Below are 119,779 nucleotides of genomic sequence, written 5' to 3'. Positions count from 1 at the left end.
TCTTTCTTTCTTTCTTTCTTTCTTTCTTTCTTTCTTTCTTTCTTTCTTTCTTTCTTTCTTTCTTTCTTTCTTTCTTTCTTTCTTTCTTTCTTTCCTTTCTTTTCCTTTCTTTTCCTTTCCTTTCCTTCCTTCTTTTTTTGTTTTTCTTCACCTTCTCTCTTAGATTCAATACTAAGTTTGGGTTCTAAGGCAAAAGAGTATTGGAATTAATTGACTTGTCCAGAGTCACACAGCTAAGAAGTATTCATCTGAGGCTTGAATTGAATCTTGGACTTCCCATCGTTAGGCCCAGCTCTCTGTCTGCTGAGCCACCCAGCTGCCACTATAGAACTCTTTCACTCACGTATTTTTTCTGATATATTTAACTCTATAGAGTGTTTCCAGTTTCTGTGTACTATCTGCTTAGATAACTGAGTTTACTCAGTATTCACTATTCGTACTGGTTTTTTGAGTGTTTGGTGGGTTTAATTTTGGGAATATGCTCCCATTTAAGAGATAGCAGCCAAGGGGACAGGTAGGTGGCTCAATGCATTGAAAGTCAGGCCTAAAGATGGGAAGTCCTAGGTGCAAATTTGGCCTCAGAAACTTCCTTACTGTGTGACCCTGGGCAAGTCACTTAATCTCCATTATTTACTACTCTTTGGCCTTGGAACCAATACACAGTATTGACAGACAGAAATTTTTAAAAAAAGGTTTAAAAAAAAAAGACGGTGGCTAGGGGAATAGCTTAAAACTCTAAAAATCATGCCCCTAGACCAGCATTATTTAGGGATTCAAAAAGACATAATTTTAGTCTTGTATTCCTTCTTAGAGGAGAACAGAGCAACTGATATCTTGGCTCCTATTTTCTTTTAAGAAGGAATCAAAGTCTTCTTTGGAGAGAAATGGGCCATATTCCAGAGATATTTCTCCATGTCTCTCAGTAAGCCATATATATTCATCCCATATGGACAGAAACAAAATACTCACCTTACCTATAAGCAATCTTCAAGGAGATTCTCAAGCTTGGCATTCTTAAGAACTCTGAGATGCTATAAAGATAAAACAGCTTATAAATCAAATTAATCCATGGGGTTACTTTTTGTCAAACACTTGCATGAGGAAATGTTACAGACAGAATATAATTAGTTACATTAGTTATATTTGAGGGACCTTCTGGATATTTAGAGAACAAGATATGGCACATCATCTCAAGTTGGATCCCTGGTTGCACAATTTTAATTGCTGTAACTTTAGAACAAACAGTGTTTGATTCTTGGATGAATAAGCTGCTCTCCTCCCACCTTCATCACATGTACAAACTTTAGCTGGTAATGTTTTAAAGCCTGCTCAAATTCACGTCTATGGATTTTTCAAACCACAGAATATACAGACATTATTATCTCTTAAAATCCACATGGTAGGGGCAGCTGGGTAGCTCAGTGGATTGAGAGCCAGGCCTAGAGACAGAAGGTCCTAGGTTCAAATCCGGCCTCAGACACTTCCCAGCTGTGTGACCCTGGGCAAGTCACTTGACCCCCATTGCCTACCCTTACCAATCTTCCACCTATAAGTCAATACACAGAAGTTAAGGGTTTAAAAAAAAAATCAAAAAAAAAATCCACATGGTAGAAATTGATAGAGAAGTGTTCTTTGTTTTAGTATAGCTCTTTCTATTTCAGTCTTTCTGGCCTTGTAAACATCTGTTACTTCTTTAGTAAAGACAAGTTAGATAGCTGTTCAAAAGATTATTAGAGACATTTAGTTATCCTTTTCAAAGACAATCCTAATTTAAATTTATTGTACAAAAAGAATGGGAGAGAAACACCTATAGAGACATAATGTAGACTGTGTTCTGTCAATAGAGCACAATCTGCAAAGTTTAGATCTGGAAACTGCTGCCTGAATTTGCACTGTTTTCCTGGGTCTAGTTTCTTTGAACACTGTGAAGAGTTTTGTTTCAGAACTATCATTCATGAAATATGTATAAGAGTCCAGGTATTTTCCTCTTTATGTGGGCACTAGTGAAAAAGTAAGTGGGTGGGCAGGAATAACTATATCTCTATATAAAACACCAGGTGGTGTTCTGAGCTCAAGCTCAGTTTCTATGTGCCCTTTGGTTCCTCTAACACGTGTCTAGAAAAGGACTACCTGTGTGGACTCCTGAGTCTCTTGGCCTTCCAGCTCAATTATTGTGTCTCAGACTCTGTAGTAGCAGGAACAGCTTGGCCTGGATTTTCCTGTAGATCCCAGCCTCCTACTGTCTTGGCCCAGGTTCTAGCTTATGTCATTGCCGAAAATACAAAGATCATCATAACATTTCATAACTTTATTTAAAAAATGGCTCAGTCCCCACCTTATTAAAAATGCTTATATCCACTTTTAACTTCATATGACCTAAAAGGGCTACACATTTCCCTTTTAACTTAAAGTACTGAATGGAATTGATATGACATTAAACTCCATAGCCACTCCAGTAAAGGTCTGGAATCTCCATTCCTCAGCAGTGGCAATTGCTTTCAGTAAGGTATGAATTGTCAACCTCTTTATGACCAAGGTTATAGATGCAGAGACCATTTGTAGAAGAAGACTATCCGGCACATTCCCAAGATCAAAGTCAGAAAGAGCAGAAAGGGACCAATCTTCTCTTGTCAGGGATGACAATTCCTTCCTTCTTCATTGCCATTTCAGTCCATAGCAACAGCCACTTCCTGGTTGATCAGCAGTTGAAATCTGGAGTTTGAAGGTTCCACCGCTAGTCACAGAAGTTTCCACTGAGATCTCTGATATCAGCCTTCATGTGGCTGCCAAGCTTAGGATCTTGATGAAATCTGCTGCAAGCTCACTTTCCTTGATGCATGCTTTAGTGTTCTCGGTATGACTCCCAGATTGAGGCAGCTGCAGCCTTATGGAAGTTTGAACACTGCCAGCTCTGACCTGAGGATTCCAGGAGTAAAATAGAGAGGTCACTAATTTAATCGGTAGGACAACACCCTCCTCCCCCCCACCTTTGCACCACATAGCAAACATAGCTCATGCTGCAACAGACTGGCATCAAATAAGTAGTTCTTTGCTCTTAAGAAGCGTCTAAATGGTGCAGTAGAGTGGAATTCTGGAAGGCAATTTGGAATTATGCCCAAAGGGCTTTAAAAGAATGCATGTTCTTTGATCCAGCAATACCATTACTAGGTTTGTACCCCAAAGAGATAAAATGTTTGCACAAAAATATTTATAGCTGCGCTTTTTGTGGTGGCCCAAAATTGGGAAATGAGGGGATGTCCCTCAATTGGGGAATGACTGAACAAATTGTGGTATATGATGGTGATGGAATACTATTGTGCTATAAGGAATGATGAACTGCTTAATTTCTATATGACCTGGAAAGACCTCCATGAACTGATTCAGAGTGAAATGAGCAGAACCAGGAGAACACTATATACAGAAACTTAAACAATCAAATGTGATAGACTTTGTTACTAGTAGCAATGCAATGATCCAGGACAATCCTGAGGGACTTGTGAGAAAGAATGCTATCCACAGCTAAAGAAAGAACTATGGGAATAGAAATACTGAAGAAAACACATGATTTATCACTTGGTTATATATTTTTCCATGGTTCCATGATTCACGTTTTCTCCCTCCCCTCTCCCAGAGTTGACAAGCAATTCTACTGGTTTGTACATGTTGTATTACTCAAAACCTATTTCCATATTTTTCATATTATAAATAGAACCATGGAAAAATATTCTAAAAAAATAATAATAATGTGGAAAAATAGATGGTGCAAATAGATAGAATGCTGGACTTATGCAAAATTAGAGTTTAAATCCTGCCTTGGATGTTCACTAGGGGTAAACCTATCATTTAACTTAGCCTTCAAGTCATATACCCTTGGCTTCGGTTTCCTCATTAGTAAGATAGGGATAAAAGTAACACCAATTTCACAGAGTTATAAGGATAAAATAAGATAACATAATGAAAGTGTTTTGCAAACCTTGAAGTACTATAGAAATTCTAGTTATTTTGATTAAATATACCTCTATACTATATTATACAGCCTTTTTGGCAATTCCATCTTAAAGAAAGTATCCATGATATAGAAGCATGAAGATTTTGTATAGCTTACAAGTCTTTAACCTCTCTCATTCTTTCCTCCTAACTCATGCTTTCTGATTTAGTTCTTACCATAGTCATTTATTTTATCCTTTGCAATGAAGTCATTGAGGATGAAGGTATATGCTAATTTAAGTTAGAGAGTCTTATCCAGTTCTTTATAAAATTTCTCTATTTCTTCATTCTCTGATGTCCATGTTGGAGCTTAAGGTGCATTTGGTGGTCTTTTTGCAAATATTTATCATGAACTTTGCAATAAGAGATGATCAAATTTCTCACAAAATTGTTTCTTGTTATTTTGGGGGCATATGTTAAAACCCATTTCACCAATTCTGTCTGTAAAATACAGGAGTTGGATTAGATGGCCTTTGAAGTCCCTTATAGTTCTAAATTCATAATCCTATGTAACGGGGGATTTCCCTATACTCTAAGCCAGTGATGGGCAAACTTTTTAAAGAGGGGGACCAAAGGAAAGGAAATGCTCATCCGTCAGTCTGTTTCTAAGGCAACTCTTTCCAAGTTTCATTGTATTGTATACTAATAATGTCGGGGCTGGATAGAACATTTCAGGGGCTGCATCTGGCCCACTGACCATAATTTGCCAATCACTGCTCTAAGCAGATATTGGCAAGCCCACAGTTACTCCTTTCATCTATCCTATCATCCTTTCTTTGTCTCTCCAAGGAGTATTTATGAGCTACTCTTTCATTTTGCTGGAACTTTTATTTCTCTTGGTTTACTTTATATATTGAGCATGTCAGTGTTTATATGAGCCAGATGTAATATGAATGCATGAATAAAGCATGTATTAAATGTTTATTACTTTCAAAGCACCATACTAAGCCCTGGAAATATAGATGGAACAACAAAGCACTCTCTGATCTCAAGGAACTCACATTCTAATTTTGTTGTATAGTCATTGCAGTCATGTCTAACTCTTAGTGAACCTATTTAGGGTTTTATGGGCAAAGATACTGGAATGATTTACCATTTTCTTCTCTAGCTCATTTTATATATGAGGAAACTGAGACAATAGGGTTAAGTGACTTGTCCAAGGTCACCTAGCTAGTAAGTGTCTGAGGCCAGATTTGAACTCGGGAAGATGAGTTTTTCTCATCCCAAGATTGACACTCTATCCACTGTACCACCTAACTGTCCCATTCATGTTCTAATGGGAGAAACTATATATATATATAAAATGTTTCAATTGCAAGTCAGATGGTAAGGTAAGACCAAGTCGTCTTTAGGGTGCAGTGCAAAGTAGATGGTAATGCATCTTCTTTAATGTCATTTTCATTGATAAAACCATATCTGTTTTTGATGGTAAGTCATCTGACAGTGTCAGGATCTTTGGTAGGTCTTTTCTGGATTTTTAGGAACTGTGGCTAATGAATAGGCAGGGTAAAGTACCTATAAAAAATAGTTGCCAGATCTTACCTCCATAATTATGACTCCCCTATACAAGAATTTAAAGGGCTGGGCTGAAACATGGCTGGTGTCCTGGGAAGAACTGCTATTCCTGTGGTTCTTGGGCTTACCTATCCAGTAATAGCAGTTGGTCAATAGTTGATATTGCTAGTGATATAGATGGAGGTCCCTTCTCAAGTAGGTTTGTTCCCCTTCATGGTGGCTACGAGGGACAAACTAGAAACAGAGCTTATGGGTAGTGTGATATACGGTACTATTCCTAGGGTTCTTCGGACCAGAGTCCTGAGCTATCTTAACATTATATCCATTTGATGTCCAATGGACAGAAATTTCACATATAGAGTACCAAGGGCCAAGCTAAAATTATAGATAGACTGAAAATTGTGATTCATAGCATATGAATCAGCCTCTTCTTTCACAAACACTCTGTCAAAGACACTGCAGAAGTAGTAGAAGATCACAGAGAACCAATTGGGCCATTTTTAATTCATCTGTTTCATGGGTTGTGGCAGCCAAAGAATCCACTGCCAAGTGGTCTGCTTGATACTGATGAACCTCTCTATGTCTAGCTGGTCCTTGGAAAACAAAATTGGTCTTTTTTTTTAAGGACTATATAATAGGAGCATCGTGGAGTCAATTTTTAGGAGCCAGCTACTGAGAGCTGATTGTTAAATTTTCAGTGTGTGTATTTCGCATTAGAAATAAGCAAATACAGCAAATCAGGGCTTGACTTATTGTTCAGTTGATTATCTAGACCAGTGATGGCCAAACTATGGCCCGCGGGCCAGATGAGGCCCTCTGAAATGTTCTATTTGGCCACTCAACATTATTCCTAATCTGACAAATACAATGAGTAGGATACAACACAATGAAACTTCAAAAGAGTTGCCTTAGAAACAGACTGACAGATGAGCATTTCCTTTCCTTTGGCCCCTTCTTTAAAAAGTTTGTCCATCACTGGTCTAGACTCAACAGAGTGATGGAGAAATGCCATGCATAGTTTCCCCAGAGAGTTGGTTTACCAATGCAGTTTTGGAGTATACTCCAGGAGCATTTCTAGCCTGGTAGAACTTGCCTATATTTACATTCTTCAGGAACCCAGAGTCTTCTCCATGTCACAGTGAGTGAGGCATTAGTGTAGAACTTTGTATGGGTTATTATTAGTTGAAGAATAATCCCAGTCCTGATAAGGCTTGGACTCTGTGGTTGGGCAGAGGAGACTTTTTTTTTTTTCTAAACCTTTGTCTTCCATCTTAGAATCAATACTGTGTATTGGCTCCAAGGCAGAAGAGTGTTAAGGGTAGGCAATGGGGGTCAAGTGACTTGCCCAGGGTCACACAACTGGGAAGTGTCTGAGGCCAGATTTGAACCTAGGACCTCCCCTGTCTCTAGGCCTGGTTCTCAATTCACTGAGCTACCAGCTGCCCCTGAGGAGACTTCGTTTTAAATGATGTTCAAGATAAATTAGGTGACTTTAATCTGGGTTTATCACTATTTTATAATGACTCCCTATTGCTGAATATTCTCTGCACACAATCCTATTAGATACCCACTATTATAATGATGAATTATAACCATAGATTTAATAGTAAATTAAAATCCCAGTTGTTGATTGTATAATTATGTATGAGAATCAGTAATCAGTAATCATACTGTGACTAAAACAACAACAAAAAAATCTTCTGAAATTCCCTGGTAAGATATCTTTGCCAAGGGAAGTTGCATGCATGCCTTCAGCAACCTGGAATGTGTCCAGAGATGCTCAAAGACTGGAAATTTACGACATCTCAGTTGGCTTTGAAACTATAGAGTGCCCTTGGCTTTTTACCATATATGTAACAGAGATGACGTAATTGGCTCCAAGATAAGAAAACTGTTCCTTCTTGAAGAAGGAAAGTTTTTAGAAGATGAAAACTTTGGTTTCCCTCCCACCCCCTGGGAAGTCCTGGGAAGAAGCATTCAGCTGACTCCACCCTTTCTGGGGAAGAGTATAATCTGACTCTTTTGGGTAGATTATAAAGGCTTGAGTGATTCAAATCAGCACCTTTGGCTGAGCTGGGGTGGGTCTAGACCCTAATATTTTGTAATTTACAGTTTTTACAATAAAATGTCAGTTCGAGCTCAGAAATTGCTTCCCCAATATTTAGTTCCAACAATTGATGACCCATATGGAACTGAAGTTCAAACTCCTTGTGCCTGTGCCCCTCCAAGTGAATCTCCTAGGGATAATCAGGGACCTGGAACAACTCTGGACTGGTACTCTAACCCAGTCAAATTCTCCTCATTGCTGCTTCCAAGATAACGTTAAAAACTGATTTTAGGAGATTTTTCTGTTGGGCCATCCTATTGCATATATTATGCTTTTTAAGAGGCCACCCGACTCTGGAATTTGTTAGAAGTATCATCTTTTAGTTAGATTTCAAGGGTCTTTTGTGAACATTTCAAGGATTGTATGTGTCCATTTCAAAAAGGCAATTTGTGACTATTTCAAGAGTCAATCTATGACCATTTCAAGGTCAGTCTATGACCAGTCTATGTGAATAGGGATATTTCTTTTTATTCCATGTGCTTGTGACAAAAGTTCCTAGACTGATTTATTTAATATGTGTTTGTGTGTGCTTGTGTGTGTGTGTGTGTATGTGTGTGTCTGTATTATAGAGGGCTAATTATTTGTGCAGGCATAGGTAAATGTATAACTCCCTTCTTGATTATTCTGTAGGTGTATGTTTAGGGTTAGAATTGTTCAAATTGTTCTGCCTTCATGTCTGTGAATGCCTATCTCTTAAGTGATTTGATTTAAAAAGACATTTCTGAAAATATGTATGTTTTTAAGTAAGCTAGCTAATTAGTTAAAGAATTGGATAAAGCCAAACAATAGAATTTGTAGAGACTACACTTAAGAATTATAATAGAGATATACCAGGCTTTATAGATAGCAGTATTCCAGCTTTTTCACTTGTGTGTCCTTCACCTTCTCCAGAATATAATCAGACAGGGGGACTTTTCCGTTTAAGAGAAAAAAATCATCCACAATGAGACCAGGTTTGTAAATATCCCTATCACCTTTTTTAGCCCCTTGGACTTAGCTACATGGAAAGAAAGACATCCTCAAATTAGATGAGAATCTTTATACAATTATTAACCAGTCCCAAACCATTTTTTTACAGATTTTAATCCTAACTGGGAAAATGTCATTGATAAGAATGTTGTTTTCTATTCTGACTGGGTTCTGTACTAGTTCATTTATCAAGAGAACCTTAGGTCATACCTTTACCCTCCATCTAAACAGCCTGGGATGGGGGGTTGAGTGGGGTAAGAGATATAAAAGAAATAAAAAAACTTTAATATTGCTTATATATATAAATGTATGTGTTATGTGTTCTCTCTCTCCCATCATCATATTGGCCACATTGAAATGGGACTGAGACAAAAGACAGATATTAAAATAATTGCAAACTAAGCATATGATTATTTGTTCATTGCACATTTCTAAATTATGCCTGTTTCAATATAATCAGTATAGATGTTAAAGGTGGATTATTCTAAATTGGTAGATTTGGATTGTTTTTGAAACTAATAAATCTTAATTCTGAATTGTGCTCTTTATGTTTAGAATTTGAAGCTTAGAAAATTTCAAGTTCTAGATATGGAAATCATAATTCAGAATTGGGAAGTTGCCTAAAGATGAGAGTTTTCTTTCCATCATACTTCACAGGGGTAAAGATATTACTATGATCCTGAAGACTCTGTTAAAAGTACTCTTATTTTTAAAACTTTTTATCCCTTGTAAAATTAAGATGCTGGGAGACCCTAAGAGGCAAAAATCTGACTTTATTGTGATAGAGAAATCACAGAAGGTCTACAGATTACTCAGCTGAATCTGAGATTCTGAATTGCAAAACACACATAATTTTATAGTTTCATGTCTGTCCCCAACCATCTCACCCTGCCCCCTGCAAAAGGTCTTCAAGAGACCATTTCCAGACCATTTCTGGACCTCCTGGTCTTCATGACCTTTAGATGACCTTCTGGTTTCTATAACTTCTCCCATAAATTGGTTTGGTACAAAATACATCATAAAATGGATTCACACACAGGATGAATATAGTAATTTATGATTAATATAACACCCACTGAAAATTACTACAATACACACACACTTTAAATTACAACTCAGATGTTATCCTGGGACCATATTCTTAATCTGGTTACATACAAAGATTTTTGTCTACATCTTTATTCTTACTACAAGTCACACAGTTATAAAGTATCAAACTAAAGACATTCAAGTTAATACAAATGAGGGGCTGCTTAATTAAATTTCCTTCTTACACTCTATAAATGAACACAATTATAAGGGAAGTAAATGTTGATTCTATCACATGAAATGGTTGAATTGAAGTGTTATAATAATAGTGACATAATTTTTCATGTGGTTTGTATGGAAGAATCTGATGGATAAAAACTCAAGTCTCTATGTCTGAAAGTTTAAACCAGTTTAGATAAGTTGGTGAACAGCAAAAAATTAATTGAAATATAAATTTTACAACTACAACATTTAAAAGGTTTTAAACTGTTAAGCATCATAAATGGTTTCCATAATGGCAAAGTAAAATAAAACTTGACTGATGTTTTACTTTGAAAGTTGCTTTCTAAATTGAATCTCTGCTTAGTAAAATAAACAACCTGCTAATTAACAACACAAATATAGGTTCAAATCCTTTCTACAGATACCAAGCAAGTCCTATTATCAGCACAGAGAGGGAAAAACTTGTTCTTAGGCCAGAAAGCAATTAAAAACTAATTAAAACTTACTGTTTTCTGTAATAAGGCTGGGTAGGAAAACCGAAAAGATATATTTAATCTCTGAGTGATTTGAAAGGGAAGTGAGAAGATGCGACAACTAAAGCCTTCAGAAAATTACAGACTCCGTCAGATAGTGTTTTTTAAATAATGGAATCCTGTCAGCTTATTAATATTCCTGTTGATGAGTTTAATAAAAGAAGATATCGTAACTCTAAACATTATTATGTTACCAATCAGAGGTAATGCAAGGCAATGGTGACTATGAAAAGAATGAGGGAAATTTTACGAATAATAAAGGATGACAATTTGCTTTACTATCAAGGAGTTAGAGAAAGTGTTATAAAATCACCAGTGAAGCATATATCAAGGCTATGTAAGTCTCTTTATATAAATATATAGTAAAAAATGTACTATTATTTAATTTACATTTAATTGAACTAGTGCGATATGCACAATCACAGTTGCATAGGTGAATTCAAAAAGTGGTGCAATGAAGATTTCTATTCATTTAAGTCATCAGAAAATCAGAAAAAAGTAGCTCATTTTTTGATGGAAGATAAATCTAAATTGCTAATGCTTAATTAAATGCAATGATTCAATAAACTGTAATACTGGAAATTATTACCATCTTTCTAAAAGCAAGAGATAATTAAGTATTAAGATTTTTCACAGTAAAAAAAAAGTGTTCACAAGTTTCTTTCAGTTAGTCTGGAATGTTATTAAAATACAAACTTTTGGAATAAGAATGATGTCACTGATTAGATGTAAAAATATCATATTGGGCAATTTGTGCCATGTTCTCAATGTGATTTATACAATTATATGTATCAGGGATTTATTATGTGACTTTTGAGAAATTACCTGAGTTTGCCAATTTGTACAATGGACTAAATTATTGCTGGACATAAATTGGGTAAAGTAATCTGTTAATTCTAGTGTTTAAATAATAAATACTTTTTTAAATCTTGATTTTTTTTTGGTTATTGATTAGCAATAAAAATGATACTTAGTAGAGTATAGATTATTTGGAATGATGGTTGATGAAAGCAAATTAAAAAAAATATGAGGAGTGTTGGATCTTAATATGAAAAAAGAAAGCTGTGCAGTCTTATTAAGGGGGCTTAATCAAGGTCCAAAAGAATGAATGAAACACAGGAACTATTTAGAGGAAGTTTTAAATATGTAGAAATGAAAGGGGTAAAGAAAGTTAAAGAAATACTCTATTTGCATTAACAGTATAAACAGAGTTTAAAAGTAAAAGGTCTGAATGTTTTAACACTAATAAGTTTGAGCTCTTGGGACTGCAAATGATATTCTAATTTTTGAATTAAAGTATACTTGGCTGACATCATTGGTAATTATGTCAAGAAAAAACTGTAAGTTATTTGGAAGGAATATGATTCTGAACTGCCACCAGTGGAGATTTTAATCTGGAAGAGGTCAAAGGGAAGATTCTCAGCACATCTGAAGATAGGATCCCTTTTGGGTTCAGTATCGCTATTTTGTTATTTTCTTTTGAATGAGAATTTTTCCTACCTGATCATTTCTGATTCTGACTTTTAAGTGGAATTGTTACTACATGATTGGTTGCAAATTGTGACTCTTATCTGAAATAAGAGTTAAACATGTGTTGAATCACTCTATGCCTTTCAGGGTTATGCCTAAAAGGACAAGTTTTGATGCTTTTATCATTCTCTCCCTGCTTTTTCTTTTTTATATCAAATTTCTATAATCAGAGCAAGTAGTCAATGGAGGATATGAATACAATGCAAAAATGTAAGATGTTACTATTTTCAGTCTAAAATGTAGTCATTCCAGGGGGCAGCTGGGTAGCTCAGTGGATTGAGAGCCAGGCCTAGAGACGGGAGGTCCTCGGTTCAAATCCGGCCTCAGACACTTCCCAGCTATGTGACCCTGGGCAAGTCACTTTACCCCCATTGCCTACCCTTACCACTCTTCCACCTATAAGTCAATACACAGAAGTTAAAGGGTTTAAAATTAAAAAAAAAATCTAAAATCTAAAATGTAGTCATTCCATATTCCAAATAACCAAGTGAATTGGCACTTGTCATCTGCCTTTTAATGCTTACATAATCATATATCAGATTAAGCTTCTGAAATATCTTACTCTTTCAGAATGTAATTAATATTTGTTCCATTGAATATTGTTAACAACTGAATATGTCTTATTACAGAAACTCATTTGTTATACACTATTCTTTGTGTACAACTGGAAATGGATTATTTAAGCCCATCTGTGCCCTAACCCACATTCCTGTCTCAGTTGGAATTAAGTCAGCCTCTTGTAAATAAATTCATTTGTACAGTCACTGAACTTAGGAGTGGAGGAACTCTATCTGCAAAAGTATTATTACTTTTGTTTTTATATATTGGATTAGATCTCTAATCGCATCTGGTCTTCTTAAAGAAAATGGAATTCATTGGAGTAGAAAGTTTTGAAAAAGCAACAAATTAGACTGTCCTCTATGTCAAATGTAAATTATTCTAATGGAGCATGTAAAAACCTAAGTTTTCTGAATTTCAAGTTCATTGTGAGTTCTTGTTAATGCTACTGTTAATGAGAATAAGTGCACAGGATTTTGGATGATTTCTACTACCTCAACTAGTTATTGGAGAAATAATATTTGAAAAGCTGTACTAATTTATATTGAGATCTGCTTTACAAAAGATTTTAGTAGGAATATTTAAGGAATTTCTACAAGCAACTTGGAACCAAAGAAGCAAATCTACTACAGAGATCTATCCCTGAATATCTAAGAAGAGATGGTTTTTGGAGCACAAACAACTACATGAAACATCTGAGATCTAAAATGAAATTTGTTGATGTTAGGGATAGGCTACTCAAATGCAAAGAGATTTGATATTAATTAATGTTGACAATCATATTACCTTTGCTTTCTATTTCACTATATCTGTATACTAAGTTCTGTTTACAAGTTGAGAGGATAAACAGGGGACTTAAGACCACGAAAGGAACACTTTAGGCTAAAACCCACCTCAAATGGACTATTATTATGCTTTTAACTCTCTTCTACTTGCAGTTGAGACAAAGGGGGAATTATATGTTTCACCTTATGAAATGTTGTTTGGTCACCCTTTTTTCTGTGCTAAGCCTTTTTCTTAGTGTATACCTCTCTACTGAGAAGAAATCTTCCTTTTTCTTTTTTAAATTCTTATTGTGCATTGGTTTCAAGGCAGAAGAGTGGTGAGGACCAGGCAATGGAGGTTAAGTGACTTGCACAGGGTCACACAGCTAAGAAGTGTCTGAAGTCAGACTCAAACCCAGGACCTTCTATCTCTGGGCCTCACTCTCAATCCACTGAGCCACCAGCTGTCCCATCCTATTTCTTTTTACATCAGATCCATGTAGAGACAATTAAAAGAGCTAAACAAAACAGGCATTAATGCACAGCTTGGACCTCTTAATTTTTTTTTTCCTATGTGGATTTTCAACCTGGTGATTAAGTCTAAACAAAAAATTTCCACTGGCCTGGAGGTACTCAACTATACTGGAAAAGATTAGGTCAACTACTGTGAACAATTCCTACCATAGTTAAGGCTGAAGGAAAAGACTCTTGGATCCATTGTTCTCATGCTAAAACTGTAATAACATTTTCTTGCCTTCTTCACTGCTGCACGAAGCAGGGCTTGTGCTCTCATTAATCAGTCCTGCTTTTCCTAAGAAATCTGGAAAAATTCATTAGCCCCTATCATGATAATTTACAAATCTGTAGACAATAACTACATGTTCCATGAGTATGAATATCCATATGATGTCCCTATTGTATTAGACCCAAGTTATGACCTAACTTCTGATTATCCTTCTAGCTATTAAGGACTTTTCAGGCTATTCCTATTTTAAGTCTTATTTTTCTAGTGTTTGATAACAATTTATCAGAATTACCAAGAACCTTCAAAGCCCTTCTCATTTCCAGAATGTGGCCTCATTGATCTTACCAGCAAATCATTGCTAAAATCCTATGGCTCTGATCAATGTCCTTCAACAACCAGTGCTCTAGCAGAGGACTCAGTCAAGCAGCCACTATTATTGACATCACCTTTGTCCTCAGATACTCTTGTTCCATCTTCACCTGCTATGTTTTTTTTAATGTTTTATTTATTTATTTATTTTTTAAACCCTCAACTTCTGTGTATTGTCTTATAGGTGGAAGAGTGGTAAGGGTGGGCAATGGGGGTCAAGTGACTTGCCCAGGGTCACATAGCTGGGAAGTATCTGAGGCCAGATTTGAACCTAGGACCTCCCGTCTCTAGCCCTGACTCAATCCACTGAGCTACCCAGCTGCCCCTTCACCTGTTACATTTTTTTAAAGTGACCATCACTTCTAGATTTGTCACATTTTACCATGTTGCTTTACTACAGTTAACATTTGTGTAAACTATTTCCCATTTCCTTTGAAATCTTTATGTCTCAGTAAGGGAATGCCTGCCTCCTCTGGAACTGCTCCTCCTAGAAAACCACTTTTTCTGCATTTAGATTGTATTGGTTCATTCTTTGTCCTGGGTCTCTGGAGGTGGGTCAAATTAAGCAACTCTAATCAGTTTATATTCACAATTTTATGCCTCTGTATAACTGTGTATTCTCTGCATGTAATCTGATTAGATACCCAGTATTATAATGATAAATTATAACCATCGATTTAGAAGTAAGTAAAAGTCCCATTGTTGATGGAATAATTTGAGTATGAGAATTGGTAATCATATAACAAAGAAAATCCTCTGAAAATGCCTTGGCAATACCAAGGGAAGTTGTGTGTTGTCTTCAGCATCCTGTGCCCAGATACTCCTAAGACTAGAAATTTATGATACCTTAGTTGGTTTGAAGCTATAGAATGACCTTGGCTTTTTACCATATATGGAATAAATATGACATAATTGGTCCCGAGATAAGAAAACTTTATTTTCTTGAAGAAGGAAGGCTTTTAGAAGATGAAAACTTTGATTGTCACACAGATCCCCCTTGCCTCCCAGGCCCACAAAAAAAACCTTCAGCTGACCTCATCTTTTCTGGAGATAGTTTGTGTAATCTGACTCTTTTGGGTAGACTATGAAAGCCTAGACAGATCAGTTCCCAATTTTTGTTTGTTTGTTTTTTTATAACCCTTACTTTCCGTCTTGGAGTCAGTACTGTGTATTGGCTCCAAGGCAGAAGAGTGGTAAGGGCTAGGCAATGGGGGTTAAGTGACTTGCCCAGGGTCACACAGCTGAGAAGTGTCTGAGGTCAGATTTGAACCTGGGACCTCCCATCTCTAGGCCTGGTTCTCAATGCGCTGAGCTACCCAGCTTCCCCCAGTTCCCAGTGTTTTTGTTCAAGCTGGGGTATGTCTGGACCCTGATATTTGTAATTTATAGCTGCTACAATAAAATATCAATTTGAGCTCAAGAAACTGCTTCCCTGATGTTTATTTATTTTATAAAAACCCATGGCTTCCATCTTAGAATCAAAACTATACATTAGTTCTAAGGCAGAAGAACAGTAAGGGATAGGCAATGGAAACTAAGTGACTTGCCCAAGATCACACAGCAAGGAAGTGTCTGAGGCCAGATTTGAACCCAGCACCTCCCATCTCCGGGCCTGGCTTTCATTCCACTGAGCCACCAAGTTGCTTCCTATTTATTTTCAACAAAGATAAGACATAGAAAGCTCAGAAAAAATAATCCTGTTATATATATATATATATATATATTTATAATAAGGAGAGTGATCCTCATGAGATGAGGGTTTTGATTTCCATATGTAAAAGTAATAACAATAACTACCATTTAAATCAGTGGTTCCCAAACTTTTTTGGCCTACTGCCACCCCCTTTCCAGAAAAAATATTATTTAGTGCCCCCTGTCACATACTGTCACCGCCCCCTTACAGTTATTCTCCGCTCCCAAATGCACCTGTGGCCATCACCACCTCCCTGGATCTCTGCAGCACCCACCAGGGGGCGGTGGCACCCACTTTGGGAATCACTGATTTAAATGAAGCTTTAAGGTTTGCAAAGTAATTTACATTTGTTATCACACTGGATTGTTACAGAACCCTGGGAGGCAGTTCTTATTCTTATACTCACTTTTTGGGTGAGAAAACTGAGGCTGAAAGAAATTAAGTGGCTCAGCGTCATAAAGCTAATTAATGTCAGAGGCAAGATTCAAGCTCAGGTCTTTCTGACTTTAACTCCAACATCATTTAGCTGCCTAGAGCAAGTAGCTAAAGAATTTGCCACACATGTATCGTTGAATTAGGTTAGGAAACTTTTCTTTCTGTAGCAAACACTTGTCCCTCTTGCTTTCATCCAGATTCCTTTCAAAATATAGAAGAGGCTGGAGAATGGCCAGACATAAATGTAATGGGATTCTATTAGGTTGTAAGAAACAATGAATATTAAGAATTCAATAAATAATGCATGGGAATATTTATTATGGAGTGATAAAATGTGAAGTAAAGAGAACCAAGAAAACCATGTACACAATGGAAATGGAAAGGACAATAATAAAAAATGAAGCCGAACCCTGTGTAATTAAAATGATTATTAAGCTTAGCCTGGAGAAGAATCTAACAAATACACCTTATCCCTTGATTGCAGAAGTAAGGATTTATTATGGGTGGAATATGACATATGCTGTCAAACTCATTTGATACAATAGTTGTTTTTTGATGGATTGGGGTTTTTCCCTTTCTTTGAAAAATTCTTTGTTATAAGGGGGTGACTTGATATACAGGCAACAATGAATGTATATGACACCAGGCAGCTAATTGGTTCAGTGAAAAGAGAGCCAGGCCTGGAGACTGGGGTTCCTGGATTAAAATCTAGCCTCAGACAATTTCTAGCTATGTGACCCTGGACAAGGCACTTAAACTCAATTGCTAAAGAAACGCTAGAGAAAATTTTACCCATTTGTTTTTACCTATTTCTTTTGCTGTTATTGTGGTTCAGTTGTTTTTAGTTGTACTGGACTCTTCATTACCCCATTTTGGGATTTTCTTGGCAAAGATACTGAAGTAGTTTGCCATTTCATTCCCCAACTCATTTTACCGATGAAGAAACTGAGGTAAATTGGGTTAAATGATTTGCCTAGAGTCACATAGCTAGTAAATGTCCGAGGTCACATTTGAACTTAGGAAGAGAAGAGTCTTCTCTTCTTCAACAGTACCTGAGATTGATCTGTGGAGGAAGTGCTCCCTTTTATTATTCAAAAAGGACTTCAATTCTGGTCACAGAGATGAGACCCAATGAGGCTTCCTGAGAGGAATAGTTAAGGAGAGAATTAAATGATAATTATTGCTCTGCAATGTTAACCCCAAATTGTATTTTGATGAATTATAATCTTTTCCTTGCTAAAGATTCTTCTGTTACTTTAAATTGTCTTGGGGTTAGGAGAACATGTCTGGAAAAATGAGGGAAACTATGTCAATTTGGACATTTCTCTAAACCAGAAATGCTTTGAAAATCCAATAGTGTTAGTCTTATGCCTAAAATTCAGAATGGAGCATCAATATTTTTTCTTCAACATGGTGCAATGGGATGAACACTGATTTAAATTCTGGCTTAATCACTAGTGTGACCTGGGTGAATCAGGTAGCTTCCTTGGCCCCAATTTTCTCTTGTTTAAAATTAAAGCTCTAGACTAAATTAAATATGGTAAGTTTTGTTATGTAGTACTTTATATATTGTGTTATATAATTGATAATAACATGACTTTAATGCATTAATTAGCACATAGTAATGCTTAATAAATGTTTGCTGATTTACTGATTGATGGATCTCTATATTGTCCAAGTATATCATTGTATACTTTGCAAAGAGGGATACTTCTTTTTCTTCTTAACATGTACACCTTCAGTTTCTTTCTCTTGCCTTTGGTAGAGCAAGTGTTTCTAGTACTATGTAAAATAATAGTGGGGAGAGGCAGCACCTACATCTCATCCCTATACTTACTGGGAAAGTTTTCATTGTTTCTTTATTGCAAATAATATTACCTAGGTTTTAGATATGTCCTTTCGATTAAAGATGGACATGTTCTCACCCAAGTTTTCTAGGGCTTTTAACATAAATGTGGGCTGTATTTTTCTAACGGTTTTCCCTGAATTTATTGATATAATCATGATGTTTTCTATTGTTTTTATTATTTAAATGATTATATATAATGCTTCCTCCGATGTTGAACCATTCTTACATCACTGTTATAAATTGAACTTGGTCGTAAGGAATGGTTTTTTGTGCCTTCTGCTTTGGTGAGGAACAAGGCTGCTTCTAAACTTTTTCAGGTGTGTTCCTGGGCTAGCTAAGAAACAAAGCTGACTGCTAGGCCCAGTAAGGCAACTAAAAAATAGGATTCCTTTCCTGGTGAAACTAAGGGTCAGCTAATTGAGTTATTTGTTCCCTAAGGCAAGGGAACAGCTTCCCCAGCTGAAATCTCAAGGCCCTGTTTGATCTCACCAGTCTGGCAACTTTATATCAATCGCAGATCCAAAGCGAGCTGTGAAAAGGCTGACTTAGGGGATAGGCATAAAGTAAAGAGAAATTCAAGAAAATTTAGGAAGATTGAGGGTATCTCAGATCGCCGTGGTTGGCCAAAAAATGTAGGAGGGAGATTTTAGGTATTATATAGATATATATTTAAGGTATGGCTGCCAGGAATCAATAATTCAGATTGATTCCAAATTTAAAATAGACCCAAGTCAGGATCGGGTTTAAGGCAGTTTATTTACAATTAGGAAGGTAGAGGCAAGGGAAATAGAGAGGGAGAGGCTAGTCCAGGCCTGCAGGGGCCCAGAAAGAGAGAGAGGGTTAAAAGGCTAATTAAACTAGATTACACCCCACAAGGCCTTAGCAATCAGAGAGGCAAGAAGCCTACTTAAGGTAGAGAGTCTGGAAAACGCCAAGGGTGGCCAAGGAAGTCAGCCTAACTTACCCACATGACCATTCAGAGTGGAAGCAGCCTGAGGTCTCAGCCTAGATCCTTCAGCACCAAGTTCAAAGCAGGAACTGCCCCAACAGGAAGTAACCAATACACTTGAAGAGATAGTGTCTCTTGTCACTTCCTGTGGGTCCACCTCTAATTCAAGTGGACAAATGGCAGCCTCTACACTGATTTGGACTGCCCAAAGGGCCGTCCCTTGTTCTTGATTTCTTACTTATTGTCACGTGTGGGTAACTCATCTCCCCTCCCCACTAAGGGGGGTGGGGATGATATTATCTCTGGTGAGTAGAGTTTTGACTATGAATGGGCTAGAGCTAATTCCATTTACACAATGTTGTCATAATCTTCATAAAATTATGTTGAAAAGCTTTTTATTACCAGTTTGGTTTCCTGTTTGAGGTAACAGTCTTCTTTATTATTAAGAATAATTTTTTCTAGCATCAGTATTTAATAGAATTCAATTGTAGGTCCAGCTGACCCTCATCTACAATAGCTTGCTGGATTTCTCCTCAAACACTCTTAGTGGGGAATGTGATATTGGAAATTTGGGGTTCCTTATGGTTCACTGAGCTTTAATATTGAGGGCTTGGGTATAAACTTCCTGTGGACGTTTAGGGGACTTGAAAACTACATTTCCCATGATTCCTCTTGTGTAATACAGGTGGGCAGGAAGTGTGATTATGTAGACAAAGGTAATATAGTCTTAGTGCCTAGGTGTGGTAGGAAGGCTTCAGGTCACTCTGATGGGTCACTGGTCAATGTTAGCAGGGTGGTAAATGGTAGGATTAATTACTGCTTTGTTTCAGGTCTGCCTCAGTAGATCCTAGGTATAGTATCAAGACCCCAGAGTTAATGCCCAAAGGGTGTTAAAAGACTGCCTGTCCTTTGATCCAGCCATACCACTGCTAGGTTTATACGCCAAAGAGATCATAAGGAAAAAGATTTGTACAAAAATATTTATAGCCACGCTCTTTGTGATGGCAAAAAAAATTGGAAAATGAGGGGATGCCCTTCGATTGGGAAATGGCTGAACAAATTGTGGTATCAGTTGGTGAAGGAATACTATTGTGCTTCAAAGGGAGAAAATAAGAAACCAGGGTTTTGCAACTTTTCAAATTTAGCAAGAGGCATGGGTTTGCAAAAGGGTCTGAGAGCACGTACAGAACTGAAAGAACAAGTTCCAGAATCTGGGGAAGATATAAAACCGAGGACCAAAGACTGATGAGTGTCCATTGTTCCCGTTCAGCCAGGATAGTGGAGAGTCCACTGCTTGTTGGCTGGTTTGTTTATACCTGTAGGAGGTGACTTGCCTTGCCTGTTACCCTGAGGCCCTGTAGTCCAACTAGTGAGAAGATTTCTACCTGTTTTCAGTTACCATCTCCCAGATATTGTTTGAGCTCCTGACTACTGATTCCTGACTGAGTGTGAGTGAGAGCCAGACTCTGATAAACTCTGTCTTTAGAACAGAGGCCTGCAGCTATCTTAGCCTCTGAAGAAGATACTGAGATCATCTAGATTCCAACTGACTACTCTGAAGAAATTCTACTGTGACTATCTTTAATTTGAGGACCAGTTAGCATAGATTAGCTAGTTAATCTGGGTTTTTAGAGAGATCAGAGTAGTGAAAGTGTAGCTTGAAGAACTTGAAGATGGCTTCATGAGAAGCCTGTAGAAAGAAAGGAGGAATATCTAGATTTTAGAATTAGGGACTCCTTTCTTCCCTGGTCCTCCATAATTTCTTTATTTTATTATAAATAAACCTATTTTACTGTTTTAAAAGAAGAGTCAGATAGCATTGTGGCCTAAGAGTTGACTCTGAGGCCTACCCAGGCCTGGAGAGTGAGTTCCCTGAATATATACCACCGAACAACTCTACAAACACTGTTGAGTCATCTTACCTATTTCATTCTAAAGGAATAATGAAATGAAGAAATTCCATGTGAACTGGAATGACCTCCAGGAATTGATGCAGAGTGAAAGGAGCAGAACCAGGAGAACATTGTACACAGAGACAGATACACTGTGGTAAAAAATCTTCTCTACTAGCAGCAATGCAATGACATAGGACAATTCTGAGGGACTTATGAGAAAGAAAATTATCTACATCCAGAGAAAGAACTGTGGGAATAAAAATATAGAAGAAAAACAACTGCTTGATCACATGGTTTGAAGGGGATATATGACTGGGGATGTAGACTCTAAACGATCACCCTAGTGCAAATACTAATATTATGGAAATAAGTTTTGATCAATGACACATGTAAAACCCAGTGGAATTGCCTGTTGGCTACAGGGAGGGGGGGTGGGAGGAGGGAAGGAAAAGAACATGATTCTTATAACTATGGGAAAATATTCTAAATAGTTAAATAAACTTAAAAAAAAAAAAGATTCCAGAGTTAATGTCAGCAAATGATCAGGTCTACAAGGGAGTTCAGGCAGAATTTAAGGGCCATTCCCTTGTCTTCCTTCTCTCCTTTAGTAACATCAGTGGGAAGTAGGCTGAATGCATCTGGAGAATATTCCTTTGAGGCAGTGTTCAAGAAAGGTGGTGTAAGTCAGTATGGACCTTGGAGGCAACTTCTTTTTTTTTTTTTATTTTTTTGAAAAATTTTTTCCATGGTTACATGATTCATGTTCTTGCTTTCTCCCCTCCACTCCCACCCACCCCCCCATAGCCAACGTGCATTTCAACTGGTTTCTTCATGTGTCATCGATCAAGACCTATTTCCGTATTATTGATAATTGTAGTAGGGTGGTTATTAAGAGTCTACATCCCAAAGCGTGTCCGTATCAACCCATGTGTTCAAGCAGTTGTTTTTCTTCTGTGTTTCTACTCCTATAGTTCTTTCTCTGAATGTGGGTAGCGTTCTTTTCCATAAATCCCTCAGAGTTGTCCTGGGTCATTGCATTGCTGTTAGTACAGAAGTCCATTACATTCAATTGTACCACAGTGTATCAGTCTCTGTGTACAATGTTCTTCTGGCTTTGCTTCTTTCACTGTATATCAATTCCTGGAGGTCATTCCAGTTCATGGAATTTTGGAGGCAACTTCTGAGGCAGTTCTTTAAGGTCTAAGTCCAAAGCCTCAAGATCATCAGGGCATCTAGGGTCCTGTTTTTCATCCACTAGTGAGCACTGGGTTCTGGGATAAGATTAGTAGCAGGTCCAACTGTAATGTAATGGTGATATAATAGCTGGGTAGTTAAGGCTGATAGATATTAGTTATCTCCTCCTCCTCCTTCTTCTCCCTTACCTTCTGTCTTATAATCTGTGTACTGATTCTAAGATAGAAGAGTGGTAAGGGCTAGGCCCTGGGGGTTAAATAACTTGCCTAGGGTCACACAGCTGAGAATCAGTTTCGAGCTTCTTTATGTAGGCCCAAATTAGTTTAAGGAAGGTCGAAAGTGGTTATGGGTGACTGTCACTTGATCTTGGATGCTTTTAAGGGGTGAGTAGATCTCTCAGTTGTAGTATCCTGAACTCAGGTTTGGTATTGTCAAGTGGTCAGCTCTCCAATAGGTTCAGCCTGCATGTCAGGGTCTGTGACAGCCAGTGAGTAGTGCTCAAAGGCTGCATTCCCCCTCCACATACAGCTCTTTTTCCCCTTCCCTGGTTTCAGCAGGGAGTGGTAAGAATGAAGCCAGAGACCCTCACACTGACCCCACTGGGAGCTTCCCTGGGACTCAGCAAAAGTGGTGAAAGCCAGTAAAGACTCTGTTGGTAGATACTATGGCCATCCTCCACAATTTAAACCAAAAGCCTCAAAGTGACCAGTATGTCTAGATTCTTCTCTTTCAGTCATCTGATAGGCACTGGGGGTGCTGAATTCCAGGCTAAAATCAAGAGTACAAAGAATTCAAGGGTTGTTAATGTTCTTGTTTCATGTTGGGTGGCTCTTTGAGTGACTGAAGGTCTAAATTATTGGGACTCTTAGAAGCTGCTACTGTTGTCCTCCAAAGCTTAGGGCCCTCTGAGGCTCTTGGCCTGAGGCAGAGACTTGCTTCCCTGGGAACTGCTGAGAAATATCTATCTATCTATCTATCTATCTATCTATCTATCTATCTATCTATCTATCTATCTATCTATTTATCTATCTGTCTATCTATCTATCTATCTATCTATCTATCTATGTCCACACACATTCATACATATAGTCCTTAATATTCCTATTCAGAAATAGTCATAAGTCCTTCAAAACTAATTTTCCTAATATGAGAGCAATTGTTGAATGTATCCAACTCAGAAAAAGGAATATTCAAGTCTCCTATAATTATTGTGTTATTATCAATGACTTATTTGCAAATTCTTTAAAAATTTTAGATTTGGGGGATAGCTAGGCAGTTCAATGGATTGAGAGGCAAGCCTAAAGATGGGAGATCTTGAGTTCAAATCTTGACTCAGACACTTCCCAGTTGTGTGACCCTGGGCAAGTCACTTAACCCCTATTACCTAGCCCTTAACACTCTTCTGCCTTGGAGCCAATACATAGGATTGATTCTAAGATGGAAGGTAAGAGTTATAAAAATTAAATTATATTAAAACTTCAACGTTCTACCATTTAATGCATATATTTAATAATGACATTGTTTCCTTGTCTATGGTACCTTTAAATATAATGCAGTTTTCCTGTTCATCCCTTTTGATTTCATTTAATTTTTATTGTTGTCTTATACGGAATCATGATTACAAATCCTGCTTTTTTGGAATTGCTTGAAAGATAACAAATTTTGTCACAAGGACCCATTTTCACTCCTAAAGTAGGTCTGACTATGAAACTACCCTATTCAATAAATTCCAGTGACTCCTTATTACTTCCAGGATCAATCTAAATAATTTCATTCATTTCGCATGTAAAACTCTTCACAACTTGGCCCCTTCCTATATATTCAGCCAAGTCAAGTCAAGAAGCATTTATTGGGTTTACTATGTGCTAGGCAGTAGCTAGGTGGTGTGGTGGATAGAGCGCCAGACCTAGAGTCAGGAAGATTCATCAAATTTGGCCTCAGATACTTACTAGCTGTCTGACCCTGGGCAAATCACTCAACCCCATTTGTATCAGTTTCCTCTTCTGTAAAATGAGCTGGATAAAGAAATGGAAAACCAGTCTAGTATCTTTGCCAAGAAAACCTCAAACCGGATCACAAAAAAATTGGACATGACTGAAAATGACTGAACAACAACAATGTGTCAGGCCCTGTGCTAAGTGCTGGGGATAGATATAAAGAAAGGCAAAAGCTGTTTCTGCCCTCAGGAAGGTCACATTCTAATAGTGGAAAGAACATGCAAACAACTAGGTACATACAAAATAGATATAGGTCCAAAAAAAGGCCAATGCAATCTTGAGCCAGATTCAATGGGGCACAACTTTCTGGAAGAGGTGGATAATAGTCACATTGCCCTCTGCCCTCAACAACCTTCCTTTGGAGCATTGTGTTCAGTTCTGGGCACCATGGTTTAATAAGGGCATTGGTCAAAAACAGTGACAAGAAGGCGGTGACCAGAATGGTGGAGGACACTGAGTTCCTGCCATATGAAGGAACAAGGGATGCTTAGCCTAGAGAAAAAGGTATGTCAGATGAAGGAGGGAAGAAGGAATAATAGGTGGAAATTACAAAGTGACCAATTTAGGTTTGAACTGAAACAAAATCAAAAACCAACTTCTTAACATATGACAATATCCACCAGTAGCATGTCTAAGATCCAGAAAGAATTAGTACAAAAGAAGCAACTCAAACTCAGATTCAAGCTTGCCCAGGCAAAGACATGTACTTTTGGACATAGCTCTGGGCTTAGAGTCAGGAAGACATGAATTCAAATCCTTCCTAAGATACTTACTAACTGTGTAATCCTGGACAATTCATTTAATCTCTAATAACTCAGTTTCCTCATCTGTAAAATAGGGATCATTATAGGAACAAATGAGGCACTTATTTGTAAAACACTTTGTAAAAAGTGTTCTGTAAAAGTTATTATCATCATCATTATCAACATCATACTATCACATGTTTATGGCTACATGGAGGCTAGGGTTTGGAATGATGGCAAATTGCCCTCCTCTTAGGAGATAGCTAGAAAAGTCCTGATTGTTCATAGACAGAAAAGAAGAGAGATTGAGAAGAATAGTTCCCTTTCTTTTGTATATCCACTGAGTTATCAGTTCTTTTGGTTATAGTGAATAAGGAACCTCTTCCTGTTGGTTCACTGAAACCAGAAATGGTAACTCTGAGCATGTCCAGCGGGAAGTCCCTATAGGCCAGTGATGGTGAACCTTTTAGAGACAGCATACTGGACCCCCCCAACCCCACCTTCTTGTGCCATACCCCCCCACCCCCCCCCCCCGCCCCGTTGCCTGACACAGGGGAGGGAGAAAGCACTCTCATTGGGCTGCTGGGTAGGTGAAGTGAGGAATCTGCTTCTCTCTAGCTCTGCTATCTGTGAGCTGCCCACATTACCCCTTGTGTGCTCCCACTGGGCTGCTGGGCAGAGGGGCAGAGATGTGAAAAAATGTCTTTAGGTGCAATGGAGAAGGGGAGGGGAGCAGCTCCATCCAAGTCCTTCTGCCTTTCTAGTAACAAACTCTGCAGGGGATGGGGAGGGAAGGCCCAGTGCTCATTGAGAGTGCTCTGTGTGCCAAACTGTGCCATAGGTTTGCCATCACCGCTATAGGCCATTTGAACCTGGTTCCAAAAGGATTTCCTATTGTAATTGATACCTATGTCACAGTCTTCATACCAGATCTATTCTGGACAGGCATTTGTTCCAGAGCCTAGAGTGGTGACTGTTTATAGAGAAAGGGAAGGAGAGTGGAGAGTTTCTGTTGGCTACATATTTTCTTTTCTTTCTCATCAGAAGGTTTGCAACTTTTCTCTCTCTCTTTACAGGGGATTCAGTAAGCACCTGAAGGAGCAGGAAACCAGAAGGAAAATATAAAGGGTAGCAAGATTTTTGCATAGGGGTTTGCACTAATTGGTCCTTCACCCTTCACTTCATTTCTCTGTGCCAGTTTTGCCCTCCAGAGACTTCTGGGGGTCCCATTCTAGTCAATGCAGTAGAGAGAGAAGAGAGAAACAAACAGTACATAGCAATGGGCTTGGAAGGTTCATCTCCTATATCGTCAGTTCTGACTACAAACAATACTGTGTACTATGATCAGGCAGTGATTGAGGCCTATAGTGATCAGGACTTGTGACAAGATCAGCATTGCAGAAGCTGCTCAAAAGCAGGAGATGGGACCAGATGGATGACCTGAGAGACTGTGACCTATAATGAAGCATAGAAAAGTGTGGACCAGCATCAGGGAAATTGACCTATTTAAACATACAAATCCATAAATGGGGCCAAAGATACACACATATTTTATAGGTTCTCAGTTCTCTCTCACTCACTTTCATCCTTCTCCCCTTCCTCTTTTCTCTCTAAAACAGATGAATGGTTATGAATGTGATACTTTTTTAAAAGAAGAAACTATGGGACTATCCCTCAGGAAAAAAAACAAAAAAAGTAGAAAAAGAAGCAGGAGGAGGTTAAACAAGTACTTACTGATAATGTAGCCCTTGACAGTTTCTCTTGCCTAAGTTCAGCAAACCAGATGATCACAGAAATGTATACTGCCTATATCATCTAAATATAGAGAAGTAGATTGAGTTAGGAAATTTTCCGAATAGTGAATTTCCCATAATTCTCCAGTAATTTGGAGTCATTGGAATCATATTTCATATTACTCCCAGGATCAATGTTGATTCTGGGACAGAGGGAGTTTTAAGCTCCTGACAAGATGGCTTTGGTGGGGTGACCAAAAGGAACTAGAAAAGAGAGGGTAATGAAACTCAGAATAGGAGAATGGAAAGAGGAACTGAGAACATTTATACTGGATGGCTTCAACTTTAGTAAAATAGTTTGAAGTATAGGAGATACTTCTGACATTTGTATGGAGCTTTAAATGGAATGTAAGCTCCTTGAGGACATGGTCTGATTTTGTTTTGTTTTGTTTTTTATCCTTGTACTCTTAGAACCCTGCTAATGTCTTTCACAAAGCAGGTGTTTAGTGAATGTTCTATGAGTCAGATGTTTGAAAACACTTGATTGTATATCATTTGATGCTCAAAACAACCAGGAGAAATGGTACTCCCTGTACATATTGTCTCCATTGTACAGCTAAGGAACTATACCTCAGAGAGGTAAATGATTGGCTCTTGGTCAAATCACTGGCTGACAATAGCTACTACTTTCAAACTCCAAAAAGCAATAGATCCTAATGGTGGTGATACCATGAGGAAGCATTTGAAATAAAGCCTCTCCTGAGTTCAAATCCAGACAGTTTCAACCATAATGCATTCGGTGGCAAGAGGAGTAAAGAAGAGGTTTGGAACAATTCTTACAAGGACAGTTTTGAGGTTATGTACCATTTAGGGGGACAACATCAGCAATGTCCAAATCTCATAGATAATCTCTCAGAAAATATCCTTTGTCTGGGTCTTCTGGTAAGGAACATTCCCAAAATTGACTTAAAAGCTACAGAGACATTCTACAATTCTTTATTAACAAAAAAATTAAATGTGAGTTTTAAAAAAAGTTTTGATAATGTCTTTTGTTTTTGCCTCACAGTCATTTCCAAATATACCTCTCCCATTTCCCCCAATGAACCTTCTCATGTAGCAAAGAAAAATTGACATCAAAACTGACACAGTGACTTGGGCCAGTGATGGCGAACCTTTTAGGAGGTGGGTGATATGAGAAATGTCCTCAGGCATGCATAGAGAGGGGAAGAGGAGGAACTGGGCCCCACGTCCTTCTGCCTTCCTAGTAATGAACTCTGGCAAACTCTGTGCTGGGGTGATGGTACATGTGTCCACAAAGAGGGCTCTGAGTGCCCCCACTGGCACATGTGCCATAGCTTTTCAACCATGGACTTAGGTTGATGCTGTATCATTCCATACCCATAGTTCCCCACCAATTTAATGAAAGGAGCCTAATTCCCCTATTTCTTCTTCAGAACAAGATTATTCATTAGAATTGTACAGTGTTTAGAAGCTTTGCTCTTTTGAAATGTTGTCTCTGGACACTTTGTCCTATTATTTCTAGAGCCTACTCAGAGGAAGATTGTTCATTGGGCTGAAAAAGTTTGTATTTTTCCCTTGAGTTTTGGCAAGCAATAGAAAGCCTCCTGGTCACCATAGGGAGAGGATACAGCTGAGGCCTTGGGAGTGACCAAATAAAGGAAAGGCAAGAACCAAGTTTTTGTCCTACCTCAACTTGGAATACTCATTATGATGTCATGTGAGATTACTACATTGCAAGCTGTTGCTCTTTGACTGAAAGGAGGCATGGGGTGGGGTGATGGAGCCAATCCTGGGGCCTGGTCCCCCACTGCCACCATCTTTCAGTCTCCTTCTATTACTTGGTCTCCTTGTCATTGGGGTCTGGTCATTGCTACCTGGGGCTCGAAGGCAGGAGCTATTGTCAGCCAAGTTCAGCGAGGTACATGGAGTTACAACCCTTGCCCCAATCCTGGGCAAATGCAGAAATATGGGGAGGGTATCTTTGGTAAAAGACTTGTTCTAGCTCTTTGACTCTCTGGGATTCTTTCTTTCTTTGTTTACCTCCTTATCAGTCTTTCTCACCTTAAGGTAAGATATGGTAGGGCTAAGATCTCCCCTTCTCTTTGGCCGTACCTCACTAACTGACTGTTTTTGTGTGTGTGTGTATGTTTTTTCAGACTTTAAAACAGCTAAGATTTCCAGGGACCCAAGATGTCACAAAAGGTACCAAAATCCTTATTGATTCATCAAGAAGAACTGTATAGTAAATAAAAGCTAAATTGTTTAGGGACCTGAGTGGTGGAGAATGAGTGAGAAGCTGGCAAGGGGCTAGTAGAGATTCAGTAACTGTGGAAGTAGCTAAAGAGGGGAAGGAAGTGGTCATTTCACACTTTTGTTATTTTTCTTTCTATAGCTGAACAAATATATCCCTTCATCTGAGGGAGTACAAATAGCTTTTGCATTCTTCCCATTTCTTCCTCTCTCCTTTCCCCTTAAAGTCCAAAGTGATTGAGTGGGAGAAAAAGAAATCCATTACATAGTGGATTCTCATTCTGAAGGTTCCTCTCCTCATTGCATTATTAAGGGAATGAAGAGGCAATGAAAAACTGCACTGGAAACCAGGTTCAAAGCAATTAGCATTTATGACTGCTTACTTCTACTTTGTCATGTCCTATTCTAGGTACATTGGTGGCATACAGTATGTACACAGTTATGATGTAAAATAAGTACAAAGTAATTTGGGGATTAGGCATGGCACTAACAATTGGATGAGTTAGGAAAGGCTTCTCTTAGAGGAGGTAGCATTTAATCTGAGCCACAGAGGAAGCTAGTAAAAGAGAGCATTCCTGCCATGGAGATAGATCTATAACCCAGGTCAGCACAGGGGCAGGAAGACATAACACTGGGTACTTACAGTAGGCCAGTTTGACTGTGCCATGGAGCAGAAGTGTCAAACACAGGTCCCATTGGCTGCATATAGGCCACAACATTTCCAAATGTAGCCCAACCCAGATTAAAATGTAATTGGGAAATATTTAACAAAACAAAAAAGATATTACATTTAAAAACTGAGTTGATATGCAGCCTGCAGGGATTCTTATCTATAGTTTAGTAAATCCATTTTTTTTTAATTTTAAACCCTTAACTTCTGTGTATTGACTTATAGGTGGAAGAGTGGTAAGGGTAGGCAATGGGGGTCAAGTGCCTTGCCCAGGGTCACACAGCTGGGAAGTGGATGAGGCCGGATTTGAACCTAGGACCTCCCATCTCTAGGCCTGGCTCTCAATCCACTGAGCTACCCAGCTGCCCCAGTAAATCCATTTTTTAGTTCGACACTACTGAAGTAGAATAGTTGAAACAATGGGAAATCAGTTTGGAAAGTTAGGCTGGAACCAGATTGTCAACGACTTTAAATGCTTTTATCCTAGAAGTAGTAAGGAACACTAAAACTTCATGCATGGGAGAGTAACTGTCAACCTGGATTCTATTCTTAGCTCTTCTACTAAGTAGCAAAGTAAATTACTTTACCTTTGAGTGTTAGTGTCATTAATGGTAAAAAGTAAGGATAATACATGAAATAGTTATCTCACAAGGTTGTTGTGAGGAACAAATGAAATTTGTTACTGAAGCTTAACACTACATTAACACTACATTAAGGTTTGCTCTGCAAACCTTAAAGCTCTGTGTAAATGCAAGACATTATTATAATCTCCAGAATGAAAGTGTTAGATTACATCAGCTTTAAACAAACCCTAAAGTTTAAAAAATACAAAATCCTAAAGGCATCAGCCCCTTAACTAACATTGTTTCCTATTACTCCTAGTTCCACTTCCACATTGGGAGGACAATGTCCAGATAGGATATACAGGAGCTAATCTGGCCTGGTGAGTATGGCTTCCTAGCCTCCCCATATCCATAGTCCTTTCCCAAGCCTCCCCTACTATGTTCTTTATTATTATTTTTTTTATTTTTAAAACCCTGAACTTAGTCTTAGAATCGCTACAGGTAGCGAAGGCAGAAGAGTGGTAAGGACTAGGCAATGGGGGTCAAGTGACTTGCCCAGGGTCACATAGCTAGGAAGTGTCTGAAGCCATATTTGAACCTAGGACCTTCTGTCTCCAGATCTGGTTCTTTATCCACTGAGCCACCTAGTTGCCCCCCTACTATGTTCATTAAGAGCTTTCACAAGTTATACTTGATACTAGCTATCGCCATTTTTATCCCTTCAGTTTTACTGACTGGCACCTATTTCATTCAGTTTTTCAGGTCTTCCTGTGGGCTGGGCCCAGAATTATACTCTCTGGTCAATGGATAAAAGCTTCCAGCATATTTTCCAGCACTTGGACATTGCAAGGTCAGGGGCGACCACCCTAGGGAAAAGCACCTCTAGGGTTGGGGGCAGGGATGGGCACCTGGAATGAGATCTTTGGTGGGTACTCTCATCAAAGGGAGCATGGGGAATATCATAGCATTAACTTGGAAATAACACAGAACTACCAAAGTAGACAGAAAAACAACTCTTTAATCAGGGAAAGGGATAGGTTCAATATTTCAGCTGCCACACAGAGTCTGGCGCTAAATACCACACAGGGCTCACACCCTGGGGACTCTGGGAACCATATCCCTTTGGAAGAAGGCACCCCCCCACTAAATGCCAGCTCCAATGCTAACTCCGCCCTAGGAGAGAACACTGTGCTAAGTGCCCACTCCCTCGGGGAAGGCCAATCGCTCTAGATTGACAACTCCCTAAAGAGGGACAGAACTTGGGGGTCCTTATACCCTCTGGAGAACTAGGTATGGAAAACCTGCACAGACAAACCCCAAACAGGTTGCAGTCCTCTGCAAGCCAGAAGCTAGGGTATTAGAAAGCCGTCAGCTGTAACAAATCGAAGGCAAAGGTCAAACTCACAAGCTGGGTTTCAGAGAGGGGACTTTAACAAGGGGAGCTTCTAATACAAATAAAAGGCACTTAACCTTTACTATGTCCACAAATTCCCATCCACACTAGGGTCCCCAAACAGTCTTAAAGCCCATAGTTCAAACCAAAACAGGTGTGCCTGGCACTGGGGTTTCTCAAAGGGCAGGGGTAAACTGAGGCATCCAAATTTCATGTTGACAATGATCATCATCTCCCTGATTAGATAATAAAAGCTATCTCTCATTTCTTGAGAGAGGACCTAGCCACATAGATGACTGAAACGTAGGAAAGGAAATTTTCCTTTCCCTCTCTATAATGAGAGAGAAAGGAGCTCTGTGCAATGTCCATCCTTACCCCATTTACTTTTCCCTTTTCTACTCCACAGCAGATAACTATATTTCTCTCTCTCTTTCTCTCAGATCCAGCCTCATGAACTTATCGTTCTCTTCACAAATGTCCTCAATTCCTTCCTCCAGCTCTTCTACTAATGGGCCTGAGGACTCACCAGCCCTGACATGCTATGAGGGCTATTTCCCAGAGTTTGACAGAATCCAGAAAACTTCTTCACTTCATACCAATCTTGGTGCAACTCAATCCCTTGCCTATATTTTTAGCAATAGTCTACAACACCGGAGCCAAAGTGTACCACTCCCCTCTAAAAAATACTTTGGACAAGCACAGGTCTTCTCTCTGCCTCCTTTTCTGTTTCCTGAAGCTAAAAATGATACCAGGGGGAAGAATATCTTTCTGGACAAATGTACCTATAGAAACCACATTCATAGATGGAAATTCAGTGACACCAAAGTGGAGAAGGAAGAGGACAGCTGGGTCCCCATAGAGACCAAGAATTCTTTGGAGCTCCACATAAAGAGAAAGCTTACCCAACGTCTGGTAGTTTCTCCAACTTTCAGAACCATAAAGCTCTCTCTCAGACCTGAGAAAAAGACAACAAACAAGGGGGTAGGAAACAGTGCTCATAAAATTTCAAATCTTCATGAGAGACCCCCACTCTCAGTCTGGGCTCCAATTCAACTATCACCTTCAGCCCGGTTGGTGCTCGAGGGGCACATGGCCTGGAAAGTATGTACACTGAGGGATCAGACAGTACCCACAGCTGTGAAGCAGTCATGGGCAACCCTAAACTGTATCACTGAAGAACAGATTGAAAGCCATAAACCAGGAAGTCCTAGACCCCAGGGACCTGTGTCTTTCCATCAGAACACTGTGAAGAGTGCCAACAAAAAGTCTTCAAATGTCTCGTGCTCTCTACTTTCCAGGGACTTGGAAAGGGATTTGGGAACAAACCAAAAAAAGCCAATAACTCCAAAATCAACTAAAGCAGACAGAGAGTCCCAGTCAAGACTCCTACGCGTTACACAGGATGCCTCATGCTCAGGAGTGTATGTCATCCCAGGGAATGCCATCTTCCTACAAGAGGACACAAAAAAGAAATTAGAACTCTGTATAGAGAAGAGGGCCGCTCGTCTTCTAGAAAAGGATAAAAGGCAACAAATGGAAGCCCTAAAGGAGGGTGAAGAATTGAGCACTGGACAACTTCAAACTGTCATAGACAATGATAGTACAAACTTGCTAGAAACTATGGAATCTGTGTCATTGGATCCAGGGTTCCAAGTTCAAGTCAAAGATTCTAAAAAATTGACTTCAGAGTCACATAGTGAAGTCACAGATTCTTCGGGGCTGAACTCAGTGCCACAAGTTCAAGATAGAGATTCCATGGAGCTAACTTCAAGACCACAGAATCAAGTGCCACAGGTTCAAGGTATAGATGAGGGGGAGCTAATTCCAGTGCCACAGAAGAAAGATGTAGATTCTTTAGAGCTCAAAGGTTCAAGTTCAAAAGTTCAAGGTATGGATACTATAGCAACAATCTCAGTGCCAGAGAAACATGATACAGATAATGTGGAGCTGACCCCAGGATCACCAATTCAAGATGTGGATTTCATGGGACCAACCTCAGGGCCAAAGATTAAAAATGTGGATTCTGGAGGCCTGACCCTAGGGTCACAGGTTAAACTCACAGATTCCAAGGGTCTAAACCCAGGGTCACAGATTACATTCACAGATTCCAAGGGTCTATTAAGTCCAGGGTCACAGACTACATTCACAGATTCCAAGGGTCTGAGCCCAGGGTCACAGATTACATTCACAGATTCCAAGGGTCTATTAAGTCCAGGGTCACAGACTACATTCACAGATTCCAAGGGTCTGAGCCCAGGGTCACAGATTACATTCACAGATTCCAAGGGTCTAAACCCAGGGTCACAGATTACATTCACAGATTCCAAGGGTCTGAGTCCAGGGTCACAGATTACATTCACAGATTCCAAGGGTCTGAGCCCAGGGTCACAGATTAAACTCACAGATTCCAAGGGTCTGAGCCCAGGGTCACAGATTACATTCACAGATTCCAAGGGTCTGAGCCCAGGGTCACAGATTAAACTCACAGATTCCAAGGGTCTGAGCCCAGGGTCACAGTTTAACCTCACAGATTCCAAAGGTCTGAGTCAAGGGTCACAGATTAAACTCACAGATTCCAAGGATCTGAGCCCATGGTCAGAGATTAACCTTCCAGATTTCAAGAGTCTGAGCTCAGGGTCACAGATTAAACTCACAGATTTCAAGGGTCTGAGCCCAGGGTCACAGATTAAACTCACAGATTCCAAGGGTCTGAGTCTAGGGTCACAGATTACATTCACAGATTCCAAGGGTCTGGGCCCAGGGTCACAGATTACATTCACAGATTCCAAGGGTTTGAGCCCAGGGTCACAGATTAATCTCACAGATTCCAAGGGTCTGAGCCCAGGGTCAGAGATTAACCTCACAGATTCTAAGGGACTGAGCCCATGGTCACAGATTAACCTCACAGATTCCAAGGGTCTGAGTCCAGGGTCACAGATTAAATTCATAGATTCCAAGGGTCTGAGCCCAGGGTCACAGATTAAACTCACAGATTCCAAGGGTCTGAGCCCAGGGTCACAGTTTAACCTCACAGATTCCAATGGTCTGAGCCCAGGGTCACAGGTTAAACTCACAGATTCCAAGGGTCTGAGCCCAGGGTCACAGATTAAATTCACAGATTCCAATGGTCTGAGCCCAGGGTCACAGATTAAATTCACAGATTCCAAGGGTCTGAGCCCAGGGTCACAGATTAAATTCACAGATTCCAAGGGTCTGAGCCCAGGGTCACAGATTAAATTCACAGATTCCAAGGGTCTGAGCCCAGGGTCACAGATTACATTCACAGATTCCAAGGGTCTGAGCCCAGGGTCACAGATTACATTCACAGATTCCAAGGGTCTGAGCCCAGGGTCACAGATTACATTCACAGATTCCAAGGGTCTGAGCCCAGGGTCACAGATTACATTCACAGATTCCAAGGGTCTGAGCCCAGGGTCACAGATTACATTCACAGATTCCAAGGGTCTGAGCCCAGGGTCACAGATTACATTCACAGATTCCAAGGGTCTGAGCCCAGGGTCACAGATTACATTCACAGATTCCAAGGGTCTGAGCCCAGGGTCACAGATTACATTCACAGATTCCAAGGGTCTGAGCCCAGGGTCACAGATTACATTCACAGATTCCAAGGGTCTGAGCCCAGGGTCACAGATTACATTCACAGATTCCAAGGGTCTGAGCCCAGGGTCACAGATTACATTCACAGATTCCAAGGGTCTGAGCCCAGGGTCACAGATTACATTCACAGATTCCAAGGGTCTGAGCCCAGGGTCACAGATTACATTCACAGATTCCAAGGGTCTGACCCTGGGGTCACAGATTAAATTCACAGATTCCAAGAGTCTGAGCCCAGGGTCACAGTTGAACCTTACAGATTCCAAGGGTCTGAGTCTAGGGTCACAGATTAATCTCACAGATTTCAAGGGTTTGAGCCCAGGGTCACAGATTAAATTCACAGATTCCAAGAGTCTGAGCCCAGGGTCACAGATTAAACTCACAGATTCCAACGGTCTGAGCCCAGAGTCACAGGTTAAACTCATAGATTCCAAGGATCTGAGCCCATGGTCACAGATTAACCTCACGGATTCCAAGGGGCTGGCCCTAAAGCCACATGTTCAAGTCAAAGATTTTGTGGAGCTGACCCCATGGCCACGTATTCCAGTTGTGAACTCTGTGGAATTGACTCCAACACCAGAAATTCCAGTCATAGATTCCAAGAAATTGACTCTAGATTTGCAGTCACCAATTGAGGATTCTTCCTATCTTAGTAAAGGCTCTACACTTCAACATATCTCAAGTTCTGGATCTTCAAGTAAACTAAAACAAGGCCTTTATAACCCCAAGACACAGGAAATTCTGAAATCAATTTTAGACTTGACTGAGAACATAGTCCTTCAAAAGCCCTTGTTTTTCAGACCATCTAGCAAATTCTATAATATAGTACAACCTTCAGCTTTTCTCAGACCTCTATTTGTGCAGCGCTCACATTCCTTATCCCACTTGAGGCTGACTTCTCAGCATCTATTCCAGTCTCCTCTACTACCTTGTAGATCAAAGAATAATTTCTGCCCAGGATTAAGGCCCAGGAGAGACCTAAAATTTCCTGTTTCAGGGACTCAAGTGAAAGCCTCAGAACGGCAAATTTCAAAGGGAAGAGTGGAAAGGAGATCATCCTCTACTTCCATATTAAAGAACCTGTTGGCTAAGATACAGAAAGCATATCACATCAAGAAGGCTCATGTCCAAAGACCGCCTCAAGTTCCCTGTCTATATGTCCCTAACTGGCATTTTGTTTCACCAAGGCAAATGGTTTTCCAAAGCCAGCAAGAGAGTACCAGTACCCCTCCTAAGACTTCACTTTCTATTAACAACATTCAGAGATGCCAGCTCGGAAGGAATAACTTTGCGTCCAATGAGCAGCTAGAGCACTGCAGATTCTATACAACACAGGACTATCCCAGCTTTACTACAAAAGAAGCCCAAGGCAGCAGTAGACCTATGAAGGAAAGGAAGGAAAGGGAACAGGTACCCTCAGAGTTAAGTGAGCTACCTCAGAATAATATTGAAAAGGACCCTGCTTCAATGGAACAGAATGAAAAACCAGGTATCAGCTCACAGATAACTTCTGAATCTCAGCATAGGCCTCTACCAGTAACTTCTTCGCATGAACAGGCCCAGCTACTACAGGACCTGCAGCTGAAAATAACAGAACAGCTTCTAAAAAGTCAACTGTCTCCTCATTTCATTCCATCCCAAACTAAAGGAATGGTCCTAAAGTATCCTCTGTGTCTGCAATGTGGCAGATGTTCAGGCCCCAACTGTCCCCACAAATTCCATGACTCCCTTAGTTCTTGGCTTCTTGTCTATCCACAGCTCCGCCTTGTTCGTAACTCTGAGGGACATGGGGAGTTTCGAGTTCATCTTGGCTTTAAGTTGAGAACCCGAAACCAAACTCCAAAGCATCAAAGAGAAGTAGGACCTTTGGTGTCAACAAGACATGAATCATCACAGTCTGACCCATCAGAGAAGAGGAAGGTTAAGGTTTCTACCTGTCATGCCACTGAGAAAAATTTTACTCTAAGCCCCTGTCATAGAACAGACTTGGGACCTGAGTCTTTCCATATTCCTAAGCCTTCCCAAGCCCCTGAACCCATTCAAGTTCATATCAAACGAAATTTACCTAGCAGGCGTGTAGAGGTTGCAAAAGCAGGAGGAGAGTCTGGGCAGAATGACTTTACAAAAGTCTACTCTTTACTGGATACTGATAATGAAGGTAGCCGGGCTAGGGTTAAAGCTGAACAGATTCCTGACTTAGAAAAAGTGAAGCTCCCAAAGGAGATCAAAATCACAACTCAGAAAACTGAAGGGTTGAGACAAAGTACACCCAATGACATAAAGCCACATCCGAAGAGGAAGACATCAGAGGCCCAGAAAGTAGCTCCATCAACCAATCATTCTGAGAAATCCACAGGACTTGTAAAATGGCTCTGTCTCAATGTAAAGAAAGCACTAGGTGTGGCTTACCCACCAGTGCCTTTCCAACAGATACATGCTTCTAGAGCAAGGCCACCCAAACAGCAAGGCTATCCAAGCAAGCAACCATCTCATGTGCAGCCTGGTTCCGAAACTGAGGGGATGCACATAGTCAAGTCTCTGGGTACAACTGGTCTAGCCACAAAAATGGAGAGGAAGAGGCCAGAGAGCAAGAAGACAGAAACATTAAGACTCGGACCACCCCTTAATAACCCAGTTTCAAAGGATGTCAAGATTTCCTATTCTAGATCATTTCTCAGATCCATGCCCCAAGTTCCAAAGAATAACAGAATTTCTGAGTCTAGACCATCTCATAGGCTCACATCCCCAGTTGCACAGTAACAAGATTTCCCCTTTTCTATCATCCTGCCACTACACATCTTCAAGGTCAAAGGGAATGCTATGGTGGATCTATAAAGAAGTCCAACAAAACTAAACTAGCCAGGGACATAAAGTCATAAAGTCTAGTAGGATCAATGTCAAGACAGAAGATTCAAAAGCAAGATTGTTAGGGTGATAGAACAGGTAAGCTGACTTGGAAAAACACCCAGTTTTAGAGGGAAGTTCAGTTCTGTGCGTTGGGCAAAGAAGATCCAGGAGAGCTACCAAGAAAATCCTCTTCAAGCACTCAATCATTTTGCTCTTCTCCAGGCCAATCTTTTAGCTTTCCCTTCACCACCACTCATTCACCCCATTTGCATGATCCCTAAGCCTGTGTCCAAAAGAAAATTATCTGGGGGTCTAACTTCTTTCCAATAAATGAAGTAAATATAAAGTGTGTTAATCTGAGTATCTAGCAAACACCAGAAGGGTAACTACAAAAGTAGCCAACAGTCTCAGTCCTGAGCTCCAGTGTGTACTTGAGTTCAAATCCTACGATTTCTAGAACCAATTACTTTAATCCTCAGTTTTTCTATCTGCAAAAAAAAAAAAAAAGGGGGTGAGGGTTAGGGAGGGCGTTTTGCCTAGATGGTCTCTAAAGCCTATTCCTTCTACACTTTAATATCTATGATCAATGGAACATATTTAGGGATGCTATACAGAAAGGAGAAAAGTGGACGTCATCACGTGACACTCTGGCTTCCGGTGTGCGGGCGGGGGAAGGGAGCGGACGTGACGTTATTTTCTTTTCCTCTCCAGCCTCTTGGGGTCGCTCTGTGATGACGTTTCTGAAGTAAAGGCTGGAGGGGGCGATGCCTTCCGGACGTTCTGCGGTAGCTGCTGTGAGTAGACGGGTTTGGGGAGGGGGGGCGCCCTTTTCTGGAATCTTGAACCCCTGATCCTTCACTGCGAGCCTGCGGCGGTCCCCACTGAGATTCCCGGCGCCGTTCGGCTGCTTCTCAGGCCGCCCGGGTCGGGGGTGGGGGGAGGTGGGGAAGGGAGATTGGGCGCCTCGGCCACTCCGGGGTCTCGGGCCCCAGGCCCGAAGCTCTCAGTGGGCAGCGCTGTAGCCGCCTCCGCGATCCCCACCCCCTCTTCTCCTCTTCCATATCTTCTTCCTCTCCCTCCTACATCTGCCTTCGGCCCCGCTTCTGAGCCCCGAGAGCGGGCTTCCTTCCCGCCCCCGCATTCTGGTTCCGTGGTGGGGGTGGGAACGGTGCGTCTGGCGCAGTTAGCTGGGCCTCAGGCCGGTGCCGGGTCGAGGCCGACGAAGACTTCCTGCTCTTTTCCCGGAGGCTGGAGAGACGCGTTCCCAGCCCTGGATGGTGAGGTGAAGATTTTCCTAGGAGAACGCAGCCTCCATTGTGAGCAGAGGGTTTCCTCCTCGTGGGGGCAGATTCGATTCCGAGGTCGCTGATGGCAGTTACATAGGACTTTATTGGTGTAGGGACCTCCTGGTGACAATCTCCCTCAAGTAATGCCACTGGATCTCTGCTCCGAAACTTAGAGTTGCCTGGGAGCACTGAGAGGTTAAGTGACTTCCTTTTCTAGGATCACCGAGCCTGTCTGTGTCAAAGGAGGGGCATAAACTTAGGGTTTACGGTTGTGAGGTTTGTCCTATCCACTTCACAGTGCTGCCTCTCCATATAGTAGTAACTTCCCTGTTTGTGATTTGCTAGGCCCCCGGACCCACACACTTCAGGCAGCAGAAGAACAAGAGGAGTGTGGAAGCCAAGAAGTAAGTGAGGTTTCCTGGAATTGGTGTGATTGTTTGATGAAGTAGGTTATCAAGCTTGGGGCTTGAAAACAAATTAGCTTGCAGAAAAGAATGAATTACAATAAAGGTTGGAACTATGACCCACTTCATATTTGTACTGTATTTCTTATGGTTTTTAATGTTCACTGCCACCAGATATGTAGTCCCAAGGCACTGGTAAGAGTATTATGAGCAATTATGAACTGGTAAGAGTATTATGAGCAATTTTTTTCTGTTTTGGAACTATTTCTCTTCAAGACTGGTTATTATTAAGGGTGCTGAGCTTTAAAGACTTCCTTCAAAAGAGAGCCTTTGGCCTTTAGATATTTCTGTTTTGAATGACATGGACAGTCATATCCAGTAATTTTCTCATGAGATCTTGATATTTGAATTGAGAGAGGGATTTGCAGATGAGGCATTAAAACTTTTATCACAGAAGAGAGAACAGAAAGAAGTTGAAGAGATGTTTTCTGTTTGAGATCAGAGACTGAGAGTGAAAAGTAGTCAAGATTATGATGATAAACTCATTAATTAGCTGCTTCATTGAAGGTAGTTATTTTGCTTTTGTTCTAATAGAGTTTTTATGTAATTTGGAAAAAAATTTGGGATTAATTATTTGAATAGTTGCATGGGTGCTTCAAAGAGTGTATCCGCAGAGAAGAAATTTGCCTTGAGAATTGCTGTAGATAAACCTATTATCAAATGCAAAAGACAGAAAACTTTTTCATTTCTTCTTTGGTCTTTTCTTTTGGTATGTTCCATCCAAAAGATGTTTCATCTTTGGCTTTAGATCTTTCTGATAATAACTTAGAAGGGCCTTGTTTTTGCTAAAACTTCATTTTACTACTACACCCACCCTCAAGATTGGATTAACCTTTTTATTTCACTCTTGAAGGTGTGAGAAAGTTCAGAGGACCCTGACCTAATTAGAAAGAGATATGGACTAATCTGCCCAAGAAAAAGAAAGGCATGTAAGACTTTGAAATTTGAAAGGTGAAAAGAAAGTCCTTAACAGTCATTTTCTTTCTAGCAGTTTTCTTAAAGTAATTTTGAACTTTGTCTACCATTTCAGGCATAGCATCAACCTCTCTTTAGAAATTTATAGTTTCTAATTATTCAGAATTTTAAAAGTTGGAAAGGATTTCAGAAATCATGTAGTCTAACCTATACCCAAACAAAAATCTAATCTATAATATACCTACCAAATTTGCCCTTGCTTGAAAGACAGGTATTTATTAAATACTTGATATGTGCAAGGTGCTGAGAAGACTGAATAGCCCTTTTCCCCCCCAATGAGATTATTTTCTCCTGGAGGAAACTATATTTAAAAGAAAAGTTGGAAACTGTCCAAAAGAGAGCAACCAAGATGGGGATGAGCTTCAAGATCTTGCTATATGATAATTAGTTGAAAGGATGAGGGTTGTTTAGCTTAGAACAGACTTGGTAGAGGTGAGAGCACGTAATAGCTGACTTCAAGTATGTCAGTGGCTGTTATGTGGAAGGAGAATTACTTGTTTTGCCAGGCACCAGAAAGCATAACTCAGGTGGCCCTGAGTTGGGCCTTAAAGGACACCAGAGGTTACAAGAGATGGACAGGAAAGGGAGCATTCCAAGCATGAAGAGGAGCTTGTGCAGATACCAAATTGTGAGATGGGATGTCAAATTTTGGAAATGGCAAGTAGGCCAGTTTGACTGGAACGTAGAATGAGTGAGAGGGAGTAATGAAAAACTAGTTTAGAAAGATAGACTTGAGCTAGATCTTAAAGGCCAAAGAGTATGTATTCTAGAGAGAACTGAGATCCACTGAAGCTTCTTGAGTAGGGAAATTCCATAGTCAGACCTAGCTTCAGGAGAATCAATTGGGCAGTTATGTGAAGGATAGATTAGAGTGGAATAGGATGCAGGAAGGCCAATTGGGCTTTTTTAATAGTTCAGGTGAGGTAATAAAAAAAGCCTGAACTAGAAGGTAACCAATTGTAAAGAAAGGAACATTGTGAGAAATGTGGAGTTAGATTTGACAAGATTTGATAACCAATTGGATATGATATTTAAGGTGAAAGGAAGAGCAGAAAATAACCAATAAGGTTCAGAACTGGATTGATGGCAATGTTTGCCATAAAAATAAGAAATTAAGAAGAAGAATTTGAATGGAAAGAGTAGTTCTGTTTAGGACATGTTGAATTTGAAATGTCAGTGGGACATATGGACAGAGATGTCCAGTAGGCAGTTAGAGATCCAGGCCTGGAAATCAGAAGGGAGATGATGACTGGATAGATTTGGAAATCATCTGCATAAAGACAATTGAAGTCTCAGGGGAAGAGTTTATGAGGTCACCAAGAGACACTAATAATCAGAGAAAAAACAGTTTTCAGGCACTTACTCCTTAAGCCTTAATAATTTGTAATTGGCACTGCCATTTTTCTCATTTTGCTAAATTTTAAAATTTTGGTTTTATCTTTGTTTCTTTTCTAACCCTCATCTTTCCTCCAATTATGAAGTCCATGTTGAGTCCATATCACTTATTTGTTCTTTTAACAAATATATGCACAGCCCTTTTTATGTAACAAGATTGGCAAGAATAATTAAAAGCAGCAAAACACATTCCTAGTGGTGTGGTGGAAAACAGGTCCCAACTATCATTGCTAATGAAAATGCAAACTTGTAGAATCTTTTTTGGAGAGCAATCTGACAACATATAGTAAAAGTTAGATAAATAACAGTGATTCCATTGTTGAGTGTTTTCAAAAACAAAAAAAGGTTCCATTCAAATATTTTCACAGTAGTTTTGCATATAATTACAAAAAAACTGGAACCAATTGAAATGCCCTATTAATACATGACTGGTTAATTATGGTAAATTAATGGAATTGAATCTTTTTTTTTAAGATTTTTTTTTCCCCAGTTATGTAAAAACTTTTTTATAACTTTTTTTATTTTAAGTTTAAAATTCTTTCCCTCCCCTCTCCTTGAGACAGTAAGCCGTCTGATATAAATTTTACATGTGCAGTCATGTAAACTATTTTTCTGTATTAATAATTTTGTAGAAGAGAACTCCACCCCCCCAAAATGAAATAGTGAAATAGTCTGTATTCAGATTCCATCAGTTCTTTCTCTGGAGGTAGATGGCATCTTTCCTTACAAGTCCTTGAGGATTATTTTGGATCATTGTATTGCTGAGAATAAGTCATTCACAATTATTCATACAATATTGCTGTTACTGTGCACGTTTTCCTAGTTCTGCTCACTTTCACTTTGCATCAATTCATGTAAGTCTAGGTTTTTTCTGAAAGCATTCTGCTCATCATTTCTTATAGTACAATAGCATTTCATTACAGTTACATATCACAACTTATTCAGGCATTCCCCAATTGATGGACATACCCTAAAATTGAATCTTTAATGTAATTAAGACATTATGAAGAATAAAAAGTGGAGAAAGCAGAACTAGAAAAAATGGAATACGTTTCAGGAAAAGCAAAAAAAAAATTTTTTTAATAGCCAAGACCAAATAGACAAAAAATAGTAATGGAGACTTTCTGGCTTTATCAGGAGGAAATTCAATATCCTATAATCCATAGAAATAATATATTAACTGTGGTAAGTACAGTATCCTAACCCTTCCATCATGCAAGTTAGCTAGTCTTAAAGGGTACTGAGACATTCTTCAAGACATGGTTGATTTGGGAGACTTAATATCACTGCCTTATAACCTGGGTACAAAGCAGCTACAAAGAGCCCAGGGATTCTCAGATGTTTGATTTGTAGAGTACAGCTGGAATTTTGTTTAGCTGAATCAATTCAAGGGGTTCTCAATGTCTGTCTTTGCTGAACACCTTGTTATAACTAAATAAAGCTCTCTCTCTCTTTTTTTTTTTTTGCCAACTGTTTAAAATAAATATATAGTGAACCTGGGTTATTAGGAAAACGGTGGTGCCATTCTTTCTATATGTCTGAAAGTGTAGCCATTTTTCTAGATTGTCATCCATGTCCAGTTCCCTTTTTGTAGGTGTACCTTAGGATTGTCTTAGGCCTATTTTCTTTTTACACATTCTCTTTTCAATTTTTTCCCCTCTTTAAATTATGCTACCAAAGAGTGGTGGTTAACAGTAATAGGGAAGTTAGGAGATTTAGTAGGTTTAGAAGAAAAGGAGTTCTGTTTTGGACTTGTCGAATTTGAGATGCCCATGGAACATCCAAGTGGAAATGGCTAGTAGGCAATTGGAAATTGGGGCCTATAGTTTAGGAGAGAAATACAGTTTAGATATATACATTTTGGAGCCAGCTGTCCAGAATTGATCCTTGAACTCCAAGGAGCTGATGAGATTCCTGAGATAGGGTATAGAGCAGAAATTCTTAGCCTGGGATCCACAGACATACAGAGTATCTGGATGGGTTTCAAAGTGGGGGTGGGGGGAGTTCTATGAACTTGGAAGGGTGGAAAAATTATATCTTTTTATCAATATAATTGACTTCTTTTGTGATTCTATGTATTTTTCTTTGTATATTTTAAAACATTCTGAGAAGGAATAAATAGGCTTCACCATACTGCTAAAGGGGTTCTATAAAAGTTAAGAATTTCTGGTGTAGAAAGAGAAAAGAAGATGCAGGCTAGAGTCTAGGTGTACTCATTCATAGGTATACATCTTCTCCTTTCATTTCTTCCTTTTCCTGTCTCGATCTTTTTTTTTTAAACCCTCAGCTACCTAGCTGCCCCTCCCCCCCACCTTTTTTTTCTGTCTCTTAATCTTCTATAGATTGAAAATAGTTTCCTACTCTTTGCTTTTCATATTTTTTTTAAAGCAGTTCTGCTTTCAAACCTGTTTCTTACTTGGAAGATCATAGATGAGATTGACCTCCCCAGTCTTTAGAGATTCAGGTTCTTCATTGTTGAGCATAGGAATCTATTGACATGAGCAGAGGGGAGGCCACTGCTCCTAAAGTTTATATTATTTAAGTGGAAGAAAACTGGGAATAGGTGATTGGGCTCAACTATTTTTCAGAAAATAGAGATTTTTTTGCTTTAGAGGTTTCAAAACATGCAGAATAAAGCTTTGTGGAGAGCAGAGCTTCGTGAAGATAGTGGAGTTTTGAGGAAAAATATCAGGCATCATTGCAGGTGAGAAGAAAGTAATTTCAGTAACAACATATTTAGTGCTTTAAGGTTTTTTAAAAATTTATACTGTGTTTTTTATTATTTAAAAAATGATCACTATCTTTTAATCACCTTCATTTTCAAATAAAACCCTTTTTGAGAGCCATTCCTTATAAGAAAGTAAGAAAAACAAGCAGTTCAGCAAATAACTGACCTGGCAGCCAAGTGCAACAGTGTATGTAATGTTTCATTTCCAGAGTTTCATCTTCTGTAAAGAAAGGCGAGTGAATTTTCATATTTATTCTTTGGGTCATATTTTTCTTTTAGACTTCCCATACCTCCCCTCTCCCAAATTAAAGGACATTGTTTTAGCTAGCCACTCTCAAAGATAGGAACGGCCATTGTAATTAGTGTTTAATTGATTTTGTTGTGTGTATATTCCTGGTTCAGCTTATTTTGTTTTACATCAATTCATATAAGTAAGTTCTCATGCTTCTTTGTGTTTTTGATATTCGTGGTTTCTTATGGTACAGTAATATTCCATTTTATTCCTTTGCCACAATTTGTTTAGCTATTCCCTGAGGTGTGGGGTTTTTGTTTACAGCTTTACCATTACAAAAATTGCTGCAATAAATATCTTGATGCATATATAAGATCTCTCTCCCCTTGCCCCCCCCTTGTCTTTTACCTCCTTGAAGTAGATATGTGTAACAGTGGGATCTATGGGTCAGGGTGTATGGACATTTAAAAAACTTTCTTAGCATAATAACAAATTAGTTATTGCAAAGAGTTTTATATTATTTCATCTTATTTGCAGCACACATCTCAATGAGGTGAGGTCTGTAGCTACTTTACACATTTTAAAGATAAAGATATTGAGGTTGAGAGAGATTATTTTTCCAGGCTCAAATAACTAATGAGTGCCTGCAATGGGATTGAATGAACCCTGGGCTTTCTGACTTCTAGACCAACACTATCCATTAACCTGTTTAGTGGCCTTGGGTGTCATAACAGAAGGAGGTGGAAGTGAATAATGAGTTGGAAGAGAGTTCATGGTATTATTGAGAAAGAACAGGAAATTTAAGGAAAGATACTTTGAATAGGAGGTATGAGTGGAAAGAAAGCTTGATAGAAGGCATTTGAATAAGTAAGTATAAGTCACTGTGGTTGATGGAGTAGAAAACCTGTTGGAGGTGACCTTAGGCAATCATGGTTTCCATCCAGTTCCCATGAAATAAGTTACTAGTAACCTCTTGGCTCACAATTTCTCATGTAAGATGGTTCCATAACATTTATACTACCTCACAGGCTAGGTAGAGGTATAAATATTATTGTTTGTTGTTTAGTCATTTTTTAGTAATGTCTAAATGGTGACTATTTCAGGTTTTTTTTGGCAAATACTGAAATGTTTTTAACACTATTTTTCTCTTTCTTTAATACAATTCTTTAACATTTATGAACTTAACAAACATATCAATACACAAAGAACAGAATAAAGGTTATATTTGAAAAAACTTAAATTATGTGGTTGTTTTTAACCATGTAGTTAATTAATATAATAGTTTTAAAACAGTTCTACCTCCCTATGCCCTGTCTGAACATCACTCTACTCTTTTGTGGTTATTCTAACATTTCATTGTCATGACTATTCATCTACTTCCCCTCTCAAAGATACTGGAATGTTTGCCATTTCCTTCTCTAGCTCATTTTACAGATGGAGGAAACTGAGGCAAACAGTTATGTGGCTTGTCCAGGGTCATAGAGGTAGTAAGTTTGTGAAGCCAGAATTGATCTCAGAAAGACGATAGGCTTGTACTCTATCCACTTGGACACCTACCAGCCCCAAATGTTATTATTATTATTAAGTGCAAAATCATAGGACTTTAGAGTTGAAAGGGGCCTGATTGATCTTTTAGTCTAGCATCTTCTTTACTTAGGAAGAAATTGAAATTGGGGGCATTAAATAACTTGCCCCAAATTAAATAGTGGCAGAGTTGGGACAGTACTTTTCCCCCTGTGACATGTTGCCTTTGTGGTTGCTCTGAGTTCAGGAAAGGCTTTAATCATTTGACGGATTATAAATCCTCTGTTAGGTGCGTTGCACCTTTGTTGCCCACACCCAAAGAATTTATAATAATTTACAAGACTATAATATATAAGAATTTTTTTTCTTTTTTTCTTTTTTATTTAGAATATTTTTCTCTGGTTACATGATTCATGATCAATTCCTCCCTGCTCCCAAAACCAACAAGCAGTTCCACTGGGTTATACATATATTATTGTTCAAAACCTATTTCCATGTTACTCATATCTGCAGTAGAGTGATCCTTTAACATCAAAGCCCCAATCATCCCTGTCACATTACGTGATCAATCACATATTTTTCTAATGCATTTCCATTTACACAGTTTATATAAGAATTTATAAAAGAAGTAATTGTGTGTTATGAATACACACACACACACACACACACACACACACAACCTTTCTCTTCCCTTTTAGAATCAATACAGTGTATTGGTTTCAAGGTGGCCCCATTAGGGAAGTTGTCTGAGGGAAGTTAAAGTGACTTGCCCAGGGTCATATTGCTAGGGAGTCTGAGGCCAAATTTGACTCAGGGCTTCCTGTCTTCAGGCCTGACTCTTCATCCACTGAGCCACCTAGCTACTTCCAATTGTGTATATTTCTTAAGAGAAATATGAAGTACCATAAGTTCACTTCTAGCTAGAGAGGTTCGGGAAAGACTTCACAAGGTCAGTGGCATTTGAATTAGTCTTTGAAGGGATGGCTAGGAGGACGGGTAGAATGTAATAGGGGAAAAAGAAATCAATTGTGTTGTGTCCTGCTACTCCTTTGGATATAGCTCTTGCCAAGATGTAGCCAGAAAAAGAGGGAAGAGAGGGACTTTGTTAGGAAACCAGTAAAAGGAAAATGACATCTTAGTTTGTGGTAGGGAAGAAGGGAGATAGCCAGGAGATCTTGATAAAATTGCTAAGGGCAATGTTTGTCTTTGGTATTTTCCTGACTCTTTTATCTCCTGTTGTCATCATCTGTTTTTCTAAACAGATGCTTTTCCCTTATCCCTCTATTCAACCGGAGTTCAGTATCTTTTGTGATACTGATATTCCTTCAATGAATCTTAATTATGTGAAAGGATAAATAACCAATAGCTTTTCCCTTAAGCTTTCAGGGGTTTTTGCTAATGAAAACAAATCAACTACTAGAAAGATACAGAGGATCAAACACACCTGCTAGGAAACCGAACAAAAGTATTTTATCTTGTTTGTTGTTTAATTCATTTGGTTCTACCTTCTTAAGTATTAAGGAGCTTATGTAAAATGTTACTCCTTCATTTATTTATTTAATTTGGGGGAGGGGGTTGATAGTTATTAAGTTGAGAAAAGAATTTAAATGCAAGTACCCAAATTAATCTCTTTAATTGGTGGAATTTCAGGCTATATGAGAAGGAAATTTTTGAACTAGGGCTTTAAATCATATCTACTAAGTAGAAACTGGAATTTTGTCTGAGTTGAGGGGATTGATGTGGGGGTGGGGATATTCATCCTGGTTCATAACTTCATTCCTTCAAGCAGGCAGAAAGAAGAAGAATATAGGAGAAGGCCAAGTAGGAAGCTATTCTGAGACCTGCAAGACCTCTAGAATCAGTGAGCTTAAGGAACTAAGATAGTTGGATCTCTCTTCTTATTAGGAGACAACAAGGATCTGAATGTTCAGATAGCCCTTGAATGACATATATTCCTGGCTTTAGCGTTTGGGAGCAAAGGCAGGATAATTGAGTCCTGGAGTTGGTTTGCTTTAGAGCATGATTATGCTTTTCTGTCTATTTAGAGGTGAATCCTGGGTTCTAGAAGTAGAGTATAAACTTTCGCAGGTTCTGCTAACCTGGGAAGACTTGAAGGATAATCTGAGCAAAGATTTGTTTTTTGGGATTGGTCTATCTAAATATGAAGAGACCATTAGGTTAGCCACTTACAGATGAATTCTTTGATTATGGCAACCAATGCAACAAACTGTTATACAGTAAAATATCATTTAGTACTGTCACCCTCTTCCCCTTCTCCAGTGACAATGGCAGGTGAGTGGAAAAGGGTTCACAGTGTGCTAAGAGTCATATTTTAGACTGTCTATAAACATTAATGTAACTCTTGGTTCTATAGATAAGAGGTCCTTGTCAGTGACCAAGTAGACATGACTACTAATGGAAATGAATTATGTAATTCTTGACATGCTCATTGAACATAAAATCAGAAGATACAGAAAGTTACAATTGGCTTTCCTTGGATAGTTGGTACAGGGTTTTTTTGTTAATCAGTGTCCAGAATCAATAAGAAATATCTTTTCATAGGGTACTTGGTCTTCTTGTCTAGTAATGGTCAAAATAAGCATTTGCAAAAAATCACTGGGAAGATCTATTGTGTTGTGGTGTGTTGTAGGAGATAAGGGGTAACGCAATTCTGTGAAGATGTTAATAAGATCCTTCAAATTAATAATAGTTAGCATTTATGTAGCACTTACTGTATGCCAAACACTGTGCTATGTATCTCATTTAATCTTTACAACAACCTCAGGAAAGTAGATACTATTATTTTCCCCATTTTACAATTGAGGCAACTGAGGTAAACAGGTTAAGTGACTTCCCCACGGTTTTTGAAACTGGATTTGAACTCTAAGCCCAGCTCTATCTATAGCACCATCTAGCCATCTGTAGGCAACAAATAGGAAAGCCCTACTTCTACTATATGCTAGGCACTGGATATTTAAAAAGACAAAACTGAATACTCTTTACTTTCTAAGAATGTCTATTTCTGTGGAGCGATATAATGTGTATGCAGGTAAGTAAATACAAAGTGATTTGAAGAAGGAAACTGTCCTAATAACTAGAGGGAAAAGGAAGAATAAGAAAAGGTATGTAGGAGACTTAAATGGAAAAAAAAATGGACTTGGGAAGGATAGGGGAAATTATATCAGAAAACAGAGTTATGGAGTAAGAGATGAGAAACCAAAGACTGGTGGATGATATAGAAGCCTCCTCATATTGGCCTATCATGGAGACTTTTTTTTAAAAGGGAGACAGGAAATGGGAAAGGACCTGTTTGAACAAAAATATTTATAGCTGCTCTTTTTGTGGTGGCAAAAAATTGGAAACTAAAGGGATGTTCCTCAATTAGGGAATGTCTAAACAAATTGTGGTACATGATGGTGATGGAATACTATTGTGCTGTAAGGAATGATGAACACGATTTCAGGAAGAGCTGGAAAGATCTACATGAACTGATATAGTGAAATAAGCAGAAGCAGGAAAATATTGTACATAGTAAGAGCAATATTGTAGAATGATCAAATATGATTGACTTAACTACTAACAGAAATACAATCATCCAGAACAATTCTGAGGGAATTATGACAAAGAATGCTCTCCACCTCCAGAGAAAGAACTGTTGAGAGTAGGAATGCAGATGGAAGTATATGATTTCTTACTCCTTTATATGGGAATATGTTTTGGAGTTTTGGTTTTATAAGATTATTTACTTACAAAAATAAAATTAATATGAAAAATTTAAAAAGTGACCACAGCAACAACAAAAAAAAGGGAGTCAGGGAATGCTCAACATGTCAAACACCAAATGTCATAAGAATAAAATTTGCTTCTATTTTAACAGACAGGAAACTGCTAGTTGCTGATGTGGAAGACATTTCAGAATTAGCTCTCTTTGAATGAAATAGACCATAAACTTGTTAGAACAAATATCAGAATAAATAGCAGTTTAGAAGAGTCAGAGAAAATATGACTTGCAATTAAGGCACCTTTAACCTGACAAGCTGTTGGTGCCAAAAATGGGAAATGAATAAAAGTAAAGAAATTGACACATACCTTTACTCTTTCCTAAGGAAGCTTAACTGTTACAAATCACTCGTCACAAGGAGACCAAAAGAACTTACCACTCACTGTCTCAGCCATGAAGTATTCAGTCCCCTTGCCAAATGGAGAAATATGAAAGCCAAGGACAGTGCCAATTAAAACATAAGCTCTTTTGAAAATCTTATGGAGGAGAATGATAGAAGATTGTGAGTAGCATCATCTCATAAAATAGCAAGAAGCAGTGAAGATAAAAAGTTTACAGAAAACTTGGAGAGAGAACCAGCATTCCAAGGCCATTTAAGGATGGCCCCAGGAGAAAGTTGAAAGATGAAAAAGGGAAAAGATCAAGATTTCTGTAACAAAACTCCTTTTACCATCAGTGATGGAGCTACTACAGTTAAATTCCAATATCACAGTTCCTGATAGCATTCAGGAGGAAATAAAAACGAGACTAAAGTAAAGAGGATGGGGAAGAGCAACTGGCTTAGACCATATTTGTACAGATCTGTGTTGGAGGCAACAAAATTCTGAAGGCATTGCCAAATGGATTCTCAAGATATATGGAAGAGGGGAGGAGTGTCCTAAATGTTTGGAAAAAATCAAGGACTTTTAATGTTACCTTAAAAAAAAAAGGTGACAGAAAATATAAGTAACTACTGACATATGTTATTTATACTTTCTATATAAAAATCTTTGTGAGAATAATCTAAACTCATCAAGAGTACCTTTGATGAAATCACAAGAAGGAAACAGGATGACTTTTATAGATTATAGCAAACCATATCTTCAGTCTGAAGATTTGACTGAAAGATGCAAGAATCCAACTGTGTTTATTATTTGGTGACTATTAAAAAGCATTTGATTTTTTTTAAATAGCAAATTGCCCCTTAATGACCTCTTCTCTGAAAAGGGATCTCTCATACATATGTTAAAATTCCTTAAAAATATTAACAATAGAGAATTTTCTTTGACCCTGTCATTATTAATGTCAAATGTGGCATAAAATAAGGAGACACATTTACCCAGGCTGTAGTCCAGATTGAATTGGGTTTCCCTAGAGAGGTTCTTTTAAGTGTTTCTGTAGGTGGCATTGATGACATTACTGATTTGTATCAAACTTGGGAACATTGAAGAACCCTCTGAATTAGAATTATGTTCATAAGTACTCAGAAGAGTTCTGCCTAACTGTTCACACAGGAAAACCCAAGCGGATGAAGTGTGCTTGTTATTCATTCAAACTATGATATGTGTTTGGATGGACCACCCATAGAAGTTATATCTTGGCTAGAGTATATACATGAATCATTTATGAGCTGGGTCCAGAGTTTAACCAGGAGAGTAGTCTGGGCTGACTGGAAAACAACAATGTAGTGATTCTAAAGACATTAAACTCCTGGAAACAAAAGATCATATATTTTAACATTACTATTCTTTTGGTGATACCATATATCTGTGAGTAATGAAACACATTGCTCCCTGAGGAACTAAATTTGTAGATCACTCAAAGAATGATGGAGAAGTACACGATATATGTTAAGTCAACTAGTATTCATTAAGCACCCACTCTGCTAGGCACTGTGCTAAGTATTGAGGATTCAGAGCAAGGCAAAAACAGACCCTGTTCTCTAGGATCTCATAGTCTGCAAACAGTTTTCTACAAAGAAATATATACAGGGTAAGGTGGCAATAATTTCAAAAGAATAATACTAATACTAAGGAGGATTGGGAAAGGCTCCTTGAAGAAGGTGAGACTTTAGTTGAGACTTGAAGGAAGCCATGTGGTAGAGATGATGTAGGAGAGAGTACCTGGAACAGCAAAAAAGCCAGTGTCACTGCATCCCTGAATATGTGGGAAGTGTGGGGGGAGGTCTATGAGATGGTAAAAATAGGAAGAGGCCAAATCATGGACAGTTTTAAAAGCCAAAAGATATTATATTTGATTCCAGAGGCAATAATTGAAGTTGATCAAATGGAGCTTGGGAGAAGTGACATGGTTAGACTTATGCTTTAGGAATATCAGATTGACAGCTGAATGGAGAATATATTGGAGTGAGGGTAGAATGACTAGTAGGCTATTGCAGTAGTATAAATATTGGGTGATAAGAGCCTACACCAGAGTGGTGACAGTGTCAGAGGAGAGAAGGGGAGATGTTATAAAGGTAAAATGACAGGATTTGGCAACTGATTGGCCATAATGACAGTGAGGTACCTATGTTGTGAATTTGGGTGACTTGCAAATTGGTGGTACCCATTGCAGTGTCAGGCAAGTTAGGAAGAGGGGAGGGTTTTGAAGGAGACATAATGAGTTCCATTTAGGATTGAGTTTAAGATGTCTCTTAGATATTCATATTGAGATGTTCAATATGCCATTGGAGATGTGAGACTGAAGGTCAAGGGAGAGGGTGGATCTGAACAAATAGATCTTAGAATCATCTTCATAGAGATCAATTCATGGAAGCTGATGAGATCTCCTAGTGAAATAGTATATAGAGCTCTGCTCTGGGGGAACAACTGTTTGTTAGGAGATGAATTTCCAGCAAAAGAAACTGAGAAAGAATGGTCAGATAGGGGAACCAGGAGAGTGTCAGAGCAGTGTGAAAACCTAGAGAGAAGAAGTTGACAGTACGAAAGGCTGCCTAGAGGTCAAGAAGGACGAGGACTGAGAAAAGGGCTGTAGATTTAGTTATTAAGAAATCACTGGCAACTTGGTAGAGAACAATTTTATTTGAGTGATGAGGTCAGATGCCAGACTACAGAGTTAAGCAGGGACTTGAGAGAAAAAAAGTAGAGGTGTTAATTATAGATGGTTTATAGATTATACACTCAAGGGAGTATAGCCACAAAAAGAAAAAAAAAGTACAATAGCTAGCAGGAATGGATGGGTCTATTTTTGGAAGATGGCGAAGACAGCATGTGTATAAATAAGCAATAGGAAAGCAGTCAGTTGATTGGGAGAAATTGAAGTTTGTTGAGAGAGTAAGGATGATAGAGAAGATATCTGTTAGAAAAGATGGAATGGAATGGGATCATTCATGCATATAAAGGGTTGGGGATGTGAGTAGGCTATATGATGCTTATCAATTTATTCAGGAGAAACTATTAAAAATGTCATCAGACATCTGTGACCAGAAAAGGAGGTGGGTTGATGATGTTGGGAGAGGAAGGAATAACTAACTGAGGGACACTTTATTTGGATTTGAACAGTGTCAGGAGATGAAAGGCTCCAAACACTGTCTAAACTCCTTGAGGAAGATTTATGGAAAGACATGGACAAGAGTCTGTGCAAGATAGAAGAAATTAGATGCGTGATATTCAGCACAGTGGGAAGAAGGTACCAATAATGAGATCACACATGCTTCCGAGTCTGATAATGGAATTTGACAATGAGATGGGACACCTTAAAACTCAGAATCTAGGGAGAATTGGGACAGTCTGGGAGCCATAAATTGCATTCTTTCTGCTCTGTCACTTTTGTCTACTCCTTAGTTTTCTGCTGACTCCTCTTGGATTCTGGATCCAGAGCTCCTTATATGGCATTTAAGGTAGTTTCCTGTTCTACAAAATTTCAATGCCCTTCTCCTAATCCCAGTTCTTAGTATGAACTTTGTAAGAGTAATAATAATTATAATCATTGATGCCAGTTGCTTGCCATTTCCCTTGATTATCTTGTATCCCAACGGTGATTTTATATCATTAAATCTGTCTTACGTTTTGTTTTCAGGTTTATTTGATTGACATTGAAACATATTCTTTGATGCTCTGACTTCATAGCTGTTTGCTTTGGGAATATATTCGCTCATTGTCTTTTTTATAATTAAAAACAAAAAAGCAGAAACATTGCTCTTTGGTGTGTACCTTTCTCTGTATTGTATTACTACCAGGATCCATTGTGCCACAGAGGATAGCAACTTCCAGGAAACTTCACCTGGCCATGATTCCCAAAGTGAAGCATTCTCTTCCTCTTCCTCTTCCTCTTCCCGAAAGTTGGTGAGTGGTGGTCGTACGTCTATCCGAAAGCCGACATATTGGTTGGAAATGAGAGGGATCAAAGCAGCTTCTCAACCCCAAGGTGAAGGTATGAACCCTGCATTCCTTACAGGAATGTTTCTTCTTCCTGGGTCAGGGAGTTGACTTTCTAGTTAATAAATGCAAATTCCTTGAAAAAAATACTTAACTGTATATTAGGCATAACCATATTTTAGGGCTTTATGCCATCCTGCATTACTAACATTTTGTTTTTCCTGTCTATAAAACTTTTATTATGGATATCTCAGTCCTAATCATAAAGTACCAGCTTATAGACCTAGGGGATCATGGTAATGATAACTCTACTCAGCAATTTCTTGGATTGTTGGAGCCAAGATGGCAGCTTAGTAGCAGCAAAAGCTGAAACCATTCTGACAAGCCTTTCAAACCAGCAATTTCTGATCCTCCCTGCTACTTTAGTGATTAGATTTAATTGCTAACCTCTCTGTTCCCTGACTTATGGTTTAATAAGTTATTCTTTAGATTGGCTTATGTCTGTGTATGTCCATGTAGAGTTCTTTAACCTCTGTTCCTCTGTCATATGTGAATGAAGAGTAAGATGAGGACTCAGTGGTCTTTGTGCAAAAGCTATGCTCATACATTAACTAGAAATGTACATAAATATCTTTGTGAGGTTTATGACTTTTATGACCCTTCCCCTGGATTTTGTGTTGAGTAAATTAAAACATAATGGATGTCTTGACAGTAGACCTAGATAGCCTCAAGCTGAGTTGCTTTCTGTTCTGTGCTTACAGGTGGAGTGACAGGCAAAGGGAAGAGGAAGACTAGTGGGGAAGAAGATGAAGACTATGAAGAATTTCCTCAGAAGAAGCAAAAGCTTTCTGGTAAAGGAAATGACATGTACCTTCCCTCATGGGGTGGCTGAGTTTGAGTCCTTCAGAGGCAAAAAGTAGACTTTAGTACTGGTTTTCAAATCCTTGTCTGATCTACTAGCTCTGAGAACCATTTCCATTCTAAGAAACTGGAAAAGACCTTTGGACTGCCTTCCTATTTTTCTGTGATTTGACAGGAAGTCAGATTTTTTGGGGGGGTTAAAAGTTTTGGGGGTCAGAAAAACTGATATTTTGGGTTTCAACTGTCTCTTGCAATAGGAAAGAAACAGCGGACTAGAGCTCCACATAGCCCTAGAACCCAGAGCCGTTATATCCGGAAAGATCCACCAAGTTATCCAGCAGGTATGTTTATCATTGGAAGATTTCATTAGTTGAATGAATGAGTGAATGAGTATTTATTAAGCACTTAATATGTGTGAAGCATTGTACTGAATGCTGGCCATACAGATAGAATGAACACATGATCCTTAGGTAATAGCCACACTGAGGATGGTAATGCTGTATATTATTTAATTCATTTTCACAGAAAAAACATTATTTGCTTTTTACTTTTAACTAATTAATGGTGCCAAGGAATTTGTTGGTTAGAATTTCCTTTTCCAAGTCTTCAGTAGTCATAACTGCAAAGAAGGCAAGGTTTGCACCTGTAGAAGCAATTGCCAAGGTCAGTCTCCGAAGGGATTGCATCTTCGGATGGTGGCAATGGAGGCTAGGTTGGAACTGATGGTCTGGGAAGCACTGCTATGTTACATATGTCTCAATCTCATCCTTCCCAGTATATTTGTATTGAAGCTAAGAGTATTGGAAGTTACTTCTGTGATAGTTGAATTGACATTCCATTGAAGTCCTCCTATTCTTGATCTTGTGGGGGAGGTTACCCAGCATTCTCAGAGGCTGTGGCAGGGAAGCTTTGTCAGAGTCTACCAAACTGAAAGAGCTTTGAGTATGGGGCCTAATTATGGACACTTTTGAGAACTAGCCTAGCTGAATTTGGAAAATGTTACCACCAAGAGACTGACCACCAGATAATGTTTTTTGCTCTAGCAGCTCATGAAGGTATAAATGAATCAAGAGAGGCAGTACTCACACAGGTGAAAAAAAACCAAATTTTTGAAGTGTTGAAATTACTCTGACTATTCCTAGAGTCCTTGAGAGGTTTGTTGTTTCTTTTGGAGGCATATCTTTCCCCCTTAGCATTTTTTTTAAAGCCCCTACCTACCATCTTAGAATTAATGCTGTATATTGGTTCCAAGGCAGAAGAGATGTAAGGGCTAGGCAATTAAGGTACTTGTTCACAAAGCTAGGAAGTATCTGAGGCCAGAATTGAACCCAGGACCTCTTGTCACTAGGAGCCACCTAGTTGCCCCCTCCTTATTACTCCTTATGCCCTAATGCTGGTTCCTCTCCCAGAGAATGAGACCCCAAAACATTTTATTGTGTTCTCACAGGCAAGGCAATCTTTGGAGAGTGTCTTTCTCTAGTTATGTGACTGTGCTCTTTTGGGGGAGCATCCATCCATCCGTGAAGTGCTTCTTTCCTCTGCAGGCAGTTTGGAGGAACAGTGGTATCTGGAGATCTTGGATAAAGGCAGAGTCTCTTGTCCAACTTGTCGGGCAGTGGTGAGAAAGACAGTAGAGGGTCTGAAGAAGCACATGGGAAACTGCAGACAGGTGAGAATGGGACTGTGAAACATTTGCACTCATGTCCCCAGATCTCTGGCTCTAAATACTGTTAGGCAATTCAGATTAACTCAGTAAGCATTTATTAAGCAAGTACTGGCAGATTGAGCTAAATGTGAAGCACTGGAGATACAAAAACAAAATAGTCTCTGCCTTCAAAGAGCTTCTGTTTCACAATAAATACATGCTAATGAGCTGTTTTTCCTTATCCTTCTGGATGCATATGTGAGTAGTTTGGGTTATATGGACCTAGTATGTGTTGGGTTGGTGGGGAGGGGGGTGACATATATGCAGATTTGAGCAGATTTTGTGGCTTATGTTCTCTATTGATCATTCTTGCTAGCTTTTATTTACTTATGGCACTGAGGGATTCTTTAACCTTTCAGGAGATGTACACCTGTCACCACTGTGGGAAGCAACTTCGGTCTTTGGCAGGGATGAAGTATCATGTCATGGCAGATCATAATAATTTGGTAAGAAAACTTCTTGTTTCACTGGGCCAGGGGAAAGGGCCTAGGGCCTAGACACTTCTCATCTGATTGGTAAAAAGCTCCCAGAGTAAATGTTCAAGACTGAGGCTTAGACAGCAGCATGAGCTGATGGACCCTTTTAGTCAGAGGACTAAAATTTAAAGCTGAATCTATAGCTAGTTCAGCCAACGTTGCTGTGTTAACCTATTGAAGATTAATAGATATGTCCATGGTGACTGGTCCAAGTTAAAGGCAGGGCTCAGAGAGTATATTCTGATTGCAATTACTGTTGGTTTGGGGGTTCAGACAACTTATTGCTTGGCTTCCTTCAGGCATATTCTATCTCTCCTCTCCTTTTTTGTTGTCTGACTTAAAAGGAGATATTTGTAAAGCGCTTTGCAATCTTTAAAGTTGTATATAAATGTTAGCTATTATTGTTGTTATCTAGGTATTACTAATTAATATTTGTCCTTTTCCCATCTTCCTGTCTTTTCTTGTTCCTTCTTAGCCAATCCTAAAAGATGGAGGAGAGCTAGATGAGCCAAATGAGAGAGAGAGACTCCGAAAGGTCCTGAAGAGAATGGGCAAGCTCAAGTGCACACGGGAGGTAGGACCCTTTTCTGAGCTGGAGTCTCTTGACCTCTCAGCTTTGCTTCCATTAGTCTGTTTGAGTCCAGGAACAGCTTAGCTTCTCTTATCCTGAGGATACATTCTGTTCTGTCCTCCAGAATCATTCTCCACCCTGCCAACCTCAAGGATAGTTTCCTCCTAGTTTTCTCAAACCTAATGAAGTTCTTTGCCCTCTAGCTATTGCCTCATTAGTGTACCCTTGCAAGACAGCTTTTTTCTTTCAGTTCCTTTTCCTCTAGAGATTTCTTTCCCACCTTCCAACTTTGGGAATGGTTTATTCTTCTTTCTGAAATGGATGGAGAGAATCCAAACATTCAGCTTCTTAGGAAGTCTGGATTGAAGTTTTTGTGTTGGTATATATTTTGATATTTGGTTTAGGCTGAATCTCTACAGAACTAGTCTTTAGTCGAGACATGTTCTCCTTTTAGTTGTAGTCATGCTGGGGCTTGGAGTAGAGATTGAATTGGGAGTGAGAAAGGATTGTGTCAGATAGGGGATGTTGGAAAGGCATATTCATGTTGTAATGTCAACAGGAGATATGGAGGCTGTGAAATTTGGGAGTGTGTCAAAGGGAATAAGGTTAGATTTTAGACCTCCTTCTCATGTTTAGAGTTGCTCTGGCAGCTTCACAAGCATCATGGGCTACTTGTATCACATCCGAAAATGTGGCAAAGAAGCTGCAGAGCTGGAGAAGATGACACTGAAATGTCACCATTGTGGGAAGGCATATGGATCAAAGGCTGGACTTATGTATCACCTGCGGTCTGAACATGGACCTGTGAGTACTAACTACCTAATAATTCTCCTTTCTTCTTTTTGACTCTTGACACATATCTTTTTTCATACTCATTTCCTTCTTCATCTCTAGAATATTAATAAATTAGAAAAGCCAGAGCCAAGAACATTTTTAGTAAGTTGGTATGGTCTTCCTAGAGACTGAAAATTTCTTATAATTGCCTTACACAATCCTACCTCTGCCTAGTGTCTTATTGGGGAGAACCAGTATTTGTGGGCATCGTTCCAGAGCAAATAAGAAATCTCTGTCCTTGGTACAGCATGTTTACTAACTTAAGAACCAGCTCCTTTTTGTTTTGAATTGTAGGTTTTATACTTGTAAAGATGGGCTAGGTTTGCTAATTGATTAGCATCAATTAGCAAACCAATAGTGGTTGAGTTATGTTGAATATTTATTTGGTGGTGGTGATATTATAATCATATTTTCTGGTTCTGACTAAGATTGCTCATCTGACTCGAGTCTCTCCGACTCCTATCTCCAGATGCCCTTCTTTCCAGAGTCAGGTCGACCAGAGAGCTTAAGAGAACTGAGTTTGGAGACGGGTACTGGGGGTCGTGTGCAGAGGCGATCAGCCAAGGTGGCTGTATACTACCTGCAGGAGCTAGCCAATGCTGAACTGGCCAAAGAGTGGCCTAAGAAGAAGGTGCTTCAGGACCTGGTTCCTGATGACCGGAAGGTAAGGTTGAAACCCAAACTCATCTTATGGAATACTATGCTCACTTTTATAAAATAACTTCACTTTGGCAACTCCTTGCTATATGGTACCAAGACTAACATGTATCCCCATTCTGAAAATTAGTCCAGTTCCAAATATCTGATCCTGGAGGAGGTGCTAGATAATCTTTCATTCTTTTCCTTCAGGAGTTGTCTTAATTGGACTAGTTCTAATAAAGCCTTGAATCCCACTATATGGATCGACCCTTTGCTTAGCATTTACTTCATTGGGATACTCGTTTAATGGCATATTTAGGGGAATTGAGGTATGGAAGCTGCATAGAGTGTTTAGATCACCTAGGAAAGGAGCACAATCTAGATAGGAGGTGAGGATGATATATGGTGGAAGGGGAGGTGATTGCATGAATCACCAATTTGAATAGGGGATGGGCCAGAACTTTGGTTTGTCTGTGGTTCTAATTAATGAAGGGCAACAGCTTAGGTCTAGTCCAGGACTTTGAGCACCATACAAAAAAAAAAACTTAACAAAAGTGTCATAGCACAGACACTTACAGTTACTTTTCCTTTGATCTAAAAACTAAAACAGTTTCTTGACTTAATAGTGGATAGGAATTTATCTCAAGTTCTTGAATTGAAAATAAGTACTATTTTGAAAAAAGATTCAGTTAGTTTTTCATACTTGTTTCTCTTCCAACAAGGATAAAGTACATATATATTATAGCTTCCTAAGAACTCTTCTCAAAGGTCCCCTCTGTCTTTACTTTTACTTTTTTTTTTTTTTTTTTAAACCCTTGTACTTCGGTGTATTGTCTCATAGGTGGAAGATTGGTAAGGGTGGGCAATGGGGGTCAAGTGACTTGCCCAGGGTCACACAGCTAGGAAGTGGCTGAGGCGGGGTTTGAACCTAGGACCTCCTGTCTCTAGGCCTGACTCTCACTCCACTGAGCTACCCAGCTGCCCCCGCCCCCCGTCTTTAAATAAATGATTGTAGCATGATAAATGTTGACATCACAAGCCATAATATACACACCGAAGTCTTTCTGAATAGAGGACTTCCTGAGAACTTACTGTTATGTTCTGTATTTAATTTTAATAGTACATTAACCAAGAGAGCATAGGATCATAAATTTAGAGTTGGAAAAGACCTCAGAAGTCATTTATTCTGACTTTATTTTACAGAGGAGGAAACTGAGGTCTAGAGAGATTAAGGAATAAACCTTGTTTGCAAATTTAAGTTCAATCCAATTCAACAAAAGTCTAATGAATACTTAATTAAGGAACGTAAGAGTTTTCTCATGTCAAGGCTTCTAGGTTTCATAGTAGGGTGCTGAGCCCTGGAATCAGGAAGACATTCAAATCTGGCCTCACTTATTAGTTGTGTGACCCTGGGCCATTCTCTTAATCTTTCTCAGCCATAGTTTCCTCATTTATAAAACAGGGATAATAAAATAGTACTTATCTCTCAGGGTCATTAAGGAGATCAAATGTCCTGGCATATGTAAACTGCCTTAAATACTTTAAAGCATAATATAAAACATTATTCTTATTATCATTATTATTATTTCATGCAGGACTCTGGAATTCCATACTTGCCAACATGAGGGACTTGGGGTAATACTTAAGAGTATATTAGGTAGGGTCTGGGTTTTCTGACAAGCTATATTCTTGACCTGTAGCTGAAATACACTCGTCCTGGACTACCCACCTTCAGCCAGGAAGTACTCTACAAATGGAAGTCAGAGATCAAGATGTATCATCGTGTCCATTGTCCCAACCAGGTGATTTCTTCTTTTCCATTTATTTAGTAAGAATTTATTAAGAGTCTACTGTGTATGTATAGTACTGTTGGGCATGTAGGAGGGGTAACATGGTAGTTTGCTTGTTAGCTCTTCATTTCAAAATAGCCTGTTTTCATGCACAAGTTGAGAATCAGATTTAAGCATTTCTGATCTCTTAGCTGGATTTAGTATACTTGTGTGATACCACCTTTATTACTTGGATTTTTTAAGAGACAATCACTATGAACTCTGAATCTACTTTTAAAAAAATATATAGTTATAGTAATTTAGAGAACTAAATACATTTAATACTCATTTCATCTTAACTCTCTTTTCCTGTTTGGTCATTGATGTCAGAGGGGAAAAATCAATTAACAGATACTTTTGTAGTGGAATTGTTACTATATTCATTTCATACTCAATAATATGGCACAGTAACTCAAAAAGTGAACATGACCTTAGGTATCATTAAGAAAGACATAGAATCTTGGACAGTGGATATAATAGTTCTGCTTGTCGTAATCCTACTTTTCATCCTCACTGTGATTTCCAGTCCCTGATCCCTCAATTCTCTCCCAGGCCATTTCTCCGGCACTAGCCACCCTACCCTCTTTTCTACATCTTGACCTTTTGGTGAACCAATTCTACTCAACACTATCCCCTCTTCTTTTATTTTATTATTCTTTATTTTTGTATCCCCTCTTCTTGAATCCCACTGATTATACCTTAGGAAACCTCAGCCTGGATCACTCCTATTAGTCAGGTCTTTTCACTCCTACATAGGTGCTGTCAAAACAAAGATGGAGAAAATCATTAAACTGTTCTGACTAGTTCACTGCAATTTTATGTTAACAAAAACTCAACTGGGATTTTCACTGGTACTAGGCAGTTCTTTTATACTTGCCTTATCAACTCTCAATCCCACTTTCCATGATGACTCTTCCAAACATTTTCATTCTTCCTCAAACTTCTCATGGATATCACTTTCCCTACCACTCAGCTAAGAACCTTGTCTCATATTTAATAAAAAATTGAGGCTTTTTACCTTGAATTCCCTCTTTTCCCCTCTTCTTCATCTCTTATCTAGTGCCTCCAAGTTGTCGGCTCCTGGCATTTTCTCTGGCTATGCCCCATGCCTAGAATGCTACTGATCTCCTTGGCTTTTTTTAACTCCCAAGTAAAATACCATCTTCTATTAGAAGCTTTCACCAACCCTTTTAATTCTAGTGCCTTCCCTCTGGAAGTTATTTCTTATTTATCCTCCATGTAGTTTATATATATTTATTTGTGTATTGTCTTCCCCATTAGATTATATGCTCATATACATATGAGGTCAGGGACTTTTCCCCCCCTCTTTTTGTATCCTAGCACTTAGCACAGTACTTTCACATAGAAGGCATTTAATAGATGTTTCTTGATTGATGGATATGGACTGATTGTTATACTTGGTCCTGATCAGATTACTCTGTGAGTATTTTTTTTTTCAGTTCCAAATATCACATTTTAGGAAGAAGATAAGCTGAAAGTATGTCCAGAGGAGAGGGACCTGTGTGGTGAGGGGACTAGAGACCATATTACAGAACAGCAATAATTACAGTAAAAATAACTTGACATGTAATATAATCCTTTCAAATTTGCAAGACTGCTTTATGTGTATTATCTCATTTGAGCCTCACAACAGCCTTGTGAAGTAGGTACTATAAGTATCTTTATTGTAAAGATGAAGAAGTTGAAATTCAGAATGAAATGATTTTTGCATTGATAAATAATTTTTAAGTATTAGAGATAGGATTTGAACTGATGCATTCTGTTCTACTGCCATTCACTACAACACATTGTTCTTATGAAATTTGAAGGAATCAGAGAAGACTTAGGAAAGCATAATAGCTGTCTTCACATATTCAGAGAGCTATAATATAGCTTTTAATATATATTTAATTTAATTTTAATGCATAATATTTAATATGTAATGTTCATAATTTATATAGTATATATAGCTTATAATTTCTATGATATAATATTTAATGTATAATAAAATCAATATATAATGAATCTAATTATTTAATATATAAGTTTGTTACATTTGATCTCAGAGAGACAAGGAAAAACTTTTAATGATGAGAATTGGTTAGGTTTGTAAAGGCTCCCTTGGGAAGCAGTGAGTTCCCTGTCCCTGGGTATCTTCTGTTAACATTCTGGATGTCAATTTACCATTGTTGTAGAAGAAATTCTTCACCAGATTTGTGTTGGACTAAGTGACCTGTGAGATCCTCTCCATCTTGTGAGAGTCTACAATTCTCTGCTTTTTCTCCCTTCTTCTTACTTTTCCTTGTTGCTTTTCAATATGTGAACATTTTAAATCATTTCTCTCTTATGCTTGATGTGCTGTTTCTTAGTCTCCTTGCTCCTTCCAACAATGTTGGACTGCAAAGAACTTGATCAGACTATTGGGAAAGAATTTTATTTTGAGTGGTATTAACCCTATTTCCTCTTTTATCCCTCAGGGCTGTGAATCTGTCTACAGTAGTGTGTCTGGTCTCAAGGCTCACCTGGGCACTTGCACATTGGTTTGTAACTTTATTTACTGCCTTACTTTGTACCCTTCTATTGCCCAAATATCTGGATCTGAAATCATCTGACATGGAAGAAAATGCAATTAGGGTTAGGGTTAAATTAGGGTTAAACATTGGTTCATCGGGCATCCTAGCATTTTCAGAAGCTAGTTTGGGTTCTTGTTTGGTCTCAGGGCTCCAGGTGTGATTTGGGTTTTAAGAGTTAACTGTAGTCATAAAAGTCCTTGAAAGGTCCAGCCTAGCCACAAGTCATCTCTATTTTGGAAGAATTTGGAGATTATATTAGTTATGAGTCTAGTCTAGGGATCCAGCTTTGCTAGATTAGGCTAAAGCCTAGAATAAACCTACCAAAAATGCCATGTTGGCCTGATACTTATCTTTTTCAGGACCAACTTGGATGCTATTCCAGAGTGAAGATTCTCTAAATCAGTCAAAATTGTTCTGGCCTCTGGGGTTAGGAGATAGAACAGGATGCAAATTTAACATTTGTTTACCTTGTTGAACTCTCTTTCATGTTGACCCATGTGTCTTACAGCTCAGAGCTATGGGTTGTATCATGGAAAGGCACCTCTTACCATCTCTATTTGGAAATTACTTTTTACATAAAATGAGCATCATGGAAACCTGAAGCTTCAGGAGAGTAGAAAAATCTCAGTCCAGAGTGGTAAGGGAGTTTTAGACCTCCAAGCCAAGATCTGTTCAAGAATGGTTAGAAGTTTGTCACCTTAGTTTTTGTTTCAAAGAATCTATACACTAAGGTGTTGTGGATGATACCCTTTATAAGGCTCTCTTGGTAGCTGCAGATATTATAGTGGAGAATTATAGGGTGGAGCTCTCCAAACTGCTTTGTTTCTTTTTTAATGTAGAGAACAGCAAATTATTACCTCTAGAGTTTAGATTAGGGACTTTGCAGTAAGTGACCCTTTTTGGAAGCAAGGGAACTTGGGTATGAAAGTGGGAAAAGAGAAACACTGATGTTCAAGTGGCAAAGAGAGAAATACAGATTCTCTAGAAGGTGGAATTATAGTTTGGTGCACAATGGCTTTAAGGTATACATGTCCTTGGTTGTGTGAAAGCAGAGCCAGTCTGCTGACAAATCCTTTCCATGGTTTTTTGCCCTTCTGTCCTTTGCTAAAGTCATCTCCCTCTTCCTTCATTTTTATCCCTCAGGATTCCTAGACCTAATGGTAAGTTCTTGAATTTACCAAGAAACTTTCTCTCTCTCTCTCTCTCTCTCTCTCTCTCTCTCTCTGAGACAGGGAGACTTTGTGGCTGGAAAATATAAGTGCCTCCTGTGTGAGAAGGAGTTTGTGTCAGAGAGTGGTGTCAAATATCACATCAACTCTGTCCATGCCGAGGTGAGATTTCTGTTTTATGTTATTCTATAATTCATGATCCTTGGTGTTGGAAGCATGAGAGTCCTTTTCTCCATTTGTATGTTCAGAAGTGACACTATTAATGTTTTTCAATAAATTCTTATCGATAGCTTTTGTTCTTACATTATCTAAATTTCTTCCTATATACCTCCTTTCCTTTGCCCTAGAGAGCCATCCCATATACCAAAGAATTTAAGAAAAAGAAGACAGGGCAGTTAGGTGACTCAGTATATTGAGAGCTAGGATTAGAGAAGGGGGGGGGGGAGGCTGGATTCAAATTTGGTCTACTTAGGAAGGAATGTCTATCTATGACCTTGGGCAAGTCACTTAACCCCTATTACCTAGACCAGTGTTGGAGAAGGTTTTCCAGTTCGACTGCCCAGAGAACAAATTCAAACTGCCTATGAGGCCCTCTCCTCCTCCCTTCCTCAATTGCCCAAGACAGCCTCTCCTCCTCCCTTCCTCAATTGCCCAAGACAGCAGAGGGAGGAAGTGCTTGCTTTGGGCCCCTGAACAGAGGAGTAGGGCATGTAAAAAATGTCCCTCGGGTGCTGGGAAGAGGAGGGAATGGAGCAGCTCCCCAAGGACCAGCTAGGCACGTGTGCCAATACTTCACCAACGCTGGTCTAGCCCTTATTGCTCTTCTGCCTTGGAACCAATACACAGAATTGATTCTAAGGCAGAAGGTAAGAATTTTTTTTTTTAAAAAAGGAAAAACATTCAGTACATTGGGAAAAGACCTTTGCAGTCAATTGCTTAAAAATGGACTGCTCCCCTATGCAAAGGAGTAGGTATAAAGGTTTCTTCTCATCTCTTTTTGGGACCATACTTGATCTTTGTAATTTTGCAACATTCATTTTCAGTTTTGTGGTAATTCTTTTCATTTACATTGTTGTAATTATTATGTATATTAACTTGGCTCTGCTCACTCCACTTGGCCTTTTGTAGTCATTATATTCATTGTTTCTTAGTGGATAGCAGTATTCCACTACATTCATGTACCATAGTTTTCTGTAGTTGTTCCTTAATTGATGGGCAACTACTTTATTTCCAGTTCTTTGCAACCACAAAAAATACTGCTATAAATATTTTAATGTATACAGATAATTTCTTTCTATCAGTGATCTCCTTGGGATATGTGCTAATCAGTAGAATCTCTGGGTCAAAAGGTATGGGCATTTTAGTCATTTGATTTGCAGTTTAAACAATTCCAAAAATGTTTTCCTAAAAAATTTCCAACTCCTCCAAATACAGCACTAATGTGCCTATCTTTTTTTTTTTTTTTTAAACCCTTACTTTCTGCTATAGAATCAATACTATGTATTGGTTCCAAGGCAGAAGAGTGGTAAGGGCTGGGCAATGGGAGTTAAGTGACTTGCCCAGGGTCACACAGCTAGGAAATGTCTGAGGCCACATTTGAACCTAGGACCCTCCTGTCTCTAGGCTTGGCTCTCAATCCACTGAGCTACCCACCCCCCTTCATATAATTACTACTGCATTAATTCTCATCTTTTTTTCATCTTTTCCAGTTTGCTGAGTATAATATGAAAATTCAGAGTTTTTTTCTTTCTTGTATTTCTCATATTAGTGGTTTGGAGCATTCTTTCATGTTATTAATAGTTTGTAATTCTTTGAGAACTGTTTACACATATCCTTTGACTACATATCTACTGGGGAGAGTGGTTTTTGGCCTTAAATATATTTGTAAGTTGTCTGCACATCTTGCATAACAAATACTTTTTTAAGAAATTTGATACAAAGATTTTTTTTTCATTATCCTGATTCCCTTCTTATTCTAGAAGCACTAGTTTTGTTTTTGCAGATGCTTTTCAATTTCATGTAATTACAGTGACCTATTTTTTCTTTCATAGTTGCCTCTATCCCTTGTTTGGTTAAAAATACAATTATATCTATAAAAGGTTTATGATTTCTAATTTTTTTGGTGGTATGGCCTTTACATTTTTGATCACACATATACAGTTAGTATTCTATTTAATGAGATTGGAGTTGGGGAAAATCCTAAAATTGACATTTAAGATTTTTTTATCTAAAGGCATGAGAGTTATTTTAACCATATTCCCAAATCTAGTTAACTTGTATTCTCCAAAGTCTTTTTTTAAGTGATTCTTTGCCTTAGGACCAACAGAAATATTTACCATCTCTAAATTAGGATCTGCTTTGTTTCTATACAGAAATGTTAAATCCCTTTCTCCAGTTGCCTATGTCTAGATTTATAGAAATATATATATTTTTTAACTTAGTTAGCCCACTTTCTCTCCTACCCAATTCGTGTCTCTGATCTTGCTACCTTTTTAATCTGTTACTCTACAGAGAGTTGTATCTTTTCTTTCTCCACTGTCTTGCCTTTCCCCTGTACTTGTTTTCACTTATTCTTCACACCCTTTCTTCTGAATCCTCCCCACTTGTCTTGAACTGATGACCTTTCTCTTCTGAATCCCTAGGATTGGTTCATGGTAAATACCAACACAACCAAAAGCTTTGAGAAGCTAATGAAGATGCAGCATCAACAGGAGGAGCAGAGACGATGGCAACAGCACAAGAAGAGGAGGTCACCAAGGGCCAGTAGAAAACAGCAGCGGCCGCCAGAGGCTGCATCTGACAAAAAGGAACCAGATCGTCGGGGAGGGAAAGGCCTGGCAGGCTCAGTCTCTTGTGAGAACGGTGAAGGAGAGGAGCTAGAGCCAGAGCAAGTACCCATGCCAGTGTGTTTCCAGACAGTGAAGCTCTCAAAGACCAGCCATAAACGTGGAAGGAAATAACAGGCTAGTGTGAGAGCATCTCTGCATGAAGGGATGGGGCACTGTTGGCCCAGAGGCCCTTGGCCTGGGGAGTCCTCTCAATCCCTTCCTCTTTAGTAAATTTCTCAGTCATTCCTACTTGTCCCCTTCCTCTTGGACTTCTGGGCTCCCACTCCTCAGAAAGTCTTGTCTCCCCAACTCTTGTGCAGCCTTAAAGTTCTGCTGTTATCTTTACCATGCTGATGTCATAACTTCTTTCCCTCAAGAAGACTGGGAAACTCCTGGCTGTTGGCTGTTTCCTTCTTGAGGTGAAGTGATTATAATTAGACTGTATTAAAAGCTGAGGTTTAGGGTTTGGGATCAGGAAAATTTTCTCCTGCTTTTCCTTACCCAACTCCTCTACCCACTACTGAAACCCACTGTCTAATCTGTAAAACAGCCCAGCCTCTCTTTACTACACATACAGTTTATGATATTACGCTTCGTATATAACTAGTCTAGATGCCTCTGTTTTGGTGCCGGTATCTTGTCAGGCATTTTTTTCTGTTAGCCCAGTTGTTCCTTCTGATGGCATGACCTTGACACGGGGCTAGATTAGACCCAAATAGCCCAGTTCAACATGGACTCAGAGTGAGTCAGAAGACTGGTCTTATACATTGGGTGTGCTGGGAAATGCTTCTTGTACTGAATTCATAGTCTTGAAAAATAGGCTCCACAGAAGTTCATGAATAACTGTAAAATGAGTAGAAAGGATTGAGCAAAGCAAGCATTACTGTCCAGCATGAGGTTTCCTGGTGTTTGGGATCACATCTGTTACTGAGGTCAGCTTGTTCTGCACTGCATTAGTTTTAATTGTTTAAGAGGCATCTCACTAGGTGTGCTTGGTGTCTTGCTGTTCCTAGTGATGCCATGTGTGTCAGTAGCTTAAATGCACATGCCCTTTCCCTTGGGCTTCCATTTATTCACACTGAACTTTAGCCATTCTCCACAGTTTAAACCCTTACCTCTCCCTCCAGTCATTGTGCTGCCTCTTTTCTGAATTCTCTGTGGGTTTTCACCCTTTTGCAGGGTGGTAATTATGGGACCCTCTCTTGGGAGACCCCTTAGTCTAGCATCCTGAGTTTTCAGGACTGGATATGAGCACTTAGCTGGAGCTGGAAAAAAAGAGACTTTCCTCTTTTACCCTCCTGCATATCCAGCCATCCCTATTAGGATGTTTATTTCCGAGATTGGCATTCTTTGGAGTGTCATTTGTATCAGCTCCTTGTTATTCTTGGTCTCTCTACCTTCTTCCCCCAAAATTCAGGTCACATTGCCTTGCTCCTGTTTGTCTCATGTGTTGTAGAACATGAAGAATCTGATCCTTGTCTCTGGCACATGTTACAAATAAAGGCAAGTGGCATGTATCACTTTTTCAGATTCTGGAAGATGAATTCTTCCAGTTTGCTGTTGCATTTCTTAACACTCCCCCTTTCCCCCCAATAAAAAGAACAAAAAACAAAGATAAAACAGGAGTTTGGAGAAATGATGTTAAGTTGGCTATCTCAGTTGATCTCACCTCAAGAGCACCTCACAAAAAGTTCTGTTTCTAATAAGTGGGTAGTAAAACCTGGCCTCAAGTCCCAGGAGCAACAAGACAGGAAGAACCTTCTGTATTTACTCTATTCTTTCTTGCACGACTGTGCCCTGAAATCCAGGCTATACAGCAAATGGGGACTATGGAAGAGTGATGTATACATCCGGTATAAGTTAAAACTTGAGGTGTAAGTGGTAACATTGAAGGAAATAAATGTCCCTTTACTAGACCAATGTCTCTAGCTGTTCTTTGACTCCCGTTTGCTGTTGGGCTACTCAGTCAGCATATAACCAAGGAGATCAGCATGCTGATAGAAATGGTCAATGAAACTAAATCTGAAGTAAATTAAAGGTGAAAACAATTGTACAACTTTACCTTAGATCTTTTGGAGGCAGTCTATCTTTGCCTTTCCTTGGGCCATAGTCAAAAATAATTTAAACTAGTCTCTTTAAGGCAGATGCTTATCTTGAATATACACATTCCTGCTGTCTCCTATCATAAGGTATGAATTATGTGGGTACAAGGGAGAGGTAAACCCATTGTTGACAAAATAATTATTTTAGAATTTAGTTTATTTTTAGAGATTAATTCCTTAATCTCCCTTAGAGGCAATTCACACCTTGGCTTGCCATTGAGTTTATGATTGTTAATTGACAAATATTTGGGTAGAATTATTTTTTAACCAGAAATATGTTTCCTTGATGGCTAGAAATTAACCCAAGCTTATGAAAAGAAATTAGAGGATGAGACACCCGAGTTGCCCATCCATTTGAGTTATTTTGACTCCTATCAAGACACAGTATTCAGACTCCTTCGTGTTCTCTTTCACAGAACCCATTTTTTTTTTTTCTTAATGATGAGAAAATGGAGAGGAGGCTGCAACTCAGCATTAACAGCAAGATGATAATTGTGATTTCAGTGCCATTCTGCCTAGGTCAGATTCAAAGCACTATCCATGTTCTGCCCAAGATGCTCATCCATAACACTTGAGAGATGACTGTGGAAGAGAAAAATCAGTGTGCTTGCTGCTATAGTTTAGTACTGAAATGGTGACCGAGTCCCTATATGAATTTTAGGACTGATGCTTAGAGGTGCCTAAATTTCTATATGAACTGGCATGTTAGTGACTAGACCTTCCTGAAACAGCAAGGACATTTGTATTTTCTAGATTCCAGGTATTTCCTCTGCCCTTTAGACACCTTGTGAATACAAGCCTTCTATCCCCCCCTTCCATCTTCACTTTTCATAAGATGAACTCAAGTACTTTCACCAAATGCTGAGAGGAGTATAGGATAACTCTGTAGTGCTATTTGATAGTTCAAATAGAAGAGACAGGTTTGTGAACCAAGGTGAATACCTCCCCTGTAGATCACCTATACATTCACTAGAACATCTTGAGCTACTCTCAAACTTCATATTTGACCAGCTTTTTTTTTTTTTTTAAACCCTTCCATCTTAGAATCTCTGCTGTGTATTGGTTCCAAAGCAGAAGAGCACTAAGGGCTAGGCAGTGGGGGTTATGTGACTTGTTCAGGGTTATAGTTAGGAAGTATCTGAGGCTAGATTTGAACCTGTGGAAAAAAGTTTAGTGCAAGGATTCCTAACCTGGGGTATTTGAACTGTTTTCTCCTAATATTTTTATAACTATATTTCAATATAATTGGTTTTCTTTGTAATCTTCTGTATTTATATTGCACATTTAAAAACATTCTGAGAAGGGGTCACCCGAAACACAAAAGAGGTTTAAAATTCTTGGTTTAGAGGAAAAGAAGAGAATTCTTTATAATGTCTCCTATCTACTTCACTAGTGGGCTTTCAGTGTGGTCTTGAAGCCTCAAGATTCAATATGTGATAATAGTAATGATTCTTGATCTTAGGGATTCAAAATACCATTGTATCCAACTTTAGTGGTCTTTTTCTTAAAGATTGTTGGCTTTCCAGAAGAAAAGAAATCACCCATGAACTTGGGCAAGTAAAAAGGAAATTAGCAAGCTTTTTCCTCCATGGTGAAATATGAAACTTTTTGTCTCTGATGTCCAGAAATAACATCAAAACAAGGAACAATATGTCCAGCAGGCTGGAAATACTCTTCCCATGTTTTAAAAGAATGGAAATGCGGAATTGTTTTCAGAATAGCAAGAAGGAAATGATTGCTGCTCCTTGACTCCTAGTCATATTTAACTGTTTTCTTTAGAAGCAAGTGCTTCATCTTTCATCCCTAGTTTCTTTGGCTATTTCCCATACTGCCTCAATGTATATGATAACTGCGCAAGCAATAAGAAAAGCCATTTATTTACATGAACCTTCTCTAGACTATGACTCTTGCAGCCTGGTCCTACAACTTTGGGCCTTTTCCAGTTATAACCCCTGCTCTGAGTTAGCATTTGTGTCTGTGGGTCATACATGTATTTGTGTATGTTTATGGGTCTAAGTAAGTATACACACATGGGAACACTATTGACTAGGAAAAAAAGGTATGGGGAGAGTACTAGGCACCAATAATGACTAGAGTGGACACCTAGGCTATGTCTGATTTATATTTAAGATTGGGCTTAAAAAAGAATTCATTCTAGGTTTGTAGCTAGAAATCTTAAAAAGGAGGAAGGGGGAAGGATCTGGAAGTATGAGATGCAAGCTGACCATGTGTTTTATAGCAAGTTGTGGTTCCTGTATAAAGAATGAAGTTTTGTAACTTAAAAGCATGAACCAACCAATAGGTATTAATAAGGAAGAAGCATTGTGGTGTGTTGGAAAACAGTGGGCCAGTAATAAATCATACCAGGTCAGTGAATAAATTGTAGTTCACTAGTTTTTATGCAAAAAGAGAAAAAAATGTCTTTTTAGGAATAGGAGACTTCCCCATACCAGTACAGGATGATACCTTCTCTGCAATTTATAGTTGACTAAGAACTCCAAAAGATTGACTTGTTCAGCTGCCACACAGAGTCACAGGTAGAACTTGAATTCTTTATCAACAATATTTTGGTAATCACTCGTTTCAACATATAAAAAAATAAATTGCTGGTTCCAAGTGTTGATGGCAACAGTGAAGAGATGTTTAATTTGGAGATCCTTATTTTGTAGTCCTTATTTATAAAGACCCCCAAAATTCCAAAGACAAATGTTTGAACAATTTATTCAATAAGAATTACATCTGAATTACTAGGCTCTTGCTATTGATGGCTTTCTTGACAATGAATTCCTGAAAACCACATCATAAAAAAAATTTTGTTTTCTTTTTTGCATGATGTTACAATTGAAGGTTTTTATCTTGAGCAAGCCATTAAATATAACATTCTTATGATTAAAAATGTTATGAATAAAGATAACTACTATAAAACCATAATAATCTGAAATAGTAATCCTATGCTTATAGTCCTAAAAAAAGGAATGTATTCTAAAACATTTTTAGACGAGGGCCCCAATACACTACAAATGTACATATATAAAAATATAATTTTGAACTAAAATATACATTAAAATAATCTTGGAATTCAGAAGTTTGGAATCAGATGATTTGAATGCTGCTGCTTTTCTCTTTCAAAAGTTATCCAAGGAAACCTGAACTGAAACAGCTTTTTCTCTCAAATGCCCTAGTAGTATAGGTATCCTAAATCATTTCATTGGCTAGAATGCTACAATGAAAATTATTTCTCCCATTGCAAAGCTTTGTTTAAAAAAAAGACCAATCCTTACATCTTTTCACCTACTATCTCATTTAAATAAAAAATTAAACATAAGCTACTCAGTATCAAATCAAAACAATGCTACCAGAAAATAGAGAATTCTATTAGGTCACTTTCTTGACCTTCAGTTGACATGTTTCAAGAGTAGTTCATGCTTCATTGGAACATCAAGACAAACCAAAAGCTAAAAGGCAATTGTTAGGTCTTTGGCACACAAGTATAACAATCCCTTCTCACACCATCAAGTTTCAGGTTTGCTAACAGCATTTTGAGTAAGTCTTGTACTTCCTGGTTTGTGTTGGAATAGTTCAAACAAATGGGTGTAAAGACCAAGGCAACAAGAATTAAAAATAACAAGTGGGGACTACATGTATTTGCTAACCTAAGATTTTGGAATGTCTATACTAGCATTCTAGAGTCAACATAAATGGTTGCCATCAAAGAAATAAGTTTATCATTTGAAGAAAGATAAACAATGAGGCCAAAAGAAAACATGAACAACCCATAGCTTGACTTGCACTTCTTCTGAGCCATTGTAGGGAGTGTTTGGTAAACAGCCAGGAAAGCCTGGTCAGTTTAGTGTTGAGGTACTAGGAGATTTCAGGAAGATGCTGTTTGTCATCAGAGGATGAGGTGAGTGAGGGAGTTACAGGTAACTCCAGGAAATAAACATTAAATAGTACTGTAGAGGAAGGCCCAACTCCTTCCCCTAATAATTTCAATAAGCTATTAAAAGTCACTTTCAACAAAAGTTTTACAAAAAAAAGGTTTTTTCAGTATGGTCTTTTGCCACTTTTGTGTTTCATCCTTCATTCTGTAATTTGATAGCCTGTTATTTTATATTTTTTTTTCCCATTTAAGTTGCTTTGTACAGTAACTAAAAACATCTATATAGGTGGACATATAATAAATATTTTCCCCATTTAGGATGGATTCAACCTTGGTTTGGTACTTTGGAGAGGAGCCAGTATGGTCTTTGGACTGATTTGTCCTTTCTGATAGGGATTAGCTCGTGGGAGTTTAAGCTTCCTCCCTCGTTTAATACTCTCCTGGCAACACTCCTCTAGTTGTAGCTGCTGCTTCTGCCTTCGAAGCCTAATCCGCTGGGCCTCAACCTCCTCGGCTTCTTGAAGGAGCTGCTTTACTTCCTTATGCAAATGTTCATTCTCACCTTGCAGGTGTCGGGTGAAACTCACAATAGATTTATCTGCTGCCTGCTCCAGGATACGGCTATACTTCCCAATCTTACTTTTCTCCAGCAATAGCTCTACATCAGACAGCTGATGCTTCAGTGCTCTCCACTCTGCAATGAGAGAGCCTTGTGCCCTACGAAGCTGTTCTTCTGCCTCCTTCTGGACTAGAGGTTCTAACATTTGCAGCGATTTGATCTGCTCCTCTTGGGTCATCTGAACTATTCTCCTGGCATTTAATCCTTGAATCTTCTTTTTCAGATGGGCTTGGAGCATCTCCAGTTGCAGTAGCTCCTCCTGTAGATTTAATATATTGGACTCATAACTGGAGACCAACTGCTGCTGTTCGTGTTTGATCTGCTCCTGCTGCTGTGTGTGTTGATCCCATACCTTAATTGGTGCCACTTGTGTTTTCTTGGTTGGGTCAGGAAGGTATCCCATCAGGATATGGTTGTCACTTAAAAATGGTTTGATTTCATTTTGTATCTGGCAATGATCTTCTACGAGCTGCTTCCTTTGGGCTCGTGCTTTGTTCAGTTCCCCATTCAGCTGGATCATTTCTTGTTCTACTTGTGCCTTTATTGTCAGTTCTCTCTGCATCTTTTTATCCAACTCTTCCTGTGCCTTTAATAACTGTTGTAGCCTTTTGCTGCTTGTTAAGAAGGTAACATTTCGAGGCAGATTCTGTAATGTAATTTTGGGACTCTGAGAAAACCTGAGGGAAAAAGTCAGAAACACATTATCTGTCCATTACACCTTCATTATTATTTGTGAACTATTATTACCATTATGTCACGTATCTTCTATGACACTTAGTGTCTCATATCTTTCATTGTCTCAAGACCACAGCCTTTTTCTTTCTCCCCTAATTAGCAAGCAACTCTCAAAAATTCTGGAGAGTGTAAGTTACATTTTTTGTTACATTCAAAAGATAATATATAGTTTTACTGACTGTTCTCTACTGGTACAGATTGCAACTTCTAATGTGCCTTTGCAAATGTTTTATGAGTTGCTATGGCCAAAAAATTCATCAGTTGATGATTGTTTAGTTAATGAAGGGTTTTCTTATTAAGTAGGCTGGTCCTTGGATGGCAATATTGCCCAATCAATCTACTTTTTCTAGCTTGAGAGGATTCATCACAGCTTTTGCCCTCTAGAACTAGCTAAAACCCAGGTAGGTAGGAGAGATTATAAGAGTACAAAAGTATGCCACAGTATTGTAAGAATGGAGTCAGTAATAGTAAAACTCAGTGTTCAGAGGCTGACAAGGAAGTTTAAATTGAATTCATAACTCGGGATCATTTTTAAACCTTATTTTGAAAAAGATCAAAAAAGGGAATCACTGATTGGAATAGATGGGACAACAAAACAGACAGAAGACAGAGCTAGCCATGCCATAAGAGAATTAGTTTAAGGAACCAGGGATTTTTAGGCTGGAGAAGAATCAGTAGTGTGGAATACTTACTTGATAGCTTTACAATTTGATAAGCCATCATGGTAAAGATTAGATTTGTTCAATTTAGAACCAAGAGAAATGGGAAGCCAAAAGGAAGGGGAACTTGCTGAGGCAGATTTAACATAAGTAATAATTTCATAACAATTAGAGCAATTCCCAAAGCATAGACTTGTATATGTACTCATCTCACCCAACAGATTTTGAGCTCTTTGGAAAATTGCTGTATTTGCATTTTTATCTCTAGTGACAAGCACAGTGTATGGGATATGTGCTTAATAAATGCTTTTTGACTGATTGAATGGTTCCCTCTCTGGAAGTCCTCTAACAAAGGCTATTATTATTTGGGCATCTTGTAGAGAGGGTTTTTTGTTTCCTGAGTGGGATTCACTAGAGACTGAGGTCCCTTCCAACTACTTAATCCGAGGCAGGTGGCCTGCTGGGAGCAGAAAAAGCTTTTCCCCCTTAGCCTCTTCCTAGCTACCCCTTCCCTTACCCTACCCTCACCCCGCCCAATCGGCTTAGAAGAGGGTTTCCCCTTTTGTCCTCTCCAACCCACCTGCCCTGGGCACTCAACTGTTGATCCCAAAAGTGCTGGATATTGTATACAGGGCTGGCAGGGGTAGAAGCCAGAGAAGTAAATCCTCGAGGAAGTTGACTCTTCATCAGTTCCTCCTTCCTGAAGCATCTGGGCAACCAGCAAGTGTCGATGTATATCCCTATAGGTGGCACCCTATCCAGGATCTGCCCAGGGCCGACTTGCTCAGAACTCTTGACCCTTCCTAGGGGAGGGGGCTTGGGCCCTGTACAGAGGATGCAAAACTCTCCTTTACCCAAGCCTTTCTTGCTTGTGCCAGTGGAAGTGGCAGTAAAGACCTTGGAGCTTAGGGTGTCCTCGCTGTCTTCCTCCCCGCTCTCGTCTTCTGAGGATTTTGGACTGCCCATGCCCCAGGACTTAGACGATAAGCCCCAGCGCGACTTAGCTGATAAGCCTAAGCGTGACCTGGCCGATAGGACCAAGCGCGTTTTAGCTGACAGACTCACGCGCGACTTAGGCGACAGACTCACGCGCGACTTAGGCGACAGGCTCCAGCGCGACTTCGCTGACGGGCTCAAGTTTAATTTATCATCCAATCTCTCCTGGTTCTCCATTGTCGACTGATTCAGAGTCTCATTACCTGTGCTCTCTAAAGCCTTCGGCTTTGAGGTAGACAGATCTAGAGACGCTATAAGCTTGGGCGCCGGAATAGGGATGGTTTGCTGGGAATCTGGCTTCGCCTCGGACTCTGCTCCATTCGCAGGTTGCGGTGCAGACTCCTTTTCTGGCCTCCATTCCTCCAAGGTCTGTAGCCCCCCTTTCATATTCGAGCCACTACGCCACGGCGATTTCCTAACTAGACTCTGGCTCTCTAAAGTCTTCTCTAACGACTTCTGGTGCTGGCTTGCCTTTCGTGGATGGGCAGTTGAAGCCTTCCGGGCCTGCGAGTCAGGAGACGGAGTCGCCAGAAACGACGCACGCTTTGATCTGGCTCCATTTTGCCTGCTCACAGATCGGCTTTTCTGTCCCTCTAAAACCATTTCTGGCGGCTTCTTGCACAGGCTCAGAGGGCAGGAAAAGGGACGGAAAAACGAAGTCTTACGTTTGGGTTGCGACTCTGGAGGGAAAGGAGAGCGCAAAGCCACCAAATCCTCCCAGGTCTTTGGCCCTGTCCCCAGCCCCGCCCCCAGCCCCGCCCCACTTTGCCTATCCCTAGTCGGAACTCTACTCGGTCCTCCTAAAGTCATTTCCGGCTCCGCCCTGCGCAGACTCATCTTTACGTTGGGGAAAGATGGATCCTTCTTCAGGACCTGAGGCTCGGGAGACTCCAGAGGGCCCTCATTCCCAGCCCCAACCTCGGCCTCCTGTGTGTCTCCTTGTACTGGGGATGGCTGGGTCTGGGAAAACGACCTTTGTACAGGTGTGGCGCAGAAGCGAGAGGCAGGAAAAAGCCCACATTTTAGGGGGCCGGGCTGGGGCTGACTCGGGAAGTAGGGGCAGGATGGCGGGACCTTCACCTTCCCCTTGTCTCCCGCCGCTTTCTTCCGCAGAGGCTCACGGGATACCTTCACGGCCTGGGCTCGCCGCCCTACGTGATCAACCTGGACCCCGCCGTGCACGAGGTCCCCTTTCCAGCCAACATTGGTGAGTGCGCGTGCACGGGCCAGAAGTTACCCGCGGCATTGGGAGCCCTGAGAAATGGTGACTCGAGTACTGTAGGCCCGTGTTCTCTTGCATCTCGACCACTTTTGTGCAGTCTTCAGAGGCCCACCTTGCCCCATCCCTCCCTTTTTCCTGCCCAGCAGCCCTGTTTGCTTAGGTGAACGTGATTAACGTTATTTGCCAATATTTGAGAAATTAAGGCGACACAGGTCAGCTTTGGCACTATGCAACACCATGCAAACAGGATAAAAAGGTAAAAGCTCCTCAAAAGGAATTTACAGTCTTAAGTGAGATGACAGCATGGAAAAAAATTATGTGCCAATACAAATATGTGTAGAATTGATTTTAAACTGGTGAAGCCATTTAACTCAAAAATAAACATTGAGATAGTCTAAGAGACTCAAAACTCTCTTAAGAATTGGAAGAAATCTGGTCTGTCTAGCACTATGAGGGCCATAACAGTTTTATTTTTATGCATGGAAGACCTTTAATGCTTGTTGATTGATCTAATTCTACAGTCAATCACACATCTGACAACGAAATCACTCATTCATTACTACCAACTATAATATACCTGACACGTGCTCAGTCACTCATCTTGTCCCTCATGAAGGCTCTCTAGTGATTAGGAATCTTCTCCAGGCCAGCGCACCTCATTACATTTTTGTACAGTTTAATTGTGCCTACTTAAAGAACATCTTTTTCTAGACTACATGACTTACACTTCCAGCTCTAAATCTGTGATCCCAAGTTGTTGATTCTAAGGATTGCATGGGTTTGTATTTTAGGGCTTTGTGATCCTCAAGCCATAGTTTTATTCTACTTCTAACCCTTTCTAGTAACCTTAAATTATATTGGTATTTATTATAAGATGCCTGTAAATTGGAGGGAAATCTTTAAGCTGAGATACTGATTTTAGCTTGTGACAGTGAAAAATTTGTGCTGAAAGGTTGTTTAATCTCTTATTCCAAGATTAATTTAATTCATTTGTTAAATGATTTGCTAGGGGAGAAGCAAAGTGGAGTCTGAATTCAGTGCTTGAAGCAGCTGTAATGTGGTTGAGTTGCAGAAGTTATAACCTTCATTTGTACAAGGAATTTTCTTTATCTCAGAATTCTATCAATGAGACCACAGTTCCAGTCCTACTATTCTGATCCGGGTGAGCACCTAGGAAACAAAAATGGAATGTTTTTTGTCCTTAAGGACCTTAGGTTCTATTGTATTCAAAGCTGGTTGGTTCCCCCCCCCCCATTCTTTATATAACCACTGTGGGTTAACTCTTTGACACCCAAGTTTAATGGTGAGTGTTCACATGCCATAGGTCATAGCAACTTTTAACCTAATCTGTTTCCAGAGGCAGAACAATAAAATGAATCTGAAGTTTCTTAAATATATATTTCTCATGAAATAAGGATCAAGTAGAAATGGGTTCATTTTCTAATTGGATCATGCCTAAAAGCTTCCCCCCCCCCCAAGAACTCCTCTCACAAGTGTTTATTGAAAGGCTCATTCAGAATTTGTTTCAAATCTTGTGAGAGTGGCTCAAGACTGCATCTGGAGGAGGCAGCTGGGTAGCTCAGTGGATTGAGAGCCAGGCCTAGAGACAGGAGGTCCTAGGTTCAAATTTGGCCTCAGACACTTCCCAGCTATGTGACCCTGGGCAAGTCACTTGACCCCCATTGCCCACCCTTACCACTCTTCCACCTAGGAGCCAATACACAGAAGTTAAGGGTTTAAAAAAAAAAAAGACTGCATCTGGAATATTGTAGGTAATTCTTTGTGCAGTCTTTTGAGAAGATCATTGATTGGGATATATTCAGAGAAGGGCAAACTGGATGAAGAGGCAGACTTTTGAGACCTTGCGATATATATATCATGTAGAGGAAATATTTGATCTTAGAAGCTAAAAGCATTGCAACTCAGATTTATTTGGTATGTTAAGGTTTACAAATAGTTTTCCTTTCAACAGCCTAGAGGCAGTGTGATATAATGAATAAGGCATTGGACTTGGAATTGGGGAGTCCTGAGTTCAAATCCTGCCTCAGATACTTTATAATTGTATGACCCTGAGTAGGTCACCTAACAACCTCTGTGACCCAATTCCTTCATCCGTAAAATGAGAGGGTAGAGCTTATGGTCCCTAGGACTTCTTCCTGCTCTAACTCTTATGATCCTTTGATCTCCCTGTATTGTGTACATAATAAAAGTATTAGCCCTATTGTACAGATAAAGCTTAGAAAAGTTCTTTCCCAGAGTTACAGCTGGGAAATAGCAGAACATGGTTCAAACCTAGGTCTCTGACATCCAAGTCCAAGGTTCTTCCTATTAGTTCATGTGCTACTTTTCCAACATGGAGCAGTGAGTGAAAGTATCAGAAAAGTAAATTTTTGTGGACAGCTGGGTAGCTCAGTAGATTGAGAGCTAGACCTAGAGATGAGAGGTCCTAGGTTCAAATCTGGCCTCAGACACTTCCCAGCTGTCAATAGTATTGACTCCCAAGACAGAAGGTATGGGTTTAAAAAAAAAAAAAGTAAATTTTTGACTTGCCATAATTCATTTCAAGTGAATAGGCATGGGGGCAGCTGGGTAGCTCAGTGGATTGAGAGTCAGGCCTAGAGACAGGAGGTCCCAAGTTCATATCCGGCCTCAGACACTTCCCAGCTGTGTGACCCTAGGCAAGTCACTTGACCCCCATTGCTCACCCTTGCCACTCTTCCACCAAGGAGCCAATACACAGAAGATAAGGGTTTAAAAAAAATTTAAAAAAAAAATCAAATCAAGTGAATAGGCATTTATTTTATATTTTTAAAACCCATACCTTCTGTCTTAGAATCAATACTATTTATTGATTCCAAGGCAGAATAGCAGTAAGGTCCAGGCTTGCCCAGGGCAGCGACAAAGCCAGGAGGTGTCAGGTCAGATTCGAACCCAGGACCTCTTATCTCCAATCCACTGAGCCACTTAGCTGTCCCCTGAGCAAGGATTTATTAAGTTCTAACTGTATTCCTGGCACTGTGCTAAGTTCTGAGAATAGAAATATAGGTAGAAAGAGAGATAGTCCCTGCCCTCAAGGAGGTTCCATTCTAATATGGAAAGACACGGACTAAAAGGAAGCTGAGGAGTTGTGAGAAAGAAAAGAAAGCTGAGTGCACTGTGTAGAAAACATTTTAGAGAGTTGGGATGGATTGGAATGAGGAATGAATATGATTACTTGGACATTTATTTAAAATGGAAGTTCTAGTGTGTGAAGGTTTATAAGTAGCTCTCTATATAATGCCCCTGGGGCAAGAAGGTATTGTAGGGAGTTCTGGGGTCCAATCCTGCCTTGGGTACTTTCTAGCCCTATGACCTTGGGCAAGTCCCAATCCCATTGGGCTTAATAGCCTCTAAGGTCCCTTAAGGAAAAGTGGTCTAACAATGAGAGCTTGTGGAGAAGTAGGATTGATTGTTACAAGAGTTCATGGATTTCTCATCCCTGTAGGTTTTCAGGTGGAACTTGTATGACCACTCCTCAGGGATTCAGAGGAGGAGGTTCCTCTTTGGCAATTCATGATTAGATGAGTTTTGAAGTCCCTTCTAGTTTTGTGAGGGATGTAGCCCTCATGATGTGGGAGAGGCCATCCTACTGCTCCAAACACCCTCTTCTTAGAGAGTTGTAATCTAAGGGGATTAACACGTATACACACAAACATGACGTTTACCTTTGTGCAGAAAGAGAACTAGCATGAGAGGTTGGTCCAAGAGAAAATTGTCTAGAATATCCTAGAAGTCTGACTTATAGTTGCCAACAACAGTTGATAGGCTGAATTTACCCTTTTTGTTCTTTCTTCATGTAGTACTGTTTTTCCACTCATTCTATTTCCACATTCTTACTTTCTGATGTGGAACACATAGGAAATAGCCATAAGGACAAATTCTGATGGTGAGGAAGAAATTCTTCACTTAAAACAAAATAGAGATTACTTTATTGTGCAACACTTTTGCTCTAACGTGGTATATTCTAAAAGCCTAAGGTATCTCCTAAATGTTGATCTGCTTATTTTTTTTTTTAGATATTCGGGACACAGTGAAGTATAAGGAAGTCATGAAACAGTATCCTTTTCCATTTCTACTTTAGTATTTTCTAACTCCTGTTTGGTTGCTTTCTGGCTACATTTTTAACTTTAGAAGACTTTGAAGTATATGACAAATTCTAGCCCAAACATGTGACTGCAGTGAAGTAACTTAAATTTTTTTTAAAGGAGAAAAATGTGCAGGTAAGTCTGGGAAAGATACTATTGCTAATATAGAAGCCTTTCTTAACATAAATCTAAATTTGTTTTTTTTGTTTTTGTTTTTTTAAAACCCTTACCTTCTGTCTTGGAGTCAATACTGTGTGTTGGCTCCAAGGCAGAAGAGTGGTAAGGGTAGGCAATGGGGGTCAAGTGACTTGCCCAGGGTCACACAGCTGGGAAGTGTCTGAGGCCAGATTTGAACCTAGGACATCCTGTCTCTAGGCCTGGTTCTCAATCCACTGAGCTACCCAGCTGCCCCCATAAATCTAAATTTGTAATAAATAACCTTTTAAAATTTGGAAGATTTTAAGAAGAGACCTTTCCTTCCTTATAAAATAAAGATTGAAAGACATAACCATTCACATTGAGTTTTTCTGAGTGTTTTGTTGATATGTTAATTTGGGGATTGGAGGTTGGAGTTGCAGTTTTTCAAAGCCTACCTCTCACATTAATGCCAAGAGTGATGTTTGTGTGTGGGGTACACTAGATATGAACTCTATGAAATCCCTTGTAAACATTTGAATTCCTAAACTTTGTGTCTAGATATGGACTTGGACCCAATGGTGGCATAGTGACCTCCCTTAATCTCTTTGCTACCAGATTTGATCAGGTATGTATATTTTATAGAACAGTACGATGTGGATCTTATTGGCATGGGTTTGATCACTTTAGGAAGAAAAGGGCTGAATAAATCAGTACTTAATGTAGAAAATGTCAACACATTATTTAGGATGCCCTAATTGAGTAAACCTACAAGGGAAGATTCCTGTGGTAGAAAAGAACTTTGGACTCAAGAGTCAGAAGAGTTGGTTCTAGTCCCACCTCTGCTTCTTTATAGCCAAATAGTCTTAGGTAGGCCACTTAACTTTTCTGTGTCTGTTTGCTTATCTTTCTCTTTTTCTTTAAAATATTGTCTATCCTTCATACTTCACAAGGGCTATTGTGTTAATAAGATGAGATTATATATGTGAAAACACTTGGGAAGAAAGTATGAAACATATCAATTACTGTTATTTTTTTGCATTTAATAATATTTTTATAGTTATAAAGCCAGAAATTCAGGGTTCTATTTCTATTTTGTTACTGACATGCATTCTGATATTTCCTTGGTAGCCACATTGTGGGTGGAAGAAGAATGTTTATTAATATAAAAGTCTTCTTTAACCATTTAGCCTTTTGAAATCACTTTCTATGGAAAGTTATAATCATTAATCTATTAGTAGTTCTCTCATTCTTGTAAGGCAGATTTAAACTTTCTCTATTTTACATATTGCTCACATAACTTGATCAAAGTCAGTCATGAATGAGATTTTTTTTATCTTGGTTTCTCATCTCTGAACCTAAATCATTGCATTGTATTCCTACCATGTTGTTACCTCACAGTAGATAGAGCATAAGACTTAACATAAAGAAGGCCTAAATTCAAGCCCTGCCATAGCAACTTAGGGGCTGTGTGATTCCGTTGGTTAATCTTTCTCAGCCTCAGTTTCTTCATCTTTAAAATGGGGGTAATAATAATATCCCTTATCTTGTTGTGACTATGTAAATCATTTGCAAATCTTCAAGTGCTACATAAATGTTGGCTATTATTTTTAGTTAAATATTGATTTTGGATTCATAGCTGCTCTCTTTGTGGTGGCAAAAAATTCGAAAATGAAGGGGTGTCTCTAAATTGGGGAATGGCTGAACAAATTGCAGTATATGATAGTGATAGAATACTATTGTATTATAAGGAGTGGTGATCTGGAGGCTTTCTGTATGAACTGGGAGAACCTCAGTGAATTTATGGAGAGTGAAATGAGCAGAACCAGAAGAACATTGTACACAGAAAGTAAAGCATTGTGGAACAATTCAATGTAATGAACTTTGCTATTAGTAGCAATGCAACAAGCCAGGACACTCCTGAAGGACTTATGTAAAAGAATGCCATTCACATTAAGAGAAAGAACTATGGAAGTAGAAAAGCGAAAGCAAAACATATGACATCATTTATCACATGTATATATGGGTATATGATTTGGGATTTAGGTATTTAAAAATCGCTCTATAGCAGAAATGAATAATATGGAAATAGGTGTCAAGTGATAACTTTTGTACAACCCAGTAGAATTGTTTGTTGGCTCTGAGAGAGGGGAGGGAAAGAAAATGAATCATGTAAACATGGAAAAATATTTTAAAATAAAAATAAATAAATATTGATTTGGGGGAACATGGTACAGAGAAAAGAGCTCTGAACTGAGTGTTGACCTAAGTTCATATTTTACCTTCAACATCAGTTGTGTTACTGTGGGTAAGTCATGCTGCCTTTTGAACCTCGGAATCCTGTAAAGTGAGATAATGCCTGTATCTACCTTATAGGTTTGTCATGAGGATCAAATGAGATAACATAGACTGTTTTTATAAACCTGGAAGTATTTAGAGTATTTTTTTCTAAATCAGTTTGGATCTTTGTATGATTTATTATGAGAACAGAAGGATATGAAATGGGAGAAGTAATTGGGATGTATAGCATCCTGAAATTAAAAAAAAAAAATCCCTCCTCTTCCATCTTAGAATTAATAGTAAGTTATTGATTCTAAGCAGAAAAGTGGCAAGGGCTAGGCAATTGGGGTTCATTGACTTGCCCAGGGTCATAAGCTAGGAAGTGAATGAGGCCAAATTTGAACCCAGGTCCTCCTGATTCCAGCCTGGTGCTCTGTCCACAGTGCCACCTAGCTGCCTCAGCACCCTGAAATTAATGAATGTACTTTCAAGTTTGGAGTCTTTTTGTGTGCTGCTGCTTGTCTTGGGAGAGTTTCTGACCTATGGATGTACCAAAGACCTTCAAGAACCAATTCTCTTTCCTTTTAGGTCATGAAGTTTATTGAGAAGTCTCAGAACATGTCACAGTGAGTAACTAAATTAACAAGTATTTTTTGAACACTTTTATGTGCCTAGTATGGGTGCTCAGTGTACTGAGTGCTATAGAATATATATAAGAAATCTATGGCTTTGGTTTAAGGCAGATTAGACTTACTCATATGAAATAAGTAAAAATGTACAATGAGGGAGCTGTATAAAACCATATGTAGAAAACCATTAAACTGGATATCCTCAAATAACTCCTAAGTTCTTTAAGAAAGTCTCTGGGTCACTGATGGGAAGAAAGTCTTAGACTGGAAATTTTGCCTGGCTTCAATAATTTGCTTCCTAGACTTCTCTCTTGGGAAACCTGCCCCTCCCTGCTTTGGAGTAACATTGCTTATGTCATTTTTTTCCTCAGCAGTCTTTTTGGAAGCATCCTTTCCTCCTACGTTTTTAGACATAATTCTCACATAGCTCAAAAAGAGAGAATGCTAATTTTATTAAAAACTCTTTGGGTGGGGGCAGCTGGGTAGCTCAGTGGATTGAGAACCAGGCCTAGAGACAGGATGTCCTAGGTTCAAATCTGGCCTCAGATACTTTCCAGCTGTGTGACCCTGGGCAAGTCACTTGACCCCATTGCCTACCCTTACCACTCTTCTGCCTTGGAGCCAATACACAGTATTAACTCTAAGACGGAAGGTAAGGGTTTAAAAAAAAACAACAAACTTTTTGGGTAATAATTTTGCCCAGGAAGAGAACTATGAAGGTTTTGTACAGTCTTTTTTATTTAAATATTAGCTACTGTGGCAGCTAGGTGACACTGGGGATAGAGTGATGGGTGGAAGCTTCATCTTCCTGAGTTCAAATCTAGCCTCAAGAGGCTTATTAGCTATGTGACCCTGGGCAAGTCACTTAACTCTGTTTGCCTCAGTTCCTCATCTGTAAAAATGAGCTGGAGAAGGAAATGTCAAACCATTCCAGTATCTTTGCTAAGAAAACTCTAAATGAGGTCACAGATAGTCGGGCACAACTGAAATGAATCAACAAAAACAAATTATTGCCTGAGATAGTAGCTCATCTCCAGTGTTTATCTGAACCAGGGGAACCAGTGGTCTGAACCACTGACATCAAACCCAAATAAAAAAAGAGTATTGACTTAGAAAACCACAAATTTACGTTGTCTGTTTTATTGTATTTCTCTTTATTTTGTTAAACATTTCCCCTGGGACTTTTGTGGCACGCTATTGCGTTCCCCATAGCTCTGCTCTGTCAGACATATTTACTATGAGCAGTGGAGTTCTTGGTTTTGAATATTGGAGCTCAAGTCAGGAAAGTGGAGAGAAACATTTGCTGTTAGCTTTGTCATTCTATCCTGATTTCAGATTTAGAGACATTTACTAAAGAAAATTAAAGGCACTTCATAGGAACTACAAAGTCATCACCTGGCTAAAGTTATATTTCTAAAAAATTAGTCCTGCTTTTCTAACCATACGGTGCTTAAGCAGTTCTAGGATGTTAGCTCTGGATAGATCCTGCCATAGAGCATTTCAGAATCCCTGGCAACTTTCATTGTTTGTCCTTTGAAAAGTCAACTTTTCTCCTTGAACTATCTCCTTTATGATCTTCAGTTTAATCTACTGTCTCAAATATCCATTTCCAAGGACAATGGTTTTTTTTATATTATTGCCCTTGGCTTGTGAAATAATGTATTATTATATTTAGATGATGACACATTATTTATCTTTGTCCAATTATAGATACAAAGATGACTTTGGGAGTATGTTTTTGTGTCCTTATTGAATGTTAATTGGACATAATCAGCCATAATCCAATAGGAAGACAAAAATATACCCAAATCTTTGATGCTATATTAAATTGAAAGGTTTCAGATTTTAGGAGTGGACAGAATTGTGTGATGGAATAGTTTTCTGTACAGTGGCTGATGAAATCCTTCATGCAGAATATTTAATACATAGTAATATTTATTCTTAAAACAGGTATGTCTTGATAGATACACCTGGACAGATTGAGGTCTTCACTTGGTCAGCTTCTGGTACAATTATTACCGAAGCCTTGGTAAGTTTTATTTGTACCCTGTGATTGAGAGATCACTGTTGGGGAGTGATTTAGAGTGATAAAACCCCCATTTTCGTTTCATTTTAACAAAAACTATGCTCCACCTATATGTCAGACCCTGTGCTAGACAAGGTAAACACAAAAACCTAGAGTCCCTGCTCTCAAATGAAAGCTTTGCATCTGTTGAGGGGAAGGTTGGAATAAAGCATTTGCCTAGACAAGTTAATCAAGAGACTGAGAAGGGAACCAGCCCTGAACTCCTAGGGAGAAGTGAAGAGATCAGAAGGGCTTACTGGAAAACCCTGCAGCTGAGCTGAGTTTCAGATTCATAACCTGTCTCTTAAGAAATGGAACAATGGCAGTCCCAAGGATGGGGCATCTTTTGCTTGGAAAGGTAGCAGAGTGATTTAGGGTCAAGCAGTAGTTATCCCTCTGACAAGGCTTTGGCTCACCTTTTTCTTCAGGCATCCTCCTTTCCAACAATTGTCATTTATGTGATGGATACATCTAGAAGCACCAATCCTGTTACCTTCATGTCCAACATGCTGTATGCATGCAGGTAAGGCATCTGGAAGGGCCAGGGCCACCTCTGCATATGCTCTCTTATTGTTTTAAGAAGATTCTTTGTCGAAGCTTCTTGTCCCTAGGAATTCCCTCAGTTGAACTCCTCAACTTGGTACTTATGAAAGAGGTCCCATCCTTCACATCATAGGAGTATCATGAAGAAGGACCTTTGTTCAGTTTCATTCTGCTGAATAGATATTCACTTTGTGTCTGAGACTGTTTTGCTATCACAGTAATAAATGAGTTTGCAAAGTTAATAATGATCAGAGGCAACAGGGCCTAGCCACTGCTTTGACTAAATTCAAGTATAGGTAGTAGAGAAGGAAAGAGAACTTGATGGGTTTTGACAAGTACATTAAGATCTTTGAGGCAAGAGGCCCAGCATGGACATTATCAAGAGAATTTGTGTTTGGGGTCATCTAGATTTTGTTTTTTTAATATAATTTTTATTTTATTTTAAAAAAATTTTCCCCATAGTTACATGATTCTTGTTCTCTCCCTCTTCTCTTCTCTCTACCTCCTCCCGGAGTTGACAAGCAATTCCATTGGGTTATACATGTGTTATCACTCAAAACCTATTTCCATAGCATTCATTTTTGTAATAGAGTAATCTTTTAAAACCAAAAACTCAAATCCTAAACCCATATATGATAAATCCTATGTTTTCTTCTGGATTTCTACTCCCACAATTATCTTTATTTTTAAATTTTATTTCTTTATTTTTTAATAACAAATTTCCACCTATCTTTTCCAAAGTTATATGATCCAGATTGTCTCCTTCCTTTTTCCCTGCCCCCTCCCAAAGCTGGCAAGCAATTCACTCTGGGTTATACATGTATTATCATGCAAAATATATTTCCATATTATTCATTTTTACAAGTGAATAATTTTATAAAACCAAAACCCCCAAACATATACCCAAATAAATAAGTAATAAATGTTTTCATCTGCATTTCTACTCAAACAGTTTTTTCTCTGGAGGTGGAGAGCATTCTTTGTCATAAGTCCCTCAGAATTGTCTTGGATCATTGTATTGCTGTTAGTAGCTAAGTTTTATCACATTTGATCATTTCACAATATTGCTGTTACTGTGTCTAATGTTTTCTTGGTTTTGCTTATTTCACTCTATATCAGTTCATCTATATTTTTCCAGCTCTTTCTGAAATCATTCTGTTCATCATTCCTTACAGTACAATAGTATTCTATCACTATCATATACCACAATTTGTTCAGCCATTCTCCTATTGATGGACATCCCCTCAGTTTCCAATTCTTTACCACCACAAAAAAAGCAACTATAAATATTTTTGTACAAAGGTCCTTTCCCATTTTTTATTTTCTCTTTGGGATACAGACTTTATAGTAGTATTATTGGATCAAAGGGTGCTGCTTTATTTTATTGTCCTTTGAGCATAATTCCAAATTACCTTCCAGAATGGTTGGATCAGTTCACAATTCCACCAGCATTACATTAATGTTGTTTGGGGACTTAGCTCTTGAGAACTTCATTTTTTGCCTTTCGTTTTAATATAGCAAGTCAAACTTGGTTGCCATAGAAACTTGGTTACTAGGAGGAGTAGAATTTTTAAAAATGATAGGTATATTCTCTCTTTATTCCATAGCCCCTTCCTCCACAGTGAGCTTGGCCTCCCCCTGCCACCCTGATGCTTCTCTTTTAATCCTCACCTGCCTGTTACAAGAAAAACAGTTCATCAAAAAAAAAAAACCAAAACTAGCAAACCCAGCAGCTGCATTGGGATCTAGAAGGCTTTTTGTTAAGTGCTTATTGATTGTTTAAATGTAACATTATGAACCCATAGTATACAACTTTGGTCAAGGGGAAGGAAATATATGAAAACATCCTCCCTTTACAGCTGACATTGGTCATTCTAGCAGTGGTGTTTTCACTTCTAATTCTAGGGGTGTGAAATAACCTCTAGACATGAGCATTAATTAATAACTTTGTATTCATTTGCAAATTAACAATATCAAAATCCGTCATCACCATATTAAAGAAGATAGAGCCTTTAATTAGTATTTTTTTTTTTTTTTTTTTTAATTTTTTAAACCCTTAACTTTTGTGCATTGACTTATAGGTGGAAGAGTGGTAAGGGTAGGCAATGGGGGTCAAGTGACTTGCCCAGGGTCACACAGCCGGGAAGTGTCTGAGGCCGGATCTGAACCTAGGACCTCCCGTCTCTAGGCCCGGCTCTCAATCCACTGAGCTACCCAGCTGCCCCCTAATTAGTATTTTTTTTAGTGGGGAAGGGAGTTACATTTTCCTCCTAGAGGGAAGAAATGTTTATCATTCTGAACTAATAGTCCTTGGATGCTGAACATATACTTTACCTGGATGCTACTTATTACTTATTGGTGTTTGATTCTTTTTTTCAGTATCCTGTATAAAACTAAATTGCCTTTCATTGTGGTCATGAATAAGGTAGGTATCCCTCAACATTTTGGGGCCTGGGTACAGAACTGAGAGGTAGTAAATGTGGGGTCTAGGTCTAACCTTTCTGTTGTCTGTGTGAATGTTAGCATTTTACCTCTTTGGTTTCAGTTTCCTTATCTGGTAGAGGACTGGATTGTTTCATAAATGCTGTCAAGCTGTAAAAATGAGTGATGATATTCAGTGTCTAAGCTGCCTTAAGTTTGGCCTCCTTTTTAATACTTTCTTATTGAGGGAGACTTGGTGGGTAAGAAGGATTACGTTAGGTTATAGAGAACAGGTAGATTCAGTAATCTGCATTGCCAAAAAAGGAGGCTAGGCTATGAGATCTCTTTAGGAAAAGGATCAGTCTGTCTAAGAAGTCTACCTCAGGATGACTGAAGAAGCTCTTCTGGACAGAACAGAACATACACAAGTTAAGGAGGAGGTACTAATGTTTGTGGTAAAATATCTGTGGTAGGAGATGGGATTGGTAAGGAGACACAAGAGATCACTTGACTGGAGAGGGCAAAATCATTTTGTAACCTGGGAGGAGGAATTTTTTGCTGTGGACCCAGAAGCTATTTGCTGCAGCCGAGAGAATGGAGGAAATAGGGATTCAGCAACTATAGATTGTAGTTCAGTAATGCTTGGTTTTGATCATCTGTTGATCTGATAAGGTGGGTTAGAGAGGAGGAAAAAAAGAATTTGCATGGTTTATTGGGTCCGAACATAATTTCTAAAAAACAAATGAAACTTGAAAAAACTTGACTTGCTAGTCAAAATGAATGCTAACATTCACTAGTCTTGAACATATGTGCTAGTAACTAGGGATGTTTGGCATTTACATTGTAAATTGTCTGCTTTTTGCATCTACTTATGACTTTCCCTGCTATTGTATCTTCTAACTGGGGCAAAAAAAATGGTTAAAATTTAATGGCAAGGTATGATATTTGCATATAATAAGTATTCAGAGGAAGTACTTAGAGATCATTTTAGCTTAGATTATTAGGGATGTCTTCAGTTCAGCAAACATTTTTTTTAAGATCCTGTTATTAGATACTATCTTTTAATGGATGTGATGTAAAGAGAGAGTATATTCTTCCATCTCAGAGGTAAAATGGTGTGGGGTAAAGAGCCAGAAAAGTAAAGAACTTTCTGCATGGAGAGGAAGTAGACTAGTATGTCTCGCTTGGAAATTTCACAGAGTTATGATGGAGGGAGTTGGCATTGAGTCCATTTATGAAAGTCCTTGTACTTGATCCTGTGGGAAGCAGGGACCTGTTAAAGGTTGTTAAGCATGAAATGAAAAGCTTTGTAGGTTTTTGAGCAGGGAGGTGATATAAGTGAATTTAAAAGCATTTATTAAGCATTTACTACTACATGCCAAGCACTGTGCTGAAATTGGGGGCTAGGGAAACAAAGGAGCAAGCCAGTTCCTGCCCTCAGGAAGTTTTCATTTAAATAGGGGAAGACCAAAGATATGAGGGAGTGGCCAGAGGAGTCACTGAGATGCCTGTAGTCTCAGTGGGAATTGGAGTTTTGACATGATTACTTTTTCCAGAAGTAGTAAGAGGAGGGGATTCTAGGAGTCTGTGTCCAGCTAAAATATTGAAGGCTCTCTCAGCCCTAGTGAAGTGGATGAAGTATTTGATTGTAGGTAAAGATACATGTTTACAGATCTCTTTTCATGCCAGAGATTCGGGGCCTGGCGTTTTTATTTAATTTTCTTTTTTCACAAGGGAAAACTTAGTCTGTGGTATGAGGGACAAGTTTCCAGAAATGATTGTGATGAAAAGGCAAATGTCATGAGTGAAATCTATATTAAAAGAATAAATTACTTTAGGTCTATCCAACTAGGATAGATTAGGGTAGTAGAGAAACTAACCAGAGGCAAGGTGAGCAATTAATTATAAGATATTCTAGTTGTAAAGGTATGTGGTAATAAAGGCTTGAACTTAAGAGTTAATGGCCATGAAAAGGGAAAAGGGATAAATTCAAAACATTTTTTAAAAAAATCCACTGTAGCTTGTGGCTGAACATCTGTGAAAAGGCAATGGAGGAGCCAGAGGTGACTCAACATTCTGCTGCCTGATTTCCTGGAAGAAATCAGGCAAAAATCTTTTAGCAGCTGGCTGTTGAACTTGGAATTATGTATACTGAAGTTGAATTGACAACAGTTTTAATGCCTTGGTAAACTTTTCAACTTAATGCTTATCTGATATTTAGGTATAGGATTTCCATTTCTTTAAATGTTTAATTTTGCTTTTGTGCTCATATGAACCATTGTTTTTGTTGTTGTCATTGTCATCAGCAGCAGTATTTTTTTTAACTCCTTACTTTCTGTTTTAGAATCAATTCTCTGTATTGGTTCCAAGGCAGAAGAGTATTTAAAGCTAGGTGATTTGGGTTAAGTGACTTGTTCAAGGTCACAGCTAGGAAGTGTCTGAGTTCTTGTTGTCATTTTCCATTTACCTGCCTTATGAACTATGTCCTCAATTCTGAAACCCAGTCTATTTTTTCTGCCTAATACAGACTGACATCATTGATCATAGCTTTGCAGTGGAATGGATGCAGGATTTTGAGACTTTCCAAGATGCCTTAAATCAAGAAACTACATACGTCAGTAATCTGACTCGTTCTATGAGTCTGGTATTGGATGAGTTTTACAGTTCACTCAGAGTAAGTTTTCACCTTCACTTTCTTTCATCTCTTAAATGACCTGGATAATCTATGAAAGGGCCATCTTTGATTTAAACCTGATTCAGAAAAGAACAAAAGTGTGAGAGGTTTCAGCTGTTTTCTTTGGCTGAATAGGTCAAATAAAAAAATAACTTTGAAAAAAGCTTGGGTGGTAAACTAAATTTTTGCTCTGATTCTTTGTTAAGTAAAACTGTTAAAATAAGAGCATAATTTATTTAACATTTTACAGTAGGAAAAACAAGAATATAACATGCAAATTAGGAAACATTTAAAGGAATATAAACATACCGCTATCTATACATTCAACTGTTTTTGCCAGCTGCTTAACTAAAACTTGGCTTTCCTTTCTACATTAAGGAAGACTTGTAAACTTTCTACCCAGGATGTTAGCCTGGATCTTATCATAGTAACCCTTTGATAGTAGTAGAGTAAAAGTGGGAAATACTTGGTTGGCCTTTCAAATAGCTATTCCTGATCAATCAATAAATAGGCACAGATTAAGTGTAACAAAGATAGACCCAAGTAAAACAGGGCTTGCCCTTAAAAAGCTTAGATACTCCAAGAAAACATCGTACACAGTAATAGTAATCTTTTATGATGAATGATGTGAGTTAGTTATTCTCAGCAATACAGGGATCAAAGACAATCTCCTCAAGGGCTCATTGATTAAAAAATGCTGTCTCTCTCTGGAGAAAGAACTGATGGAGGCTGAATACAGACTAAAACATGTTACATTTCACTTCCTTTTTTTGCTGTTGTTCTTATTTTGTTTTTATTCAAATTCTCTTCTCCAACATGACTACAAACATGTGGAAAAATGTTTTATGTGATTGCACATGTAAAATCTATATCAGATTGTTTACTCTCAGGAAAAGAAGAGAATTTGGGATTCAAAATTAAAAAACAGTGTTGTTTTTTAAACTTAGGTTCCCTCAGAGAGGTAACATAAAACTGTCTAAAATATTACAAAATTAATTCAAGGTGATTTTTTTTTAAGGGAAAAGAGCCATAGCTGGTATAGTCAGAAAATTTTTTATGCAGAAGGTAGTGCTTGAGTTGAATCTTAGAGAACTCTAAGAACTATTAGAGATTCTGAGGGTCAGAGGTGAGGACATTAAGTACAATATAGGTCCTGCTGACAAGGAACTTAAAAATCTAGGCAGGTAAAGTGCTATGAGAGAAGAGAAGAGTACTATTTTAGGATTTAGAAGAGGGACTCATTGCTTCCTGGTGAGGTGGGATGGGGAAATCAGGAAAACCTAATTGAGGCAGTTGTATGCCACCTGGCCTTAGAAGAATGTATCTGCTTGATAGGCAAGAGGAGCACACATTTGTGGTGAATGAAGAGTGCAGTTGGTGGATTACAGTAGTAGGTTTATGAAAAGAAGTTATATCAAATCAGTCACTCCTCCTTGCTTGCTTTCTTATTATTCTCTCATTTCTGTATTCCTAAAAATGTCTTTTTGCCAAACTGCTGTATGCTTCTGGGGGAGGGTATGGTGTGTGATTTTTTAAAAAATCTTTCTGCTTGAGGCCTTTTAAAGGGACTAAATCCTCTTTCCCTTGAACATTAAAAAACAAAAAGTATTTTAACAAAACAACATAAAGAGAATATTTTAAAGTTTACAATTAAAATTTTTTTTCAAACATTTTATTGTTTTCTCCCTCCTATTTCTCCCCTTCACCTATTGGAAAAAGTAAAACAATATCCTTGCAACAAGTATGTATATTAAGCAAAACAAATTCTCATTTGGCTATGTTAAAAAATGAGGAGCTACAGTTTTTAAAGCCAAGTTTTTTCAGTGGTTGCTCATAGGATTCTGGGATGCTTTTGGCAGGTGGTGGGGGTATCTGCTGTCTTGGGCACAGGCTTAGAAGAACTCTTTGTGCAAGTCACCAGTGCCACAGAAGAATATGAAAGGTAAGAAGTCAAGATGTTGTTGATGACATTGGGACCCATGCTTCTGGGATGAGGTTTAGGCTAAACATTCAGGTTTTCTTCCATTTTTGCATTTGATTCATGTTACATACATGTATCGGGTCTCCTTCCATTGACTGGGTGACATCTGACTTTTTAACAGAAGTAGGACACCTACAACCTGTAAACATGTTTATTCCACAGAAAAACTCTCTTCCCTCCCTATCCCCTTTGCCCAGCACTTATATATGTCCACTTACCCGTACTGGGTGGCACTGGTCTCCTATTTGGTTAGATTTGCCTGTTTCTGACACATTCTTGATTCTTCAGACAAGGACTTTTTATTACATTCAACCTGCTTAGTATTCAAGCCCATCACAATTCCATGTCAAGATTTCTGAACCTAGTAGACATCTATTGTTCACCTTAAGCTTCCTCCTAATGTTCAACTCTTCAACCAAGCAGATCTTTTCAACAAGAATTATTTACACTTGCTAGTTTCATTGGCAGTTTAGTTGCTTTGTAGTTTTGCTTATTAGTAGGTATCTTACTGACCTGTTGGAGGTTTAGGCAGATCCCTTTATTTAACTACATTTGGTCATAATGGTCCCTTTAGTGATGGGAGTTGTAGGTACTTGGCCTAGGACAGATTACTGTTGAGGAAAGACATTTAAAAAGGCATTTTCTCTTTCTAGGGAGTATCGCCCTGAATATGAGCGTCTGAAGAAAACACTGGTAAGAAAGAGAACTGCCTGTTCTCTTCACAGGCTTTTTTTCATGGATACATTCCAAGACACTTTTGGAAGCCTGTTCTTTTCATTTAAATGTGTTTATTCACCATCTTGTAGCTTTTCTTCTTACAGAAAGAATAGTGAAGTGTCATCTTACAGTTTTCAAAGCATTTTCCTCCCAGCTGGGCTGAGGAGGTGGTGAAATGTATGTCTACTTACTCATCTTTCTCAGAGGTCATGGGCTTTGCTGGGGTCACAAAGCCACATGAACCTGGTCTTTGGGTTCACCACCAAATCTTCTCTTCCCTACATCTTAACATCTCAAGTTCTGATTTCTTAATTCACATTTGAAAATTGGGCTTCTTTGTGGTATTTTAAACAATAAATTCAGTTCACTAAACATTGATCACCCACTCAGTGTAAGGCACAATTGGGATTATAGAGATAAAAAATAACTCCTATCCTCAGGAACCTCACATCCTTTTGGAGGGATAGTAAATATACATGTACAAATATTATAAAGGGAACAGAGAAAAGAGGACAGGAAGAAGAGACAAGAGATATCAAAGTGTTCTAGGAATATTTGAGGAAGGAGAGATTGGGGATTGAAGGGAGAGGCTATGTGGAGGAGATGGCCCTTCTGTTGAGCCTTGAAGGACAATAAAGAATCTGATAAAGGTGTATCTCAAGAGACAGAGTAGAACAGTAGATGGAGTGCTTGAATCTGGCTTCATAAACCTGTGATTGTGAGTCACAACATTTTTCAGCCTTAATTTCCTTATCTCTAAAATGAGGCTAATAGCACCTACCACATAGCACTTTGTGTAGAGTTCTGCTTTTCCTTTTTGAGAATATACCTTCTCTCTTCCTGTCCTCCACACTGAAGTTTGCTCTCCTGACTGTGAGATTGCGACTTCTGCTATAGAATTTCCTGTCTTAGAAATCTCTTAGAGTAGGAAAAGCACCAACTCAAATGCCAAGAAAGTCACTTGATGACCTTAAAAGATCCTCTTCAGAACTAAATTTACTTAGTACATGTAGCCCAGGACATAGTTTGTGCAGGCGAAGATGCCAGTCACTAGCTTCCATCCACATGCCTGTTCATAAAGTAAGATTCTGGATTGGATCTAAAACTAGTATCTCCAAGTTGGTCCTTTGTCTTTGAACTTTTGACCACTTATATTTGAAAGGAATTTCATTTCCCTGCCTATGAGATGTACCTATTTTACTTAGTTCCAGTTATAGCCCTTTATGAACCCCTGGTTTTTGGGGTCCCTTCTTTTCTCTTTCCTTTTCATCCAAATCCTTTCTTTCTGAATCTTTCCATTGCTATTAACTTCTTTTCAGAAGACTAGTAGCAGGGATTTTCTTTTCCATGGTGTTTTTTTTCCCCTTCATTTGTATAGGCCCATGCACAGAGCCAGCATCAAAAAGAGCAACTAGACCGTCTTCGAAAGGACATGGGGCCTGTGGCCTTGGATCCTGCAGCTGCCACAGGTACCTGAGAGTCTGTTAGAGCTGGGGAACACCATACTTTCCTCCATTAGGAAGGAATACACTAATGATCTGTGGGGCAGAAGAGAGTCTCTGATAGGTTGATATGTGTGACAGATTTATGAAGCCTCCTCTTTAGCTAGTTTTTGTTTCATGTTGCTAATTTTGGGATCTTCCTTCAAATAAGGGACTTATTGTGTTATATTGAATCTCTGGAGGCTTGAAGTTCATTCAATGATTGACAGATAAGTCAGTTGGATAGAATGTTCCCAGAGAGTCAGGAGGGGCAGTTGAGAACCCTGAGCAGAAGTTCTGGGTCTTTTACCTGTGCTGAGGCTAGAGATTGGTGTGGATCCTGGTCTTGGAGTGAGAGAGTTGCAAACACTACTCTGCAAGCTCTTCCTGTCCTTGATATACCGTTATCAACCTGTACCTGACCACCACCTTGGTGTCTACTGCCCCTAGATATTGGGAGTTTCATCATCTAGTTATCTAGGCTTCCCAGGGCCCAGGAGGGATCCGGGAAGTGGGCAGGAGACGAAGAAGAGGGTGGAAAGGGTGGATATATCTCAACTGTTAAGGCTAAGATCTATAGAAGAAGAAGCTGAAGATTTCCCAGAAGTTTACCTACTCTGGTTTAGTCCTGGCCAGGCTGAACCAGAGGGAAGCTAACATTGATTATTCATTTGCCAACAGTGAGAGTTTCATTAGTAACAATTAAAGTAGGGTCTCCTATACCTTAGTCCTTTACCCTTATCCTTCTTATTAATATATATAAAGTACTTTCCTAAATTGTTTTCCAAAGCTCATTTGGGAAGGGAGACAATGCAGTCAGAATATCAACGTTATCCCAGCTGAATAGCCCAATTAATATATCAATTAACCCCAGGTGGGTCCTGAAGGGATAAACCTCTTTGACCTGAAGGATCCTGCCTGGGCAACTGTTATAAAGGAGAAGTGTCATCTTGTCCTCTCTGCACATCATTTCTATTACCTCAAATAGATACAAGTGACCTCCTTTAAATATAACAATTGGTACAGTGACTTTGGGATCTGCTTGAAGTTATTGCCCTTCACTTTTTTATTTTTATTTTTTTTAAACCCTTAACTTCTGTATATTGGCTCATAGGTAGAAGGCTGGTAAGGGTGGGCAGTGGGGGTCAAGTGACTTGCCCAGGGTCACGCAGCTGGGAAGTGTCTGAGGCCGGATTTGAACCTAGGACCTCCTGTCTCTAGGCCTGACTCTCAATCAGGCCTACCTGATTGAGCTACCCAGCTGCCCCTGCCCTTCACTTTTAGTGTTCATGATTCATGCGTTTTAGTAGCTCAGTGGACTTAAGTTAGAAATTATTGTTTTTTTTTTTTTTAACCCTTATCCTCTTGTCTTAGAATCCATACTAAGTATCTTTTCAAAGGGAGAAAAGCAGTAAGGGCTAGGCAATTGGGATTAAATGACTTGCCCAGGGTCATATAACTTGGAAGTATCTGAGGCCAGGTTTGAACCCACATCCTCTTGAATCCAAGTCTTGTGCTCTTTATCTACTGTACTACAGTAGCTGCCTTTTTATGAACATTTTTATTGTTTAAATAAGATTTGGGTTTTATTAGTATCTTTTTTTTATGCCATAGTCATTTCTATATATGATCCCTTTCCCTTCTCCCATATAATTCTCTCACATAACTAAGAAAAACAATTAGACAGAATAGAACAGCTATGTTTGGCAGCACATGTAACCTTCTTCTCACGCCCCCTCTTCTATTTAGAAGAGGGTAATGTGCTTCATCATTTGTCTTAGAGGCCGAGAATTGGTCACCTTCATTTCATCTGAGTTCAGGTGTCTTAGTCCTAGTTTTCATTTTAGTATTGAAGTCACTTATTCCTCCTGGTTCTGGTTTCTTTGTTCATGTAAGTTTTTTAATCCTTTCATATATTCATCATATCTTGTGGTGAAATACTATTCCATTTCATTGACATACCAAATTTCATTGATTTCCCTGCCAGTGGTCACTTAGTTTGTTTCTAGTTTTTTTTGGATTTCACATCACATTTTTGGTGTTTTGGGGACCTTTTTGTCTTTGATCTCTTTGGGGTGGAGTATAGGCCCATTAGTAAGATCTCTGGGTCAAAAGTTATTAACAGCGTAAGTGACTTTCTCAGATAATTCCAGATTCTTTTCTAGAAGGTTTAGATCATCATGTAATGCATTAGCATGTTCATCTTTCACTGCCACACCAACAGTGACCATTTTAGGTCTTTATAAGTTTGGTGCATAGGAGCTGGAATCTGTCTCTTTGTTGGTTTTTCACAGATCCTTTATAATTGATATAAAACTCTAAAGGGTTAGGTTTCCATCCCAAATGACTACTGGAACCCTAACCTGAAATATGGCCTTGGCTAACATCTGGATAAAATGGTGGCTGCTCAGGTTGAGGCCTCAGGGTGGAGGGGAAGGTTATATACCAGATGAGATAAAACAAATGGGCCCAAGGTTTCATTCCGTTTTAATAAGATTCTGTCTTTTTTCTGTCAATTTTAATTTTACTCCTTTTAGCCTTGCTTATTCCTAAAGCAGCTGGCACTTTAGTCCCTTCCCTCCCTTTATGATCAAGGCCTTCATTTAGTCTTTATTTAATAGGGCAGGTAACTCTTTGAGGTCTCCCAATTTCTCAAATTAATTATTTTTCTTTAAGAAGCTACTGAGCAGTTATACTTGCTGAGAAATACATAGGAGTTGTTTTTGCAGCAAGTTAACGATATTTGTGTTTCCTTTGTAGACAGTTCAGCTTCTGCAGTGACGCCTTCTGATCTGATTCTTACACGAGGTACAGCAGATGAGGAAGAAGAGGATGAAGAAGATAGTGATACAGATGATATTGACCATAAAGGTGAGAGAAAACAATTGCACTGAAGGCAACAAACTAGAATGTTTTTGTAGAGATAGAGAGCTGCTTCCACTGGGAGCTGTCTACCCAGGAAACTTGTATTTTGGAATTACAGGTATCCCTTCCATGTTGTGACTTTCCCCCTCACAGTTTTGTTATATTACAGATTAGCATAAGAAATTAAATGGGAACTTTGGGAGAAGATTTGCAGAGCCCTCAGATAAACACAAAAGCCAGAAAATGAGAAGTCCTGGCTTCAAATCTGGCCTCAGATACTTCCCAGCTGTGTGACCCTGGGCAAGTTACTTAACCCCCATTGCCTAGCCCTTACCAGTCTTCTGCATTGGAACCAATACGCAGTATTGATTCCAAGACAGAAGGTGTAAGGGTTTAAAAAAATAAATACGGTTAAAATAAGTAAAAAGTTAAAGTTTGCAAAAGAATGTGAAAGCCAGCAAATGACGCAGAAAGGCTAGAAATGTAGAAGTATTTTAACACTGACCTACCTATATAGCCTGTGGTCAAATACTTAACCTAAATTTTACAATAAGGTACCATAAAACCTTGTAAAAGGAAAAGAAAAAATTTAGACTTCTTCTGTGGTACAAAGGGAAGACCAATAAATCTTAATTGGATTTTCCAGATATGGAGGCACTGAGTCCCTAACTACTTGGAATGTGGAAAGGGATACCTGTATTTTAGAGTAAAATTCCTACTTTCTAATGCATGTCATCAGTAGCCAAGGAGATCAGAGATGGTATCAGTTATAGCATTGATTCCCAAAGTGGGCGCCACCACCCCCTGGTAGGTACTGTAGTGATCCAGGGGGTTGGTGATGGCTGCGGGTGCATTTATCTTTCCTATTAATTGCTATTAAAATTTTTAAAAAATTAATTTCCAGGGGGCTAAGTAATATTTTTTCTGAAAAGGGGGCAGTAGGCCAAAAAAGTTTGGGAACCACTGGGTTATAGTAACAGAAAATTGCTTCTTAAAGACTTTTTGCTGCCCTTGGGTAGTTCAATAATTCTGTTTAAACTTCAAGACTTTTTTTAGTCTGATATCATTTTAGAGCCCCCTAGAATTGCTTTGAAGGGGGGAAAGAGCAGAGGAGACTCATTTTGGCTTATACACAGCTGGATTATTCACTATAGTAGAAACCTAAGTGTTAACAGGATATGAAGGATGATTTATTTTTAAAACCCTTGAGAGTTTAACTTGGTTAGAAGGAGTTCATGAGTTGTGAACCAAATCCGCCTTTTTGCCTTAACTCCTCTAATGCTCACATGCTGACCTGACTTCCCAAAATCTCAGCAATATCAATTGGCAAAGCCTTCCTTACATGTTTTGTACTACATGTATTTGTAAAGGTCTCACAGAGCTTCCTGGTTGGATAAAGAGATTAGCCAGATTTTATTGGAACAAAGTATCTTTCCTATTGAGTACAATGAGAACAGTTCCTATCCATGTAGCTAATTATTAGTAATTAGAAAATTTATAATTTTCACTATTTTTTTCCTTTCCAGTTACAGAAGAAAGCCATGAAGAACCAGCTTTCAAGAATTTTATGCAGGAATCGGTGACATGGTACAGGAACAGAAGCAATGAATAAATAAGTAAACAGGAGGAGAGAGATATTAGGGGACTGTACTTGGGTTATTTAAAATCCTGAGTCCCAGAGTTCTGCATGAAGGAGCTGCTGTTGTCTTCTACTGGTTTTGACCTTAAAGATGAGACCTTTTGGTCTTAATGTTAGGGAGATTTGGTGATCAGGCAAATGTGTTCTTACTCCTGGAACCTAGAAGAGAAAAACTGGATTCCTTTTCACCTTTCCAAAGCCCTCTGGATAGAAAGCTTATAATGTTGCAGCCCTGAGACTTTGTTATCTTTTTGTCATGTTAAAGTCAAGTATCTGCTGCTATTGAGTAGAAATTGAGAGCTGGAACTCAATGATCCTTTGCATCTCCTTTGGGAGGCTGGTTCTACAGCCTATACTTCTCCCTTTCTTGTCTATGCCCTTGAACTGCATGAACCCCTTTCTCTGTGTGACAAACAGAGCTGAGGGTGATTCCTCATGAGCCAGGAATGGCAACATCTTCTCTGGTCAGTGTCAGTGCTAGAACCTGTCTAGTATTATGTTGTTTATAGGACCTCAAGCCTGTTGGAGGAAAATATGAATGCTCTGCTTTGTGTTGGAATGTCGATAAATAATTTATTTAACTTTGTAAGCCTATGTGTCATGATTTGAAATGAGTAAGAAATTACTTAGGTTTCAGGATTCCCTATAAGCAGACTTCTTCCTCATTCTGAATGAAGAATTAAGCCTACATGTCTATAGTCTAGTCTTAGATATTGTTTTTTTTTAATTTACCATGAAAAGTGTAGGGATTGAATTTATGGTTAGACTAAATATAAGAGAAAGTGGTCACCGATGTTAAAAATTAATACAGCTGAAGTCAAAATGACTTTTTAGCAGTTTTATTTACAAAAAGAGGGAAAGAGTGAAAGTAGAGAAATGTGAAAGAGGGTAGAGTAAGAAGTCTAGCTTATCACCCTAAATGTTGTTCCAGCCTCTGGCTCAACCCACACAGGGCTCGTTAACCCCTCAGCTGGAGAACTTGGTGGTGAATTAAGCAAGGGCTCAACCCATGTGTCCTCCTCCAAGAAGGGAAGACCTCTCCGGAACTAAACTCTCCTGAAGCCAGGAAAGGAGGGTCAGCTTTTTTCACTCACCCAATTTGAAGTCCAAAGGGAGAAGATCAAAGATCTTACCAGAAACAGTTCAAGTGCCAGAGTCCCGGGTCCAAGTGAAGCCGAGACTGAAGTCCCAAAGGAGAAGATCCTCCAACCTGAAAATTCAGGATAGACCTCTTGGACAGGAAGTTCATCATCTTTTATAGTCCTTTTTTTACATTACTTCCTGTCCCTTCCTCCACTTTACAGGGACCAATTGTAGTCTTTAAATTTACTTAGCACTGCCCAAGGGGCAGTCAGTTGCTTCTGAAGGTGTATCTCATTTTAGTAAGTGGTTTGTGAACCTCCCCTACTTAATGTTAAGTAGGAATGTCTTCACTTTTGGTTGATTAAATTTAAAAGTAGGCAAGGGGAGAGTCAATCCCATCTTCAAAAAATAATAGGTTATTTTCTGCTCATGATACTTTTGAATCAGTGTCCACATTTTTTTGGAGACTAGCATAAACCCCTTCTCCCCATTCCCTCCCACTCTAAGCCAGCTGCTCTATTTATTTTAAGAACCTTTACTTTCTGTCTTAAAATCAATACTAAGTATAAGTCAGAAGTTAAGTGCCCGTCCAAGGTCACACAGTTAAGAAGTGTCTGAGGCCATATTTGAACCCAGGTCCTCCCAAACATTTATTTTATATATACACGTGCAGGGATATTATTTGCCCTGTCTTAGAGCCCAAAGGATCAAAGGATATCATGTGTATATGCCTTTTCTTTACCTTACTCAAACCACTGGACTTCATCGGTATAGAAATACATTTATTTATGTTTTAGGCAATTGTAAAGAGCACTTTTCACTGGCCTGAAATCCCTATTCTTCCTAAAGTGAAATGATAAAAAATTGAACTTTTATGTATTACTAAATTCTACAGGGATTCTAGGTGATTATATTATAGCTAGATGTATATTATAAGAGTTGTAAATAAGGACAGCATGTTTATCTAATGGAAAGAGAATACAAAGATCTCAAGTGTAGTGTTAAGTCATGACAAATCAGTAACAGTCTCTAGGATTCCAGAGGGAGAAAATGAGAGAAATGAGAGTGAGCACCACTTGAGGAAGGACATTCGTATAAGGTCTGTCTGGATACTAGTTAAGCAACTGCCTGTCTATCAGGGAGAAGTTTGACTCTAAGGCCAGTTCTTTTATCAACCGTATCATTAATAAGGTATGAGCTTAAGAAGGATGGGGACTGAGGAAAGGCTCCTGGATTTGACAAGTCAATCTTTGGTAACCTTGGAGAGATTGATTTCAATAGGTGAGGTCAGGAGGTAGATTGTAAGGGGTTATGAAATGAGTGAAGAGAAAGCCAAGAATTAACATATAATATTGCTTCCCTTCAGGGTCATGAAAGGAGGAAGCAAATTTAAGTGGAGAGTTGGGACTGTAGGAGTAATTTATGGAAGAAAATGAAACTACCAGTTTAACTTTCCCTTCACCTTGCTGATAGTGTAGTGTTTTGTTAAGAATGGTGGTTGGAAGTAATATGGAATTAGGTCTTAATGATACATGTAAAACTCAGCGGAATTGTGCGTCAGCTAAGGGAGGTTAGGGAGGTTTGGGGAGAGGGAAAGAACATGAAACATGTAACTGGGAAAATATTAAAAATTAAAATATAATCGAAAAACAAAACAACAACAACAAAAAAGAATGGTGATTGACCCAGTGGAATTGCTTGCTGACTCCAGGAGTGGGGAGAGAAAGAATGTGAATCATGTAACCATGGAAAAATATTCTAAATTAATCAATTAAAAATTATTGTTGAAAAAAGAATGGTGGTCGGAGGGGCAGCTAGGTGACTCAATGAATAGAGAGCCAGGCCTAGAACAGTAGGTCCTGGGTTCAAATCTGATCTCAGAGATTTAACTGTGTGATCTTGGACAAGTCACATAACCCCATTTTCTAGTCCTTGCCACTCTTCTGCCTTGGAACCAGTATCGACAGTATTGATTTTAAGAGAGAAGACAAGGTTTCGAATTTTACAATTAAAAAAAAAATAGAATGGTGGTCTGAGAGTCTGGCAGGTTTGCTATGCCAGGAGCTAGGCAGGACCTCGGAGGTCAATCTACTCCAATTCCCTTGATTTATATTAAACACTTTGAACCCATATGGACAGCATTTCTACCTAAATAATGCTTGGCTTGGAGCAGTTACTGAGATCTGTTTGTTACCAGGTGATACTCGAAGCTTGAGCCATGTCAGTTCAACTAAGCATACACAAGAATCATATGGTGACTTCCCCCTAGTGTCCCAGGTTTGGTGGTATTCCTAGAGGGAGAAATTCCATAAGACATAATGTGTGCCATGGCAGGTTTGTCTTCCTACCCACTTGGAGGTCCCAGTCATTATTCTCTTTTTAGTGTTGCCTTAAAGAAATCACATGGACTAAATAAAAGGAAAGCTTGACAGTGTTCATTCCGAAGGAACTGAATCCAGTCACTCCTGGGAAATAGGAATTCCTAAAGTGGCCCCACTCTTGCCATCTTCTGCATCCTGTCTCTCATTTTGATTTCAGCAACAGATACACTCAAAGGCCATCTGTAGAGGAATGCTATGAAGTGTGCTCCAATTCAGTGTCAAAAAGGAGAAGGAAAACCACCTCACAATGATCCCTAACGAGAAATCTGCCACCTGGTATTAGGAAAAAACTTTCTAAAATTAAAGTTAAAGCTGCCCCAAAGTGTAATGGGCTGCCTTAAGTAGTAATAGGTTTCTTTGATCCAATAATAACACAACTACGAATTTTTTAAAAAGAGATCTACCTGTACAAAAATATAGCAACCTTTTTGTGATGGCAAAGAATTGGAAATCGAGGGGATGTCCATCCATTGGGGAATGGCTGACCAAGTTATCATTTATGATGGTGACGAGATACTACTTATTATACTGTAAGGAATGATTTCATTAAGAGCTAGAAAGTCCAATATGAACTGATGCAGAGTGAAATAAGCAGAACCAGAACATTGTACACATTAATAGCAAAAATGTGGAATGATCAACTGTGAAAGACTTGGCTACTCTCAGCAATACAATGATCCAAGGTAATTCTGAGGGATTTCTGACAAAGAATGCTATCCACCCTCAGAGAAAGAACTGTTAGAGTCAGAATACAGACCAAAGCATACGATTTTTCACTTTATTTGGGTTTTTATTTTGGAGTTTTTATTTTAAATGAATGTTCTCTTACACAAATAACATGGAAATGTGTTTTGCATAAAATATGTATAATTCAAATTGCTTACTATCTCTGGGAAAGGGGAGGGAAGGAGACAATTTGGATCATGTAACTTTAGAAAACTTATTTGGGAAATTATTATATATAATTGGTAAAATAAAATATCTTGACAAAGAAAAACATTAATGGGTTTCCTGGCCTCAGATACTTCCCAGCTCTGTGACCCTGGGCAAGTCACTTAATCCCATTTCCTACCCCTTATTGCTCTTCTCTCTTGGAACCAAAACACAGTATCAACTAAGAAGATAAGGGTTAAAAAAAAAAAAAAAGTAATGGGCTTCACAGGATTCAGTTGAAAAAATGCTGATTAACTCCAAGTACACATTGAAGCTTTTCTTTTTTTTCCACTTTATTTTTCTTTGTATATCTCCACACAAAGGTTGGCTGGGCACTTGTCATTATATATAATCCAGCAAATATTAGGTACCTACTACATGCCAGGCACTGAAGATTTAAGAAGACGTTAAGACATAGCCCTTATCTATAAAAAGCTTACATTCAACTAGCATGTAGATGGCATTTCAAATATGGAGGGCAGCAGATAGCCTCTGAGGTCTCTTCCAACTCAGATTTTTGTGAAGTTTTGATTCTCACACATCACCATCTTGCTTTCCAAAAAGATTGCACCCATTTGGCTTCTCCCAGCCTGCAAATAGTGTATCCTTTCTCCATGGCCCATAAACCCTGATTTTATCATTTATAACTACTTTTGACCCTGGAGGGTTACAGGACCTCCAAGTGGCCCAGATAACTCTCCAAGACTATTATTAGTTACAAAGCAGGTGCTGACTGGCATTAGTGGGATTGCCCTTTGGGGAATTTCCTATATTAATCAAGTTAAAAGTTTGGTCCAAAATAATATGTTAATGCATATTTCTCTCATTACTAGGGCACTGCATGAATTTTTCTGGTGGTGGTTGATAATTTAGATTTCTTTCTACATACCCCTCAAACTTTGGGTACTTATAAATTCATTCTTTGTAGATTTTGTATGTTTGCTTTTTTGTCAACAGGATTTGCAATATATTTTTTCCCTTTTTAAAAAATTGTGAATGACTTATTGTACAAGATCTGTTGAATTTTCTGTGATCAACCCTTTTTGTTTTGTTTATTTTTTACATTTTAACCACAGTTTTCTTCCTTTTCACAACTATGGTGTAGCAGTCATTCCATTTTCTTCCAACTTTCCAATGTTTTTAAATTTAGATCACTGATTTGGAATCTATTCTTGATGATACAAAATGTAGATCTAACTTCCTTTTCTCCATTGTTATTCAATTTTCCCACCAATTGTTATTGGTTAACTACTCCTACTGAGTAGGAAAAATTTAGACCAGCTATGTGATCACTGCCCTCCAAAAGAAAAGTCAGGTGTTTTTTGGAGAAAAATTACCCACATAATTCCTATGTAGTATCTTAGATGGAGAACAAAGCCAATGAATAAGCCAAGTCTACAGTGAGGGTCTAATGGGAAGTGAAATGCTTGTTCACCGCCTTGAAATGCTATTACTGGGGAGAATCTAAACTACAGATTGACACACTTGGGGACAGCATGATTTTATTGGAGATTTCCCTATGAAGGCAGGATATGCCTCTACTGGCAACTCCCAAGTTTGATTCCTAAATTTGGGGCTCGTGGAGAAAGCTCCATCGTGTGCTTTGTTTTCTACATTTGTTCATGAGGTCTTCAAGTCCTTTATGTTTCATGCATTTTCTGTGTGGGAAAGAAAAGCTGTCCCTCACCCATGTTGCATATAGTGAATAAGCATTTTTATTTTTAAAAATCCTTACTTTCTGTCTTAGTAACAACTTTAAGATAGAAGATAGGCCACACACCTAGGAAGTATTTGAGGTTAGATTTGAACTCAAGTTCTCTCATCTCCAGGCCTGATGTTCTATTCACTGTGCTACCTAGCTGCCTCAGAATAAGCATTATTAAGTACCTATTAAGTGCCAGACGTGATACCAATCACTTTACAAATACTATCTCTTTTAATTTTCACAACAACTCTCAAGGTAGGTGCTGTTATTATCCTCATTTTACAGTTGATGAAACTGAGACCAACCGAAGTTAAATGACTTGTCCAGGGTTATAGTTAAGTATCTAAGACTGGATTTGAACTCAGATCTTTATGACCCTGGATCTAAGACTTTATTTATTCCCTGCACCAAAGGAGCTGAGGATTCTATTAGCTTCATTTAGGGAAACCTAGACATGATTTTAGCATGAGTATGTTAGAAGACTTTTCTGAAGTAACTCTAAGTAGGGATAACAGGTAAGGAGAAAAAAATGATTCAGTGCAGTCAGGTCACCAGCCAGGCCCAGGCCTGGTCCATGTTAGCTTAGGCTCTTAAAAATTTTTTTTATTACATTATATATAAAATTGTGCATGTTATATAATTCCCTACCACAGAGTAAACTCCTTAACCAGGCAGAGTTTTGTTCTGCCTTTGTATTTCCAGTGCTCTAGATGTGAATAAGTGCTTAATAAATGTTTGTTCAGATGATATGGGGAACAGCAGTAACAGCACAACTTTGTTCCTAGATAAACCATCAGAACACTAATATGCAGGCCACTCCACAGGCCAAAGAATTTTCCTTTACTTTTCCCAGTTTTACTTAACCACACTCCACCCCAATACCATTACATACATAAGTATGAAAGAAGGCAACACACATTACAAAAAATGAAGTTGGGGAGAAGGCCTGCTCAAGAGGTTGGAGGACAAAGAAGAAACAAGAAGAAAAGAAAGATGATGAAGAGAAAAGAGGGGACTGAGGGGGTTGGAGTGACATGTGTTCACACCAAAGGCCTCTAGCTTAAAAAAATGTCACGAGTGGCACTGCTGATATTTACTGGTGGGAGAAGCCATTTATTTGTGTTGGCTATTTGCTGTTAGGTACCAATATTTGATTCAGTGACTTCCACTTGTTAATAAAGGAAACGAAATAAAATACATATGTACAAAATCCCTGTATATGTAGAGGGTCCAAGTCTAAACATAGCTATTAAGTAATAGCCTTAACAGATATCTGGTTAATCACCATAACTATCTCCAAAACTCTCTCAGGGAGACAGGTTGCAGCCAACATGTGTGTGTTTTTCATGGCAGAAAAGAAGAACCAGATTCAGAGTTCAGTAACTTGTTCCCATCCCAAAGTCAGTATTAAAGCCAAAACAGAACTCGGGTCTCATGATTACCACCTCTGTTTCTGTTTAGTTTTTGTGCATGCAAAACTGTGCTGAAAGCCTCCACAGAGGGGAAAAAACACTTTTGGCCAAACCCATTTCTGGAGATCCTGGGAACATCCTCTGGACTCCTCTATCTCCATTCACTGCTCATGATTGGCACCTTATTGGTTTGGAATAAAAGCTCTTCCTTTTCCTCCTATATTTTTCTTATTCTTTTCTTGCAACGCTGGTTGAATACAGGGGAGGATCCCATGAGGCTGTCAGGGGAGTGGGATCCATAGCTGCTCTCTGAGCCATCAGGACTCTGGGGTATCCCAGCCTCACTGATGCCTGACATGGGCTCTTCAAAGACATCACTGCCCAGTACGCCATGCCCAGAGACAGTGCCTTCTTCACTCTCTTGGGACTCTATTTTCACTGGGGCCAAATTCCAAAGAGGAGAAGCATTTACCTCAGCACCTAGAAAAAGATTCCAACAGTCAAATATCAGCATCAAAATAAACACAGAAAGGTTAGTGAAAGCATATAAAAAGAAGATTATGTGCCAAAGAGTCTGAAGGCTATGAAGAGGATAAGCAATATAATATTAGGTCAGACCAATGGTCTATGCAGCCTCTGTCTATGGACAAGGAAGCTATCTCTAGAAAAGAGCATGAAAGGTGCCCTCCATTATGTTACTCTAAAAGGGAAACAAATTCAGAAAATCCCCCTTTCCCTGGACTCTTAAAGGGGAGATAAAAAAAGATGGGAGTTTCCATGCCTAGCTCAGGAGCTCATGGAGATGCTACCTTTGAGTTCCTCCTTTACATGGAGCCTGTTTTCTAGCCTTTTCTTCTGGTTCCCTGGCATTGTTCCAGGAAGTCAAAATTATCACTCTCCTCATTTGGTCAGATCTCTTTGGGCCAGACCTGATCCAGGAAGGGAAGTTTTATGTCTATGAATAGCAGACAATTCTGTGAAGTCTGTAGCCATTTTTCCTAGACTCTCTTTGCTATTTAACGTTTCCTATTTGTTAGGCTCTTTGCCTGATACTTTAAATATATTTTTTAAGTCAGATCTGACTTCTCCCAGGTCCACAACCACTCTCACTAAAACCTCAAAGATATATAATATCATTGATGTAGATATTATTTCCATCAATGCTGACTCTAATCCAGTTATAACTAAGTAAATCATCTTTGACAACTGATACAACCAAAAATTTCATTATCCTACAGGACCTCCAGTGATGGTCCTCCTTAAACATAGTTAGGCTAGTCACTAGATAACAAGAGTCCAATGCAGTACTTGAGGCTTTTCCAGATGGGTAGGACCTGTAGAATTTGTGTCCTACTGGTATACGAAGAACCCAGGATCCCCTTTATACCACCATAGGTGATCAGAATATGTTTTCAGGGAAGGGTATTAGGTCCTAGTATCGATTAATTTGCATAGTTGAACTAAAGAAAATGATGAAGATCTTTGTTATTTTTGAGTTTTCAGTCTCATCCAACTCTTCATAACCTCCTTTGGGGGTTTTTTGCCAGGGATACTAGAGTGGTTTGCCATTTCCATCTCCAGCTCATTTTATAGATGAGGAAACTGAGGTAGAGAGGGTTAAATGGCTTGCATAAGGTCACAAAGCACAAAGGTCAATCAATTTCAATATTCATTATTGCACCAATTTTAGCCATTACCCTCGCCCTAACCATTTGAACCTCACTACCCATACCCCATACCCTAATTGATCTCAACCTTGGGCTTTTATTTATTTTAGCCCTATCTGGACTGTCCGCTTACTCAATTTTATGATCAGGATGAGCATCAAATTCCAAATATGTCCTAATTGGAGCCCTACAAGCAGTTGCTCAAACAATTTCATACAAAGTAACACTAGCTATTATTTTACTTTCCAACCTATTTATTAACAGCTCTTTCACCCTAAAAAACCTAACAATTACCCAAGAAAACATATGATTAATTACCTCAACATGGCCCCTAGCCATAATATGATGTATTTCCACATTAGTCGAAACAAACTGAGCTCCATTTGATCTAACAGAAGGAGAATCAGAACTCTTATCAGGCTTCAATGTAGAATACACTGCAGGACCATTTGCCATATTTTTTCTAGCAAAATACACTAATATCATTGTAATAAATGCCATAACAACTATTGTCTTCCTAGGTTCATCCCTCAATTATAATTTTCCTTACCTTAATTCAACAATCTTCATAATTAAAGCAATAACAGTAGCTTTCTTATGAATCCAAACATCATATTCATGATTCCTATATAATCGACTAATGTACTTATTATGAAAAAATTTCCTACCAATTATTCTAGTGTTCTGCTTATGATTTATTTCCATTCCAATTGCAATATCAAGCACCCCACCCCCAAATGTCTGAACAAAAAGAATTATCTTGATAGGATAAATTATAGGGATTTAAACCCTTATTTCTAGAACAAAAAGAATTGAACCTACATCTAAGAACTCAAAATTCTCTGTGTTTCCTTTATACCACATTCTAGTAAGATCAGCTATCGGGTCCATACCCAAAAATGTTGGTTTACATCCTTCCCATACTAATGTCTCCATACTTACTAAAAATTATCTCACTTAGCTTACTAATAGGCACAACAGTTACACTAATTAGTAACCACTGATTAACCGCATGAATAGGCTTGGAAATTAACACACTACCCCCATCATTCCAATAATAATCTATCCATACCACATACATAATACAGAATCCACAATCAAATATTTCTTAATTCAAGTCACAGCATCTATAATCATCATATTTTCTATTATCTATAACACATTTATAACCAATCAATGAACCCTATCCCAAGTTTCTAATCAATGAGCATCACTCCTAATAACATTAGCCCTAGCTAAAAAACTAGGACTTGCTCCCTTCTACTTCTGAGTTCCAGAAGTCACCCAAGGCATCCCACTTTTATCAGGCATAATACTACTCACTTGACAAAAAATTGCCCCAATCTCTGTTCTATACCACATTTGGACTCAGGTCTTCCTGACTCCTGGCCCAGCATGCTATCCACTGCACCATTCAGCTGAAAAATTAATTTAAATGAGTGAGCTAGGATGTGCAATTGTACATTTACCAGTCTTTGAGAAGAGAGAATTCAACTAACTCAGCAGTTTTCTTATAGCCATACTATAATTGAAAGCTATTTTAGAGAATATCTATCCTAGCCTGATTTATCTTTCTAATAAGAACAAAAAGGAGAGAGGAGATATCTTCAGAATCCAAGCATCTAACTGAGATGTCTTATGACCTGGCATTTTTAAGTTCTAGGCTTTTCATTCTCACTTTCCTTTCCTCTCCTTCTTTCATTCTTTTATCTCCAGCTCACCTCTTATTTCCTCAAGAGTTTGATTTCATATGGAAAGAAACAAAAGAAAGGGCAGCTGAACAAATGGGCAGTGTTAGAGTAAGTTGATTTTTCCTACCTGAAGCTTGTGGGGAAGCCTCCACTTCCAGGTTGGAAGAGAACCTTTCATTTTGAGCTCCAAGAACTCCTACTGGCAGAGATTGGTCACCAGATGCAAGGTCTCCTTCCAACTCCTCACTGACAGGGAAGGTGATATCACTGACAAGTTCCTCTTTGATCTTTACCGGTTTGGCATCTTCTGTGGCCTTCTCAGGATTTACAATCTTCTCATACTCCTCGGAGAGCTGCTTGCTAACCTGTCAGCAGGCAAGAGACAAAGTTTTCCAAAAGAATGGTGAAGGCAAGTTGATCTTCATCTTTCTTCCCCTGGGGAAAAAAAGGGGGGGTGAGAGGGTTGGAAAGGGAAGAGTATGAATGACAGAGAAGTTCAAAATAAGTTCAAAGATGAGATTTATTTAGCACATGAATGAGAGGAAGGCATGAAAGGTGTGAGAAAGCTTATTTATGATAGAGGGTATGTGTATATGAAAAAATGTGAAGAAAGATATTGATAGAAATAGGAGACAGTGAAAAGGTTCTATTTTTAATGCAGGAACTAACATTTAGCAATATATGTACCCCAAATAGGTATAATTATAGATGACATGTAGACCTGGGTTAATTAAGGAAGACTTTCTTGTTAGTGTTAGAAATACTTTCTTCCATTTAGCCTTGGGGAAACTGAAGCAATGGCCAAGGGGTCTGCTTATGGCCACAAAAGAAGATCAGATTAAAGACAAATTTCTGGTCTTGAGTTCAGAGCCCTGAATATATTTACTACCTCAGTCTTTATCTCTTTTTAGCAGATCTGTTAAATGCTGGTCCTTGTTAAATTCTGTCCTTTGGGAATATTACTAATAGAGGGGTCACCCACTGAAAACATGGAATGAGGGTTGGGCAACAAACAAACAAAAGGACAAGATCACCAAAGATGCAGATTCTTCTCTTTTCCTATACCTTCCACTCTACTCCAATTCAAGGGATTAAGTGAACCCAATTCAGTTTCCTTTGTTTACTTCTTCACATGGTCCCCTCACCTGTAACATATAACTGTGATAGTCCTTGATGCGGTGCTGCCAGAACTTCTGCAGAGACAGTACACTGCCAATGCCCACCTCATGGAACACCTGCTCCATAACATCAGGAAAGGGAGTCTGTCCCAACTGGGCCTCCCGGTCCACTGCAAAACGTAGTAGCTTGGTGAATTTAAGGCAATATTCATGTGCCACATCTGTTAGAGTCTCTAGGACACTTTCATTTGCACATTCAAAGCCTGCGTGAGCCAGGATTGTGGCTACTGACTGGTAAAGCAGCTGACGACAGGAGCTCCAACTCAGTTCAGTCACAGGTTCCCCCTTTCCTCTGAAAAGTAGAGACAGAGCAGTGTTATGAGTTTGATAGGGAAAAATTATGGTTGGACTGAATATTAAAAGTTCTGGTTGCCAGGAATTGATTGCTCAATTCCAAAATGAAAAAAACTCAAGTCAGAATGACTTTTATGGTGGTTTATTTATAATTAAGAAGAGAGAGTGAAAGTAAGAAAATCAGAGAGAGGATAGGATAAGATATCTAACCTAACACACTAAGTAATTTGCTCTGGCCCCTGGCTTGACCCAGGCAGGGCTAATTAGTCCTCAGCCAGAGAAGCCTCAGCCTTGAGCCCAGGGCTCACACTGTATGCGAAATCTATGCTGGCCTTCCTGGGGTTTTTTCAGCTTCAAGAAATCCAACTTCCATTGTAGGGAAATTTTGGTCAAGTTAGTTCCCCTGCTTCACAATCCTGGCTTCATTCTTATACTGCCTGAACATATCCCAGGCACCCCATGATCACATCTTGGAACTCCCTAAGTTTAGTTCTCTTTTAGCCAATTTCAACTCCTGTGTTTCAATGAACATTCTATGGATACAGAAGTCATCTTCAGTTTCTACTATGTAGTAAATATTTAGTTACCTCTTGTGAACATTTTAAATACAATGATAGCACAATTGCACCTAGTTCTGCAAGTAGGTTATGTGATAACTCTCAACAAAAGGAATTTTGAATGGAGCAACTCCCTAACCTTGTAGACATTACAAAACAATCATATGTGGAAGAATAATCTTAACTGAGGGAATATTTTCTGCTTTGCCATGTGCTTCTTTAAAATGGCCAGGTTAGTGTACCAGAAAAGTACTAATGTTAAACAAAGATATGGCAAATTCCCTGCTCGTCAAAAGATACAAACTAGCAGTTTTGAAAGGAAGAAATATAAGCTATCAATAGTCATATGGAATAATGTTCTAAATCACTAAGAATTAAAGAAAAAACAAATAAAAACAATTTATTTTGACTAAACATATTTGTTGTGTGTTTCTCCAAGTCCATGGACACAAGAAAGAAAAAATAGGACTTTTAGATATAAGCCAGAGTTGGAAAAATTGGGCATTTATCAAAGATATGTTTAACAGGGACAACTAGCTGGCTCAGTGGATAAAGAGCTGGGCCTGGAGATGGGAGGTCCTGGGTTTAAATCTGGCTTTAGTCACTCTCTGGCTGTTTGGCCCTGAACAAGTCACTTAATCCCAACTGCCTAATCCTAATTGCTTTTCTGCCTTGGAACTAATACTTAGTACCAATTCTAAAACAGAAGGTGAGAGTTTTTTTAAAAAAGATATCCTTAATATCCAATACTATGTTTGGCTTTAAGATGAAAAATTAAAGAAAATATGTTAAAACCAAAAAACCAACCTTGAAGGCTTTTCTACTTTTCTAATATTTCTGAAGAACTCTTCATACTTGGGAGGTAAGGCTGTGTTGTTAAAGGGTTCCTCTAGACAGAGGTATTTGATCTTCTAAACTTAATTTTTATAAATGGCTTGCTAACTTATATATCAACTTTACCACTCCTTTCTCCTCCTAGAAAGTAGATAGAGAGTAAAATAATGTTCTTTCTACTACTCACCTGACATGTGTCATTCAACAATCAGACTAGAAAAGTAACTGCTTGCCTGTTCAGGAGCAATAACTGCATTTCATTGTTTTCAAAGAGCCACTAAAGCATTTAAAATAGATTGGACCAACTCATTTTGCATATTCTCTTAACCAAATGTCTTAGATCCCTGCCTTACCGGTAAAAGTCACTCTCTGGGTCACTGTGCCTGAGCTGGAATGGCATTTTACCAGTCTTGCTATCCAACGAAAGCAGGTCATCAGGAAGGGGAGGTGAAGCTGGACAAGATGGAAGTGGTTCACTCTCTTCAGTTTTAATGCCCTCTGCCTGTTGCTGCATCTGGGCCTGGGCTGTAGCAATGAGACTTCGTAGGCGCCGGTTGTGTTGGATAAGTTGGATTGTGTGGGTGGTGAGGCTGCAAGGCTCGGATGGGATGTCCAGCATGGTGGTTGGTCGTGGCTTATTGGCAGAGGGTTGGTGAAGGAGTGGATCCTGGACTTCCACCAGACGGAACTCCCGTGGGAGCAAATCAAAGGAGCTTCTGTTAGCTTGGTTGGATGATATTGGGATCTCTCCCCAGTATCTCAACATTTTTGAGAGTGACTTGCTAAATTTAAGTGTAACAAAAGCAATGATTCCCAATCCACAAGACAGACTTCCAAAATGGAAAGCAGAGTGCATAAGTTACCTCCTTACATCATCTTTGTCAGAGGAAGAAAGGTCAAGCTGTCCAAGACTACCAAGAAAAATGTCTGCCAGTAGTACTTTAGAAGGATCAACATAGTTGTCATTGAAGAAATATGTAATTTCTGATCTGAAAAAAAAAATTACATGTTTATCATCACAATCAAGCAAACTGACAACAAAGCTAATGTAATTTTAACCTTCATTAAGTCAAGAAGGGGGAAGGAAAGAAGGGAGAGAGAGAAAATGAATCATGTAACCATGAAAAAATATTTAAAAATTAAAAACAAAAACAAAAACAAAGAAGTCAAGACCTGGGTTTACATCCTGTCTCTGATACTTACTGGCCAAAGGTAAATTGCTTCCCATCTCTGAATTTCTTTCCTCTTCTCTGAAACGAGTATAATTTTCCCTACAGTACCTATCTCATAGGATTGTTGTGAGGTTCAAATAGGATTCTGTATGTAAAAAACTCTGCAAACTTAAAAGCTATCAGTTATGATGACAATGCTATGATGATATGCATATCCAAACATAGGCAAATGCAAAACTAACAACACTGGGTAGGACATTGCTAAGAAGCAGATGTAGGCTTGATGTAGAGAAAAACTTCTTTAAAAATTAGTTATCCTTTAATACATGTACAATCCAGATCAAAATGCTTATCAACTCCTAGAGTGTGAGGGAGAGGGGGAGAGAAGGAAGAAGACAATTTAGAGCTTATAATTTTGGAAAACATATGCTGAAAATTGCTATTACATGTAACTGGGAAAATAAAATATCTCTAAATTTAAAAACCTAGACCTGGCAGCTCAATTCACTTGTCTAGTTGCAGCTTTGTTTGAACAAGAATAGGGAGAAAGGAGTTCACCTAAAGAAGGTCTGGAGGTTTAGTAAACTGCAAGCTCTACAAAAAACAGTGAGGGACAGCTGGGTAGCTCTGTGGATTGAGAGTCAGGCAAGAGATGGGAAGTCTTAGGTTCAAATATGGCCTCAGACACTTCCTAGCTGGGTGACCCTGGGCAAATCACGTAACCCCTATTGCCTCACCCTTACCACTCATATGCCTTAGAACCAATACACAGCATTGATTCTAAGGTGGAAGGTAAGGGTTTAAAAAAAAAGTCAACAGTATCATATGGTATCCAATAAAATGAATGAGATCTTGGGCCAAATTAAGGCATGTATAGTCTCCATGACTAGAAAAGTAACAATCTGGCTATGCTCAGCCCTGAAAAGAGAACAACTGGATATATATTGATATGATGTGGATTGCAGTCCATCCACACTTGCCCATTCTATCAGACTCTTTTGTCCATCTTCTCCTAAGTTTGCAACAAGGTATCCATCTAATATGTGGTTTGCTTTCCCTTTTTTGGGGGGACACTGAAAGTATGCCATTGTAGCAAATGGGTCTTCCGTCTCTTGCTCTGCCACATGACCAGTTCATGTTCCTTCTTGATTATACATTTCTCTGATGACACACCTTGGCCAGGGCAAGCCAGGAAATAAAAGAACTGACATTTATATAACATTTTAAATTTGCAAAATACTTTACCTGTGCTATCTCATTAAAGCTTCACAAGAATCCTGGAGTGAGGTAGATACTACAGTTAATATTATCTCTATATTACAAGTAAAGTAACTGATATCCAGAGAAATTCAGGAAGTCACCCAGGCTCACAAGATAAGAACTGATGGAGATGGGCAGTGATAGAAGTGGGATCCCCAAGACTCTGAAGTCTTGTATTTTTCACTAGTTAGCACTAAGTTGGCAAAAGTTGCAAAATCTGTATTACTAAACATTTTTAATTGCTGTATATTGTTAGTCAGTTTATAATAGTCTTGCACTGTTCTGTTCTGTATTTACATTAGCTATACTGGTCTTATACTGCACTGTATCCTCCCTACCTTTCACATTGAGATGAGGGCATTCCAGGGAGATAGTGAGGCTTCTCCTCCACTGGGGTTTTCTGCTTTGAATACCCCCAAAGCACCCAGGGGTGAACTATTTAATAAATATGCACACTCTGATCCATCCCCGAGGCTATTTCAGTGGCCTTAAATCTCTCCTTTTCAAATAAAGACTTTCATACCCCTGGACAAGAACTGAGTTTTCGGTCTCTCTTTCTTGGGATGAGACTCTGCTACAAACTTTGGAGTGTTTTTTCCTACAACAGAATCAATACTAAGTCATGGAATGTTAACCCAGGTTTTCCTAACTCCAGGTCCAGAACTCTATACATTCTGCCTTGCTATAAGTGGTTAAGAATCTACTCTATAAAGATCTGCTGAAGGAACAGAACATATTTAACCTGGAGAAAAGGAAATCTGAGAAGGGATTTGACTGGTGTCTTTGAAGGGCTATCAAATAGAAGTAGTATTCGATTTTTCCTCTTTTCCAAAGGAGAAAATTTAGGATAGAAATAGGAAAAACTTGAGGTTTCCCAAAGTTGAATGGCTTTCTCCTTAGGAAGTTTTGTCATTTCCCTTCTGGGAGGATGTTTGAGTAAAGATTAGATGATAATTTATAGGGAATGTCATTGAGGGGATTCCTATTCACGTTGAAGTTGAATTAGATGGCTCTGAGGTCCCTTAACAATTCTGTGTGTTTGTGAGAGGAAAGGGTAGACTGCCTCAGAAATTAATTTGAAGCACTTCCTAGTTTTTGTGACCATGGGAAAGTCACTTAACCCCCCTTTTACTGCTCTTTTTGTCTTAGAACAAATACATTGTATTGACTCTAAGACAGAAGGTAAGGGTTAAAAAAAAAGAAATCAGCTTGAGAGGGCCTTGACAACAGGCAACAGGAACAGAGTTCGGTAAAAATAGTTCTACATTTGAGGGTTCAAAACAGGAGTTCAGTAGCGGCTGAGCCATCTATTTTCTATCTGATCTTGAGCAAGTCACTTGCTTTCAGGGGCTCTCCATTTTCTCAAATGTAAAACTAGGAGGCCGGTCTGATGATGTGAGGCCGCGTGATGCGTGCTGGAGTCAGGGGTTCCGGGCTTGAAACGTGACTGTCACCAGCTATGACTCCTTAAGCTCTCGGGGTCT

General features: G+C 38.9%; 5 protein-coding genes across 5 annotated transcripts; 3 read left to right on the top strand and 2 right to left on the bottom strand.

Moving 5' to 3' along the window:
• The first annotated feature begins 28,614 nt into the window (after positions 1–28,614).
• C2H2orf16 (chromosome 2 C2orf16 homolog) lies at positions 28,615–38,088 on the top strand. The gene is made up of 7 exons (XM_044662845.1): positions 28,615–28,755; positions 28,994–29,039; positions 30,640–30,700; positions 31,075–31,170; positions 32,154–33,842; positions 33,924–35,742; positions 35,785–38,088. The coding sequence occupies exons 1-7, from the start codon at positions 28,615–28,617 to the stop codon at positions 38,086–38,088; spliced, it is 6,156 nt and encodes a 2,051-aa protein (XP_044518780.1).
• An 820-nt stretch (positions 38,089–38,908) lies between these two features.
• Positions 38,909–70,277, top strand: ZNF512 (zinc finger protein 512). The gene is made up of 14 exons (XM_044663711.1): positions 38,909–38,969; positions 39,807–39,865; positions 54,738–54,931; positions 55,638–55,727; positions 55,995–56,078; positions 57,282–57,406; positions 57,802–57,888; positions 58,394–58,492; positions 59,126–59,293; positions 59,793–59,987; positions 61,663–61,764; positions 64,269–64,331; positions 65,597–65,695; positions 68,176–70,277. The coding sequence occupies exons 1-14, from the start codon at positions 38,940–38,942 to the stop codon at positions 68,491–68,493; spliced, it is 1,713 nt and encodes a 570-aa protein (XP_044519646.1). The 5' UTR covers positions 38,909–38,939; the 3' UTR covers positions 68,494–70,277.
• Positions 70,278–73,422: 3,145 nt separating this feature from the next.
• On the bottom strand, positions 73,423–75,660 carry CCDC121 (coiled-coil domain containing 121). Its single transcript, XM_044659598.1, has one exon. It carries the CDS (start codon positions 75,522–75,524, stop codon positions 74,658–74,660), a length of 867 nt encoding a protein of 288 aa, XP_044515533.1. The 5' UTR covers positions 75,525–75,660; the 3' UTR covers positions 73,423–74,657.
• A 2,546-nt stretch (positions 75,661–78,206) lies between these two features.
• Positions 78,207–102,709, top strand: GPN1 (GPN-loop GTPase 1). Its single transcript, XM_044660988.1, has 14 exons — positions 78,207–78,335; positions 78,466–78,559; positions 82,630–82,669; positions 83,395–83,461; positions 85,702–85,739; positions 87,693–87,771; positions 88,236–88,330; positions 90,730–90,775; positions 93,299–93,445; positions 95,305–95,387; positions 96,080–96,119; positions 97,522–97,612; positions 100,385–100,495; positions 102,016–102,709. Exons 1-14 carry the CDS (start codon positions 78,207–78,209, stop codon positions 102,099–102,101), a joined length of 1,146 nt encoding a protein of 381 aa, XP_044516923.1. The 3' UTR covers positions 102,102–102,709.
• Positions 102,710–109,317: 6,608 nt separating this feature from the next.
• Positions 109,318–116,629, bottom strand: SUPT7L (SPT7 like, STAGA complex subunit gamma). The gene is made up of 4 exons (XM_044660987.1): positions 116,217–116,629; positions 114,146–114,470; positions 113,128–113,365; positions 109,318–110,122 (listed from the first exon to the last, which is right to left on the bottom strand). The coding sequence occupies exons 1-4, from the start codon at positions 116,627–116,629 to the stop codon at positions 109,860–109,862; spliced, it is 1,239 nt and encodes a 412-aa protein (XP_044516922.1). The 3' UTR covers positions 109,318–109,859.
• Between the last annotated feature and the right edge of the window lie 3,150 nt (positions 116,630–119,779).

The sequence above is a fragment of the Gracilinanus agilis genome, chromosome 2, assembly GCF_016433145.1.
Source record: "Gracilinanus agilis isolate LMUSP501 chromosome 2, AgileGrace, whole genome shotgun sequence".
In the NCBI taxonomy this organism is placed as follows: Eukaryota; Metazoa; Chordata; class Mammalia; order Didelphimorphia; family Didelphidae; genus Gracilinanus; species Gracilinanus agilis.
This window is presented reverse-complemented; position numbering and strand designations above follow the sequence as displayed.

Coding starts and splice junctions, on each gene's coding strand:
- ZNF512 (XM_044663711.1), top strand. CDS start 38,940: ATGCCTTCCGGACGTTCTGCGGTAGCTGCT. Junction 57,889..58,393: donor TGGCAGATCATAATAATTTG/GTAAGAAAACTT, acceptor GTTCCTTCTTAG/CCAATCCTAAAAGATGGAGG. Junction 64,332..65,596: donor ACCTGGGCACTTGCACATTG/GTTTGTAACTTT, acceptor TCTCTGAGACAG/GGAGACTTTGTGGCTGGAAA.
- GPN1 (XM_044660988.1), top strand. CDS start 78,207: ATGGATCCTTCTTCAGGACCTGAGGCTCGGGAGACTCCAGAGGGCCCT. Junction 83,462..85,701: donor TTGCTACCAGATTTGATCAG/GTATGTATATTT, acceptor CTTTCCTTTTAG/GTCATGAAGTTTATTGAGAA. Junction 88,331..90,729: donor AACATGCTGTATGCATGCAG/GTAAGGCATCTG, acceptor TCTTTTTTTCAG/TATCCTGTATAAAACTAAAT.
- CCDC121 (XM_044659598.1), bottom strand. CDS start 75,524: ATGCAGAGAGAACTGACAATAAAGGCACAAGTAGAACAAGAAATGATC.
- SUPT7L (XM_044660987.1), bottom strand. CDS start 116,629: ATGTTGAGATACTGGGGAGAGATCCCAATATCATCCAACCAAGCTAAC. Junction 114,471..116,216: donor CCAGAGAGTGACTTTTACCG/GTAAGGCAGGGA, acceptor TCTACTTTTCAG/AGGAAAGGGGGAACCTGTGA. Junction 113,366..114,145: donor ATCACAGTTATATGTTACAG/GTGAGGGGACCA, acceptor GCCTGCTGACAG/GTTAGCAAGCAGCTCTCCGA.
- C2H2orf16 (XM_044662845.1), top strand. CDS start 28,615: ATGGAGCCAATCCTGGGGCCTGGTCCCCCACTGCCACCATCTTTCAGT. Junction 29,040..30,639: donor GACCCAAGATGTCACAAAAG/GTACCAAAATCC, acceptor TATTACTCCTAG/TTCCACTTCCACATTGGGAG. Junction 30,701..31,074: donor ACAGGAGCTAATCTGGCCTG/GTGAGTATGGCT, acceptor TATTTCATTCAG/TTTTTCAGGTCTTCCTGTGG.